We start from the raw sequence: 143,742 nt of genomic DNA on the forward strand, positions 1-143,742 counted from the left end.
TTTGGGGCCAGGGAATGCATGGCTGTGTTGGTGGCTGTCCCTTGCTTTGGGAAAGTGTTTATGACTCATCCACTCGATGCTTGTATCAGCTCCCAGTTCCCTTCTCTCCTCGTCCTGACAATTCGAAATGCCCCAGATATATTTGCCAAATGTCTCCTGGCTGACATCGCCTGCTCCCCAAATCTCTAACTTTCAGAATTGATCTGGTGCATAATAGGTTCTCAAAGAAGATTAGCTATTACTGTCATCATCGTCGTCATCATCATCATCATCATCGTCATCATCGGTATTGCTTTCAGGAGCAGCAATTTTATGCTCACAAAAACCTTTGTTCCTTTTGTTGGACTTCATAAAAACGTGAGAAAAAAATATTAAAAAGGTCAAATACAAGAGGGAGAGAAAGAATGGTCCAAAAAAAAAACCCCTACAATCAGCTCCCAAACATTCTGTCTAAACACAGTGATTTTCTCTCTTTTCATCTGTAAGGAGAAGTGACCCTATATGCAACCTCTTAGGTGCTTCTCAAATATTTCCCAAATTTTACCAGGTTCTGCAGCTGCCTGTGAAGAAAAGGTTGTCACTGTGCAGAGCTGGCCGTGCAAGGAAGGGGGAAAATAGCCTGGCTAAATCACTGGCATACTATTATACAAGTTTCGCTCTGGTGAGCCAAGCCGTCCTCGACTGTAATTTCCGTGTATTTCCTCACCTCTCACCTCCCTCCACAGTTATTACTTAACCCACTGACCCACATAGCTGCTTATTAACATTTAATACATGTCCAAGTGTTCGTGGGCTTTGAACAAAACATGAAGAAGTTTCTGATTCGCTTTCAGCTCGCTGCCCTTGAACCGTTACATGAGAACATCTGTAAAGTTCGGCCCCGCCGTGGCTCTAACCAGGGCACATATTATGAAGAAGAGGCAGGCCCTCCCCCACATGCATGCAAGCTTTCATTCATTTAACAGAGAGTGACGAGCTCTGATGAACTCCTATTGTAATGGCTCTGTTACAGAAAGGAGGTCACAGTGCAGACTCACAATGCTTCACAGAATCTATTCTCTTCTCGTTGTTGGGAAAGCAGGAGATGGGCAGACCGAATGAGTCAAAGGCATATTCATTCAAACAGGTCCTGGAAACCCCTAGCCCTGTACTTTAGGGCTCGGCAATATTTTTGTGCTGGTTGGTTTTTGAGTCAACTTGATACAAATCTCCACGTATCTGAGAAGAAGGAATCACCAGGAGGAACTGCCTCCATCAGATTGGCCTTGGTTGATGACTAATGTGGGTGGGGCCAGCTCAATGTGGGTGGAGCCACCACTAGACAGGCAGTTCCTGACTTTGCTTGAAGAGAGACTGTGTAATCTTTGAAGTAAAATAAACTCCTTCCTTCCCAAGTTGCTCGTGATTCTGGTATTTATTGCAGCAATAGAAACCCCAACTTAGATAGTTCCCTTCGTTTTAAAATCAAATGAGAGGTGGATGTGGTGATGCATACCTGGAAACCTAGCACTGGGGAAACTGAGGCAGGAAGGTGGAGAGCTGCAGTCTATCCTGGCAATGTACAAAGTAAACTCAAGGCAAGGTGCATTCCACTGTCTCAGCCAAAGAGGAGCCATGGCGTTCGGTGAGTTTCCTTTTGATGACCATGTAGAATCGTGGGGTTCCTCATCCCCCTTGGTCAAAGCCTGTTGAGTCATCCACAGCTCCACAGTGTTTAGCTTAACATCTGGCCCCATTTAAATCACCCCACACATACATACGTGTGAGTTCCTTTTGGCCTTTAACAACCCATCTTCACAGAGACCAATGGCTGTCCACCCTCCTAATGCTATGGCCCTTTCACACAGTTCCTCGTGGTGTGATGACCCTCCCAGCCATAAAATTATCTTGTTGTTACTTCATAACGGTCCTAGTAAATTTGCCACTGTCGTGAACCATAATGTAAATATCTGAATGAGACCTTTGTAAGGGTTTCGACCCATCAGTTGAGAACCACTGGGCTTAGAAAACTGTCATTCTTACTTACCAGGCATAGATAACCTCTGAACATATTAATAAAATGGATCTTGAGAGGATGGATGAAGGCTACAGAGAGGAGGAGATTCTGGCCATGATGGAGATATAGGAAAAATTGTTCACCATGAGCTACATTAAAAACAAAACAAAACAAACCCCAAACCTGGTCACCTGAGGTCAGTATATTCATAAGGAAGATGCTGTTCCAAGAAGCCAGTGTGCCCAATTACAAAGCTTCCCAGTGTGCAAACAAAAGAACACCCTAGTCCCTGTGCCTGAGCTGGACTGGCTCTGGCTGACTGGTGTAATTTACCTCCCAGTCACCCCAATGCTTTCCAACTGCTCTGTGCTGGGCTCCAGGCTGTCTGGGAGAGAGGCTGACTGGCTCCGTGACCCTGGGGCTGCAGTCTGTGATGCAGACTACGGTTTTCGTGTTAATAACAAACATTAACTTATTTTTTGGTGGCGTTGGACTCCTCGGGTGCTACCAGGCCCCTCTCAATCACTGTGCCATATTACCTGTCAACCTTTCCATAACAGTGTCCACAGCGGACAGGACGGTTGGAGGAGAAACGGGGCTGGATTTATGGTCAGAGACTTGAGTTTAAATGTCTGCACAGCTGTTTATTGAAACAGATAGACTTTGGCCAAACCACTTATCCTCACTGAGCCACAATTAGTTTTCTGGGCTATAAAATGGAGTTAGGAAAAGACGTATCTATCTGTCACGGAGTCTGCAGACACAGCTAGCTCCCTGCACTTTATGTGAATTATTTACTCGTGTGATTGTCATAGCCTTCGGAGGTAGTTAATACCCTAGTCTCACCCCATTTTACAGAGGAGAAAACTGAGGGATAGCGGGGAGTTAAATGAGGCCCAATGTTCTATGCTATAAAAGCAAAGCAAGGAAAGCCCACTAGTGGTCCAGGCATGAAGAGGGATGGACGGAGGGAAGTGTGGTTTCCACAGCTCTTCTCCTTTTCAAAAGTCACGTTCTTATAACAAACTCACAAATGAAAACGTGCAGCTAGACTAAGGTAGCCGCTCAGACATAAACTCAGTCCCAAGCGCTCAGTGAACTCCTGTGGAGTTAGAACGGCCATTCTGAAGTCACAGAGCTTTCCTGGGGTTTTACGGTCACTCTCAATTCCATTTTTAGGGAGGGAGGGAGGGAGGGGGAAGGGAGGGAGGGATGGAAAGAAGGCAGGCAGGCAGGCAGGCAGGCAGGCAGGCAGGCAGGCAGGGGAGGGGAGGCAGCAGGGGAGGGGAGGGGGAAGAAGGCAGGCAGGCAGGCAGGGCAGGCAGGCAGGCAGGCAGGGACAGGCAGGCAGCAGGCAGGCAGGACAGGCAGGAGACAGACAGGCAGGAGAGACAGACAGGCAGGCAGGCAGGCAGGCAGGCAGGCAGGCAGGACAGGCAGGCAGGACAGAGGCAGGCAGGCAGGCAGGGAGAGACAGGCAGGCAGGGGCAGGCAGCAGCAGGCAGGCAGGCAGGCAGAAGCAGACAGGCAGGCAGGCAGGCAGGCAGGAGACAGGCAGGCAGGCAGGAAGGAAGGAAGGAAGGAAGGAAGGAAGGAAGGAAGGAAGGAAGGAAGGAAGGAAGGAAGGAAAAAACCTTCCACACGAACCCAGTCCTTTTACTCCTGGGCATATATCAGAGAACTCCATGTCTGCCCATAGAGATCTTTGCCCTGTTTATTGCTGCTCTGTCGATGACAACAGGAAAAGGGAGCCAACCTCAATGTCTATCAAAAGGTGAACGGATTATGAAAATTACCCATACAAAATGGGGGATCGTTCAGCTGTAAAGAAAAATAAAATCTGTAGGAAAATGGATAGGTTCTGGTGCTCAGAAAGAAACATATTCCCCTGACATGGGAATCCTCCACTGTAATGATTTTGTATAGAGGAAGCCGAAAAGATGGCAAATTATAGCATTTAGAAAAGAGGCCAGGGAAGGGTAATATTAGATGACCAGGAGCACACAACGCAAGCAGAGATGTGAGTCACGAAGGAGGGTGTAAAATTAATTATTGCTCTATTTTCAACTCTGCCATAATTGTTTTTTTTTTCTTAGCGGACAAAGGCTTCCTTTATTTTAATGACTGGCCTATGTGATCTATTACCGAGGCCACTAAGTACAGACAGGAGAGAGATAACTTTAAAAATATGGAACATCATAAATTTGCATGCCCTGCTTGCTTGGGGACCACGCTAATTTTCTTTGTATTGTTCCAATCGTAGTGTATATGCTGCTGAAGAAAACATGGTCATCTCCCTTCCTCCTTCCCTCCCTCCTTCCCTTCCTTCCTTCCTTCCTTCCCTTATGGTTAGATAAGTCCAAAACTCCTTTTAATCCAGAGCAGGCCAGTACACAGTTGGCCTACACTTCTCCCCTTAAACTGTTTTCCCCTAGACAAAGACTAATAAAATCTTAGAGCTGGGTGTAACCTCTGAGAGTGTCAAGGGAAAACTTCTCAATTTTAGACAGGATGACTCTGGGTTCGGATCATCCAAGGGGGCTTGAATGCCAAGCATTGACTGAGCGGCCCACATCTGGCTGTTCCCATGGTTTCTCTCCATTTTGGTAAAGGTAAACATGTACAGTAATATAGTGTCCCCCTCACCCCCCACCCCCAGACCTCTCACACAACATCAACAACCACTTGGCCAATCCCATGCAGTCTGTGTTCCTCCCATCCCCCACCTCCTTCTCCCGTCTCCCTTCCACTAGAAACATTTAAGTGATTCTCCAGCATCAAAACACTTTCTCAGGGGCTGGGTGTGGTGGCTCACACCTTTGATTCCCGTACTAGGCGGCAGAAGCAGACAGATCTCCGTGAGTTTGAGGCCAGCCTGATCGAGTTCTAGGACAGGCACAGCACACAGAAAGCGTATCTCAAAAAACAAAACCAAACACAACAGAAAAGCCCTGGAAGGTCTCTGATTTTAAGGTCAGTACCAGGTTATTAACACACCAGGATAGCTAAACCTGATTTTAAATTTGACAGGATTTAAAAATCACAAGGTATATGAGGGTGCTTCAAGGAGATTTAACTGATGTGGGCTGGGGCCCTGCACTGAATAAAACAGAGAGTAAACCAAACACCAGCCTCTGTACCTCTTTGCTTCTTAACTGATGATGAGCGAGCTCCAACCTCTTCAGGTCCTTCTGCCTTGACTTCCCGGTTATGACGGACTGCATCTTCAAACTGTGAGCCAACACCAACCCTTACTTCCTTATGCTGACTGTCCATAATGCAACACACTAAAAAAACGTAACAGTTTTGGAGTCCGGAGAGGTGGCTCGGGGGTTAAGAGCACTTGCTGCTTTTGGAGCAGACTGATTCTCAGTATACACATTGGGTGTGGGGTCATAGTCATGTGTGACTTCAATTCTAGGGGCTCTGACATCCTGTCCTGAGTTCCATAGGCATCGGGCACACATGTGGGTACACGGACAAAAACACTCATACACATAAAATTAAATTATCTAAAGCCTAAAATAAATAAATAAAAAGAGCTGAGGTTGTAGTGGCCACACCTAAAACCTCAGCACTGGGAGGTAGAGGGAGGGGGACCCCTGTGAGTTCGAGGCCAGCCTATTCTATATAGGAAGTTGCAGGACAGCCACAGCACGATAACAATACCCTATCTCTAAGCAAGTGAGCAAGCAAAAAACAACTTTGCTTAAAAATCATCAAATATCAAAGGTCAGAGCAACGGGCTTGGAGGCGGGAGTGATCTGCGAGTGAAACCTTCACCATGAGTCTCCTCAATAAACCCAAGAGTGAGATGACCCCCGAGGAGCTGCAGAAGCGGGAGGAGGAGGAATTCAACACGGGTCCCCTCTCTGTGCTCACGCAGTCGGTCGACAACAACCCGCAAGTGCTCATTAACTGTTGCAACAAGAAGCTCCTGGGCCCGGTGAAGGCCTTTGACGGGCACTGCAACATGGTGCTGGAAAATGTGAAGGAGATGTCCCCAAGAGCAGCAAGGGCAAGAAGAAGTCCAAGGCTGTCAACAAGGACCGCTACACCTCCAAGACGTTCCTGCGCGGGGACTCGGTCATTGTGGTGCTGCGGAAGCCGCTCATTGCCCACAAGTAAAATGGAGGACCGCTTCAGCCTTCTGAGAGCTTGCTCCCTGCATAGCTGAGTCCTGTAGAGCCCTGCCCAATGGGCTAGACATAAAACCTTGTGCTTTTTGTTTAAAAAAAAAATCAAATATGCTTTCAAGGTTTGAATTGTTTTATTTGTCACAGATTTTGAAAGATAGTTGTTATGATGCTGAGAAAACAGGCATGAGGCTTTAAAGGAGTCTGCCTTTCATTCTAAACAGGTACGTATGGAGCTGGATCCAGCTCATACTGGATAAAACCATAGTGCACCATGGTGCAGAGCTGGACAGACCACAGAGAGGCTATTTAGGCTGTCAGGGTCCCAAGCCTGCTCTGTACTTCCTAACCAGTGACCATAGGTAAGTGAGTATCTTCCTTTACTCAGGAAACACCAGCAGGGCTGTATGCTGACATGGTTACGACCTGTTAATAAGTCATACAGGTGACTCTAATAGAAGGTGATCCTCTCTGGTGATTATGTCAAAAAGAATAACACATAACTGTTATTATATGTTATTATTATAATGATGATAATTTTGGCCAGGAATTGCTTTCTTGTCTTTATTTTTTTTCTATGAAGTTCAGGCTGGCCTGGTATTTGTTATGTATCCCAGGCTGACTTTGAACATTCAACAATTCCACTGACATAGTAGCAGTTAATCCCCTTAAAGGGGAAGCTTTCCTTCTTTCTCTCTCTTTTCTGAACATGCTTTTCCTAACACTTTGAATTTCACTCTTTCTCCAGCGCTCCTCTCCCTATGCCTTGTGGATGCTTTTCTGCTGTGTGACTGACTTCCTAGCCTGCTTAATTTCTCCTCTCCATTTTCCTCTTCTGGGAGACCACTGAGATTTCAGCTAGGTTACCCTGGGGTGGTTTTATTTGTTTGTTTGTTGTTTTGTTTTCTTTTAAGCTCAAATAAGATTGTCCTTGACCTTCCACTTGAGTTCATCTTTAAATTCTTTTATTAATAAGACTGAGAACCCAAGTGGGAACCCTGAATTTCCCCAGGGACACTGCCTCTGGGCAGGGATTGCAGACATTGTACAGTATACTTAGCTAGGAATTCCCATTTTGGTCTTTTTTCTTTTGGACAGAGTTTCATGTATCCACTGATGGCCTTGAACTTGTTAGCAGAGAAGGACTTGAACTTCTGACTCTCCTTTTCTTCGTGTCATCTCTCTAGTGTTTAGGAGTTCAAGTCTGTGCTTGCACACCTATGGTCCGCCCCACGTTTATACCATGACGGGCATCAAACCCAGTGTTTTACACATGGCAGTCCAGCACTCTCCTGACTATGTGTTCCTGAATGACACGGGGTATGTAGAGGTGGGCATGAGGAGATCAGAGGACCACTTTCTGGAGTTGGTTTTCTCTGCTCACCTTTATACAAGTTCAAAGGATCAAACTCCTAGGTTGCCAGGTTTTGGGGGCAGATACCTTTGGCTGCTGAGCCACCCCTCAGGTTCTGAAATTGCCTTTCTATTGGTGTCTCTGTAGAGCCTGGAGGAAGCTCTGGGGCAGTTTCCCTCCTCTGGAAAGTTCTTTGAGGCAAAGGTCAGAAGCATTCAGCCAGGTCTTAGTTGCTTTTATTCCCACAGGGGGCTCAGATCTCAGAAGAGAGCCAAGATTGTCAGGGAACTCTAGAGAACTCTGCCTATACTCTGGAGGCTGAGGCAGGGGTATCTTTAGGTGTAAACCAGCTTAGGCTGCAAAATGAGTTCAAGATGACTAGTAAGATCCTGTCTGAAGATATAAGAGAATAAATAAACAGTTCCCCTAACCACGGGTAGCAACAGAGGCATCTGTTTATAACTCAGTGGTGGGAATGCCATCAAAAATGTCCTAGGATGGATGATAAATTATGCATATCCAGTGCACAACATCAGGCCTGTTTTTAAAGAGCACAAAGTTTGCTCATCTCTCCCCCATTTACCTCCACTCTCTTGCCTTTCTTCCCCAGGGCCATATATTACGCCCTCCCCAGTCACTTTAACCTCTGAAGCCTGGGGACTAGCCATGAGCTGAGCATCTGAGCGTTTGCATCTGGGAATGGTCTATGCCGCAGCGTACAATCTTTTCCTTGTCTGCCCATTAAGAGTAAAAGATAGACGTTAATGGGAACTGTTCACTTGCAAGGTTAAGGGACTGCTCAAAGTCTGCAGACGACTGTGTGTCCCTGTCTTCCAACAATCAGGAAACCTGGTTGCGCCAGTCTTAGTTAAATACATATTTACTTCTTGTATTCACTCAACCGTGTCAGACTTGTAGACGTAAAGTGTTTCTAACTCCTGTAGCGGCAGCATGACTTCTTTATTGGGTAAGAAGGAAAATACAGAATGATGAGGAGGTCATGGTGTTTATTGTGCAATTAATGTAGATTTTGATTGCATACATTTATCACAATGATAACGACGGTAATGACATTGAATTTCTTGGGAACAAAGCAAACCCTGATGGAAATTTTAAAACTCTAAAGAAAATGCACTGAGACACATTGTCAATAATTCGGTTTTGCAAATATGGGGTGCCTATTAGGTGCGCAGGTTTTGTTTGTGCAATCCTTCTCCTGAGAGCCACAGTTGAATTACAATGCAGTTTCCTCAAAGAATTATTATTTAGTGGAGAGACTATGACAAGGTTACAGATAATTGTCATGCAAGCCGAAGAAAGATGCATGTCTTAAGAGGCATCCCGACCCGTGTTCGGAGGGAATTTATGAACTCTGAATGCCTCTCCTCTTTGTAGGGGGCAACATAGGTTTAGATAAGAGAGCCTGCTGTTGTTTTCAAATCCAGGCCCCTGCACATGGCAGGCAAGAAGTTCTATCGCTGAAATAAGTCCCTGGTCTTGTTTTTAACCTTAAAAAAATATTTAAGACACCATTTTACTAAATTGTTCAGGCTGTAAGACAGACCTTACAGCCTCTTAATTTTGTGGTCATCCTGCCTCAGCTTCCTAAGTAGCTTGAATCAGAAACCTGCACTACCAGCTCTAGCTTTTTAAAGAAAGAAAGACGCAAATGACTTTTTGAGCAGTGTGTGGGATTAGGTGCTGGGTCCCTTTAATCTCAGCACTAGGGAGGCAGAGGCAGGCAGACCTCTGTGAGTTCAAGGCCAATGTTGTCTTCATAGGGAGCTCTCGGTCAGCCAGGGTCACACATCACACAGTAAGGTCTTATCTCAGAAACAAATAAGTAAATAATAACTAACGGAATAAATAAATAAATAATAAATAAATAAATAAATAAATAAATAAATAAAGGCAGCTCTCAGGAATGATCGACTGCTCATAATCATGAGTGTGTGTGTGTGTGTGTGTGTGTGTGTTTGTATGACTACAGGGTTGTGTGTATTTTCCAGAGTCAGGGTCTTACTAAGTAATACAGGTTTGCTTAAAATTCACAATCCTCCTGCCTCAAACCTTTTGAACATGCTGTTAGAGACATGTACCCCTTAGCCTGGACGTGGGGTATTCTAGGCTTTCTGATAGTAGACATCTGGTAGGCGATAACGCCAAGGATGGAAGCTAGCAGCCTTGTTCCTGCTAGATTCATGGGCCTCCCTTTTCAATTTTACCCTAGAGCACAATCCCTTGTGGTTGGAATTCTGCCTCCACAAGCTCAGGGTGGCGTGTGAGAGCAGGTACGTACAGTCACCCCGAACCTCCATGTTGGGCTGGGGCGTTACCAGGGTGGTAGAGTGATTGTCTAGCATTCACAGAGTCTTGATCCCGCTCAGCAGGATAAGAACAGGCGCCACTGCTCATACCTGCTAAATGAACACCAAGAAGCTGAGACAGGAGACTCAGAAGTTGTTAAGGCAGCCTCCCCCACCCCCACCCCAGTTCACCAGGATTACAGTGATTGAGCACGAGTTAGTCTCTTCAGGAGTCCAATTCTGTTTCAAATATCTGCAGGTTCTTAGGCTACCTCATGCCTGGGTTTCCTCTTCTGCAACACCAGGAGAAGAAAAGAACCTACGTTGGAAGTTTAAATGAGTTAATGCCTAAAACGAACTTAAGAGTAGTGGCAGGGACTGTCAAGATTTCTGTTTTTGTCTTGTTTGACCTCTCAAAGGGGTTCGATACAGGTGACACCCTTTGCTCTGGAGGGCGGGGGGATGTCACTTTCTGCTACACATAGCTCCTTTGTCTTTCCGACCCTCTCCTGCTTACAGGGCTACTTTCAGTGGGTCTCCTTTTCTTTCTGTTAAAGGACAGAATTACAACAATGTATTTAAGAGTTTTTACTTTAGTATGTTCGTATGAGGGAGGCCGTATGATGTATGTGTGGGTGTATGATGAGATGAGAGAGAGAGAGAGAGAGAGAGAGAGAGAGAGAGAGAGAGAGAGAGAGAGAAGATACTCAGGCATGCAAAAGCCATGAAAGTACATGGTGAGGTTAGAGGACAACTTTAGGGAGTCAGCTCTCTCCTCCTCTTTGAGGCAAGGTCTCTATGGTTCTGCTGGGGTTCATGTTCTGGGATGTCTGGTCCATGGATGGCTGGGGCCTCTCCTGCCTCCAACTGTGCCCTCACTTTAGGATTCCTGGGATTATAGACCCACTCACTTCTTCCAGCTTTTCACGTGGGGTCTGGGGTTGAAGTCTGCTTGCCAGGGTGATGTGGAAATGCTTTGCCCGCAAAGGCAACTCGCTGACTCTATTTTTATTTGTATTTGTGTCTGGGGATCGAAAGCACGTTTCGTAAAGGTATATAGATTTTGATTGGCTCTCTTTTCGACGCCAGAATGGAGGTCACACAGAAGTCCATAAATTCGAAAAAGTGTTCCAAAGAGCTAAGCCAAGGAGGCTTGTTTTAAAGACAGAAAAAAGACTGAAGAAAGTTAGAAACAAGAACCAGGCCTGTCATATCAGTGTTACTGTCCTTGCAAGGTAAGACAGGAAGCAGTCCAGGAGAAAACCTGGTGGACAGTCAGTTGCTTCAGGTTATTTTTGTAGGATCAGGACAGAGGGGACTCTGTTATCTGTTATCTGTGTCTGGCTGAAACAACCGGTACAGGAAACCAGACTGCAGTCACTCCCAGCTTTTTCTGCGAAGGGTCACCAAATAGCCTCGCTTCAGTCTGGTAATGCTGGATTTTAGCATGAGTGACTCCATATTGATTTTTTGATCTAGCCTGTCGGATCTGGCCCAAAACAATGGCTTCCTGCAATTTTCCTTTAATCTGCCTGTCCTTTCCATGTGGGCAACTCCCTAAGGAGACAACATCTGCCCTCTGCTTTCCTTGTCATACACTCTCAATGGAGTGAGCTCAGCCTGACCCAGGCTGCAACCGCCTCTCTGGGACGGTTTTAGCGCAGAGCTCCAGACCTGCATGTTTGCATAGATACATTACACTTTTCACCATGTTCTTCCTACTGAGTTTTCCCATCTTTTAACTCATCCTTCCTCACTTTTTGCAAAATCTTAACCCACCTGGCTATTTTATCGTTAGTGACTCTTTGATATCCAGAGGATGAAGGTCATATTTCTTGGCTTATAAAGACTTTTGTCTATGATTGGTCCAGACTTTCATCTGCAGACTCCGTTTCCCTACCCTTTCTGTCTCTCTTGTTCTTCACATTCTGCAAGCCATTTCTTGTCTCAGGCCCTCTGAAGGGGGTGGGAAAGGGGACTTCTCACTGTTTGCCCGGTTGGTCTCCTTCCTCTCTTTCCCCTTGTTATCTTCTTAGACTTGAAGAATTTAATGGCCACCTCTTTGAGGATGTCTCTGGAGGTCACTGCGTGTAAGATTTAGGTGTTTCTTTGGCTTCATCATGCAGTGAGTAACTATTAAAAAACATATCAATGTTGTCCTTGCCACTCCCACGTGGTTTTCTTCTTTCCCTGGGAGTTCTATGAGGGTGGTAGCAGCAGCGGCAGCAGACATGTTTCCTTTAATTTCATATTCTATGGACCTAACACAGTAAAGCTGTTCAAAATATAGAGTGAAAGCTGCAGCCGAGACCATTCTTACAAGCCATGAGGTGCCTTTGTGAGCTGGGTGTCCCACAGTGTGACAGATCCTTAACTTCCCGGATAGAAGATGTTCAGATGACTGTTGACAAAGCAAGGACTACTAAACAACAAGTTAGAAAGCTTTATACTGGTGGCGGAAGCGGCACGGCACCATTAAAGGTCCGTCAGGGAACACTTCCGGTCTGCAAGGCAAAATCTCTGGCCTCAGTGGAGATCCAGCATTCTAGATGGGCAGGGTTAATCTAGCCAAGGGGCCAACACGCAGGAAGGTGGGACAGCCCCCAGGAAGACGAGTTTGCCTTAAGGCGTGCTGAAGAGATAGGCCGACTAATTATCCCTTTAGTAAAGTAACTTACTTTTCCTTCCCAGAATTGTCTAACTCTGTACAGGATCACTGATCTATAGCTTCATAAAGTCTGCCAGAAAAGCATCAAGTTTTCTTTTTCTTGTTTCTACCCTCGTCCTAAAAATGCTTTCCCTAACACTTTGGGCTTCAAGCACTCTCAAGACCCACTCCCTACCCTGTGGCCACGTGCTGATCTCTCCACACAGACTTAACCTTAGCAGCAAGGTTCTTTTCTTCCCTTTTCCCATTTTTGATAGCTGCTGAGATTTACCTCTGGCTTCTCTGGGCGTGGGTGTGGGTGTGGGTGTGGCTGGTTGCCTGGGATGGGAGGAGTGGGTTCGGGGGTTCTTTTAAACTCTAATAAAATTGTCTTCAAGCTTCTCTTGAGTCTCCTCTTAAATTCTTTTATCAGTGAAACTAAGAACTCCTAGAAGAAAGACCAACTTCCCTGGTAACATCAGGTGACTACAAGGGGATTCTCCCAAAGTTTCTGATAACAACGCCTTCCTTCACTTCTAAGAATCCATCTAAGTCAATACTCAGAGGCAAGCAATCTTCACCAATCTTTCAAGCAATCAATGTTCATGAGCAAGTAATTCATGGTAGTCAAACACACTGAGAAAAATGCAGAAATGAGGACTGGAGACATAGCTCAGTGATGAGAGCATGGAAGGGCTGTTCTTCCAGAGGCACAGGGTTCGATTCCCAGCACCCACATAGCAGTTTCCAACAGTCTGCAACCCCAATTCTAGAGGATCCACCATCTTCCTCTGACCAATGTACAGACATAGAAACAGGCAAAACACCCATAGACATAAAATAAAATTTATAAAATAAAAATAATTCTGTAATAAAATTACAGAAATATTTAAGCGTTCAGAATCGGGGTACGGCTATAGAATTGTACAATAGGTTGTTTCATAGAATCCTAAGTGATACAGAACAACATTTATATTACTTATGAAATACATGGGTTGAAAAATAAACAAATTTAGTATGACTTTAAATCATACAGGGTGAAATACTCACTCATGTTCAGAGAAAAGGTTGGGGGAAACCATTAAAATGAGCTGTTTGATGTTGACAACTTGATTGATTTTTTTTTGCTTTTTTCTTTCTGATTGTTGGTATTTCCTAAATCATCTAAAATAAATGTCCTTACTTTCAGAATCCAAACTATTAAAAGCAAAAAGCTGGCTGTGGCACATGCCTGTAGTACCAGCACTTGTGAGGCAGAGGCAGAAGGATCGGGAGTTCAAAGCCGTCCTCAGTTGCATAGTGAAGTCAATTTAGAAATTTTGGTTGTGTGAGACTACAGTAAACAACAACAACAACAACAACAAAACCACCACCACCACCACCATCAAAAAATCCTTACAATGTAGCCCTGGCTGACCTATAACTCCTATGTAGACCAGGCTGGCCTTGAACTCACAGATTGGCCTGCCTCTGCCTTCTGTGTTCTGGGATTAAAGGTGTTGTGCTACTATGCTGGGTTCAATGTCTTTCGATCTATCTGTGCAGCGTTATTTATCTCTCTAGTGAAAAACCTACATTTTTCTTTGGACACATATCCTTCAGTATTTTGGACTACAGAACATAGGTGAAATGGACCCACCCCCAGCTCCTTTGTGGGGTGGGTCTATGAAACACACCTAGCCAATCAATGTTTTCTGAAACTCACAATGTAGACCAAGCTGGCCTCAAACTCACGGAAATCTGCATGCCTCTGCCTCCCTAGTATTGCCACCACACCCAGCCCCAATCCGTGTCTCCTACTCATGAGCAAGTGACTTAAGACCAGCAAGTGAGGCTCAGTCACTACTTAGGTTGATGGGGCGGAAGAGCTCCAGCCTCTGCTGGCAGCAGGAAGCTGGACGCCTAGCTGCTTGTGTACACATCACATCAGCAGAGCAACACAGGGCAAGTGTCCCTGAAAGATGGAGATGGAGGGGAAAATCCATTCACATCCAACACACATGTGTGTGCATACACACCACTGTCACCACCGCCATCCCCATTCAAACCCTGACAGCTTCGAGTCCCCAGATGCCAGAGAATGTGCAACGAAAGTATCCCTGAGTCTTTCCGATGTTAGCACCAAAAGAGATGCTGCTTCTTTGTTTGCTTGTTTAAGTCAGTCTGCAATATATTCCTACAATCGGCAGCCAACAGCCCCTCACTAAAATAATGACAAAGACAGAAAACTACATAAAACACAATTGAGACAGCATCTAGGGTTATACCAACATATAGTACGGAACTGACCCGTCCGTTCTCTCTGAGAGAGAACACAGTTCCATCTTTGAAAATGTTCAGTTGGACAGTGCTCACCTACAACGTGGTTCATTCCTATAGCCCTGCACTAATAGCATCTTGTACATGTCTTCTTGCAGTACAAAGCAGGCAGGGGGTACTATTGAAAACAGCTAACAACCCTAAAAGCACAGTTCCTGGAGGCTCTCTGCTGTGCTCAGCATTCAGCCTGTAATTGCTGGCTCTAAGGAGATGTGAGGTGGGTGTCTCAGGAGTGGGCTGGAATAGGGGCCACTTAGGATGTGTTCAGGGGATGCCTTTTAAAAACAAATCAGTACAATAAGATTTCAATATTCTGCCAGCCAATATGGCCTTGTGGAGTGTACTAGCTCAACGTGAGCCCTGTTCTCAGATGTTATTGCTTCTTATCAGAACGGCTGTTTGCCCTGTTACACGGTGAATTCCTACAGGCAGACATTCTGTCTTATTAATTTGTGTATAGGCTTTGGTGCCTACTGGCAAGTCCTGGGCATTCAATAATGCTTGTTGAGTGGTAAATTCGAATGGCAATTTAATTCCCCACTCTGCTTTTTATTTTTCTGAACAGAAATTTCTTGCCTGGAATTAGATTGCAATATGGTTTCTTTTCACCACGCTTCTGAAGATGTCAGCTTCTCCAATGTCAGTTGATTGAAGAATTGTAATTTCTCCTCTCACAGGCATAATGTTGATCTTTTAACTCACAGTGGATTTTTCTTTTCCTTAACCCAAGATGGATTTTAGAAATAAATCAAGGTCCCAGACGTGTTTGGGGATCCCAGAAGGGGCTGCTTGAGCGAAATCACTTACCTTGGCCAACCCCAAAGTGAAGTGTCGCTTGATGCCGCTCCGCAAATGCATGGCCGGAACAATTTACTAGGACGTTGGGCGTGGGTCCCACCTCAGATCCTGAGGATTGTGAGCATGAGGTCACATCTACTAGCAGGGCCTAGCTCCTCCTTGCTGCCCCGTAGGTGCTCCAAAGTGTGCTTTGAGGGAGGGACAAATCAAATGCTATCAGGAGAGGCAGTTGTAGACCTGGACCATTTGATCACTCTCTAGGATTGATGAATTTTAAGTGAATAGTTTTAAAAATGAGTTTTCTTAAACCTGTCGCTATCCAAAAGGGTGGCTTCAATGTTAAATGGTGCCAGAAAGCTGGAAAGTGATAGATATATATTTTCAAAGAGACCACATGCTTTTAATTTTTTTCCGGTGAATATCTCCCTTTTATTTTTCTATTCTTAAAAATATTTAAATATTTTATGTATTATCTATCCAAATATCTATCTATCATCTATCTATTATCTATCTATCTATATATCTATCTATCTATCTATTACATTTTTGTGGTTGTGTGTCTGCCCTGCTTTAAACTCCTAAACAGGAGGCACCTTCAATAAATAATCAATCAACCAATCAATCAATCAATCAATCAAGAGAAATTATAAAGAATATGTAGGGGAAACTTATGGTAACCAGAAAAAATCTTGGAATGAGGTCTCACACTCAAACAGTAACTACTAAGTGTGCAATCCTGGTGTGCTTTAAGATCCACAATAATAAACGTTTATTCTCTCTGCTTCATGAGGTTAACTGTAAACCCGGATAATGGGATACAAAACTATAAGAACCTTTCCAGAGCAGATTGTTACTGTCCACTCACAGATAGCCACGGTGACTGTAAAATGTTCCTAGGTAGAAACTGTCTTAAGATTATTACTTTAGGAGTTGGAGAGATGGGTCAATAGTTAAGAACATGAAAATTAAGACTAATTGAGCTCCAGGAACCCACAAGGTGATCCACAAACATCTGTAATTCCAGTTTCAGGGGATCTGACATCCTTCTTCTGACTTCCCTGGGCACCAGTCACACACGTGGCACACACACATTCACGTAAGTAAAACACTCATACACATTAAAAAAAAAAACTTTAAAAGAAAATTATTTTACTTTTATCTTGCCCCTAAGGCGGACCAGAGTCGGAGGGAGGTGGGGAAAGGGGCGCGTGGGGCGTGGGGGGGGGAGATTGAGGGTGAGATAAAAATAATAACACAAAAGAAACGGCACCCAAATGCAAATAGGCTTTAAAAACCATTATTTCAAAGCTAACTACTTCACAGGGAGCCTCTTCTTACTCCACTGGCCCAGTTTCCACAAGTCTCAGCAGGAGCTTGGTTGGGTGGAGGTCCACGCTGGCCAATAGAAATCAGCTGTATTCTTACAGGTTTCGCAGCAGGTGGAGAAACTGAGCGTGAAAAATTACTTAAACGTGGGCTCGGTCTTTTACCGAGGTCAGGGACGCCCGCCTGATATGTCCTCCTCTACTAACAGGAACAGAAAGAAATGTTGGGGGACACAGTTTCCTAATCCCTTCGCCCCGCAATCCCGACTAGTAACACCTCCATCATTAGCCGAGTATATTCTCCCCGCTCCTGAGAGTGTTGGAGGGACCTGTGGTTGTCCTTTATTGTCTAGGGAGCACCTGCCAGGTGGCTGGCCCGTGCCTAATGCGCGCGTGGCGCCTGGCTTCACAAAGCGCGGGCAGCACCTGCGTGGTCAGCCAGCCGCCTCGGGCTGAAGAACCACGGACCGAGGGAGAGTGCTGGGAGGGAGAGGATTCTGGGTGGAGGGCCTATGGGGGCTCCAGGTCTTAGAGGGCACAGCGCCCCTGGAATCAGCATATTCCAGTCCGAGAGCCCCGGGCACCAGGGAGCGGGAGGGAGTGCGACCCGGGCGGGAGAAGGGAGGGGCGTGGCCACGCGCTGGGAGGAGGGCTGGAGGAGGGGCTGTCGCGCGCCGCTAGTGGCTCTGGGGGCTCGGCTTTGCCGCGCTCCGTGCACTTGGGCGAGAGCTGTAGCCGAGAGAGGAGCTCAGAGTCTAGCGCAGCCACCGCGATGAGAGGCGCTCGCGGCGCCTGGGATCTGCTCTGCGTCCTGTTGGTCCTGCTCCGTGGCCAGACAGGTGGGAAAGAGCCGCAGGCAGGAGGACTGCACCCCCTGTGGGCGCAGCCCGGGTCCGGGAGGGGTGCCACCTGGGTGCGTCCAGAGTGGTAGCTTTTGGCTTTTCCCTAGCCTGTGTGTTACAGCTACAGCGAAGGTGGCGGGCGGCCGCTGGACTCCGGTGGCCCGCCTCGCTCACCTGAGCTGGGAGACCGCAGCCCAGGCAATGGAGACCCGGGGCTGAGGGTCTTCTGGGAACCGGGACAGCGGCTGCAGGCTGCGGGCGAGTTTGGTGATGCTTTTGTGCCGACTAAGCGCGGGTGGCAGTGGCGGGCGGCCTCGGGCTTCGCACCGAGAGCGTCCTCTTTCCTAGTGAGGTGCTGCCACGGCTCCCTTTTGGTTAAAAGTTGCGCGTGGGTGACCGGCGCCCGGGAGGACCAGCCCACGGGTCCCCGGACGCACGCTGGGCAAACTTGGAGAGGCTTTTCTCGGGGCCGCTGCTTCCCCAGCTCGGGCGCTCTTTGTGCACAGTGCTGGGGGCTCAACCGCCGCCGCTCTCGTCGTGCGCGGCGCCACCCGTGGAGACGAATCTCGGGCTTGCTTGCCCCCCCCCCGTTTTTTTGCACGGGGAGCACGCGGCGTGAGGCTCTGGGGCGGGACCCCACGAGCCTGTAGGTGGCGGCTATGGGGACAACTTGAGCCGGGCGTGTGGCGAGCAGCCGCTAGGTTGCAGACTTTTTCCTTTTGTAAATCTCGTGCTAGAGACTCGCCCCTCTCTGCAGCCGCACCGTGTTCATTGCTGCCACGCGCCAGGGGAGCTGCTGTAGCCTACGTTGGCTGCCAGCTCCTGGGAAGCAGCGACTGCGTGCGGGGACGCAGCTGTTCTTGCCACCTCGTGCGGGCTGCAGCAGGACCAAGTCAGCCCGCTCCAGCTTTGGAAACCTCTGGTTTTAGTGTGTGTGCCTTGTAATCGCAGGTGGCCTTTTTTGGGGGGGAGGATCCCGAGATCCTGACACCCTCTCCCTCGTGATAGCCATACTCAGGGCTGCCTAGGGAGGCTAGGGGGTGGGGTGAGGGGTGAGAGTAAGCGTCCTGCAAATAGCATTTGTTTCTGTTCTGAAAACCTTGTTACCTCTGGAGGGTAACTTGGGCTCCAGATCTTCAGGCTCCCGGAGCTCCTCAGCCCTGCCCCTTTTTGCCAGGTGTCGCTGGTGCACTGCGAGTGCAGGTTGCCTGATTAGTCCCCGAAAGCTTGCTCTCTCTCAGGTCATTTTCAAAACAAAACCCAGGAACCTTTTAAGGTTACCCTGATGCGCTAGAGAACAATCAGCGCGCTGGAATAAAGCGTCAGATGGCCAGTATCTCTGTGACCTGTTTTGAGCCTACCGTTTGGCGGTTGCGTTTTCCTGATCTCATTCCCTCAATGCTTTTGAAAGGCCGGGAGAGGGCTTTCCTGTGAGGGAAGCCTTGCAACGGAACCTCTGCACTATGGGAGGGGTCACGGGGGGTCACAAATGAGCGTTCAGATTCCTAGGTGTATTTGACCGCTTAGCTGAAAATGACCCCAGTGATCTTTATGTTTTCCACCTTGTTCTGCTTTAGACCAAGGTGGAGCACCACAAAGATCACAGTTCCCTATTGAAAACAGAAACGGGTCAGTGGTGTGCATTTTCCCCCTGATTAGTGTGCTCTGGCCAGTAACTTTTTGGCAAAGGGAATTTGAAGGTCTGATTCCTGGCACACAGTGTGTTTGTAATTCCCTTCTCTACTCCAGTTTCTAGCCTTCTTTGCAGTCTTAACTGCTTCCCTGGTTGTGTGCCCTTGGGCGGTCATTTAAATTGGGAGTGGGTGGGGGGCTTGGGTTTCCCGGAAGGTACTTGAAAACATTTGCATCATGAAGGATCAGGGGGAGTTCAGAATTTCAGAAAGCTGCTTTCTTGTCTAAGGGCCATTTGTGTGTGTGTGTGTGTGTGTGTGTGTGTGTGTGTGTGTTTTACTGTTTTGCTCCCGGCTTAGGGGGAAGCAGTTTGTGTTTTTGTTTATGTTTTAGCCTTTGGAGGGCTAACATGTGCCTGCTTTGCAGTTACCCCTCCTTCCAGGGCATTTACAGCTCAACAGGATGGCTCAACAGGATGGCCCTAGAACAGTGAATCAGACCGTCCCCCTGTTCCTGCAGGTGCAAGCCTCTAGTCATTCATGCACCTGGCATTCTGGTTTATGATCCTGCTGGAAATAATCTGATAGTTCCGTGTGAAGAGATAGACCCTAATAGTTAAACTTCTCCTCCATTCCGGGCTTTCCCCACCCATCCACACATTCCTTTTTCCTATGACGTTATAAATGGCATGCCTGCTGTGCTTGTGCAACACGCTTTCTAGTGTGCTTTCCATATTATATCATGGATGTGCTTTGTGCATACGTGGGGCTTCACAATCAGCAAATGCCTGCCAGGCCTCGTACTGAGGGCTTCACCTGCCATTTCTGTACTCAGGGGGCACAGGAGGTTGGATCACGACAGCGTCTATTCCCTCTCCTCTACTGTTTTCCAATTGGAGAATAAGTCACTTGGCCAAAACAGCCAGCGAAGGAAGCCGAGCTCAGCTCCATGTGCATCCCTTATACAGAGTCTGTTGTAAAGTAAGATACTTACAAAAGTATTTAACGAGTGGGTACAATAAGCCCAGCCCTGTTGGAGGTTCTGGGGGTCCAGGACTGCTCATCTGGGTAAGACGGCTTCAGGCTGCCTGTTTTAGGATGTTTTGGCTAGTCTTCTCAATTTGAGGGATCATTTGCCAGGAGGGTTCACTGCTGTATAGCTTGAGTGGGGTGTTCGAGACTATCATATGAGGGTTTTGGTGGGGGGACAGGAAGATAAGTTATCTCTAAAATGAAGTTGAAAACCATTCCCAGCCCCCTCAAATAGAAACGACGATAGCATTCTATATTTGTCCCTGATACCTGGCTGATCTCAATGGCTGCTTGCCGTGGCCAAGTATGGTGAAATACAGTGACCATTCACCGTACTCCCAGAAGAAATTCTCATCAGCATTGTGCCAAGCATTTTGTGGGCTTCCCCGTGGCTCACTGAAGTGACAGATGTTGTTTTGGTCATGGGTTCTGCCACTGTTGTTGACAGTCCGTAGAAGTTACTCTTAGGAGTTTTGAGTCATTTCCTTCAGGATCCTCTAGCTGATTAAAGAGGAGCTTGAGGAAATGAGCCAAACCAGCCATGGTTTCCAGAGCAATTCTTTGCCGGATTGAGGTCTGGGGCCGCCCCTTAGAAGTGGTGGTGGCAAGGCCACAGTCTCCTTTCTCCAGAATGAAATTAGGTTCAAGAGTTGGCAGGCCGGGATGCAGAAAGTGTTGTAGTCATGTGTGGTAACTTTTCCAAAAGTGGGATTAGAAGACATTTATAGGGATCCAAGTATGCAAAATTTCATATGCAGCTTCAACAGCACCAGTCGATATTTTCGCGGGGCAAGTGGAGCTTGGAAGGGAGTTATCGGTGGGAGGGAGACATTTGAATGGAGGACTGACTAATCCAGCAAGGCTCTTGTTGAAAAAAATGGGAGCAAGGCTGGCCCCCTGGCTGGGATTCCTGAGTCATCGTCTGCCTTCAGTTTTTGATAAAGAAGGTGTAGTTTGAAGCCAGTAGCCAGCTCGTGGGCATGCTTGTTTGACTGACTGGATGCTTCTAGAAAACAAGGGAGATGGTTTCTACTAAATGGTCCAACCTGGTCATTTCCCCACCTAATCCTGTGCTTCATGTTCCACTTTGGCCATGGTATATGTCTCCATGCACACCTTGACTGCTGGGTTTCTTCCAACAGAGCTACAGAATGTAACATTTAAGTTCGATGATGATGAGATGATGATGGTTGTTGTTGTTATTATTATTGTTATTGTTATTATTATTATTGTTATTAAGGGCAGGTGGCATCAGAGTTAAGAGTTTGGAATTAACATCTGTGAGTTTTAATCCCAGAATGCCACTTACCCGAGGTGTGCTCAGGGACCAGATGTCTAACCCTCCTGAGGTTTGCTATCCGCATCTGTATAAGGGGAGAAGGGTAGTGGGGGTTACAGTGCAGAAGCTGGGGGTTGGTTGCTGGAGGTTCTGTATGAGATGTGCTTAGCGTGGAGCTCCTCAGAGGAAGTGGGTGGTCTCCAGGATGCTTGGATTTTATCACCCTCTTTCAGCTTAGTCTCTTAGGAGAAAAAAATGCAACTGCTCTCAAACCAGATTACACTGCTTGTTGTGGCTTTTTTTCTTTTTTTCTTTTTGGTATTAAGATAAAATTTATGTCGTGAATGACTAGTTTGTTTTTTTTTTTAATCTGCTGCGGTGATGTGTGCTGCTGCTTTTTCCCTATCTCTATAATCAACATCCCCTCATTTGACTTTCCGCCGAAGGGCAGACAAAAAGAGTTTGGGATAAAAGTTTAGGGAGAGAGAATCCAGGTAAACCTCTCCTCCTCCGGTCCCTCTTCTGAATTGGCTTCGAAAACACCAAATGGGAGTGGCTCGCCTGGACTACTTCCCCAGGAGTACAGGGCCCTCATGAACTTGCCCTTGGCTGGGTTCCGACCCACAGCAGGCTGGAAACCACTGCTTTAACGGCTCTGACACTCACGGGACCACACTTTAAACACAGGCAAGGCTGGTGAACACTGTGGATCAGTTTAACGACGTTTATCAATCCCCTGCTGGGTCCTCACAGGGACAGCAGATAGGAGCTCCGGTGGGAGGGGACGCCCTCAGAGTAAAGCTGGGGGTGCATACCCATGGAGGGGGTGTGGGTAGCCATCATTTCAAAGACAGGAGCTTCAAGTCTGGTTGGGCGGTATTAGCAGAACTAGGGGACGGTAGACATGCGCACGGGAGATCTTACTTTGAGATAAGAGGGCACGGTACCTCACAGAAGGGGAGCAGAGCATCTGCTGCTGTGATAGTTGAAAGAATTAGGACAGACGTGGAACACGATGTTCAGATCTGACTTGAGGACCATCCAGTCTTCAGTCTGGTCAGGTGGCTGAGGGCACGGAAATGGAGGATAAGAAGGTAGAAATGTGGCCCCAGATTAGATTAGCCTCAAGGAACGGGGAGGGGGGGGAGGGAGGGAGGGAGGGAGTTTATTTAGTGTTGAGCTTGGTCCAGATTGTGAAGAAGGCCTTGAAGGCCAGGCCAAGGTGGACTTGACTGGGAACAAGGTCACTTGTTGGGGCCACCTGCTTTGCCTTCTGTCCAATTAAGCACAGCATGGAGAACAGTGCCATGTCCTGCCCTCAAATGTGGGATATCCTTATTATAGGAGGTCAGGATGAAGGAGAGGGGTTTTTGTTTGTTATTTGTTTGGATTTTGGGTTTGTTTGTTTTTTCTTTTTAAACTAAAATGTGTTTATCCAGAAATTGACCCCTTTTTAACATTTTGGAATGCACAGTTCAGAGTACTAAGTACATTCCCATTGTTATGAACCTAGCCTTATCACTTCATCTTGCAAAACTGAAACTCTGTACCCATTAGAAAACCACTACCCCCGCTAGTACTGTCACTGGACTGTTCTGTATGTCCGCTCTAGGCAGACCCCACAATGGCTGCCTTCTTCTGGTTGGCTTGTTTTAGTACCATGATATTTTCAGGGGTCTTCTGTGTGCGTAAGGCAGGAATAAATGTTTGTATTTTTTGAGACAAGGTCTTGCCATGTTAACCCAACAGGCTTCTTAATCCTTAACAACCCTGCCTCTGCCTGTCCGGTTCCTGAAGGACATGCACGCTTCACCATACCTGGCCGGGGTTTCCTCCTTTTAAGGCTGACCAGTTTTCATTCTCTTCAATGTAAGCTCCGTGTCTTGTTTCTCCATTCACAGCTGGTGGGCACCTGGATTGCTTCTACCTTCCCGGAACCGTGAATGATCTTCAAGGGGACACTTTGAAGGGCTATTACCAAGAGGGTGTCTCACCTCAGACTGTGAACCGTGTCTTAGTGGGAAACAGCACAGGACGACAAATCATTTACATTCTTAGTGGTATTGGACGGAGGGATGGGAAGCCCTGTGGGTTAGGAATATTCTGGAAATGATCGAGAAAGCCCTAGAGACCCAAGGGGGATAAAGACGGCACCTGCCTGGCACCCAGGAAGGAAACAGAACTGGGGTTCCGCTGGTGTAGGTCCCTGGGAGCAATGGCGAATGGCAGGCGGGTGGGTAGGGTTCACAGGACAGGCTGAGAGTAGGAAGAGGCTCTTTGTGGGAAAAAGTAAGGTGCTGGGCTCCACCGGGCTTGGGTTGCATTTACCTCAGACTCAATTTCACAGACACAAAGCTCGATATCAGTGAAATTCTTTCTCGGGTCAGGGCCGTGTAAGTAATAAATGAAACCCCAAAGTCTCGAACTCCGGCTCGACGCTATTATGAGAGGATTTGGGGGATTATGATGGGCTCTGTGTTAAGCGTGTGCCAGTCATACGGTGGAAGGAGCGATGCCACGAAAGGAAGTGTCCGGTGGAGGTGCGAATAAGATGTTTTGGGTGTAGATGCAGACACAGAGCTGATGAGCAGTTTGAGAAGCAAGGCCTTCGAGGGCAACGTAAGGAAACTGGATTTATTAAACCTGGGGATGATAAAGGAAGGGAGGTTGGCTTAGTGGCTGTCAGTCTTTGAGTATTTATAGTCTCTGACTAGAATGGTACAAGCTGCCAATGGCATACATTGCTTCAGAAGGAGACTGGGATTTTTTTTTTTTTTTGAAAAATTTTTTTAAATTTTTTTGAAAAAAATTTTTTAATTGTGGGCTGAAAAAAGACTATCACAGTTGGTTAATGGATCTCTGTGGGAGGTAGGGGAAAGCCCAATGCCATTTTGATATGGTCCCATCCTGCCTAACTCAGTCGGCTTGATGTCCCTTTTATGGTCTTACCGTCCTCATTACGTAATCTGGAGACAGGACAGTAACGACACGTTTGTTTTCTCACTTGTTGGCTGTGGGGTGTTTCTCAGATGTAGTGTGAAGACTCCTAGGTTTTTGACCCCTCATGGAAAACAGCCAGCGAGGAAGCCACAGCCTAAAAATAGGTTATTGATCTGTTGGGATCGGTCATCTAACCACAGAGCAAACTGAGCCGTGTAGTGAATGGAGTGCCAAGATAAGAGAACTGAGGAAGTCTGAGGTCTAGAGAGATCCATCCTCACCTAGAGGTGGTGGCATGCTGTTGGGGGTCTCGTGTGTGAGGAAATCACCCCGCACTGTGGCTAAGCAGAAAGCCCAGCTGGATGCGAGATGCTCAGCTGGGATGTGGGAGGCAGGAGGCACCACCACCGTCCTTTTCTGTTGATCCTGTGGCTTAACCACGACTCTTCTTCCCATCCTGCCTTTGCCTTTGGTCATCTCACAGTCGTATGGGCTAAGGTGGCAGAAACCGCAGTCCCGCTCACTAGCTTCTGATCAGTAACATCGTGTAAGAATGAACGAAGCTATGTGTAAGGTGGGGTCCCAGGCTCTAGGGACCTCAGTGCTTGGCAGACCCACCGGAATGTCACGTGTCATCAAATTAGTTGACAGTCTGGTCATATGCCTTACAGCTGGGTTAGATGACAAGGCCTCACTCCTCGAGTAGAATGGTGGGCTCAGAGGCCCTCCGGGGACCTGAAATAAATCATGAAGATCGGGCTGTGATTCAGTCAGTGTCTGAACAGCCAAGGTGTTGAGGGAGCCAAGAGGCTCCCATAGAAAGAGGCTCTGGAGGATGGAGTGCAAGGTGACAGGGCCTAATCTTTAGGGCACCTGGATTTTTCAGAATTCTTCAGAAATTGAAGCATTTCCCACAATGCCATATGTGATGAGATTTTTTTTTTTTTGTAAATGAAATCTGGTCAAGTAATTGCCTATTCAGAGAAAAATAACTTTTAAAAAATGGAAAAGTATGCATCTCACTTGTGCATGTGATTATGCCTGTGTATGTATCATGCAAATCCAGTTCGGGTTTGAACTGGAGTTGTTTTTTGAGTCCACGTCTAGGCTAATTACACCACTCCTCGTTCCTCCCCGCAACCCCTCTGCAAGCTACTCCCAGCCATGATTACAGATATCTGAACTCCTGACGGTGGCAAAGAGCTGCTTCTTTGCTTACTGACAAACCCAACCTCTAGTGAGTAGAGGAGTAGGTTTGCATGCAACAGGTTTTAAAAGCCTTTTTATAAAAATACGAATTCCTGTGATCTAGCAAAACCGGGGATGAACGAGACCTTACGTAAGGTCTTTGCTGGGGCTGGCGTACACAGGTTCTTGTCTGAGTCCATGGCCACTGGGTACTAGAAGGCTCTTAGGTGTGCTGACGGGCCTCCTCTCTAAAACAGTATTGGAAAGAATGCTAGGTCACAGGCGTCCATATATCCGGGAATGAGATCGTTTCTGGGTATATGGACTGTATTTTGTTTGGAGTTCGGGAAACTGGAATTGCCTTTGGACCCGACAAAGATGGGCAGAATACTGCCACCTAGGAGATGATGTAGGTCCTTGACCCTTGCCTGGGAATAATACCTCACCCTTGCCCTAGCAGGTCACTAGAAAAATGGAAAAGGGGTCCTCTTGTGTTCCTGGCTTGTGTCTTTTAAATTAATTGTAAAGCAGAATATCCAGCTTGCCTCAGGTGACAGGTGTTTCAAAGGATGAGGAACCGGGGACTTCCGAACTTTCTGAAACCACTGTAATTTGCATATAATAGTCTACTCTTTTTTTTTTTTTTTTTGGTTCTTTTTTTTCGGAGCTGGGGATCGAACCCAGGGCCTTTGCGCCTTCCTAGGTAAGCGCTCTGCGCTGAGCTAAATCCCCAGCCCCATAATAGTCTACTCTTAAGTGGAGGGATTGCTCTATGCCTGAGAACAGAGGAGAGGGTGGCTGCAATGGACCTTGGCAGTGACCCTGTTGATATTGGGTGGAAGAATTCAAAGAATGGAATTCAGTGCAGATTTAGGGGGGAAATACACTGTGGATATTGGAAGTGTTCAGGGTAGTGGCATTCATTGGCTGTTATTCTACAAGGCTAGTGTTCGCTTAGAAAGGGGAATAGAATTGTATTTTAAAAGCCCAGACTCTTAAGAGAAACTAGACAGGTATTGTAGAGGTAAGCGTTAGGGGGTAGAGTTATTCTAAATGTGTTTCCACTCCCATCCTAAGTGTCAGGGCAGATAACCTCTATTGCTCTTGGAAAGGTTTTTGATTTAATAAATGGGTGATAATTTGATTGACTGGTAAATGTAGACTTGTTTTTTGTTTCTGCTGTTTGTTTAACAAGGTTTCAGGCTAGCTTGCTACACATTATGCTGCCCGGGTGGACCCCAACCTTGATCTTTCTGCTCATCCTCCCAAGTGCTGGGATGATAAGCACATGCCACACAACCAGCTTGGGATATTTTTTAACAGGAAGGCACTAGAATAGCCAGTAGCAAATTCATCCTTGAATGTGTTTTTGTGTTTATTTCCATATAATATGTATGCTTAATGCAGGGAAATAGAAGCTATGTTTTCAGCTGAACCAGAACCAGGAAGCATCACTTTGATAGAAAAGGACCCACCGCCCCAGTTTTAAAATAAGCTAGCATATGCAGGAGGGGTTCTGAGTTTCTTCTTCAGATCTGAATGTGTTGCCTAATTTACATTTCCAGCATTTTCAAGGGACATTACTTAAAATCATCCTCCGGTTTAGAACCGCTGTCTCCTTAAGGGGCTGGGAGAGCGAGTGCCAGTGAGCAAGGAGCATCTCCTGAGACAGGAAGTGCGAGGGACAGCAGTGGTGTCCCCTTCTGTTTTGCTGCTCTTAAACAGAGTAGCTATTAAAGTTGGGTGGGTGAGTATCCTAGATCTGGGACTTATGTTCTAGTGAATCCTTTCCTCTCAAGAGCCCAGGAAAACAGGGAGGGAAAGAGTAAAGAAAGAAATATGAAGGCCCTTCTCAACAAAAGTCTACTGAATTCAGACTTAATGACCAGTGGTGTCTGGTCTGTGAAGGGACAAGCAGAGAAAGGCCTGAGAGGGCAAACTAGGAGGTCAGGGCTAGGAGATGGGTTTGCAAGATTGGAGTGGAGGTCAGTGGGAATTTTGGGATGATTCCCAGTAAGGACTGACCATTGGTTGTTGACCCAGTGGATTGCCATTTGACTGACAGGGACCAAATCAGAATTGAAACACTGGGTCATTCCCCACCTTCAGGATTTTGGGGAATCTTCAGGGTGCCATGGTGTCTTGTCAGTGTGAAGATTTGGAACCCTTTGTTCTAGAACATATCAGAATGTTCCTTTTTCATAGCTAAGGGAGATGTTTCAGATGCTATTTGGATCTTTAGGAGAGTGGGGAGAGGGGCTGGTTCTACACCACATATTAAAGCCTACAAGGTTGTACTGGGACAAAGTACAGACAGCTTAGATATTTACGGCCTATAAGTCCCACTCCTGTTGCCATGTCTGGTCTGGAGGAAGTACCAGCAGAGGACTGGCACGGGAGGGACCATATTGAGGTTTATTTATTTAATTTTTGCATCTTAGCCTTTAGAATGGCCTTTCAGATATCCAGAAAGTGTTAAGCTCTCAGCTCTTCAGTTTTAAAAATGGGATTTGCTGAACTGAGAATTGAGACTCGGGAATTAGGACTAGAAGTTTTTAAATCTGTCTGTCCTTGGATAGTGGACATCTGGTCCTCGTGGAGGGATCTAGGGACAAATAATAGTCCCCTCTCAGCTGGAACTGGGAAGGACACCCCTACGTTGGTTGACAGACCCAGTTGAAGGTTTTAGGGGGAAGCCGGAGGTGCTTGACCTGTGGCTTCAAGCACTGTTGATGAAATCACTGGCTTTGGACATGCACTGTGGGTTTCTACCGGTCTACAGAATCATTTGTCTGAAGTACTTGTTCTGTTTGACAGCTCGTTCTGATCCAGGGTAATTGGCGTTGTTAGGAGGAGCTACTGTTTGGGGTGGGAATCTCAGGGCCTGTGTTTATCTAGACCTTTGTTGTTCTTTATACTTGCTTTGTTCTTGTTGTAACACACACCATGACCAAAGCAACTCCGGGAGGAAAGAGTTTATTTATTTTACTGTACAGGTTAGCAGTTTAACATCCAGGGAAGTAAAGACAGGAACTGAGGAAAGGACAGTGGAGGAGAACTGCTTCCTGGCTTTCTCCAACCTGGCTTGCCCAGCCTGCTTTCTTACACAGCTCAGGACACCCCCTCCACCCGCCCTGCCTAGGAATGACACCATTCACAGTGGCCAGGGCCCTCCTACAGCAGTCAGCAAATAGAAAAAGCATTACAGACAAATCCACGGGCCCGACTGGATCAAGACAATTCCTCTGTCTAGGTTTCCTCTCCCCAGGTGACCCTAGGTTGAGTCAAGTTGATAATAAAAACTTTTCAGTATAACCATGTTTAAATTTACTACCCACTTGACGGAGAAAGAGTAAACACATTTTGAAAAGCATCAGGTAACCTCCGATTCTATTGTTCCCCGGTCTGTTTGAAAACGTTGGCAGCCATTTTTGTTTCAACATGGAGGAGCGTTCAACTTGATTAAGTTGCACTGCTGCTGGTGTTTTTAAGACATTGTTTTATGTAGCCCAGGCTGGCCTCAAATTTAATATGTAGCCGAGGATACTTCAAACTCCTGGTCTTCCTGTCCCCACCTCTCAAAAGCTGATGTCACAGGTGAGAGTCACCACACCTGACCAACATGTTTCTTTCCCACAGTGGCATTTCAAGGACAACACAGTGAGCTCTCAGATCCACGAGGCCAGTCTTTGAGCCTTGCCCCTCACTTCATTCCTATGAAGCTTAATTTTCCTCCATAAATATTTTCAGTAGGAAGCCCTAACATGCCAATTTCCTTTTGTAAACAGTCATGGTGTCACATCTGATCACTGCACTGCACCCCCCCCCCCAAGCCTTCTGCCACACGGGGGCAGGGACACTTTACTCAAGCAGGAACACAAATCCTAGCTCTACCCCGCTGTGGAATATTCGGTTCTCACCTTTCCCCTGTGGAAAATAATATAAAAGTATAAACAAGTTTGTAAATATTTGACTGAAACTAAGAGGGAGCTTCGGCTTGGAGGTCCCCCCCGCCCCCCACATTGCCTCTTGAGGGGCTTCATTCGGCCTTTGTGCCTGTGGAAGAGGCTGCATTTGCCCCGTCACTTCAGTACAAATTATGCTGATTACATCCCTCCGACAATTAGCACGTTTCAGTCTCTGCATTTCCTGCAAACTGTTGATTGAGTGGTTGATCGTGATCACATTCTGTTTTTAAAGAGAATGCTGGGTAGACATTGGATCTCTCTAGTAGACCTTTGAGTATTTGCGATGACAACAGTGTCCTTCTAATAGGTGCCTTTGGACAGATACCTTTAGAAGCACTCCTGTCTGCCTTTTCTGAGAGCTGTTTTTCTATTGGTTTTTCTACCGTGAGTGACATTTAAATTAGCCACTAGTCTGCTCTGTTTCTTTTGTGCCAGGAGCTGGGGATTTGAAGGAGTAAGTACCCATTTCCCCCTTGCTAGTTATCTGTTTGCAGAACTCGCTCTCCCGTTTCCAATCAATTCTGGCTGTGACAGGGACTCACCTACTCTCCACCATCACTTCCTTTTCGTGCTGAAAGTCAGCCTGCATCCAGTGTTGGGGGGGATGCCTGGTCATGCGCCTCTTTCTGAAGGGATGCATGCCCGGGGAAGCATCTCAATTATGTGCTCAGGGCAGCTTGTCTGTGGTCTTTGTTCTAAAGGTCATTTGTCTGATGGAAAGCCTCAGCCTTCCTGTCTTTGCTCAGGTATCTTTAATATTCTTCCTGTTTTGTCTTTTTGCCGTAAAGTGCTGTCAAAGCCAGACTCCAGTCTGATTTTCTTTTGCCTCTGATTTGGTCGCACATTTACCTAGATCCCCGTCGGGAAGCTTTCTTTACTCTGTGCAGGACAGCCATTTGTAAGTGTTGACTGTTCCAGTTAGTCTTCCTGGGGAGGAGATCGAAGTCTTGACATAGAATCGAGCGTGGCTTTCATTTCCCCTCCCTCAAGAGTTGTTGAAGGTGAAAAGTTTTCCCAGTTCTCCACTGGCTTCAGTGCCACCAGCAGCATGTGTTGGGTAGTCGTTCTGTCTTCCAGACCTGCCATTTTCTCAGAAATCCTTTTAGTTCCTTTATCATTTGTTTAGAGTCAATTTTTTTTCTAGTTCTTTTAACCCCCAGGGTTCTTCTGTGTCTTTCAGGCTGGCCTCAAATTCTGTCTCTTCTGCCTCCGCCTCCCAGATTCTGGGATCACAGGAGGGCCATTGTACTCCGAGACGAGTTCTTGTTTTTGTTCTTGTGTTCTGTATTTAATCCAGTTGCTCTTTAGTTCTTTCACCGACTCTTGAGATCTCCATTTTTTTCCTCAACACGCTTCCAAGTTTTAAAATTATTTACTTGTATATGTCTCTGGGTATATGCATGCATACATGTATGTGCACATGTCTGCTTTTGTATGTGTGAATGAGATCAGAAGGCGGCACTGGGCGCTCTGGATTGTTCTCCACCTATTCCTTTGAGGCAGGGTCTCCTCTCCTTGAGTCTACAGCTTGGGTTTTCTCTGCTAGACTAGAAGTCAGTAAGAAGTCAGTAATCCTCGGCGGTCCTGGCTCCTTCCGTGTTCCCTCGCGTCTGGGATTACAGGTGTGCGTGGGATGCCAACTGTCGTTACCTCTCTAGAGGCAGTGGTACCTGAGAGAATGGAGCCGATAAATGAGGCAGACTAAAGTCTTATGCTGTCTGCTCAGACTAAAGTCTTGCGACTTTATTGATTTGTTTTTTTTTTTTTAATAGTCTGAAGGTTAAGAAAGTCACATGGATAAATTCTCACGAGTTCGTTGTATCCAATCACAAGGACAAGCACATGGCAAACACGTTTTACCCTAGAAGCACATAAAGGATCGTGTAAACATTTAATTATACCAGCAAGCATAATGAGGAATATGAAGTAAATTCACTTCTGTCCGCTATACCTGGGAGGAGCAGGAAAACCTTGTTACGTGGGTGTTGGGATCTGAGCTCTAGTCCTCATGGCTGCAAAGCAAGTATTCTTTTTTTTTTCTTTATTAACGTGAGTATTTCTTATTTACATTTCGATTGTTATTCCCTTTCCAGGTTTCCAGGCCAACATCCCCCTAACTCCTCCCCCTCCCTTCTATATGGGTGTTCCCCTCCCCATCCTCCCCCCATTGCCGCCCTCCCCAACAATCACGTTCACTGGGGGTTCAGTCTTCCCAGGACCAAGGGCTTCCCCTTCCACTGGTGCTCTTACTAGGCTGTTCATTGCTATGACCTATGAGGTCAGAGTCCAGGGTCAGTCCATGTATAGTCTTTAGGTAGTGGCTTAGTCCCTGGAAGCTCTGGTTGCTTGGCATTGTTGTTCATATGGGGTCTCGAGCCCTTCAAGCTCTTCCAGTCCTTTCTCTGATTCCTTCAATGGGGGTCCTGTTCTCAGTTCAGTGGTTTGCTGCTGGCATTCGCCTCTGTATTTGTTTTATTCTGGCCGTGTCTCTCAGGAGAGATCTACATCTGATTCCTGTCAGCCTGCACTTCTTTGCAAAGCAAGCATTCTTAACCAGTGAGCTCTCTGCTCAGCTCCCTGTGTTAGTGTTCTGATTATACTGCTCTCTGTGGCTTGTTTTATTTGCTTAGTCGTGTGTGTGTGTGTGTGTGTGTGTGTGTGTGTGTGTGTGTGTAGGGTAACTTTGAAATGCTATTTCATAATTTAATTTCGGATTCTTCTGAAGTTTATTTTTGTTGATTTCTTTTTTTTTTTTTTTTTGGTTTTTTTTTTTTTTTTCCGGAGCCGGGGACGAACCCAGGGCCTTGTGCTTCCTAGGCAAGCGCTCTACCACTGAGCTAAATCCCCAACCCCTTTGTTGATTTCTTAACAAGTGTATTTGTTGTGTGGAGGTCTGAGGACGACTTTTCAGTGTTGGTCTTCTCCTCCCGGGGTCATTATCAAGCCTTCTTAGTATCCCTTTGGTGTTTTTGGTTGCTTTTGCTTTTTGAGACAGGGTCTCACCCTGTATCCCTGGCCAGCCTGGAGTTCATTATGTAGGTCAGGCTGACCTTGAACTCCAGAAATTCAGCTGCCTGTACCTTCTGAATGCTAGGATTAAAACCGCGATTCACCGTGCCAGTCTTTTATTTTTATTTTTATCTTTATTTTATTTTATTTTATTTTTTTTGAGGTAGGTTTCATGTACGCCAGGCTGGCCTCGAACCCACAATGTAGCTGTGGTTGGCTTTCAGCCCTTGAATCTCTTTCCATTATTTCTTGCCTACTGGAATTACAGGGCCGTGCCACCAGCTGCAAGACTTTACTTTCTACATCAGAGGTGTCGCCCGCTTTTAGTTTCTCTTAAATAACTCTTTGGGATTCAGTAGTAGCTCTCTTGTACTCTGGGGAGGGCAGACCAATACCATCTCCTAGGTATGGCCGGCCGGAGAGCTCTGCTCTTGTGTTAACTAAGGGATAATCTTACTCTGCCTTTCATGCCTCTCTCTAACCCTTGTCCCCAGGTCTTCCTTCTTCTCCTTGCCCCTATTCTGTCCTTAGGTCCTATCCCTAGCTCTGTCTACCCTTGTGGGGCTTCACCTGGGGTTGTTAGTTCGTGGGGATCAACCTCTCTCACTCCAGAACACTCCAGCACATTGAATATACATGAGTCGCAGTCTCCTGCACTCCCTGTCTGTGTGGTTCTTCTCAGAATAAGCTCTGTGCCGAGCCATGTTTGCTGCTGGTAGTTTGTCCCTACTCTCACACAGGGCTGAGATGTTATACTTTGGGCTCATGGCGCACTGAATCACACTGGGCTGTGATGTCAGACTCTGGGCTTCCCATACTTGGAGTCACGCAGTGCTGTGATGTCATACGCTGGGCTCCCTGCTCATTGGTTCACACAGGCTGTGATGTCACACGCTGGGCTCCCTGCTCATTGGTTCACACAGCCTGTGATGTCATACACTGGGCTCTCTGCTCATTGGTTCACACAGGCTGTGATGTCATACTCTGAGCGACTCCCACACGGAGTCACACGGGACTGTGAGAATGTGATGTCATACACCCGGCGCCCGGCACGCACACCAAGTCATGCAGGGCTATGAGTCTTTTGAAGTGCTGAATTCTGTGCTGTTCGCCCAGATGTGAGATTGAGATTCATCAGCTGTGTTACCACTCCTGAAGCCAAGACAGCCCCCAAACTCTTCAAAGTCACTTTTTACCTTACGGTTCTGTTAATTTATGGATTTGCTAAGCCTGGACCAAAGTGAAATATTAAATGACTGGCTGATGCCTTTGAAAATACAATTTCCTTTTAAAATACAATTTAAAAACATTTGTCGGTGAAGACAAGAATTGCGTTTGTAAACTATCTGAAAACAGATCAGTGTGAAAACAAATACTTCCTGCCCCTCTGACATCAGCTGTCTGAGCTATTGTTTACGGCAAAGCGTTATGGTAGAAATCAGGCAGGAGAGCAGGAAGCTCTTGAGGGAGTTGTCTTTGAGGACCATTTGTAAGAACCAACACTCTTTGCCATTGTCTGTCTGGTAAAAGATTCTTGAGTTCTGAAGGAGACAGTCTTTTTTTTTTTTTTTAAGTTTTGAATACCATATATACCATATAATAAAGGTATCATTGCTACCTAATTGGGCACATTCTCACCCCATCTCTTACCCCTAGTGGAAAAATTTGCATATTTCTAATTATAATAATTTGAAAAAATGTTACCGATTGACATATTAATTTAAATTTCCAGAAATCTTAAAATTTTCTTCGTCCAACTTGAGTCTCTTCCACTTGGTCCTGATTCCAGTTCTCACACTGACAGGTTACTAACCAGGGGCGGAGGTGAGCAAGCGCCTTAAATGCCTTTAACCCCAGCACCTGGGAGGCAGAGGCCAACTGGTCTACATAGGGAATGCTGGGATCAAATGGGTTCTGTCTCACACAACAAACAAACGAACAAAGGCGCTTACAATTCTAGAGTGGGCTTCCCTTCCACACCCTCAGGGTTGGCCATAGGAAGCTGTGTGAAAAGAACTGGAACTGTCTCAATGGACGTACTGGATGGGTTGTTGTTGTTGTTGTTGTTGTTGTTGTTGTTGTTTATGATGATGATGTTGTTGTTTTTGTTTTTCTCAGTTCTAGAGAACAGTAAATCGGTTTCAGGCATTTTTCTTTTGCTCCCTACAGCACTAAGATCATTTTACTTAGGATGAATTCCTTGCAAAAGGGAAGCAGGCTTAAATGTGTGGCTCTGAGTGACTGTCACCCCAGAAAAATTAAGAGAAAAGTGAACACTCATTAAGCAAATTGACAGCAAGCAGTCTGATGAATGTTGAATCAAATCTGAATCCACCAATCTCGTCCATTAGTGTGCTTTTACACCAGGGCAATTGTTTGGGCCTAATCTTTTTCTATTTTGTGTATTGAATGTGGAATGGCTACAGAATTAACCATTGCAGGGTAATTATCTGATTAGCAATTGAGAAAACAGTCACTGGCTGGTATCTGACCACTCACCAAGAAAAGCTTGGTGGGCGACCGACGGCCTTGGGTGCAGGCTTCTGAGGGGGACCCTGAAACCGACCGTTGGGAGCCAGATGTTTACTAGAAGGGTTATTAATGCTACAGACAGACAGACCACAGCACGGTGAGCGCTCTGAGGATGGTTCAGGCCCCAGTGTTACAGACAGCGTGATGGGGTTCAGAAGAGACAGCAGTTTCCTAGGGCAGCCGGGGTCCCTTTTCAGAGTTCTCTGAGGAAAGAGGCAGCAAGGTTCTGCATCCATCGCAGGCAGCATTTATTTCTAGTGGAGAGAGGTAACAGTCCTGGTCAAGCATGGCCCACATGAGGGGCACCCCTGTGTAAGGGGACCCCTGAGCTCCATATTGCACCCGGAGTGGGCTAGGAGACCCCCAGAGCGGGAGCATGGGAAGACGGAGTGCCAGGTCCTCCGACTCACTGAGCCAGATTGAGGTCTGATGCGCTGCAGAAGTTGTTCTGGAGTCCTGTAGCTGTGACTGGTGCATTCTGCAACATTTCCCACTTGAAAGCTCGGGGATCTGAGAAATCTGTGCATGACTGGCTGCCAAGGCTTGTCAGGGGGACCCAGCGCGAGGCCGATTTCTAGGTGTAAAAGCCAGGCAGATTTGCTCACTCAAGAAAATCTGTTTCTGCAGGTTCTCCCCGAGTTCCAAGATAGAGATCCTGGTAAGGTTTCTTGCTGCACCAATGGCTAAGTGTCCTGAGTCTGAGGGTTTTCTTTTGTCTTGGTTTTTCCCCACTAGGCGATGGACTACTGTGGAGGGTCAGGGGCTACCATACCAGTTCATACACTCTCTCCACCAAATCATGGTTTCCGGTCCCTTTATTTAACCAGGCTGTCAGGGGAAGCCGCTGCAGGCTGAAGGCTGAGAAGGGGTCAGAATGGCTGGGCTTCATCCCAGCCCAAGGCTCAGGGCCCTTTGAGTCCCTTGAAGTTCAGACTGGGTGCTGTTCTCAGTTCTCTATCTGGCAGCCTAAGAAAGATAGATGGGCGTTTCAGTTAGTCGGGACAGGAAATCAGACAGCTACAGTCCTGGGCGCTGTGCAGAGGTTTCCAGAAGCATGCGTGTGCGGCTGAGGGAGGCAAAGCAGAGGCCTTGCTGCAGGTGATATTTTCATAGGATAAATAGGTTTAGCACCTGCCTTGATGCCAACCTTTCAGAGGCTACCACCCACCCAGCATTGTACACATATGTGGGGGTATACAGATATCCCCTCGGGGGGCCAGGTTACCTCCTGCTTTTCACCTACAGCCGCCTTGGCTTCCATAAAGGCATCTGCTCACTGTTGGGGCACAGTGCTCCTCCCTGACTCCCTCGTGCACCCCACTTTCCAGCTCCTGCATCTCCCCTTACAATCCTCTTTCACCCCTAGGGTGGATCAGGTCAGCTCCTTTGTGCTGCCTGGTTCTTCACACTTCTCACAGAGTAATTACATAAATGTGTAATTATTGGTTTGTTGCTCAACCGGGGGCTAACTATAAACAGCGCGGGTGAGCATGGGGAGGTCCTGTACACTGTTGCTCCAAGGGCCCAGCACATAGCGAGACTTCAGTGTGGTATTTTTGGGCGATGGGGATGGAGGTAAGTCTAGTCTTTACCCTTATTTCAAGGACACCTGAGCTTAAGGATTCTGCTGAGTTTTAGGAAGGCTGCTGTAGTGTAGCTGGTGTCTTGGCTTGGTTTTAAGCTCAGTTCTGCCTGTGCGGTGCCTGAGAGAACAAGCTCTTGGTGGTCAGTCCTCCAGGGAGATGGCAGAAGGAGACCCTGCACTTGGAGATCTTGGAGATGTCATGACTCGGGGTCGGAGGCCAGCGGCCTGCGTTGGGAAAGGTGCTGGGAAAGTTTTCATGGAAACGAGTGCTATCTTGTCTCCCCCAGGGCTTCCGAGCACAGCCACCCACTTGTGCCCAGAAGTGGAGTAGTGGGGTATCCTGTTCTTCCCACACAGTAACAGAAGAGAGACGCAGGGGCTAGAAGGATGGATTAATGGTTAAAAGTGCTTTCTGCTTTTCCAGAGGAGTCAGTTAGTTCCAGCAACCAGTTTAGGTACCCATAACCAACCACCTTAGCTTCGGGGGGCCCAGTGCCCCCTTCTGGCTTCTGAGGGTGTGTGCACACGGACAAACAGACAGACACACACATACATACATAGGCACACACAACACACACAAATAAAAACGTAAAGAAGCACCCAGTGGCCTGCTAATTGGTTTTGCCCTGGCTAAAACTTCCTATTCCCTTTCTAGAAGGTGACAGCTTGGGAACTACATCTCAGCAGCTGCAGCCTTAGATGGGGGCATTTTTCTAAAATAAGAGACTCAGCCTCATTGGTCTTTATGAGAGGAGTTGGCAGTGACATTCATGCACGTCATTTATAAAAACAGCGTAGCCTTAAGAAGTGTTTTCTTGTGAAGATGGTGTTTCAAGACCTCGAGAGTAGAAATGCTCACGTGCTTATGGGAAATCTTGCTTTGAGTAGTGAAACTTGCAATCTGTTGACTACTTGGAATCATTGCATGCATGCACACATACTCTGTTTCCAGTGCTGAGGACTGAACCAAGGGCCTCCTGCCTGCTCTCCAAACACTGCCGCTGAGCTACACATCAAAGGCCCTCGACATTCTTTCTCATACCTGTTGCAAGATTCTGCTTTGGTTTAGTAAATTAGGGACACCGTAAATTTAGGAACAAATGCTTTTTTAAGAGGTGTGTGAGACTGTAGTGTATGGAGCTGACTAGGGCTATTGGTGCCCCAAAGGGATGTGATTTTTGTTTCGCAGTGGCCATTGTTTTAACATCATCAAGTACCATTTTCCTCCTAACTTCAGGGAATGCTGCATCACCTCCCCTCCACCCCCAGCCTTCCTGTTTGCTCGACTCAGGGTTTTCTTGGTACTTTCTTTGGCACTCCGGGTGCCACCAGGTCCTTATCTTCTGGCCGTGACATCACATCTGAAAGGAATCAGAGGTGGTGTGTGGATCCTGAAAACTCCATGCGTGGCTTGTAGACATCTCCACAGAGGCCTGAGAGGCCAGCTGGCTTCTCCGAAACTTCACTGCTTTGGTTGGCTCAGGATCCCCGTGTGGCCCCAAAACCTACTTTGGCGTCCCTGTATTCCTATGGTGTCACCTGCTTACCCAAGCTCAGGGCAGCATCTGTCACTTATACCCTCTGGTCTGGCTTCTGGTCTAGACATTAAAAAGTGCTGTACCCCCACCACGCCGCCATCCGTCCCCACTCCCAAGAACTTCAGGCTACAACTGCTCACTTTTGATCCTTGCTTTTTTCTGGGGATGAGCACATGCAGGCCACCCAGGCTGAGCCTCTGCCCTTGACCAGAGACTATTTTCCTTCCTTCTGGTAAGGCTTTCCACCAAGAAGGGTGTTTTGAGTTCCTCAGGGAGCCCCCTTAAGTTCTGCAAGTTCTACACAGACTCTCGCTGCCTTCCTGGAAATCTCTAGCACCTACAAAACAGATTCTCCCCTTTGGCAAGGTAACAGGAAGACGGGAGAGATGGGCTCACCAAATGGTTCTCTGTGGGATTCGCCCGGGGCCTGTTAGCCAGGGCTGCAGTGTACGGTCACCCTGGAGTAGAAGTCTGTGGCAGAACAGTTAACAACTGCCTCTGCCCTTTCCTCCAGCAACTGCCTCAGGTAGTTTCTTGTGGGAAACATGACTGCTTTCGTCCCCGCCTCCGTAAGATGACATCTTGACAGTAGAAACAGAAGGAAAAATTTCCTGTTTGCAAGTTGTGTGGGGAAAGGGAAGGTACAATTTTCCTTATTTGACAGGTTCCTTAAAAGTAGTTTTTACAGTATATTTCTGAGGAGAATGTATTGACTTACCCATTATGAAGAAAATTAGCATATCCGTCTAGTTTAGTCAAGTGTAATTAATGCGGAACATCTTTCAAAGCTGGGAAGTCAGAGAGGCCTCTCCAAAGTGTTGATCACAGTTGAAAATGCCTCAGGGAAACCATCCAAATGTCAGGATGAGTAGAAAAAAAAAAAAAAGAAGTGTGGCCCAAATGAGCGCTGGAATGTTAGCCTTGAATGGGGATGGGGTTCTGACATGGTACAGCATGTCTGTGACACTCCAAGGGAAACATGTCAGCCACACAAGAACAAATAGCGTATGCGGACTCTTCTTCAAGGTACCCAGAAGGCCAGATTTGTAGAGAGATAGAAAGCGGCTCGGGAGCCCGGGCAGAAAGGAGTGTAGAGGTACTCGCTGGTGGGCGGGGAAGATGGAAACGTGAGGAAATGAACAGTGATGGTGACTGCCCAATCACACGAACGGACTTAGTACACCACTCAGCTGCATACTTACAAATGGTTAAAGCGGTAATTAAATATTACGCATATTTTATCTAATAACATTTCTGAAGTGCCCCAGTCGCCATATGCGTGTACATATGTATGTGTGCACACACACACACATGGATGTGTGAAAATGCTAATCATTTCTTACCTAATGCCTCGTTCGACACCATTAGAACTTGATGCTGTGGGATTGGAGATCGAGCCCAGGGTCCTGAAAGCTTTATTTGCAGCCATTTTTTTTTTGGCTTGTCACCATTACCACCTCGCATCCCCTCCTGGGTCTGCAGAATTGGCATTTAGCGGAATCCTGAAACTCCTGAGAGAGCATGGCATGCTGGGAGGATACCACCAAATTCACACGCACAGGCCATGCCTCCACAGTGAAGACAAGAAGAACTCTGGACCTGTGGCCAGCACGTACATCTATCCCCTCAGGCCCCGTGTGCGCCGTGCAGCCAGGGAGGCTGCTGGGAGTAGGGATATGCTGAGCTGTCTGTGGCCTGGAGTCTGACTGACCTGCTCTATAGAGTGTGGCTGAGCTGACCCTTGCCTCCCTTCTTGACCTGTCCCCTGCTTTGTTCTCAGTGGTCTTTAAGTGAAGGAAGTTAATGTTGAAAGAATGGACAGACAGCCCCGACACCATCCCTAGCCAATGGCCGCACAGATGGTGGCTGGGCCCTTGTTCTGGTTGGTGTTTATTAGAGACCACTCCTTGGTGCTTCTTATCTGGTTCACCTTTCAATAAGTGCTTTCCAGAAATCAAAACACGGAAACCTATATATTTACAGCGGGAGCTGTGTTGGATGGTGGGGAAAACCCAGTGGAAATGAGAAATCCCTCCTACACATTCCACATACATCGTCCATGTCAAACCCAGGGCTTGCCTCATTCCCCAAAGGCCAAGTTCCTAGTGGCTGGGGGGAGCTTCCTCTCTTCGGGCATCTTTGAGCCAGGGCCAGTGGGCAGTCCTGTTTCCTCAGACACTCAGTTGGACTTTTCTTAGGATGAGTGAGCAGGGACTGTTTTAAAGGAAAGTATTTTCCTGGGAAAACCCGCACTTCTGGTAACTGTGTCTGGAAGCAGTTCTGGAAAACGATTAAGAATCCTCACTGGGCTGTGTTGGACCAGGAATTACTGACCTGCTGGCATCTAGTTATGTATGCCACAGGCATTCGAGGACCTTCCGTGTCCTGCCCCAGATCCTTAAGGAGAACCTTTTATCTTTATCCCTTATTTCTAAGTATTTGATTATGGGTCCTGGACTTTTCAAAAATGTTTAGATGACATTGTTATATTTATCTTTTTATTTTATTAATTTGTGTATGTTTACGGGCATGTGTATGCCATGACACACGTGCATGGCGGGCACAAGGTGACTCTTAGGAGGCGGGTCTTTCCTTCTCTCTTGCGGATCCCAGGATTGAATTCAGATCAAGGTTGCCAGAAAAATGCCTCATCTGCTGGGCGGACTTGCTAGCCCCTGGGATTTTCGGCAGGCACCTTAAGAGCAGTGATCTACGTTTTCTGTGGGGTGGAAATTTAGAGATGAGATCTCAACTAGCCTAGTTGGTTGAGGTCAAGGATGACCTTGAACACCTGACTCTCCTAGTCAGGCTTTTTTTTTTTTTTTTTTTTTTTTTTTTAAAGAGGGGCTGGGATTACAGACCCAGGTGCCCCACCACAGTATAAGACGTGCTCTGGAGTTGAAGTCAGGGCCTTGGTGTCTGAGGTCTAACCACTGAGCTACACCCCCAGCAGGGCTTGGACTCTCACATCTCTTGAGACTTTTGGACTTTAATTCTTGGGTGAGGAGACTTCCATCAGTAGAACTCAGAACGTCTGTGTGTCTGTCTCTACCTGGTGCAGCCTCTCCACTACCCCCGCCCCCCTGCTAGTTGCTTGAAAAACAAACGCAGCCAGTTATGGGTTTTGTTTAAAACGTACAAATATTAAATCACAGCCAAACCAAACATTTCACATTTTTGCTCTGTCCTTCAGTCAGCGTGTAGCTGTGCTTGAAAGGCAGATTGTAAAACCCTCAGAGTCCTTTTCAGTCCCTTAGCAGCAGCAGAACATGACATCTCTTTGATCCTGGGTATGCTTCTCAGAAGGCACAGGCAGCCCGGGGGCATCGTCTTTGCCACTAGATAGCTGGTTAAGATTTTGGGGTGGGGGTGGGGCACATCCCACTAAGAGCTTCTGAGGAATCCGAGGTCGGCGGGCAGGAAAGCCGGGAGCTGGGTGCCCTCTGTGGTGCTATTGCTCAAGAGACAGAGACTGGAGATCACCTCTGTTTAGGCATTGGAGACCGGCCTGAGCGAAATAGCAAGATTTTATGGAAAAGATTGAAACAACAGTAACCAACAAAACCCCAAAAGCAGGGAAGCGTAAGCACACGTTACAGGAAAGGTGTGATGTGGACATGATCCTGAGGTGCTGAGCTCCTGCCCTCTGCTGCAGAGGCAGGAAGGGTTCAAGGTGGATCCAGTTGGCAGAAGTCCCCATGCAGCAGAGCAGGTAGGAGGGGATGGAGAGGGTAGCCTCCCATTCCTGGCCTGCTAGGGCACCCCTGACTTGCTTGGAGCTTCCTTCTCTGGTGCTGGGGAACGAGGCTTCTTCCAAGATCCTTGAGATTCCCCTCACCCCAGCTTCTTACACAACACGACTGACTGCAGGCTTGTCCCCATTACTTTTATGAAACCTGGGCAAATCAGTCAGGCCTCATTCTCCACCGGTGTTTCTCTACTTGGTCTCCTCTGTCAGTCCTAGCAGAGAGCCGCATCTCCCTTGTGTCACAGATATATGTTCCTCAAATGACTTGGCCCAAAACATGAGAGGCTTAATGCAGTGTCTTGCCCTGACTTCGGTGCCCTTGAGCCAGTATGGGTTCCTGTGACATACACTGTGCCACATGCAGCATCCTGGGAGCCACTCCTAGCTGCTCCTGGCTTGTTGCCTGCATCCACAGGAAATGTCCCAGATCTCCAATCTCCTTCCTCCTTCAGTAACCGTGGGTCTTGTCCTTGATAGCTCTGGTCTTTGTAATCTACCCGCCCCCAGTGATTTCACACATAGCCCAAGTACCACCATTTTGGACTAGTAAGAATATGAGTGTGTCCCTGGCCCTCACGTCTGTCCTCTGATCTCTAGAACCTAGCCACCACACTGATCCAAATGTCCCTAAGTCTATTTTTTTTCTAATCACTTGGCACCCCCACTGTCCCACCACAAAGGCCTAAAACATGCGTGTCATCTTGTTTCTGCACTGTCCAGGGCTAGCTTGCCTGGAGTAAGCACTTAGAATATGCATCTCAGGTGACAGACCTACAGACCAGCTGTCCTACAGACATTTCTCAGCAGCTGTTAACAGGCTAAGCTCTTCGTTGTTTCTCAGCTGACTTTGTTCTACTCCTGTTCTACTCCTGAGGGCTGGCTTCCTCCTCTGGAGAAGCAGGCCCTGGGCTGGTCTCCCGACCCTAACTAACCTCCAGCTGACACTCACTGTTGTTCTTCTAGGGGCTTGTACTTGAGCCTTCTCTCTTCCTACCTGCAGCCTGACCGCACATTTTGTTTCATTTGAACTCTGAACTCTAGGAATCCCCTTTCTGATCTCTGCCGACACTCCATCCCTTTCTCGGATCAGCTCACTTTAATGTAGATATTCTTAAGTTGCAATAGTAGGAATGGCTGGTAGAGGCTATAGATGCATTTAATTAATACTCTCGGTCGGTCAGGCGTCCTAGCTTAGCGAGCCTATCCGAGGCTCAGAATTGTTAGCCTGCAGTTGGGCAGGATAAGCTGAGCCCTTGTAGGAAAGCACCCTAAAACTCCACGCCCAGTTTGCAGTGAAGATCGCTTCTTCCTGCTCCTAAGGTGAAGAGCCCACCACCGGACAGCCCCTCTGCCAGTACTGGCTTCATTGATCTCTGGCGGGGAGTCTCCTTCCTCCCACTGGGTGGGTTGTGCTCCTAGCCCTCAGCGCTCCGCTCCCTGAGTTATATGAAGGGACTGAGTTCCCGTGGAGACACAGCTCGCACCTGTTGTATCGATTACGGACACGCCCACTTTATGACGTTTACCCCGGCTCTCTTCTGCCAACAGGCTTATCTTTTTAGGTCAACCTTGACAGACACCTCCTCTGAAGGAGCTGCTTTCCAGAACACCCTGCAAAGACGCCTTGATGTTTTGTGAGTTTTGAAACCGACTTCAGGCGGCTGCACTTCTGTTGGCTTGAAGCATCCAGTGGCCTCACACACATCCAACCGACTATGCGCAGACTCAAAATGCCGCATCTCTAAAAGCTAAATGGAAATTTTGCACTAAGCAGAGGGGTTGTTTTCAGGGCCCTGTGGCCTAAGACAGAGTTTGTTTACATTATTGTCTAAACCTATGTGACAATAAGTACATTTGATTTCATCTTTTAGCATACAATATGTAAAACAACGGGAAAGGATAAAGTCCTTTGCCGCCGCCGTGGGTAACAGACACACTCACTGTGGTGTGGTGTAGGATGGTGTTCTTAGTCACTGGCCCATCTCCTAGACGCGCCTTCCCATCCCTTACTCCTTCTTGCTGTTTATTGAGCACAGTCTGCATCCCTGGTCTCTAAGAGACTTGACTCTACAGGACGGGTGTGCAGACCGTACTAGAGGCTGACAGCTCGCTGCTGAGGGATGCTGTAAGTCCAGCCCCTCATGGGAGTGGTTTGCCCTGATTCCCTGACTCCATCTACTTTGAGAAGCTGCTCTCTTCCTCAAGCCTGTGTGCAGATTCCCCAGACTCCAGTATCACGGTTGCTTTCCCTGGAACCTTTTTTGGTCCTTCTGGGAAGCACAGTAGCTGCCCCTTTCATTCAGCCTGTAACACGTTGCTCCTCCTCCTCCCTCCCTCCCTCCCTCCCTCCCCCTCCCTCCCTCCCTCCCTCCCCTCCGTCTTTAGTTCATTCATGTTATCTGCCTTCTGTACAAGGCTGTCGGCTGCCCACCAGCACTGTGTTTTAGTTATGTGATAGATTCTTGCTGAAGGGGCTGGCTTCTGCATAGCAGCATGCAGACAGTTAGTTCTAGGCCCTCTGTGACCTGGCTTCCCTTAGTGTGTGGGTGACCCAGAGTCTCCCTGCCCCCGGGAGTGGTTTGAGGGCCCATATGACATTCATTGAGTCCTTCCTCACCGCTCCCAGCTTAGTTCTATTCCCAGGATCGACTTTGTAAGGTCTCCAGGGTGTCGTGGGCAATTACCAGGATCCTTCCATCTTGGCTCTTACCCGCTATATTCCTCTGGGGCTGTAAAAGTATGTCAGAAACAAAATGACACTCACGCCAGCCGTCAGACTTTCTTTTTACTCTAAATTGTAACCAAGCACAGAAACTGAGGAACATTTGAGCTACACAGTCTAGAGGCTCTGTCTTCTCCTGGCCTACTTCTCCAAAACCAGACTACGTGCGTTTCCTTCTTGACCATTACTTTATCTGGTTCCTTATATTTACCTCCAAAGGAGGAAAGACTTTGAAATGACTTCCTCACTTTGAACCCCATGCAGAAATCCAGGCTTTGCAGGGATGGTCCTTTTGAAAGAATAAGGCAAAATTAACAGGAGCCAACCAGGGGAACAGCAGGCTCAGCCAGCCAGTTGGGAAGGATTCTTGGTTGGGACTCCGTTTCGTTAATTGATACATTGTAACAAACACAGGTATTGTCTTAGACAGTTTTTTTTTTCTTTTTTAAAGGAAAGTTTCCATATAACATACTGTATGTTTAATAGAGAGCCAAGTTCTTTTCTTTGAGATTTGGTTGCTTTTGAGTTTCAGAGGAGTTCTCAGAGGTATTCTGAGCAGCCATTCCTGCTGCGCGTGCTCCGTACACCAAATGCAAGCTCTGGATTGTAATTCAGTTTCCTCCCAAGAAGTTCTCCTCAGACGTGCTGAATACAGGCTGCAGACTGGAGGCCCCCTCTAATCTTAATCTAATCTAAACATTTCACCCACATTGAATCTAACAGTAGATCTCCCTGTGAGGCACCCCTTACAGTTTTTGTTAATCATGAGCCTTCAGCTGTTTCCAAATTACATGCACACACATATATGCGTGTGTGTGTGTGTGTGTGTGTGTGTGTGTGTACGTGTATGCATGTTTTCACAGCACGTACTTAATATATGTAACTGATACATAAATATACTATCTGTGTGCATCCTAGACAGGTCTGGGGATAAAGTCAGATGATTCAAGCAGTGTGAGAAGTAGTTGGTCTCCCTGGAATACAAGTGTCTGGGGCTCCAGCTCCTGCCGTGTCAGCATGGGCTTCTAGGTCCTTCAGCTCAGAGTTAAAAGGGCTCTTTCAACACTGGCTGCTTCCAGGAAGGTGCACAGTGAGCATCACCAGCTAGAACAGCAGACTGTGAGGAATTCACGTGGTGTTTTGTTTGTTTGTTTGTTTGTTTGTTTGCAGTTGTTTTTAATGGCGCAATTTAAGTCATACTGGGGGGCCTCAGAGTGTTAGGTAAGAGTGAGCCAGGGCCCGCTGGAGAAGGCTTAGGACACTCTCGATCAGGATTTTTGTTTGTTTTATTTTAACTTCAGGTTTTTGGTTGGTTGGTTGGTTGGTTGGTTGGGCTGGTTCCCTTGAAACAGAGTTTTTCTATGTAACCCTGGCTGTCTTGAAACTCATTCAGTAGACTAGGCAACCCTCACACTCAAGAGATCTGCCTGCCTTTGCCTCCTGAGTGCTGGGCTAAAAGGCCTGCACCACCATGCCCAGCTTCATTTTATTTAGGTTTTTTTGTTTTTTGTTTTTAAACAATGGTACGATATACTCAACATGGAGTGTGCTGTTCTAAAGTATCCAGTTCAGCAATGATGAGGGAGGGTACACAGTCGGGGACATGTGGGACAGTCACCATTCCTTCTCGTTTCCAGGACCTCTTTCTCCTGCCAGAGTGACCTTGTGTTAAATGAGCTCCCTCCCCTCCTCCAGCCCCTAGTAACCAACATCACCACACTATTTTCTGATTCTGAATTGCCCCCACCCCAGGTATTTCATGTAAGGAAGGACAAGCCTTTATTTATGCCTTTTCGTGTTGTAGCATGTCAGCGCCTCATTCTTTTTCTATGGCTTACTAATATTTCATTGCGTTAACACCCAACATGTGTGTTTCATCTGCCTGTAGACAGTTGTGTTCTTTCTGCTTTCCGGCTCCATCGAGTAATGTTACAGAGTGCCGTTGGGGGGGGGGTATGTGTGAGTCCCTGCCTCGAGCTGACCTGAGACCTGAGGTTCTAGGGAAGAAGCTCCAAGCGGAGGATGTGTTGACATCACCAGTGCTAAGGCTTTTCATAGCTGTCTACTTACGCACCCCGTCTGTCAAAGGACTGTCATTCTTGTTTGTTTGTTTTGTTTTGTTTTGTTTTGGTGAGCAGGAGCCCACACTCGGCAAGGACTTGTAAGTCCTTACTGGGAGCAGCTGTGTTTGCCGTCTGACCCTCCCTCCCCATTAGATTCTGTCTCTAGGGTGCTGAGTTTTATCATATGTCATTTCCTTTGGTTCATTAATTAACATGTGCAGGGACAAGGAGTGAAATCTTACTACTTTGCATAGCCACGTGTGATTAAGGACGTGTATGCATTTAGTGATACAAAAGTCTTGGTGGAGACGAAAGACAGACAAATACACTGACAGTTGAAAGCTTGCCGAATTGAATATCAGGTATGCACATCGAAATGTGTATTTCAGAGCAGCCTCCTAGCTCAGCTGACGTACTGAGGAGTGTGGGTGGGAGCATGGGGTGGGGAGGGGGAAGCTGAGGAGGTGAGGGGTGGGGGTACATGGGCACACACAGCCCTGTGCATGGAGGTCAGAGGAGGGCCTCAGGTGTTCCCTTTACTGTTTATTGCCCTTCTCCCCTGAGACGTGATCTTTCACTGACCTGGAGCCTGCTGTCTGGGCCGGGCCAGCCAGCCAGAGCTTGAGCACCTGGGATCTGCTGTCTCTGTTTGCCAGGCTTGAGTTACAGTGGCATGCTTCCGTGCCTGACTTTTTATGTGGTGCTACTGAGGAACCAAACTTAGGCTCTCAGGCCTGTTCACAAGACCTCCTCTCCCCGAGCATCCCTGTAATCCTGGAGTATCTTTCTGAGGGATAGTCCTTTAATGTGAACCTCTATTTTTCTAAACCTGAATCTCTGTCATCATCATCGTTGTCATCATCATCATCTGGTGAGGCCATGATAACAACATTGAAGATGGTTTAGAAACAAGACAATAGACATTACCTTCACTTGTATCACTAATAAGACTTTTTATCTTATAGCGTGTGTGAAGATTGAGCTTATAAGTCATTGTTGAGAATAAAAATCCCGGATACATCCAGTGTCAGTTGTTTTTTAAATTTCACCAAATTACATGAGGTGTCAGCTAAAGGTTTGGGTCAAGTTTGCTGTCAGTGTCCTGAGAGTATTCTGTATTCATTGGAACAGTCAGTCCGTCCTTCCATATGTCCATCCTCCCTCTCTGATGTTTCAGCAAGGGTTTACACCATCAGAACATAAGGAACTGAAACAATAGCACACACCCCCCATCCCCCACCCCAGAGCTGAGGACCGAACCCAGGGCCTTGTGCTAGCTAGGCAAGTGCTCTACCACTGAGCTAAATCCCCAACCCTAGCACCTCTTATTTTATCCCCAGAGGCTTCCTAGGCCTCTGGAAACAGTCCTCGCTGCTTTATCTCCATAAGTAGGCTGGGCCATTGAGACTGGAGCCTGGTAGCCCAGACTGGCTCTGTCAACCCTTCAGCATCTCCCAGGTTGTTGATGCTTAGTGACATTTGATGACTGTGGTCCCTGTCATTATTGTCTTGGACAGACTCTGTCATTTTTTTCTTTTTACCGTAACATTTGGAGATTTGTAGATGTTGTTACCGTGAGCACTGCCCTGTAAGGAGTATTGTATCAAAATAGGTGAATTCCAAAGCTTGAAGAAAATCAAAAAAGAGGTCCTTCTATCATGCACATTCTTTTTAATGTACTTTTCAGTTATGTACACACATACTACATATGTATATATAGTGTGCATACGCACTATGTATAGTGTGCATATGCACCTTATAGCTTATATAGTATATGCATATAGTATATAGTATATTATAGTATATATATTTATACATACATACGTGCATGCATGTGTGTGTGTGTGTGTGTGTCTGTGAGAGAGAGAAAGAGAGAGTCCCCTCCGTCCCATTCCTGTCAGCCTCTTGTCAGCTCCCTTCCTACCTTAACAAAGTCTTTTTGTTTTGTCTTTGTTACCTTTGACTCTAACGGGTAGAGGTGTTACTTGAGCAAGGGCGACTTAACCCGTGTCTCCGCGCTGGGGAATACATCAAGCCGCTCACTTTGGTTTCTGGTTTCCATTGTGTAAGGCGTTGCAGTGGTTTTTAAGGTGTATCTTCCTGTAGCCACACCACAAGGACCGACCGCCATCAGTGGGCATGGTTGACCCCAAGAAAGCTCTGGGCCCAGTTCGGAAGCTTGCACACCAGGTGTGACCCGCAGGACTAATTGAAGGTTTCGGAGAATAACTTTATAGATGAGTCCAAACTTTCGACAGAATTCCCTTTGCAGCCACAAATAGCAGGGCTATTTTTATTGTGGCGTACACAGACGAGGAGCGGCTTGATATTAGAAGAAAGGCTTTATTTTGCCAAGACGGCTCACGCTCAGCACAGTCCTTGTTTTTCTTGGCAGGGACTTCTCAGCCATCTGCGAGTCCAGGGGAGCCGTCTCCACCATCCATCCAGCCAGCCCAGTCAGAGTTAATAGTCGAAGCCGGCGACACCATCAGGCTGACGTGCGCTGACCCCGCCTTTGTCAAATGGACTTTCGAGATCCTCGATGTAAGGATTGAGAATAAGCAGAGCGAATGGATTCGAGAAAAAGCCGAGGCCACTCACACGGGCAAATACACGTGCATCAGCGGCAGCGGCCTCAGGAGCTCTATTTACGTGTTCGTTAGAGGTAAACGCCCATTTTCTGTGTCGCTGTGCTCTGGAGTGTTCGCTACCCTGTCCTTACTTTTAAGTGACCGTAGTTGACCAGAGCACAGGCAGAATTTTGCTAGCTGGTTCAAGGAGGCCTAATGTACTTGTTTTTCTTCCCCACTTCCTCATGGCTTGGGTGTGACCCCAGCTGGGGGTCTGCAAGGCCAGAACTGGATTCCAGTCTGGTTAACCCATTTGTCCTGGTGCTTGGAGTCAACCCTGAGAAGAAATTAGGCCCTTTGGGAAAACTGTATTTAAATGCCTGGAGATACTAAATATTCCCACTTAGTAAAAAACACTTCAGGGAGCCAAAGGCCTCAAAAGGCCCGAACAGAGTAGCACTTCAAAAGACTTAGGGAGTAAATTCCAGAAAACAGCTCAGACAGCTAAGCATCCCTTGTCAGTCATAAGCTCTCTCAGAGTTGGTTCTTTTCAACAATTACAGCCTCTTGGAAACAAAAGACAAAGAGATGTGACAGTTGGAGCCCTCTACCTCATTTTCTAGACGAATTCAGCAGTTTGTAGTTGCGTGTTTGCTCTCATGTCAAGAACCCGCAGGACGCTATCCTTTGGGTGATGTGAAACAACGCTAATGACTGTCTGAGAGACAAATGAGAAGGCAGGAAAAAGGCAGTCCAGGCTGTAGCACCAGTTGTACCGGGATTGGGTCTGTCACTTACAACGGGCAGTTCTGTGCGTCTATGGTGGATGTCTGCCTGGGCCTGGGAGGTGTGCTGCCTAGGGCCTCCATTTCTCACTGTGGGCCTCAGATAAGATGAGCAGTCTCCCTCAGGGGATTGTTAGGGAAACACAATTATACAAATCTTAGCATGCTCAAACAGGGGTTAATAAAGCTGCCTCGGAAGATCGCCGTGAAATTGACTGTGCTTTCGCTTTATCAGTCGTCCGTCCTTAAGTGGGCAGCTGAGGAGACGTGCTCAGCGATAAGCCACAGCTTAGCTTCAGGGTTCGGCTCCGGGACTGTCGGGCCCACCCGGAAGCTGTGGTGACATTGGAGAAGACATTTTGTAATTTCCAAATGGTAAGGAAGGCGCCATTCAGCTTCATGGCGAGCTGTGTAGATGCCCGCATGTCTGAGGAGATGGCTGAGGGAGCCAGTCACCCTCACGAACACCCTTTCTTCACGTTCGGACCCTTAACTAGTGTGTACCACTGAGAGGAAGGAAGCGACACCTTTTGGGAGGCTCCTCCACCCTGGTGACTGAGAAAGTATAGACAGAAAACCACCTGCAGCTTCTGATGTTCGTTTGTTTTAATTAAGTGACATATATTTCAGTGGTAACTGGTTCTGTTGGTGTGTCTATAACATTTGGTTTCCAGGTAGAAAGGATAATTTGGAAACAGAATTTCAGAGGGCTGAGACGGTAGCTTGTCAGTCAAGTGACATGAGGACCTGCGTTTGATCCTTAGTTACCCACATGAAAAGCTGGGGTGCTGGAGGCCGGTGAGGAAGCTAACCCTTAAGAGCACTGGCTGTTTTTGCTGAGGACCCAGTTTGGTTTGCAGCACCCACACTGGGCAGCTCACTGGCACTCAGAATTTCAGTTCTGGGAGATCAGAAGCTCCGCTCCGGCCTTAGGTCTGCATGCGCAGGGTCTACGTATGGATAAGCTAGCTCAGACTCGTACATGACGATTAAAAGAGCGAACTTTGAAATCCACTGTGTTATTCAAGCTTGTAATCTCTTAAGCCTTTTAAACATGTTTTCAGAGAGTAGGTTGTGGCGGAACACGCCTTTAATCCCCGCTGAGACAGGTGGACCTCTGAGTTCGAGGCCAGCCTGGTCTACAAGCAAGTTTCCAGACTAGCCAGGGCTGCATTGTGAGACGCTGTGAAAACAAGCCAGCAAGCAAGGTGCCTTCAGTGTCCAGGTCCAGCACGTTGGCTTTTTGTTCTGCTTCACAGATCCTGCCGTACTTTTCCTGGTTGGCCTTCCCTTGTTTGGCAAAGAAGACAACGACGCACTGGTCCGCTGCCCCCTGACAGACCCACAGGTGTCCAATTACTCCCTCATTGAGTGTGATGGGAAATCTCTCCCCACGGACCTGAAGTTCGTCCCCAACCCCAAGGCTGGCATCACCATCAAAAACGTGAAGCGCGCCTACCACCGGCTGTGCATCCGGTGTACTGCCCAGCGTGAGGGCAGATGGATGCGGTCTGACAAATTCACCCTCAAAGTGAGGGCAGGTACGTCCCCTTCCTCACATCTTGTGGGAGATGGAGACTCTATTCACGGGGATGACTTCTTCTCTCTTTCCACTTAGCCTAGGGCATCAGGACACAGCTACTAGTAAGATCACCACCTTCCAGGTGATGGTAGACATTCGTGAGTTCCTCCAGAGTGACAGGTCCATGGCTCTTGCTAGCTAAGATGTCATTAAACCTGCTGGCTTAGGGCATCCCCAAGTGACATCCTTGCCACAAGTGTCCCTCTCAATGGGAAGATTTAATTTGAGGACATTAGTCTACAAGGACATTAATTTGTATGAGCACGTGACCTGATTTTTTTTCCCCTATAGCTGATTGGCTCCCAAGCCGCTCACGCTCTGGGAAAGAAAGTGCCTACAACCCGGGGAACTTGTTACCATGACATCACCTTGAACCCTCCAGTAGCCAGGAGATAAACTAGGCTTTATAGTTGAGATTCTCTAATTCAGCATCCCTTTGGGATTCAACTGATGAGGAGAATTTTTAATTTGCTTTTGAAAAATTGTGCTCATTAAAATGAAGGGAATTTTAATTATTTACAACCTGGGGTTTTTAGAAGTAAGCAAGGTGTGATTGTATAATATATGGGAAAGGGACCCATTTGGCTATAAAAGAATACTATTGGCTGTAGGCTAGGTCCTCAAGAACTCATCAAGGGTAAAGATTAAGTCTGCTTTATCATGCTACCCTCTTCCACCCGAGGGGAAATGCCAGAGGTATTTATGGTCTTGTACTGGGCACTCCTGTCTTTTTCACTCAGCATGAATGACTTTACTTGTACAGTGAATGACTTCATAGTTCTATATTTAGATATGCAAATGATACAGGTTGGTTAGTATTATGCTTTGTATTTTATTTAATGATACCTAACACAAGCTGTGCACAGTCAAGAAAATGCAAGGTTGGGTCTGGAGAGGTGGCTCAGACGTTAAGAGTGCTTGCTGCTCACTCTTCTAACGGATCCGCTCAGGTCCCAGCTCCCTACGTGGGCCAGTAACTCCAGCCCCAGGGTCTTCCACACCCCCCACTTGACTTTCTCAGGCACCCTCGCACATGGCATATGCATCCAAAGTTACACACTAATAGATAAAACAAAAGTAATTTTTAAAAAGAAAAAAGCATGTTAAATATAAGACGAGTTTAGATTCCCTCTGTAGCAGAAGGACTGACTTTGGGGCTGTATTCCTTTCCGTTCTAGCCATCAAAGCTATCCCAGTGGTGTCTGTGCCCGAAACCAGTCATCTCCTTAAGGAAGGGGACACATTTACGGTGATATGCACCATAAAAGACGTGTCTACATCCGTGGACTCCATGTGGATAAAGTTGAACCCTCGGGTGAGTTCTGTTTAATTCCTCTCCTGTGCTGCAGTGTCTGTGTTCTCTACACAGTTGGACCAGGGGTGAGTCTGCTGGTAAGCCTAGCTGTTAGCAACTGGCTGAGGTGTGTTCACATACTGGCTAGCTGTGTATATTACAGCATAGGTGTTTACTGTCAGTGATGAGTAACCACCACATTGTTACTGTGTTTGAGAAAAGAGAGGACATCTGTCTCAGGCTATTACTTAACACTCTTTTAAATTAAAAAAAAAAAGAAGAAGAAGAAAATCGATGAACAACTGTATATTATCCAGATAACACGTACTTCAGGTAAAACTATTGTCTGCTTAGGGTACATGACAGAAAGAGTTGTCAACACCTTTCTCCCTCTTCTTGTGAAGAATAAATGCTGTCATGTATGGCCCACAATGCTCTTCCGATCCCTGTAGAATGGATGGCCGCATTATTTTGGATAATTGGTTTTTTTTCTGGATTTCCCCTTTGGAGGCTGGTTACCTGGGATTAAATTGCTAATGGTTTCCCGCTTGTCTTTGTTGCTATTAATAAAATGGTTATCTTTAATGTGAAGCCTTTGGCTCTGTTTATGTTCTCATTCAGTTGACAAATAAGTATCAAATGCCTACTGTATGTCAATACTGTGCTGGACATGTCGTAAATACCTTTTAGCCAAATCCTCCTTTCCGCCATCTTTTTGTCTTTCAGTTCTAAGGCTTGACCCCAAAGGCCTTATGCCTGCGAGGCAAGGACACCGTCTAGCCGATTTTAGACTGTTTTATCTGGATATTTCTTTCTTTTCTTTTTTGTCTCAAATAACCAATAAATAGGTTTTAAAACTCTTAAATTTTCCCCAATATTTTCCATTAAAATTCCCACTGAGTTCCTCTTCTACTTTTAAATAATTTTAGTGAGAAAGTTGCCTAGCCATCAGTAGTTCCTCTCTTTTTTTTAACATGTAGGAATGTGAACAGGAAAAAAAGAAGTACATTTTCTTTTTCCTCTTCCTCCTCTTCTTGGCCAGTGCTCACCGTTGGCAATTTCAGGCCGGCATAGAGTGCTGTGTGAAGCGCATAACCATGGTGCCCTGCAGGGTAATGGTATTTGTGCAGATCTTGATGGACGATGACTTGCTTCTTCTGTGAAGCCTGCCACTGGCCTGGAGACTGGATTGTGCTGGAGACTCATTCTTTCAAACCAATACCTCAGAGGAACAAGTTTTAGTTTTCAGACCATCTTAATGCAATAGAAACAACAGCTTCTGTATGGATTTGGGGCTAGCCTTACAGAGCACAATCTCATATTAATTGGCTTTCTATAAACCTCGATTTCAGATGAGAGAACAATTTAGACGGTGTGTGTATATTTGAGCCTGTGTATACTTGAAAATTAGCCCTTTTAAGATGAGAAATTCAATTTGCCCCAGGCGGTTTTGTTCTGAACCGCGGTTCCCAGGAGCCCCACACGCCATTCCCAATTAACCCACTGGCAATGGTAGCTAAGTCTTTAGTGTTAGGAGCTCTTTGGGGAGGTCCCAATGTGTGCCTCCAAGGGTTAAAGAAAAACCAAATCACGTGCAGACAGCATGCAATGTGTGACTTGCAGATGGGACTCCTGGCCCTCTGCCAGGGTTCACCATGAATCTTTTATTGATCCTTTGGCATAATTTGGAATGCTGTTAGCACTATCAGATTATTTAAAAAATCCATAATGTTTGATCTTGACCATTTAGAGGAAGCTTCACTCTCGAGAAATTGAGGCTACAATGAGATCTTTAGAGTTGTCTCCATTATTCGTTCAAGCATAAAAGTCTTGGGGTTTATATGGTGCTTGTTCATTTTGGCCTCCTTTTCTAATGCTTCCGAATGCTAAGCCGTCTATTGGCTTTCAAAGCCGAGCTTGGCAGGATGCTAAATTAAGATCTTTGGCTTTGGGTGTTACCTAGCACATCATTTGTGACCGAGCTATTTTGTTCTACACGGACCACCTCAGACCTTGTGTTTAGCACCCTTTGGGGGACTCTCTGACCCAAGGAAGAGTGGCGTTCCATCTGTCCTTGATCACCGTGCCTTTTGGCACAGAAGGCAGAAACATTGGCCTAAAGATGGGCAGGAGGATGTCGCTCATTTTGCTCTACCATGGGATATAGTGACCCCACACACGGAAATGGCAGGCTTCTAGCACTAGAAACACCTAGGAGGGGTGGCTCTGGGTCTGCTTAGGGCCACAGAAGATAATGGAAATCTCTAAGTGTTAATCACACCTTTTAGAACAAAGGCCAGGATCGGGCGTGTCTTTGACTTGATCATGGCTCTCCCAGCCAAACAGATTCTCTTCTTTGTAATAAACCCCGGGTCATCCTTTTTTATGTGTGCCTCTTTTAAGGATTCCAAATTCTGTGGGCCGGACGTGGTGCCAGCTCCACCTCAGAGCCTTTGCTTTGCCTGTGGAAAGCCTTCAGTCCCCAGCCCTGAAGAAAAATTCTTAAGCCATAATTATACAAGGGGGAAAAGAAAGAAAGGCATTGTCTATATGTTTGCAGCTAGCAATACTGTATTTATAAGTATCTAGAAATATCTAGAAGTATAATGTGAGTTGCATAGGCCATTTAAAATTTTCAGATAAGTACATTCCAAACTAAGTGATTTTTAATGCCCTATTTGACCCAGAATTATGAAATATCATCATTTCCTACTAAAATTAACATAAAGGTTATTAATGATGCATTCTGCATCTTATAATTCAGAATCTAGGATATAGTTTATGTGGAGTCAGAACTACAGCGTTTGAAGTACTCCATGGTCGCAAGTGGCTAGTCCTTGTTAATGCCAGGTAGCTCTCACGTTTTCCAGGTTTCTCTTGTCTTTCCCCCATGTGCATGCATTGCCACTTGGTCGAAGCTTTAAGATTGGTGCTTTGCTCGTGATCGGGTCTCCCTATTGTAGCCCAAGCTGGCCTTGAACCTGTAGCCATCTGTCTCGCTCCCAGGTGTTGGCATTATCATTGTGAGTTGTCTTAAGTCACGTCAACGTCTCTCTTGTTTCCTACCCAGACCTAATCTGTTTTGTTGCATTTACCCAGCGGATATTTGTGTCATCCCAAGAGTCCCTGCAGTCAGTATCAGGGAACTTTTGTCTTCTGTTATGAGCCTTAGACACAGGTGATCTGAGGAACTTAGCATCCTGCCAAGCTCCTTTCTGGCGTTGTTCCTATCACCACCAGCACGGGCTGCTGGGCCTACATGGCAATGTAGCTATAGCTGACATCTCCCTTGGTCTTTGCCTGCCTGCCTGCCTGCCTGCCTGCCTGCCTGCCTGCCTGCCTGTCTGCCTGTGCCTGCTTGCTTTCTTGATGCTGTTGTTTTCTCCATTATAACGGGAATGTGTGCAGATGACAGCAGGTTTGGAAGATGCAGAACACAGACTCCTTCAAATCTTTTGAGTGGAGTTGCCCATATCAAAGTTTTCCCCTGGTACTTCCCATGTAGTATTTCTCCATGTCTGGCCTGCAGACGACCCTGTCACAAGAGTGATCCCCCAAGGCCAGAGCCACATTCCTTTTTGGTTAGTGTTATCAAACACTTTGTGATGTGGTCTTGTAGGTGTTGCGTGCCTTATCCCTTGAGTCGTTAAGAAAATTCTACTGGGTTGATAACTGTGGTGGTGAATGTCAAGTCAGTTGTACATATCTGCTTCTAATTTTATTTTAAGATACCAAACGCTAATAAAAAGGTTGTATGTTTTCTTTCAGTCATTAGATTCACACATGGAAAAGGGCAAAGGGGGGTTGATAGAGCGTTTGCCTGGCATGCATGAATCCCTGGGTTCAGTGCATGGAGCGTCATAAACCGCTGGACTTGATGGGGGCATGTGCCTGCGATCTGTGCACGAAGGAGGAGGGAGGCAGGGGGAGTGAAATTCAAGGTCTTTCTTGGCTACATAGGGAATTAGAAGCAATCCTGGTCTACATAGAGATCCCATCTCAAGGGGGGAAAAGGAAACAAAAAGGAAATGTTAATGTGACATATGTGTGCTGACTCACTATGACATATCGGTACTCGATAATATTTCTTGCGTGGTGACTCCGAAAATCTAATACCACGGAGAACTTGGAATGAATTTCCCTGTGTTTTTCCAATCGTTCATAATGACTATCTTTCAATATAATCCTGTGATATGAAGGGTCCCAGTGACAGGCTTGTCACGACGCTGTATTATTCCCCCTCAGTAGTGTATAATGAATGCTAATACGGAGAAGTTAATTGCTGCTATTTTTAATTTAGGAAAGATCCTGAATATAAATTATATGGTAATCTTTGATTTTTTTTTTCTCTCCTTCCCCTTCTGAAAGCCTCAGAGCAAAGCCCAGGTAAAGCGCAATAGCTGGCATCAGGGCGACTTCAATTACGAACGCCAGGAGACGCTGACTATCAGCTCAGCAAGAGTTAACGATTCCGGAGTGTTCATGTGTTATGCCAATAATACTTTTGGATCAGCAAATGTCACAACAACCTTGAAAGTAGTAGGTAAATATCTCTATGGGAATGTATAAATTACGGGCAATAGTGAGAGAGAAATTACTAGGTAGTTTCCTTTTTATGCAAATGGGATTCTAAGAACCAATTCTTAGAATTTATTATCACCGAGTGAATGAATGAATGAATATTATCCCTGCAGCTTCTCGGCAGCAGAACACAAAACCAGATCCTACCAGTTTACCCAAAAGACAGAAGAGAACAGGCCACTGAACTTCAGCCCTGTCACTCCGTGTACCCACCTTCCCCTCCCCCACAAGCAGAGCGTGTACTGACTTTCCCCCACGCTGTAGCCCTCTACACAATGGTTGGAGTTTTGCAATGGTTGGAGTTTTGCAATGACCGTAGATGGTCTTTGCCAGGCCTCAGAAGATGTGTAGAGCATAGAGCCTGGGGTACGGACTTCTCGGTCTTCCGGAACGTGTTGTTTGTCAGTTGTTGGCTTTAGTCCCTTTGTGGTCTGCTGAGTTGGGCTTCTTCAGCCTGTTGGCTCTTCTCTCAGGTTCACTGATGGCTCATACCTTCAGGAAAGCTGCACTGGTCCTAGAGAGCCTCAGAGAAGGGTCCTGGGGGTCTCCTCTGCCCCCGCCCCAGGTTCACCACCTCTGCTCTGTACAGTAGTAGCTGTAGCTTTGGTCTTCTGGATGTAAGAAAGGCCACAAGTGTTTATTTTTGAGGCAATTACTTAGAGGGTTTTCCTGTTTGTTTGTTTTTTTTTAATTGTTGTTTTGTTTCGTTTTGTTTTTTATCTAGACCAGTAGTAACTCTCCCCAAAAATATTTCATTCATAGTTTTTTTGTTTGTTTGTTCATTTTGTTTTTTGTCTTCTGGATATTGTTTGATCTCACCTGATTTTTTTCTTTCTGTCTGTCTTTATTGTAATTAATATGTAAGCCTTTTTTAATACGACCATTTCCTTGGTGCTTGCCTTTGCTAACACCCGTGTAGAGCAGAGACGCTCATCTTTGTAAGCAGTAATAAAGCAACGCACTGTTTGCTTGCGTCCTGCTCCTCACCCACCCCAGATTTCGTTAATTTATGGAACAGAACTCTGATTTTTTTTTTCCTCCTGTAGTAGCACCATAAAAATTTGGTGCTTCTGCCCAAGTTCTAATGGAAAGTCCCTCAACAGATGAACACCCAGAAGACACTTTGCTTGTAATTATAGAGTCATCACACACAAAGTGTACTCCTCTGTCCCCAACTGTGATCGTGAGCCATTTATTAATTTGAATAGAAGGCTATGCTTTTAAAATATTAAACTCCATAAGCACTAATTTGCTAAGTTGATTAGGGAGAATGTTGATATACCCACTTCAGCTCCAGAAAGCAATTAGGAAGGAGGTTTTGAGCATATTGTTGTATGTAATCGGATTTTAAAAATCCATTCATCAGTTTCCAAGAATTAGAAATGTGTGACTGGAAAACTCCGGGGCTATGAAATCTGAATCTGGTTTTGTCGTCGGTCAGGAGTGGGTTGTGGGTGGGACAGGAGCAGGAAGGGACAAAGAAAGGCTAATTCCACAGGGACTGGGAATGGAGTTCAGATCCAAAATGGCTTAGGTGAGAGAACTAGACTTTTGGACCATCTGACTATATATATAATTTTACACACACACACACACACACACACACACACACCCCTGTGTACAGTGAAGGCATTTAACATGATATTACAGGGATGTATACAGGCTATAAAATGTTATTATAGTGAAGCAAATAAACTTAATCCACCACCTTCCATGGCTATGTGTTGGTGTGTGTGTGTGTGTGTGTGTGTGTGTGTGTGTGTGTAATAGCAGATAGACTCTGACCTGGTTTTAGGTTAGGGGCTTTGCCACTTCTCTTTCCAATGTACCCCAGGTTTTCTCTGTATTTCTTCACAGAAGAAACAGCCTCTGGCCCCCACCACGTTGGAGAGGAGATGAAACAGATTTTACGGGAGTGTCAGGCAATAGAGTTTAAACTTGATTAAAAGTTAATGTTCCGCTATTTTTTTTTTAATGCAGAAGCACTTGGGGAAAAAAAAACTTTTTTTTGTTTTGTTAGCCTTCCTTCTTTTTATGTTAATAGTATTTAAGGTAGAGCCTTAATCCTTCTTACATTATAGAAATGTAAGGCTTCATCCCACTCTATAACATAACCCTACTGTGTCGTCAGCTTCCTGTTTTATGACGAAATGCCTGACATACTAACAATTTAAAGGAGCGACGTTTCACTTTGGTTCAATGTCTAAGTCTGTGGACTTAAGGCAGCTCTGGAACATCATGGTAGGAACGGGTGGCAGAGGAGAGAAGCTCGCCTCATAGCAGCCAAGAAAAGAGAGCAAGCCAGGAAGGGCCAGACACGAGCTAGGTGTACCCCTAGGGACCCATTTCCCTCAAGTTGCACACCCACCCACAATGGACATCCATTGATGAACTTAGAACTCTGGTGATCCGGTCCCTTCCTACAAGTCCAATCCCTAGCAACCAGGCCTTTAACACGGGTTAATTCTTCACAGGCAAAGCAGAACACCTATATTAGCAAGGTGAGACTACAGAAAACTCAGGACTGCTGGCATATATATTTTTTTACATATACATAGTTGGTGTTTTGCCTGCATGCATGTCTGTGTGAGAGGATCAGAAACCCTGGAACTGGACTTACAGGCAGGTGTGAGCCCCTGCCGTATAGGTGCTGGGAATTGAACCCGTGTCCTCTGGAAGAGCAGAGGACTTAACCACTGCGCATCTCTCTAGCCTTGCTTTTATCTATGGTAACCTGACTTTTTTATGGCTGTGTGGTTATCTGAATATATGACCTTTTGAATCAACATTGATTCTTTTAACATAGCGAGACCTAACAGAAAAGCCCTTGTCATTAAGAGTGGCAGAGGTTATAACGTTTGTCACTCGAGTGTTAGGACAGGGCCAGCCCCAACTCCAGTTTTTATTTTAGATGATTTTTTTTTCATTCCTCACTGAAAATCCCTTTCAAATTGGTTCAGTAGAGAGAAAAAGGACACAGGATTGTGGTTTTGACCTTGAACCCTTAGGCAACCAAATATCATTAAAAACAAAACAAACCCTGCAATGACCACCTTCTGTGTATACACAGATAACCTGCAAAATTAGTAAAAGTTTGCAGTACAGTTTAAGCACTTGAAAACAAAATGGAATTAAAATTTAAACTCTTAACTTCATGTAGCTGCTTCTTAAAGATGTGAGTATTTTGCTTATATTTTTGTATATGAGTTTTCATTATACATACAATTTTATTCATATTCTTATTCTCTTGCTTAAAATGTATCGAGGCTCTGAAAAAAACAGCTGTTCTTGGCTTCTCTCAGACCCATGTTTTGAACATAGACTTTGCCTATGTGGCTCTGGGTCCCAACATAAATCATTGATTTCCTCTATAAATTGGAGATTACAAGTATTACTTATAAACTGGAGTTATCACTAACCTGGGGCTGTTCTACTCACAAGGAGCTGAGTTCAAATCCCCAGCACTTACATAAAATGCATGGCTGGGTGTGACTGTAATCCTAAGACTAGGGAACAGAGACTGCAGGTCCCCAGAGTTTCCTGGCTACCAGTCCTCCTGAAGTGGTGAATTTCTGACTCAGTGGAAGACCCTTGGAGTTCTGTTCTAGGTGGGATTTCTTTGTGTAGCCATGGCTGTCCTGGAACTCCTTCTGTAGACCAGGCTGGCCTCAGACTCAGAGGTCTGCCTGCCTCTGCCTCTGCAGTGCTGGGATTAAAGGTGTTCACCACCACCACCCGGCTAGTCTCCACACTCTAAAGGTGCATTATCATAGGCCCAGACACCAAACACAACACGCACGCATGCACGCACGCCGAAAACCCATAGCCTGTTTTTAATCTATAAATTAGAGGCTCTATGTTCCAGAATGATCGTAGGCATAAATGTCATAATTATTAAATGAAATGTGTGCTAAGGTGCCCGAGGCAGCTCTTGGCACACGGTGAGCGCCATTCCCCGAATGGTAGCTATAAAATAATATCAGCGATTATCTTATTGCTCTTCTTCGAGCCGCTCTTGGATTATTACATAACCATCTCCAAGGCCATATCATTTATTTACTTCAGTTCTGTCGTGTCAAGAGTTATCGAAACCCGTGCAAATAGTGCTTTGTGCGTCTCCCAACCCATTTTAAGAAGAGTTCTCAAATGGAAATTATAGGATTTAGGCTTAAAATAGATCATTTAAAAAAAGAAACTCTCGATTGCTAACTGGTTTTGAGGAGCGGCGTGCCAGTTTGTCATGTGCGGTTCCCCGTGCTTCTTCGAAGCACACTCGAGATTCTTGGGCTTATTTTAAATTAGTTTTGCTATTTTTGATAAATGGAAAGTGCTATCCGTATTTTAATGACCGGTTTAGCTAAACAATCCTTCTCCCGTAGTTTAAAGTCCTCTTTCCCGTTACCTTCATTCATATTTGCCCTCTGTGATGTCTTACTTTTGTCGCTTCCAAAAAGCACCCACCCATCTCCCCCGCAAGCAGTAAAAGCCCAGTTTTCACGTAAGAGCGCGGCCTGACTAATGGCCCGATGTGTGATAACGACTCACGGTATGGAAGGGCCAGCCATCATTTTCTTCAAATATATATATATATATTTTTGCAGCATTTTAATCACATTTTAGGGCTTATTCTTGCCTTGACTCAGTGGTAGTTTTTGTTGTTGTTGTTCGTTTTTTGTTTTTTAACTACATTTGAAGTTCTTCTGGGCCTAGGTGGGGGCTATTTAATGAAATATCTTGAACTTGAACTTCATGGTCTTGGAGACAAGCGGATGTAAAGAACTTTCAGGGAACTGCTAGCAAGGCAGCAGCACGCATCCAGGACTTTGTGTGCCCTGCCTCATCCGAGACACAGTGAACAGCAAAGGTGGCCAGCACACATCTCCGCTGTTTGCCGCCATTTTTGTGATTCTAAGTTGACGTCGTGTGTTCTTGTCAGTGGTGAATACCGATTGCTGTCTTCTTCTGTTCCGATTAGAAAAGGGATTCATCAACATCTTCCCTGTGAAGAACACTACGGTATTTGTAACTGATGGGGAAAATGTAGACTTGGTTGTTGAGTTCGAGGCCTACCCTAAACCTGAACACCAGCAGTGGATCTACATGAACAGGACGTCTACTAACAGAGGGGAGGATTATGTCAAATCCGATAACCAAAGCAACATCAGGTAAGGAGGGGACTTGTGCCCGTTTCTCCCCGAAATCTTCCCACTCCATGTTTTGGTGACCTCATGTGGGAAGATACCACATAAGGAAGGACATCTGAGGTTTCCTCCGTGTCCTCGGCCAACAAGTCCATTTTGCTGTGGGTTTCAAACGTTTCCACCACATATCTGAAGGAATGGTGACTCAGCATCTCATTTGGAAAGTGAGGGTTACTTTCCCCTTAGTTTTAAGGCTAACCCAAAGCAATGACTAGCCTATCTTCAGGAGACAGTACTTCTCCTAGTATTGTTACTCCATTATTAAATCTCTGAGGCAACCATGAACCATCAGGCTTCAGGCCCGGTGACTGATTATTTTTTTTATCAGATCACTTATTAAATCTTCAAAGCATCGTAATTACAATAGCGGCAGCCATAACACCTTGTGTGCTTTTGTTTGTTTCTGTCATATGTGCCATACACATGTCAGCCCAAACCTTAGATGTAGCGCTTGCCTTTTGCTAAGTTTAACTTGGAGTGCTGTGGGTATGTAATGGTGCAGGGACACAGTGTACCTCAAAGTGTGTGTGAAGGTTGGAGGATAACGGTTAGGAGTCAGGTCTCTCCTTCTACCTTTACGAGCATTCCAGGGGTCCACTCAGGGGCTTGTCCTGAAAGCACCTTTACCATCTCACTGACCCGTGGCACTTTTAGTGTCTCCATCTTTGTAGAAGAGGAATTCAAGGCATAGAAGGCTGAGGTGATGTGACCAAGATCAAATGACTATTAAGGGGCCGATGACTGGGCAGAGTCGATGTTCGTCCATTCAGGAGCTGCTGGTTGTTGGATGAACACGAGAGAGAGCTGAGGTGCTCTTTGCTTGAGACCTTGCATGCATTTGTCTAAAAGGCTCAGTTCCCTCAAAGCCAAGCCTGAGACAGGAGCTGAGAGGCTGGGTTTATGCAGAGAGAAAGCTATGAGGGGGCAGGAAACCACCTGAGAAAGGTTCTTGGGGAATTCTACACTGAGCTTTCTGTACCTGGCCACTTGGTTGAAGGTGACAGATATGAGGCATCCTGAGGTCCACCCACAACGAAGGTCCGTGGGGACATGGGAATAGGCCCCATAGAGGACACACAGGACCAAGGTGCCTGCATGAGAAGCTGAGATTAGAACATCTCGATCTGTCTCTCAGTGGAGAGAGGAGAGTGAGCTAGACCAGTGAGCACGGGCAAGTCGGTCATGGCCTGCTCAGGGGATCTGTCCATGTAGAGCTCATACTAGTTTAAAGATTGTATGGTGTTCCTTCTTCACAGTCATCTTGTAGGCCCCTGAATAGAGCAGATACTTGAATAACAAGTACACCTGGGGACTCTGGAAAAAGAAGTCGGGGAGGAAGAGGAAAACTAAAGTAGCTTGACAGAAATAAGGCAGGGGGACAGTGAATGAAGGACTTCATGATTGTGTGGATCCCAAGGGTCTAAGCGTCCACATGAAAGTCATGGGTGTGTACAGGTTACTGAACTAAGAGTTCTCAGGACAGAGATCAAGGTGCTGGCCCAGTGTAGGCAGAGAATGAAGTGGTCATGAAGGTAGCCTGGGACAGTGGCCCCAGAGGCTTGTCTTGTCTATTTCTGTATCTTCATGCAGGTCATTGGTTCCCAAATAGAGTGGGGTGGGTATGTGTGTGGGTGTGTGGGTGTGTGTGGTGTATGAAGTATGTGTACGAAGTATATGGAGAGAGAGAGAGAGAGAGAGAGAGAGAGAGAGAGAGAGAGAGTGTGTGGGTGTGTGTGTGTGGAGTGTGTGTGTGTGTGTGGTGGGGGGTGGGTGTGTGGGGGTGGGTGGGTGTGGGTGTGTGTGTATGAATGAAGTATGTATGAGTGTGTGTGGTATGTATGGGGTGGGGTGTGTGTGTGGGGTGTGTATATGGTTGTGTGTGTGTGTGTGTGTGTGTGTGTGTGTGTGTAGGAGTGTAACACTAAATGAAATGATTCATCGATACCTCCCTCTAAATACACATCTCTTTCCAAGTAGAAACTGACAGAGATGTGTCCCCCAGGACAGACTCTCCCCAGGGAGTTGATTTATTGTCCGTCCTTTGTAGATATGTGAATGAACTTCGCCTGACCAGATTGAAAGGCACAGAAGGAGGCACTTACACCTTTCTGGTGTCCAACTCTGATGTCAGTGCTTCCGTGACATTTGATGTTTATGTGAACAGTAAGTAAATCGCCGGGTTCCTTATCTTTTTATTTTGTGTTATTGCACGCTGCAGCCCGTGTGTCTAACAGCTGCCGAGCTGCGTTTCTTGTGTGCTATGTAAATAACGTTTCATGATAATTTTGACCTTAACAAAGACCTCGTGGTTTGGTGGTTGGAAGAGAAACCAATTCCCTGTCCTTCATTTCACTGGCCACATGACCTTGTAGAAGTGCTGTGGATTTTTGAGGGCCGCCTTTGGCGTCCACAGAGGAGCCAGAGAGGCCGAGCTTAGAAATTGTTTAAGAGAAAGTGTATTATTATTGATTGTTCAACTGCAGAGCCAGATGTTGAATGGAGCTGGCATTTGCCATTGGGTGGGAGAGAGGGAGAGAGAGCTACTGTTAAGCCCTGACAAGAATTTTCTCTGACCAGAGCCTTCTCTCTTCAGCCTGTGATACACCATTTGTGTTTAAGATTGTTCTCCCACTGTGATCGAAGTGATATTGACTCAGCTCAATGGGTCACTCCTGAGTACTTTAGGAGGACTGGGGAGCAGGCAGCAGGTGGTTTCGTGGAGGGCAGTTGTCTGTAGTCATGGGAACCTCAAAACCTAATACAAAAGTCCTGCACCGCTATGGTTCTTGGGGGTGGGGAGCCATGCAAGCAGGAGTCGATCCTGGCTGTGGCTTCTGCCCTGTGCAGGGCTTCTCCGTGGCTCTTTCTGGGTCTATATTAACAAGGAGTGGTGGACACTGTCATATCTACTAAGGTATTCCAGAAGATAGTCCAATAAATAACTGTTAGAATTATCCATCCCGTGTGTGGGTCTGGGGAAATGGAAACGCCCCCGTGTTAGTCACTTGTTGCTGTGAGAGAGCACACAAGCAGCCTGAGGGGAGTGGCTTCAGTTCTTGCTTGCAGGGAATATAGGCTGTCTTGGCAGGGAGAGTGTGGCTTTGGGCTTTGGTCTGGGCAGTGGGAGCATACAACTCATTCACCTCATGACTAATCAGGAAGTGAAGAGCTGAGGCTGGAAGCCAGGCTACAACCCGCTGTGACCTGCCTTAGTGACCTCTTCTGCCAGCCATGCCTCCTGCCCTGAAGGTTCCATGCTCTCTGAAAACACTACCACAAGGGGGATCAGCCAGCCTGCGGGGATATGTCAGGCCAAACCAGAATGATTCCCTACAAAAGCAACTTAGGAACTGGGCAGTATGCTGTATGTACTCTAAGTGGGTTGTAGATGGCCGAAGTGGGCAGAGGCAAGGGAGTGTCTTCCCTCCCTAGAGTAGCATATCTGCAGTGGTTTGAGGTATATCTATCCCTTTGTCCCTCTCCTGCTGTGATAGCCGTTTGGGTGTGGTCAGATCCATTTGTTTATGAGGAAGAATAACCTACTCTGGTTGGCTTTTTTTTTTTTTTTTAATCACAGTCTAGAGTTACTTAGCTGTATTTCTAGAATTGTGCTTCCTGATTAAGATATATCAGTCAGGGTTCTCTGAAGGAACAGACTAGCAGAAACGTGCATGCACATGCGCGCGCGCACACACACACACACACACACACACACACACACGGTATTATTAGATTGGCTTACAGAATGTCATCAGTGTAGCCCACCAGGGGCTGCCTCATTCAGTCCACCAGGCTGAATGTCTCAGGAGTCCCATTCAGATGCTGAGGGTCAGAAGGATTCCTGGAGAGCCCTGCTCTTCAGTCTACACTGGACTCTTGAAGAAGACTGAGGTTGAGGGAGGGTTTTCCTGCTACAAGTAATCTGATCAAGAAAATCCTTCACAGGAGTACCCAGCTGCTTGGGTGTTAGTGACTCCAGAAGCAGTCAGGTTGACAAACCAAGACTAGTCACCAGAGACATCAATGTGCTTTTGAGCTGGGTGACAGGGTGCATGCCCTTGATCCTAGCATTCTGCAAGTTGGAGGCAGGTAGATCTCTGAGTTCAAGGCTAGCCTGGTCTAGTCAGTGTCAAGGGGGAGAAGTGTCACAGGCCCATAATTAAGTACTTTAGTGTTGCTAACTCTCCCAGAATCCTTTATCTGTTGATGTACCCTACACTTCCTTAAAGGGTGCTGGTGGTGGTGGTGGTGGTGGTGGTGGTGGTGGTGGTGGTGATGGAACCAATGATCCTAGACTCTGAACCCCAGAGTTACTCCCATCCAAAGGAAATGTTAATTAATATTTCTGTTCCTGAGAGCAGTTTTGATTATTTGGTATCTCATTGGCCCTCAATTCAAATATTTCTAGATTAATTCAGATGTTAATCAAGGGAGCTTAATATATTACACATGGGCAAAATTTACCTACTTCTGAAAACCATAATAATTCAACTAATTTAAGAGACGACCGTAGGCAAATCAGTATCTTTGCAAGCATAATGTGCAAAATTGTTCATGCAAAACTTGATTCTGAGTGTAGTAGTTCCCCTAATCCAAGGTAGACCAGTACTCCCAGAAAATAGTAAGAGCCAGTTACTAGAAAGGCAAAGTAAAGAAAGAGGCTGACAGTGGGTAAGGCTTTGTTGGGCACTCAGATCGCTCCTTCTGAGTGCCACAAGTAACAAGCAGATTGTAGAGGAACACACTCTGTGCGATCCACTGAGAAGCTCATCCTGTTAGTCTTTGCCTGGGTCTCTGGCCCCTCCTTTCCCAGCGTGTTGTCTGCCACTTGGGCATGAGACACTGACCTACTACACTTCTAGCTTTTCTTTCTGGGAGCAGAATTGCAGGGGTTTGATTTTTGAGGTTGCCTTGCTACCCAGCAGAGTCAGTTATGATCACATCTGCTAGGGACACCGCTGCCTTCCAAAATGGTTTCCCCCTGCAGGAGGGGCCTCTTCTATAGTCTCGGGTTCTGTGCTCCGACAAGCACCTTGTCATTGATGGAATGCCTTCTTCATCACTCGGAGAGGAAGGAAGGTGGGGCAGTGGGCCCTGCCCTCTGAGATTAAGCCTTTGAGGAAGGCTTTTCATTTCTGTCAGTTTCTTGCAAATGCTAAGTTGACAAAAGCTGTTCATTTCACTCACAAGGCACATTGGATTTACAAATGGCTTTGACAGTGGGCATATTTGTTCAAACTGTCCGCCTCTTGTGAGGCATGTCCCAGTCTCTCTGTACTGTTACAGTCCACAGTATTATGGGTTAGGTTTCTTTCTTTTATTTATTTGTTTTGCGTTGGACTTAAAGTCAAGGGCTCAGAGTGTGGTTCAGTTGGTAAAATGCTTGCCTGTCAGTGCTCCAGCCTTGCCCAAAAGCAATCCTAAGCATGGTGGTATGTGCAGGAAGGTCAGAAGTTCAAGGTCATTCTGGGCTGCAAGGTGAGGCTAGCCTGCTCTATGTTTGACCGTGTTTGAATCTGTCTCTAACAAGCAGTCAAACAAAGGTGCTTTAAAATCAGAACCATGGGAACCATTGTGTCCATGTTGACACCACAGGGTAACGGTGACAGTTATGGGTAATTCTATGCATGGTTTATTCTGTAAATAAAGCTTAGCCTCCAGGGGGGAAAGGAATTATGTATTGCAAAAATTAGAATTAATAAAAGTCAAGATAATAAATGCACCGGGTTAGAAGAGAAATTCAGGCTCCTTAGTGACAAGGTGCATAATTGCTTCCCAGATTCAGTGCTAAGAAATGCTAATGCACAGTCCTTGATTTGGAGTGGTCTAAATGCTTCAAGAGTCCATTTGTTTGGAAAATATCTCATGTAGATTTCAATGCAGTTAGTGTGGGGGTAGGGGGCTAATTCCTCATGTGGGAGACTTGGGGATTTCATTAAAATAAAACAAAGCCACACTTTTCTCCCCCATTGAATTTGCATCACTATAATTCCTCTTGGGAGCATCTATCCAAGGTGTACATGGAAGTTGAATTCTTAGTTTTGAAAAGTCGGTGCCCTTTGAGAAAACAGTGATGCAGGGGAAAACTGCTGGAAATGGTGTAATTGTAAAACTCCAAACTTTGCTCCAACGGGCTTTCTCCACGAGGCACGAGTCTTTCCCGGAATCCTCTCCATATTGGAAAAAAAATCTCATCCACCAGCTGTGTGGCAGCCTGCAGTGCTCACTGCAAGCCTCTGGGGTCGTGCTTACCACTCGGGTCAGACGAGTTACATGTCAGCCAGATCTGAAATCAAAGGCTTCCTCACTTGACTTTTGCGCTTTTCCTCTCGTCCCAGTCTGTATTTTTTTTTGGATAAAGGACAGACATTCTAATGGATTTGAAAGGGCAATCAGCAAAGTATGTCTCTTTCTAAATCTCGCTTGACTTTTAGTGTCAAATAGCCATGTGACTTGTGGAGTTATTCATGTAATTACTGGAGGACGGGATGCTGGCTCCAACACTAGTTATCTTTAAACCTTTGAATCGTCTTAAACCTTCAGACAGCATCTGATAGTCTTTGTAAATCAGCTTTAGGAATTCAAATACATGGGACAAAAGGGTCATCAGCAGCTCTTCCTCTGGTCCTAAAGATGTTACCTTTAGTGACAGACTTTTCAGCCATTGAGGAGGGCTGCTGAGGTCCACAGGTATGGGGACAGGAAGGATTCACCTTCCTCATGGTGCTTCCAAAGAGCTGACTTGTCTCAAGCTAGACTGGGGTCCCCAGCGATGGCTTGACCCACACCACGTTGACTATCAGTACCACCAGCTTCTATTTACGGGAGGCTGCTAACAGGGCACCAGAAACAACGTAAGGAAATGCCCAATAATGGATTAGTTCTAAACCATTGCATCAAATAATTAAATCCTGCTGGGTGCTCACTTGATTATTTATAGACCCTGCAGTACACCAAAATCAGCCAAAGTAACGAGTCACCCGGAATGAAGGTTCTCGATGAGAACGTTTTCCTTTGACCGCATTTGCGAAGTCCAGACTGCTTCTGATACATTTTTGGGTCGTTGAGAGATAAATCTGGTCACAGAGGGCTCAAGCCTGGCTAGGTGGAAGCCGCTATACGCTGGGCTGCCTGCATGTAACTCACATGGCAAGTCCACTCGCCAGCAGTGAAGGTGGACCTGTCAAGCCAGCCGTGTAGGCTTCAGACCGCCTGCCAGCCATCTGGGTTGTCCACCTGGCTGGAATCTCAGGGTCCTTTACCAGTGTGAGACGGGGAATGGCTGCCTGCCTTCAAGGGCTGCTCGGTTTGGGAGCTTGGAGCGAGTCTGCCCTTGAAGAATCTCATTGAACAATGAGAGCAGAGCTGGGAGAACCCAGCATAACGGGGGATAATTTCCAGCCTCCTAGCCACAGTCTCCTTTCCCTCTCCTTTTCACGGATTGATTACTGATGCTGGGATTGAACTCTAATGCCTCCGAGTGCCTCCTGCCTCTGAGTCGCATTCTCAGCACCGATGTTTCTATTAAGGATGGGGGTGTGAGATTGTCCTAACAAGTGTGTGTCCAGGCCACCATGGTTGAAAACCCCAGTGCATTTCTCTGTGGGGTTTTGTTTGAGAAGGTTTCTGCCGTAGAGTGCTGCTTTGAGGCTTGGTCCTGGAGGAAGTAGTTTGGATTCTGAACTAATAGAGAGTTGTGCTTCGTGGGATCCTTACTATTTACTTGCCTCTTGGAAGCCGTGGGGCCTCCAAGATGGCTGGAACGTAGTCCGTGCTTGTAACTTTGCAGTCTTGTTCCATGAGGATCTGCAAGGGCAGGCTCGCTCCAAGTCCCCAAACTGAGCTGTCCCTGAAGGCACACAGCCATTCTTCTCACACTGGTCCAAGACCCTGAGATTCCAACCAGGCGGGCGGTCCAGATGGCACGGTGATCAGACTAGATGGTCCGAAGTGATCTGCACGGCCGGCTTGACAGGTCCACCTTCACTGTTGGCAAACGGGCCACACACAGGCTGCCCCGCACCGTCGTTGGCCTTATCCATGTGTTTTTAAATTCAACTTTTGCTTACTTCAGAAGTTAGGCTTGGCAAACCCAGAAAATATCAAAGCAAAAATGAAAAGCAAATTTGATCTTTACTGTCCCAAAAGTTTTTTTTTTCTTTTGACATTCCATTGCTTCCCATTGCTAATACCCCTCGTTTTGTACCTTCTTCCAGACCGCTCGCAAAGGCATGTGTGCATTCCCGCTTGTGTGTTTATACTATATGCCCGCATGCATGTGCATATGTTATATGAGTGTGAGTGTTTATATTATATATACCTGTGCGTGCATGCACGTGTGCCCGTGTGTTCCTATGAGGCCATCAGCTGGATGCTCTTACAGAGCACCCAGGCTTGGTGTCTGGCTCTCACATGGCGGCTCACAACCATCCATTACTCGAGTTCCAGGGGATCTTACGTCTGACCTGTACAGGCACACAGTTGGTATACATTCATACATGTAGGCAAAAGGGTCATATACCTGAAATACGATGAATAAATCCCAACAAAAGTGAGTTGTGTTATTCTCTATCCTGCCTCGTTAGTGCTGAGTGCAGATGTGTTGAGAATGTCTTTCCAGTCACAGAGCGCTATCCCACAGCCTCCCTTGGCTATCTCTTTGTGCAGATCTTTTATAATCCCTTTAAACCCACGTCGCATACGATTTTGAGACATTAAGGAGAGAGACGGTTCTAACACGATGTGACAGAGTTTTTAAAGAAACCTGTCAGGAGTTTATAATCATCCTGTTTAATCTTGAATGTGTGACCTTGCCTAAGTGCCTGGAAGTTACGAAGTCACCATCTGTCATTGTATCTCATGCTCGATGCCTTCCACACTGTCAGTTCTCGGAACCGTTCTGAGCTAAGAATAGCTCTCAGGTTGCCTTAGTATAGTAGTTAATCTGCGTATAAAAAGCAGTTGGCATTGGTCTGTTTGCAGACACTGGGCATTTATTTGAGATCTGGTAGGACTTGAGTCTTTATCACCTCTTAGACTGAGAATTGTTTTGTTGGTGACATTTTTTTCCAATGGTCGTTTTATGTTGTGTGCGTGCACTCACACGCCCGTCCCAGCCACGGTGCAAATAGAAAGTCACTCACACGCCCGTCCAAGCCACAGTGCGAATAGAAAGTCACTCACACGCCCGTCCAAGCCACAGTGCAAATAGAAAGTCACTCACACGCCCGTCCAAGCCACAGTGTGAATAGAAAGTCACTCACACACCCATCCATGCCACGGTGTGAGTAGAAATGTCAGAGGACAATCTAAGGGAGCCCGTTCTCTCCTTCCTCCATGTGGGTTCTAGGGATTGAACTCGGGTTGCCAGGCAGGTGGCTTCCCACATGGAGCCATCCCACGGGGCCCTTGATGTGTGTGACATTATGTCTCTTCATAGAAATAGAATCTCTAGATACTGGAATGGTATAGACGTTGACATAGGAGGGAAACAAATATGGAAGCCAGATGTTAGTGTAGAACTCTAATCTCGTTGCCTCTGAAAAGAAGACAGCAGTAAATACCTGTAAACATCCTTCTCTGCTCCGAAGTTGTCACCATTACTTTGCTTCATGTCTCATAAGCTAATCCATCCCGTGGGGCGTGCCATTAATTGGAGTATATATTTGAATGCCAACATCTTAGAGAATTCATCCTTGGGCCCTTTGTTGCCTATGTTGCTTATGTGGTTAGCACCTTTTGTTTGTTTGTTTTTAATTAAATGGTAGAAAATCGAAGGAATGCGTTTAGTGTGTAACTGTAAACTTTGACGGAGTTGCCCCCTGACTCTTCCAGACAACAGCCTGAGTGGCCGGCTTATACTGTGGACCTCCTGCTGTGTGGAAATTTCCTTCACATTTGAGCCACGTGTGTTTTTACATCAAATTAGCCCCATTCGTTTATAAATGTATGCAGGGTCGCCTCTAATTCAGCAGGAATTTAAATTAATCCAAGAATAGGTACATAATTTTTTTTTCCTGTGGGCATTATGTCAATATCCCCTGAGTTAGGTGGCAAAGTGAATTACCTACTTTACAGCAGAAAAATAACATTTCGACCTGTGCCTGTGCACCTTCACGGCCTGCTTAGCTGCTTTGTGATGGGCACTCAGGTCCCCCTGCTCACATCCAGGATGCACCGTAGCACTGAGGAGCTTATGAATTGGGATAAGTGAGTTGGGTAAAGAAGGCTTTCTCCGAGTAGAGGCATTATTTTGGGATTCCATCTTGAAACTGGGAGTTTGTTTTTGTTTGTTTGTTGTTGTTGTTTTTAGACTGTGTATGTTGCAGCATGCATGCGTGTGCGCATGTTCCCATGGATGTACTGCTGCGCGAGTATGAATGGAGGCCAGAGGTTGCTATTTCATGTCTTTCTTGATCCCTACTTTGCATTTTGTATTAAAGCAGTAGTTCTCAACCTGTGGGTCACAACCCCTTTGGGGGTACCATATATCAGATATCCTGCATGCCTGATATTTATGGTATGATCCATAATGGTAGCAAAATTGCAGTTAGGGAGCAGCAATGAAATAATTTGATGGTTGGGGGGGGGTCACTACAACAGGGGGAACTGTATTAAATGCTAGTGTTAGGAATGTTGAGGACCACTGTGTTAAAGATGGCTCACTTGAACTGTAAGCTTACTGATTTGGCAAGCCTAGGTAGCCAGCTTGCTCTGGGGAGGCTGGGTCTTGGCTTCTAAGCGCTGAGGTTATAGATGGGCCACCAAGTCCCCACCTTATGTTTATATAGTAGATGTTGGGGATCCCAACTCTGGCCACATTTTCTTTACTCTTGTATGACAAGCACTACCACTGAGCCATCTCCCCAGCCCCCGGGGGCTGTGGTGTTTTAGAACAGGGACCTGGGAAGCTATAGAGGAGGCTGCTGGGTGTGAGCAGCCAACAAATTAAGAATAAAAAATGTAAGTAGTTATAAAGGTCAGAGATTGGGGCTGGAGAGACGGCTCGTCGGTTAAGACACCGGCTGCTCTTCCGGAGGCCCCGAGTTCAATTCCCAGCAAAGCATGGTGGCTCACAACCATCTGTAATGAGATCTGGTGTTTTCTTCTGGTGCGTCTGAAGATAGGGCACTCATGCATAAAATGAAAAAAATAAATCTTTTAAAAATATAAAGGTCAGAGTTTTTTTTTTTTTTTGAGATACAAGAATAAAACTCATAATCTAGTTGGGAGTATCACTGCATTAAAGTGACATTTTGTTGTTAAAATGGATTTGGCGTTTAAAATACCTCAGCGAAGTTTTTAAATTTTTTTGTCTATTGGACAAATTAGTGTTTTAGAACAGAACACCTGTTTTAGGTTTGACGGTACCTGTAGATCACCTTGTGACATGCAAGGTGGTGCCTTGGGTTTCGTCCTAGACAGAGATGAGCTTGGCGTGGGGTCCTCCTGTAATGTCAGCACTCTGACTTTGGAGGCAGGGGGATTTGAAGTTCAGGGTCATTCTTGGCTACTTATGGAGTTTGAAGTCAGCCTGGGCTACATGAGACTCTGGCCAAAATACACGTTTGCCGCTTTTAGATCTCCACAAGAAGGGATAAAATACAATATATTTCCACAATGTCTACAGTAGGGGTTTCGGTGACACACGTCTATAATAGATCTTTTAGCCAGTTTGGTTTTGTTTTAAAGTCAGCTACAGTTAGCTTATACTCTTGTTTGAGGTGGTTTACATTCCCTCATTATAACAATATTGTGACAGAAATGTAGCTTCTGCCCAGACCCAGCCAAGATGGTGACGAATCGTGAATGCCCACTGTGTCGCCATTCTGTCCCAGCCAACCCAGAGTTATGAAAGCAGAAATTCATCCTTCCGACCACTTTCCATTTGGCCTTTTATTATTTGGAGACCCGAGTGTGTATGTCCTCTCCTGCTGATTATAGAGCACAGGCAAATTGTATTCAGCATGGGAGCTGGTTAAGGTGGGCAGGGCCAGAGGAAACCTCTACTCAGAACCCCTCGCCTGCAGGAGAGGAATGGAAGGCGAGTCCTGCAGCTCCGTGGCCTGGAGCCTCCCAGGGTTCGCTGCCAGCTCTTGTCATGTGTACTGCGATCTTAAAATTCATTTTGTTCTTGCTTTCCACATGGACCTGGTGGTGGGGAGAAGAATATTTTTTTCAAAATCACCAATCTGCCGGGTAAATTGGTGTTTCGGAGTTTAATTGCATGAGCAACGAATTCTCACAGTCCCTGCCTACACGCCGATCTGTGTTGTTGGGGACACGAGGGTGGCTTAAACCTGTGGCGTTTTTCAAATGGAAAGGGGCTATTAAAGAAAAAAATCTGCCTACGAAACATGTAACTTAGCCATTTCTTAGGCTTATCAAAAACCCCAACTTGGGAGGAATTAGGGAACATGTCATTCGATATCCTACTTGTTTCGGGACGGCTCAGAAACCGCAGCTCTGACTTAACCTGGAGAATCGAAGTTACGCCTCTTTGGCGGTGAAATGCATATTTAATGCCATACACGGTGCGTCGAGCCACTTATAAAATGCAGATAAGCTCAGGTTTTCATTGTGGGGATCGGTTCCACCTAGCTCACTCTTCATGCATTAAACAACATTCTCCGAGTACGGCCCGCCATGTCCAGACACCGCTGGGCCAGTGTTAGCCTTTTCAGAACGAGGTATCACAGCACCAGTGTTGAGAACGAGGCTAGGATGAAGAGGAAGTAAGAGAACAAAATTGTAGGAGGCCGTACGCCCTCCGAGGCAGCCACAAGGACCTTAAGGGTTGGCAATCCTGAACCATCACCCATGGGCTGCTTCTCTGGCAGGCTTCTAGCTCCCCCCTTTATCCAATTTCTTTAAGGTGCTTTGTTTTAAAACAAAACAACAACAACACAACAACAAAGTGCTGGCTGGCTCAGATCTTTAGCTTCTAGAAGCTGAAGGTCAGGGCAAGAATCTTTTAGTTTCTCTCATATCTAAGGTTTAGGACCCTCCGAGGCTCAACTGGACAGAAGCAATTCAGCGAGCCTCAGGTTATGACGTACCTGGGATTAACAAAACAAACACCAAAGCCGCCTAATCAGCCAACACCCAGCAGCAAGTAGGCCAGCCAGACCACATCTCTGGTTTCCGCTGGCCAGGATGCAACTGCTCCCAGGCGTCATGCTAGAAAGAAGGCCTGGATCTTAGCACTTGTCACGAAAGCAAAGCACAATGGGTGACCCAAGTTTGAGCTGTTGCAATTTTTTAATTAAAAATGTTTTATATGTCCATTTTTTTGGCTCCACATTCACCGTATGATAAGAAAGACAGGTCAGAAGAATAAAGTAGGTGCTAGCTAGAAGCCTGCTAGCCAGAAGTCAGCGTTATTAATGCCTCACAAGGCAGCGGCGCTCGACATCCCTAATGCTGCAACCCTTTAATGCAGTCCCTTGTGTTACAGTGACATTGAGAACTTGTTCCCTTGGGTGGTCTTGTACTCATTCACCAGCTCTTGCTGTGTGTCTGATGCTACCAGATCATTGGTCTAACAGGGGGCTCCTGTCACTGAAAGTCTGATGGAGGAGGCAAGAACAGCATGAGTTGAGTAACAAAGCCAAGTGCTCCTAGGGCTCCAGGGAGAGGGGTAGAGACCAACCAACTCGCCTTGGGAGAAGTGGGGTTGCTTAGAAAAGGAGGTGACTCTCTCTCGTGCCGAGTCCAGAGACCCACCGTATGGCTGTGCAGTCCCCAGCACAATAGCATGCTCCTACGAGTCCAGTGTTCTTTTGTGTCCTACTTTTCAGCCTGATCCCACAGTTGCCCATGATAATTAAACGAAACTTGCCAGATGGATGCTTTTTGCGAGGCGATGGCTCGTCTTCTTGCTCTATTTGTGAAAGCTGGCGTTAGATCCAAGTCCTCAAGGATGCTCCTACCTTGAGAGAGCTTTGGAGAGCCGTGGCTCTTCCGTGTGCGTTTGCCAAACGGCCTGCCATCAGGGAGACCAGGTTGAGTGACAGGTGGGTGTGTCATGCGTGTGGACACGATCCCTGCCAACTCGTCTTGCCTCGGAGGGAGTGAGGTGCTGAGGGGTCCTTCTGCAGAGAGGCCATTGATCTCCGTTACCTTCCTTTGAGGAAGTGAACTCTGTACGCTTCTATCTGTTGGTCTTTGTGTTTCACAGCTATTGGTCTTATTAGTCTGCGTATAATTGTAGAAATCCCAGCCCTCCAGGTTCACACACACACTCACACACACTCACACACACTCACACACACTCACATACACACTCACACACACACACACTCACACACACTCACACACACTCACATACACACACCCACACACACAGTCACAGTCTTGAAGCAATTTTCAGAGCATTAAACGGAAACTGAAAAGGGAGTAAATGTTATCAACTTAATGTGTAGCTAAGTCCCTCAACTGGGGAGCATGATATTCCAATAGAAAATAACCAAATCAGTAATAATAATAATAACAATAACAACAACAACAAATGTGTCATTCATCTGTGAGTCATTCTTGATTCTTTTTAAAACCTTTGTGTTGTATTTATTCGTGTGTATGGGGGGCAGTGTGTACCACAGCATGCACATGGGGAGGTTAAAGGACAACTAGTGAGAGTCAGTCTCTCTCTAGTTGGGTGCCTGGAATCAAACTTAGTCAGAATTGGTGGCAGTCGGCTTTACCTGCTGGGTAAAGCCCCCCTCCTCTAGTTCTTTGCCTGCTCCGCCCCCGTTGCTTAACCAGCATCCCATAAGACGGAAGCCGTTGTTCCCTTCCTATAAATGAAGAACTAGAGTGAGGAGAGGGATTCGGAAGCTTCACCAGTTGGATTGTCCACCTCACACCTGCCTTGCTGGCTCCTGCCGCGATGCGTTCAGCCACACATCCCGTCTCTGTCCACACATCCCGTCTCTGTCCGCACAATGCCCACCGCTAAGTGCGCTCATCCTCAAAGGACCAGAAGCCTTGGAGTACTACAGTGCCACTAGAACCGGGCACTAGACGTTCACCTTGCTTTCACTTCAGGAGCAATTTCCAGAATTCGAGATCGTCGAATATCAATTGATTATTGTAGCTACACAGGGCTGTCGAATTAGACGCTTCCTGCTGGCACAATTTATGTTTACGCTGATTATACCCAGGCTGTAGATAAATGTATGAACGGGACTCTGGGGCCCATCTCGGCCTCCTTTTCTGTGTGTGCTTTGTGCGAAATGAAGGTTTAGCCTCTCTCACTGTCGTGGTCTAGCTTTCCTGTAAGTATGACAATCCAGCTCTTCTCAGCACCACCTCTTGCACTGCCTGAAAGGAGTGCATAGCTTCTGTTTTTCTGCAATAGCATCTAATTTCATCCATTCCAGTCCCTATAGCAACATGAGGTATTGGAGCAGGTAGGGTGGCTTGAAGACTTATGGGCAAGGAGTCCACGTTAAGAAAGCTGATTTGGACCCGAGGCAGAAACTAGCCAGGCTGGTCTTGCAGGCTCTGATCTACAGAGTTCCTTGGGATCCTTATACCTTGAGGTGGATGGGGAGGATCCTGGCAAGGCCGCACAGCATACCCACCGACCTCTCGTGCCACCTCTGGGTGTCTAGCAAGTCCCTCGGGTTCCTCAGCTGCTTCTGGATGGTCTAGGGATGGGATGAGAGAGAGAATGGAGAAGAATCATGCCGTGGTTGTTCAGCCGACTGACGTGGCTATTTCTCTTCCTGCAGCAAAACCAGAAATCCTGACATATGACAGGCTCATGAATGGCAGGCTCCAGTGTGTGGCGGCGGGATTCCCGGAGCCCACAATAGATTGGTATTTTTGTACAGGGGCAGAGCAAAGGTGAGAAGATTATTTTTGGCACTGCTTAAAATGCAGAAGGGAAGGGCTATAATTCGCTTGAATTTCAAATGTGTTTTCAGACTTGCTATTTATTTTTTAGAATAAAAGACTGTCTTTTGATTATTTTTTTCCCTCCTATATCGGAGTGGCTTCTTAAGAAGGGATAATGGCTATACTTTTCCTGGTCGACATTAATTTTTGTTTGCTGAAAAATGATTACTGAGTGACTTCTCTATTTTGGTGGTTTATCTTTTTGGGTTTATCATGCAATTTCTAGCCCGCAGGTAGATAAAGCAATTTCCCAGGACAGAGTAATTAGATTTCCATTTTATACACAGGAGGTAGTGTGTGTGGCAAATGTGGCTGCAGTTATCATGAAAAAAAATTACTTCAGAAGTTAATTGCCAAGTAACCAAAAACTAATGATCGCACAATTACAACACACATATGGCATTTGTGAGCAGTGGGTTCGCAAAAGTGTTTCTCCTTGATTAGGTGCCCAGCCCCCGAGACAAGGAGCATCTGCCACTGTGTGGCTTTTCCCTCGAAGTCCACACTTAAGCCTTAAATTGTCCTCTCGAATTACCTGAGGATGGAAATGGGGTCAGCGTTGCCGTTTTTTTTACCCATAAAACACCATGTTATACTCCAGCCTTAAAAGACTTAGGTTGGCCTCATAAATAGTAGTGGAAATCTTATTTTTCACTGAAGATGTTTTATGACAACATATCAGGACTGATTGTATTGAATGATTGTTTTAGTGCGGGTTTTAGCAGAGCGTTTGGTTTGAGGGAACAATCAAGAAGGCGTAAGAGCTCTGAATATCGTGCCCTCTGTGGCCTGGCCTGAGTGTGTTATCTCTCCTGCTCAGCAGAGTGTTTAAGTGGAAGCGAACCGTGTACCAAATGCTAGGGTAGCACGCACCACGCGAGGCTGTGCCCACGCCTCTGTCTTGCTGGATCTGTATTTTATGGCTGGAGAGAGACAGCAGACAGGGCGAACTGACGTGTGTAGGTGTTTCGAAGACAGTGGGGAAAGAGGGGTTTCGGGACTGTCTCTCAAAGAGAAGACCCTGCAGCCAGAGTGGCCACCGCCACGCGATGGGACCACTTCCAACGCTGGACCCCGGGCTCCATCTTTTCAGTCTTTCTTGTCTTCCTTCTTGTTGATTTCTTCCAATTTCCTCCTCCGACCTCTCCATCGTCAGCCATCACACGCCCTTTCTGAGAATCTGGCCTGGCAGCATCGGATGCTGGCAGCCATTTTTGAGTCTCTTGAAGATGGTACAGCCTTAAAAGCCTAACCCTGGAGAATTCACAGAACCTGGTAGAAGTCCCTAAGAGTCAGGATAGAAGTCCACATCCAACCCCTAAACCTCACTTCCTCCTTCCACTCTTCTGCAGTGCCTTCCTCGCTCACAGGGCCCCAAGGGGTTTGTCTCTCCTCAGGCCGTCCTGGCCGGTAGGTATGGCGGGGAGTCTGAGTTTCTAGCTTTGCCATCAAGGTGCCAGGCCTTTGTTTGATTTCCTGGCGTAAGCCCACACTGTCGTCGTCCTCTTATTGTAGGTGTACCGTTCCTGTCCCACCAGTGGACGTACAGATCCAGAACACGTCTGTGTCGCCATTTGGAAAACTGGTGGTTCAGAGTTCCATAGACTCCAGCGTCTTCCGGCACAACGGCACGGTGGAGTGTAAGGCCTCCAACGCTGTGGGCAAGAGCTCCGCCTTCTTTAACTTTGCATTTAAAGGTAACAGCAAAGGTATATTTCCTTTTAATCCAATTTAAGGGGTGTTTAGGCTCTGTCCACCATACCATAATCTTACATCCATTCCGATATTGGTCATATCATCTCTGGTTGTGCTAGCATCATATCTTAGTGCTGCCATCGAACTCACAGACTCGTTCCATACTAATCTGCTAGTGAAGGTTTTGCCTTTACCGATGCAATCTTAACCATTTTTCTTTCCCTGGTCTCCGTGTGTTTGTATGAACTTCCCGACTAGGAGTAATAGATGCACAGTTATAGTTGGGTAGGGGAGCTTCCCTACCTTATGCACCAGTATAATTAGGACACATTAGAAATTGTTAAATTCAAAGGGGAGCCGGCTCAGCGGTTAAGAACACTGACTGCTCTTCCAGAGGTTCCAAGTTCAATTCCCAGCAACCACAGGCTGACTCACAGTCATCTGTAGTGTTTGAAGACAGCTACAATGTATAATAAAAAAAAAAAAGTAAATAGAAATGTTAAATTCAATTTAAAATTTCAGTTATTTAAGATGCGTTACATTTTGTTAAACATTTGTATTGAAATGTTCGCAATATTCTTTATATGATCTTGTCAGCAGATGACAAGATCATATTTGTGTGTGTGTGTGTGTGTATGTGTGTGTGTGTGTGTGTACGTGTACGTGTACATGCTTACCCATCTGCATCATCAGACTCATACAGAGCTCACTGCATGCTATGTAGATGGCTTCTGTCACCTAGGCTCTTTAGCCACTGGGTGACTAGCAGGCCAGATGACCTTTGTAGGCATTGGTGGATGGGTATATCTGAGACCCTTGAGTTTCTTTAGTGCCCAGTTTCTGTGGAATTTAGCATTGGCCATAGGACTCATGCCAAAAGGCTGTGTATCCTCAGCTTTTGGATGAGGAGGGGTTGAATCATAGCACCCTTCTCTGTTGCTGATTTTCCCAGACAGAGCAATGAAAAGGATGCTTCAAAAATGTCTTCCCTCGATGTGGGAAGACATTTACATTCAGTGTAGGAAATTTAGAAAATGTAAGAGAGCAGAAAGAAGCAAATGTAAACCACCCAGAAAGGAGGTCCACTCAGATGCTGCTTTTCACTGAAAACAGCATAACATCATGTGTGTTACTTCAGAAATGTCAGTTTCTCTGGCCTCTGGTTTCAACTTACATCTCTGAAGAGGTCTGTGCAGCTAGTAAGGGTGCGGTTATGGACATCGTGATGTTCCAGAACACATACCCAGGTTCCAGCCCTAGCACCAAGAAGGAAGGAAGGAAGGGAGGAAGGAAGGAAGGAAGGAGGAAGGAAGGAAGGAAGGAGAGGGAGAGGGAGAGACGTTGTATTCGTACACCAAGAGAAAGATGCGTTCCCTGCATGTGCCATGAGGGAAATGGTTTAGTTTGGGACAGGTGGTGGCCAGGCCGTCCTCAGCTCACAATCACAATTCTCTCCCCTTGCAGAGCAAATCCAGCCCCACACCCTGTTCACGCCGCTGCTCATTGGCTTCGTGGTCACAGCCGGCTTGATGGGGATCATTGTGATGGTTCTCGCCTACAAATATTTGCAGGTGAGCGTAGAATTGTTCTCTCCCTGGGCCACCGCGGCTGACAGGGGAAGCGCTGATCGTTCAATGGTGACACATCTCTCTTTCCTTTCTCCTGCAGAAACCCATGTATGAAGTACAATGGAAGGTTGTCGAGGAGATAAATGGGAACAATTATGTTTACATAGACCCGACGCAGCTTCCTTACGACCACAAATGGGAGTTTCCCAGAAACAGGCTGAGTTTTGGTCAGTAGGAAGCAGGTGCTTTCCACGCTGCCCTTTTGTGTATGCGTAACTGTGATTTTTAGGGAACCCGCAGTGGCTTCCTTGCCTTGTTTCACCTAAAACGAGAAGTGCTTTTCTGTCAAACTGCACAGAAGTTGGCAGGGTTAGCGAAAAGAATCCTGTGGAGAGGCAGCTCCGGTCACACGTGTTTTCGATTGCCTTGTTGATTTGGGAACCTCACGAACACTGTTGTTTGTTCTTTGCGCTGACCCTGCTTTCTCCCTTCCTAAAGGAAAAACCTTGGGAGCTGGTGCCTTTGGGAAGGTGGTTGAGGCCACTGCCTATGGCTTGATTAAGTCGGATGCCGCCATGACGGTTGCCGTGAAGATGCTCAAACGTAAGTGTCTCCGGGGTGCTTACTTCCTGTACCGACCACCAGTTTGTCTAATAGTCCTCCCCCCTTTTTTTTTTTTTTTTTTTTTTTTTTTTTTTGCTAAAATACACCATTTTCCGTTTTAGCAAGTGCCCATTTAACGGAAAGGGAGGCCCTAATGTCAGAACTGAAGGTCCTGAGCTACCTGGGTAATCACATGAATATCGTCAACCTCCTTGGAGCGTGCACCGTGGGAGGTGAGTCTTGGGTCTGCATCGCCTGTTGCCCTCTGTCTGCCTCTCAAGTATGATCTAGGCAGTGCTTAATTGTAAACTATTTGAGAGAGATTTTTCACCCGAGCGCTTTGTTCTGTTTCGCTAGGTTTGGATTTCCACAGTGTTCCTAAGAATGTAGATTTTTATCATTCCTGAGTGTTGGGAGACTCCTGTCCTCTTGTTAGTTTGAGGTGTGGGCCGTGGCTGTGTTAGAACCACTCATTGCAGCCGTGTTTGGTGCCCATTACTCAGATTCTTTTATCTCCCCCAACCCCCGCTATAGTCAAAAGGACATCTATTGCACCCTAAGTAGAATGTTTTAAACTCCCACAAACTTTTGGGCACATACAGGATTTCTCTTTATGGGGAGCCATTCACACACACACACACCCCTTCCTCATTAGATATTGTGTGTGTGTGTGTGAGTGAGTGTGTGTGAGTGTGTGTGTGTGTGTGTGTGTGTGTGTGTTGAATTATAATACTCTCCCCCTTAAACAGTGTAAGCACATAGAGATGCAATTTTTGGTTCTATCATCCCGAGGGCCGGGATAGCTTTATTTATTGCTGTGCTATAATCTGTCACTTGGGAGTTAATGTTGATTTGCTGTCTGTAACTGAGAGGGGCCCCGAGCCTCCCGGTTTTCAAATGCACCACAAGGTAGAACAAGCTTTTCCCTTCCATTAAAAACAAGCTTCCAATTGTTGCCCCTAAGTCAGCATTCCCATCGAGGGTGTCTTGACCTTTCCAGAAGGCCTCTTGTTTGTCCTACAGGAACAAAGGAGTGTGGGGTGAGCTGTTGCTGTCTGTCTAGGGAGGACCACGGGACAGTAGGCAGCTCTAGACAGTGTCTCCAGACAGCCCCCGTAACTGTGCTTCTATATACACCATGAGTTGTTCACGAGGCAGTTTCTACCCAATTAGTGGCCTGTTAAAACTGCGCTCTTTAAACATTCCCAAGCAACAACTCTGTTTTCAAGTAGTAACCCTCAGGAAACCCGGTCGTTTCAGGCTTTTCGCCCACTCTCTAGTGTGGGCTTAGCTGCTCTGGGGCTACTTCCCTACCAGGCTGCAGCGTGAGTCCTTCATTTTCATAGTAACATTACAGCAAGGAGGCAGAACCATGCCTGCCGTACACAGAAGTGAATCAAAGGATCCCTGTAGGATACTTGATCATAGTAGAACCTTCGAAGGCAGTCATTTGTGGTTGTCAAACCAGCAGTCACGCCTGGCCCCGAATGTTCATGTCATTTAGACGCCCAGGTAGAAAGGGGCTTGCTTGTCCTGTGTCACTCTCTGCCATGTTGCCTTTTGTGATAAGCGATGCTAATAGATAGAATTATGTTGGGACTAAGAAGGCTTAGCCACTGAAGATGGATGGTAATGGCCACGCTCACCCTTGGATATTGCTACGGTAGGCAGGGTTATCTATCTATAGTCTATCTTGCTTGTACCTAACGTTTTCTTATATCCTCATAGGGCCCACCCTGGTCATTACAGAATACTGTTGCTATGGTGATCTTTTGAATTTCTTGAGAAGAAAGCGTGACTCGTTTATTTTCTCAAAGCAAGAAGAACAGGCAGACGCCGCACTTTATAAGAACCTTCTGCATTCAAAGGAGTCTTCCTGGTAAGGCTGATTTGCATAAATAGTCAGCTGTTGACAGGCAGTTCATGGGGTCATAAGGGTTTGCAATCAAGGCTGATTCTTTAAAAAATGAGCAGAGGTACTCCTAGGTGTGAAATCAGAATTATTAAATTATTTAAATGTGATTAACTATTTTGGAAGTTCAGATAGTACCCTTGAAGATTCAAATTGAGATTTTTTTCACTGATTTCTTTTAAGTGTGTGTCTCTGTCCTTGCCTAAGCCTTAGTCCTATGGAACTGGCTGTGTAACTACTTATAGGGAAGAGGGTAAAGGCTACCCACATGGTCAGTAAGTCCTGGAGACTGCAGACTGGCCAAGAACACCGAGCATATGTAGACTTCAAGTTATCAGCATCATTTTGGTGTCCCCATGCCCCGTGCTCCCAACGTCTTACTGCATTATAAAGACATCGCTATTGAAGAACGTTGGTTGAATGGACCTCGTCAACATCGTTCTCACGGGCCATGACACCAAGGATGATGTCTGCGCGGCTTTCAGTGCCTTAGAGGAAGTGCCCTAGTTTGATGTACATCCAGAGTAGAAACCTCTGCTCTGGCTTGTCCAGCCTTTCTTCCCAAGTCTGCTTGAGGTCCTTCAGTGGACATCAAAATCGCCCCCTTGTGTTTTATACTGCTTAATTGGCCAGTGGATACTAACCTCCATTTCATGTTGACTCTAAACCCCAGGTTCAAATCCCAGCACCAGAAACTAAAATCATCAAATGCCATAGGAACTGTACCCTATTTTTAAATGGCGGGGATTTTGGTCTTCTGAAGCATTAAATCCAGGCTTCCAAGGAGGCCTCAGTAAATACCCATGGGCTATTATCATATTATATTATATTATTATTACCAGTAAATACCTCGGGTAGCCTTCCCCACCACTGAAGTTTAAAGCCCCAGGGGAAGTATTTTCATTTTAGCCCTGTAAACTCGAGTTGTTTAATGCTGTACTAAAACGCCGCAGAGCTCACCTTTTGTTAGTTGATCTTGAGCACAGACGCTTCACATGGAGGCAGGAGCCTCGTTGGGGAGGTTTTGGTTTTTTGTTGTTTTTTTGTTGTTTAACTTTCTGAAGTAATGGCCTGAATCGGGCCGTCCTGTGTGATGTTCTTTGCGCTTTGGGATCCCATATGGGTTTGGAGCCACCAGCACGCTCTGAAGGAGGTTGTTGTCATGGTGTTTCTATGCTAATCAGAGGCAGGAAGTACTAGAAATCTTGAAGAGTCTCCAGCCAAATGTTGCAGATTCAAGAGGTCCAGATGGTCTAGAAAATCATCCAAATTATTGGTGTTTATCTGAACCAAACTTGGTTTTTTTCAAACCTTCTTCCCTTAGTCGATATATTTTAACCATCTCCCCTCTCACATGTCTTGGAAGTGCCTGTTGACTCTCCACTTGTCTGAGTAGGGGCTAATTTAGAGTCTGAAGTAACCTGAGGTAACATTTTTTAGCTCTGTTTTCCCCCATTAAATAAATCCATGATAGCGGGGGATAGGACTCTTCTCATTCCTGAGAATTGGACCTTAACATTGAATGGCAAATGCTCAGATCTCACAGAACCCGATTTTGAAACTTCATTCAACACTTGGGTTACTTTTCTTTCCCTAAAGTCAGTCTGCTCTACGGCGAATCGGGTGAAAGCTGGAGCCTGGCCCATCGGCGCCATGGCCCCACACCCTTTGCAGCTCTGGTCTCTTCAGTTCTGACGCAGGCCCCATATCTCTCCTGCAGTGACAGCTCAAACGAGTACATGGACATGAAGCCTGGCGTTTCCTATGTCGTACCAACCAAGACAGACAAAAGGAGATCCGCAAGAATAGGTGGGTACCCACCAAGCAGCCAGTGCAGCCCGACTGCAGGGGTTGTAATCAAACCTCATTCCTTATCTTGTCTCAGGGAGAAGGGCTAGGGGGTCAGGTACTGAGTTCAAAGAAACATGGGACAGGGATTTTGCCTCTTTCCCACCAACTGAAGTGAGTACGGCATCTCAGGAAGAAGCAAATGGCTGTGGCAGTTAAGGTTCACAAGTAGACGACTCAGGCAAAAGCACACGTCTTTAATCTAATATCTCACTGTTACATTTGTGAGATTCTGAAGATAGACCCACCATCATCCTAAGGTTTCTGGAACCCAGCCGGGGATTATCAGATAGCTATTAGCTTTGTGATTCAATGTCCACTTTTGTTCCTTCCCGAGGAGGTGACTGGCTCAGGAGGAGTTCACATAGCTTGTCCACTGCTAGCTTCCCATGCGGCGGCTGCTTCTCTCCTCTCCTTACCATTAAGGGCTTGTTTGTTTGTTTGATTGATGGTTTGATTGATTGATTGATTGATGGTTTGATTGATTGATTGGTGGCTTGTTTGGTTGGTTGATTGATTGATCGATCAATCGATTATTTTTGGTTTTTGTTTTGCATTTTGGGTTTCCGTTTTGCTTGCCGTCTCCCTAATAGACTCGTATATAGAAAGAGATGTGACTCCTGCCATCATGGAAGATGACGAGCTGGCTCTGGACCTGGAAGATTTGCTGAGCTTTTCCTACCAGGTGGCCAAGGGCATGGCGTTCCTCGCCTCCAAGAACGTAAGTGGCAGCGAGTCTCACGAGAGGAGGCACAGAGTCACCCCCTTCCCCCCCTTTTTTTTTCTTTAAGCCTTGAACATTTCGTAGTCCTAGTTAGAATTCAGAGTGTCATTTTGAAGTGTGGTAACCAAAAGCAGAGGAAATCTCGTTTCTCCACGTTCCAACTGCTGTCTCTTTGGAATTCCTGCTCTAATTTATAAGCTTAAAAGTGCAAACCTATCTAAATGAGCCTCCATGAATATTCTTTTATATGCAGCGAATTCATTTAAAGCGTTGGCTTCAAGATGTAGGATGTGCTTCTAGAAAAATAGAAGGATCGTGGTTTTATCAGAGAAGGGGGGGGGTGCCAGGAGTGTGCCTCACTGTTACGGTGCCTGGTGAGACCCACAGACTGTGAATGTGACTCAGGGAGCATCAGGAAGTAAGAAGAGGTCAGAGAGAGCAAGGGGCAGTTAGGAAGAGAAGGGAGGTGGGAAGAGAGGGGTGGACAGCACGTGATTCCGGAAGGGATGGATGTGTGTCCCAGGAGGAAGATGGGGCCAAGAGTGAGGTCACAGAGGCTCCTCTGGTGACATTCCCAGGTAATTACCAAACTGAAGACAGGCTGACATAAAAGACCCTCTTCCTTGTGTCCTTGGGAGAAGGCGTCTATGAACCTTTTTTTTTTTTAGGAGAGGACGTTCAAAGAGATGCATACAAAATGAACTTGCATTTTAGAAATTCGATTTGACTATTTATAATACATTTTCCTATGAATGGAAGGAGGGGAGAAAGACGTTTATTAGAATTGGGTTGGAAAGCAATTACAGTCATTAAAGTCCCGATTTGTAAAAACGCAAATGGGAATATCATGTGCGGCATAATTTTTATTTTCGGTGTACTAAATACTTTAAAACAAAAGGTTTTTCTTTTTTTATGTAAACACCATCGCAGTATTAAAATCTTCTCGCGGGGAGCCGAGATGAATGGCCGTTGTCGTTTTTTTCCCCTCTTCTCCCCCAACAGTGTATTCACAGAGATTTGGCAGCCAGGAATATCCTCCTCACTCACGGGCGGATCACAAAGATTTGCGATTTCGGCCTAGCCAGAGACATCAGGAATGATTCGAATTACGTGGTAAAAGGAAACGTGAGTGCCGGCCTCCGTCTCCCGAGTCTGCGTGGGATGCTGTGGTGTCCGGTTTTGACTCTAAATGGTTTTTCTATGATCATCTCACCCCAACTCCTACCTAGCAATCTCACGAGTTTTAGTGAAATTTTCACAGGACATCACGGCCACTGGTGTTTGCCAGTAGAGTTTTTAGTTATGACTGGGTAGTTAGGGGGCCTGCATTATTACAACCTGAGACTAGCAATGAATTTGACTTTGCTCAATTGTAACAAATGTAGACCTGAAGGTCTCGGTGGGCTCCCCCCACCCCCACCCCACCCCACCCCACCCCACACCATTGAAATACCATGTGCAAATGGCTGTAGTCTAAGACAGAGTATGCGCTGCTCAGATGCTGGGTCTTATAGTTAATATAGGGCTGTTAAGTAGATTCATAAGTAATGGTTGGTTTGTGGGACACAGTGGATTTTTCAAAGGGTTGTGCTTCATCACCAGCCTCGTGCCTTTGAACACGTCATCTTCCAATTTTTCTAGCAGGAGAAACTAAGGTATATTTTAGTGATGTATATCTGAGATAGCTAGCCAGCAGGGGCCAATGGGTACGGAAGGCCATAACCTCCTAGATATATATTCTTAGCTGCATCCCCTCCGCCCCCAGTCCATATTTATTCCTGGAGGTCCATTTTTGTGTCCGTCGTGATAGCAGACTTCCTTCTCGTTCATCTCCGTGGCACCTCTGTCGGCAGGCTGTGCACGATTTGGTTTTGTAAGGGTATTACCGGCTTTATGTCCTGCCCCATCATATGGTTCCGGAAAGGCTGTCAGGGTCAGATTTTTTTTTCCCCCCAGGAGATTTGATGAAATCAACTTCCTGGCTTAATATTTGAAGGCAGCTGGGAAATGTTTTGGTATTCAGGATAAAGGAGCAAGATAAGGAAGGAAGTGTCTGGGCCCAGGCTGGCTGAGCTCTGACCTGGTCCCGTTTCACGGGAGCGGGGCTGACTCAGCACTTGGAGGGGTTTTATGGGGCAAGAGTTCTCAGAACAGGGCCCGGACCCTTTGTGTTTTGAAATCCAAACCATCAGGACGGAGGCTGTGCCCCACCCAGTACCTTCCTGGCTCATTCTGTAGTAGACAAGTCAAGCAGTCGAACTGGCCAATAATTTGAGAAAGTTTCAAGCAAGGAACTGTGCGTGACCTTGAGAGCAGCGTGGAATTTTAAGTGTGGTCGTTGTAAAGTCCCTTTGTTCTCTGAAAGTTCTTTCGGAGAATCGAGAATTCTTAAATATTTTCCACACTGGGCTCTGAGTCTATGGGCCCATGTGCCCGTTGTCAGAATACCATGTCCAATGAATGGAATGCTTATATTTAACCAAGAAAAGCAGATATGCTGAACGAAAAGCAAATTTGATGGTAGACAATGCACACATTTAGGACAACATATCATAGAAGCTGTTGTGATTTCAAAGGGACGGCGAATGAAAGTTTTCATTTTGTAATTCCTGTAAATGCTGTGATCAGATGTGAAGTCTCTTGACTGTGGCGGACAAGTCTCCAAGCCTCTTTAGCCGCTTTTTCTAATTTTAGAAAATGCTAGACTTAGAGGTTAACGTTTAGATACCCAGGCCCCTTGAATTCAAGACTAGCTTAGCACTCCAGTTGAGAATGCAGCATAAAATCTGGGGATGGATAGGAGATGGTTTTTATAGTTGGTGAATCATCCCCTCCCTCACCCCACCCCCCACGCTAAAATAACTCCAGCCCTAGAAGGGCTCTCTTCTTAGTGTTCAGTCGTAAACGGATTTAAAGGATTGATTCCGCCTCGTGTGACAGATTAATATCCAGAAATCCTGATAGACTGTAAGAGGCCCTAGTAAACTTGGCCTGACTCAATGTCTCCTGACATAAGCACCAGCTACTCCCTCCTACACACACACACACACACACACACACACACACACCCCCACACACACACACACACACACACACAGCTCATCAGTGCCTGCCTGTCTGGGTAAATATTAGTGAGTTGGACTTTGCTAGGCATCTTTCTTCCTGCATTGCCTCATTTGTCCCATGAAACAACTCCCGGTATTTGAAGTTATTTTTGTTTTGCAAAAGATGGTTCTGAGCATGGCTTATTCGCCTTTAGGTAACTTCTCTAGTAGGTGTGTGAGGGGTAGTGAAGGGTGCACTTGGCAGGGGTCCAAGAGTGAACGGGAAGAGATTGCAGGCCAGGCAGAGAATTCCACAACAAAAAACTTAGCACTGAATCCCCTCTACCTCTCCGTATTTTGTCATTCCTGCATGTGGCCTCCTCATCCTGGTCAAAGATGACCAGATTGACAGCTAGCCTTCAAGGTCTAAAGCAGATGCATGAAGGGATGCGACAAGAAAGAGGACCTCGTTTGTTTTTCTCATGCCACTGCATAAAATTTAGATCTTAGCAGCTAAAACTAAGTGGTCTGACTATAGCTTGCTGCAAAGGAGGCTGGGAAATGTAGTTCTAGTTGGAAGAAGCCATATATGTTGTCGGCAAAAAAGGAAGATCAACACACTAAGTCTCCTCATTGTTCCAGGACATTATTGGAAGGAAGGTTAGAACCCGTGGGCTTCTCTGTTCTTGGTTTACTGTTCTATACTGACTCAACGCCCCTATTTTGAAAGGGAGATATTAGAACTGTGAATTATAAGTAGGGGAAGTGGCTGGAGGTCACGAAGGCTACAAGTCTTGTTAAGTGGGACTCACCCCTGCCCTCCAGCCAGATCCACACCTGCAGGAATGCTGTCCATCTTGTCTATTGAGCGTCTTCATTAACTGGTTTAATTTGCTGTGTTTCCTCCTAGGCACGGCTGCCCGTGAAGTGGATGGCACCGGAGAGCATTTTCAACTGCGTGTACACATTTGAAAGTGACGTCTGGTCCTATGGGATTTTCCTTTGGGAGCTATTCTCTCTAGGTAAAATGTGCCTTATCCAAGATGACCTCATTGTCCAAAAGTTTCTGGAGGTTTCCGTGGTATCTTGTCCTCTCAGACCGACATTGATTTGCCACCTCTCTCTACCCCAGGAAGCAGCCCCTACCCAGGGATGCCGGTCGATTCCAAGTTTTACAAGATGATCAAGGAAGGTTTCCGGATGCTCAGCCCAGAGCACGCGCCTGCCGCAATGTAAGGGCCCACACGCCTTTCCTTCCGATAACGTCCTTTTGAAAGACAGAAATGTTGACCGTCTTTGGCTAGCCCAGTTTGAAATGTCACTTGGTTCCTTCGGCCACCCCGCTCAAATGTCACGGCTGTGGTTCTATTCATAATCTCTTGTCACCGATAGCACAGAAGCTTTTGACAGTATCTCTCACACATGGGGTTTTATTCTCCGTATGTCACTTCGCACATCCTGGCCCAGAGCCCCAGATTTGTTATTGAAGTTGTCACGTGCTGGGCAGCAGAAAGCAGGTTAAGGGCACGGGGAGTGACTAACAGTGTTCCCTACCCCGACCTCCGGTTTGCAGGTATGAAGTCATGAAGACTTGCTGGGATGCTGACCCCCTGAAAAGGCCAACATTCAAGCAGGTTGTTCAGCTCATTGAGAAGCAGATCTCAGACAGCACCAAACATGTGAGTAACAAACAGGCCGTGCCCAGAATCCCTGTCCTCCTTATTTTGTGGTCATAGGCCTCAGGCTTCAAAGGACAAGGACCCATCTCTCCCACCTCCCTGGCTTTAATTATAAGCTAGGCTTCCTTCCGAGAGTGGAAATGGAAGCCCACCCATTCTTTCTGTTTCGCTCTCCCCCAACCTCCGCTTCTGTTCTAATCCAGCGAGATGTCGATGGGGGAGGGGCTTGTGTTCAGTTGTGTGGAATTAGATGTTGTCATAAGGCCTGGCCGTGCTTCCTCCTAGCCCTGGAATGTCGATCATGGGACTGTCTGGTCTCCTCCTCACGTGGCAGTGCCATTCACCCTGGGTGGGTGGGGGTGAACTCAAATGAAAGTCACAGAAGAAGATGGCTGGCTTGTCCACCTCAGTCAAGTGAGCTTTAAACAGCCAGAATCAGCCGCCACGGGCTCAGCCGTGTAGAAGCCTTGTTTGAAGTTAGGACATCCCTCCCAGTGATGTGGAGACTGAAATGAGCTAAATCCATTATTTCCTCTTCTGCTTCTAAGGAGGAATTGGCCATCTTTACTGGGACTAGACTCCATTTCAGCTGCCCCCCACCTCCCCCGGCAAGCCATCGGCTGGGAACTCTCTTTTCTAATAGCACGCGACTGATCCCTTTGAGTTAATGCTTGCTCTGCAGGGCATCAAAGCACATTTCGAATGAAACATCGTTTTCCACCCAAGCGCTTTGATTCCTGACAAGCGACCTCTGGAAGAGTCCTGGGCGTTGCTGCAAATTACACCAGCAGTTGGGTTGCAGTTGACTTTAGGGAGCTGCAAACCTTCCTCTCAGGCTAGCTAGTGCTTGCTTTCAGACACACCCCATCAAAAGAGAAACACTGCAAGCATTGTTCACGTTTCTTTCGTGAAATGACTTTCATGGGGGGATACTGAGGTATAAGCCCAATCTTGGTTTTGGCCACTATTTCTTTGCCAAGCCCCTTGTCTTGAGGATTCTGCAGCTGTGGGTGGCCCTGCTTGCTGGGTTGGTCACAGAGCCGCTGTGTTTGACCATGGGCTCTTTCTCCACAGATTTACTCCAACTTAGCAAACTGCAACCCCAACCCAGAGAACCCCGTGGTGGTGGACCATTCTGTGAGGGTCAATTCCGTCGGCAGCAGCACCTCTTCCACACAGCCTCTTCTCGTGCATGAGGACGCCTGAGTAGAAACGGAGCCTGATGGGCTTTGCTGTGGTCTCCAACCCCATTCTTCTGGCTTCTATGATGGTTATTTTGTTTTCCTTTGACTTGCATCCTACTCCAGGGTAGCGGGATCCCCGCCCCACCCCCAACCCCACTGTGATTCTGCCTTTTATGAGCACACTTTAGTGGCTGATGGCCTTTCCTTTTCGCCATTAGCCACCATCCCACCGCGAAGGTCCGAACCGTATGTATATATTTTCCCATTAGCAAAGTAGCCCCTACTGTAAACGGAAGGCCTCCTGCTTTAGAGGAGGAAGGGTAGGGTGGAACGGGGATGCCCGGAGTTCTTCACAGTGCTCCTCCGAGTGTGTTTGAAAAGTATGGCCAGTAGTTCATTTGAAGAGTTTAGAAGTAGTCCCGTTTTGGCCCAGAGAGCCTTCCATAATGACGGGCAGATGTATGTAGCAAGACTAGAAAGGGAAACCCAAGCCCTGTGTGTGGAAAGTAGACCATTATTAGAACCGAGGACACATGAGAACATCTAGGCCTAAGAAGTCTGGTCATGCTGAGAACGAGACCTAGGCTGAGAAGGCGCGAGCCCTGGAAGCATGGACATAGACGCTCTGTTCTGGGCCGCCGCGCGGGCTTTTGTACAACTGACCTGGTTTTTAAATAGTCTGCTGTTGGGGAGTAGAATTGGAGACAAGGCCTCCTCCCTAGCCAGCGTTTGTATATACTCACTGTACGTTGTATGCGTTCATACTTTGGAGCGGGGGATCCCCCCACAAGCTTTAGTTTCTGTGTACAACCCTGGCATTAGGTCTGCTGTATGTAAGAATAGATTTAATTAAGAGCCATACAAATTTGAAGGAAACAGTTAATGTTTTGGTTTTTGATTGTCCTTTTGTTTTGTTTTGTTTGTTTGTTTTTTTGTCTTGTTTTTGGAAAATGTAACTGCTAAGCACAATCTTTATAAGACCTCTTTGCCAACAATGTACTCGCTCTGTAGATGCTCCGGGACAAGCCTCCCATGCCAGAGTGGCTTTGCAGGCGAGAGAGAGATGATGCTGTTTGAAAAGGTTACCGTCTTACCTGTGATTCCCACAGGATGGAGAAAACAGTGCGGGTCCCGGTTTGGATTCTCACCTCGCAGGAAATGAAAGTCAGACTCAGCCTTTTACAGGCGCGTCCCGGACATCCGTCGGGCCGGTAGCTATGTGAGTGTGTATGTGTGTGCATGCGTGTGTATATGCGTGTGGGTGAGTTATGCTGGAGGGTCCTCCTCCAGGATCTGTGATAGAGCAGCTCCCATCGCTGCTCCTGTCTCTCTCCTGCTTCCCTGCATGGCGCTCGCTGTCTAGAAGAGTTTACCCAAAGCCACCACAGAGGCTAGCGGAGTGGAGTGCGGAAGGCCCTATGTATCTGAAACCCTCCTGCACTTAACACTCTTATCTTAGTGAACATACTGTACCCATTCCTTAGACCTTTCGTAATGCTGGCATCCCAGGCAAACATAGTTAACATGTACCCCGTAGACTGGGGCCTGGATGCTCCCTCGTCATCCCCCGCGTTGCCCGGGACCACTGTCTGGCATAAGGGGCCAGCGTGTACCTGGCAACATTCATGTGTTGTCCTACAAGATTCAGGCATGTTGCCTTCACGGCCTTCCCCACCCCCTCCTGCCCTGGATCCTTTAGCCCACACTTAGAGACGTGTGGCCATTAACCTGGAAGTGATCGTTTGCACTGGAGTGCTACACTCTTGCACCTTTCCAAAGTTAGCTGGTTCTCGGGTCGTGTTGTCACGTACGAGACTGTCACCGTTTAACCGTGCTCTGTCTGAAACATTTCTTTGTATTCCTATTGGCTTCAGTGTCGACTAAGGAGAATAGCTGTTAACTGTGGACGTCAGGTACTTCAGGGGCACACCATTGAGAATTTTGTCTTGGATATTCTTGAAAGTTTATATTTTTATAATTTTTTTTTTACATCAGATGTCAGATGTTTCTTTTAGTTGCTTGCTGTTTGGAATTATTACGTGGCTTTTTTTGTAAATATTGAAATGTAGCAATAATGTCTTTTGAATATTCCTGAGCCCCATGAGTCCCTGAAAATATTTTTTATAAATACAGTAACTTTATGTGTAAATAATAAGCCGTGCAAGTTTAAAGACGTCGTGTTCCACGTGGGTTTTTTCTGATATGTTGTCCAACTGTTGACAGTTCTGAAGAATTCTAATAAAAATGTAAATATATAAATCAAATATATTTTTCTGTTTGTTTTCTGGCTCATTTGATCAAAGTTTTGTGCACAACTTGTGTGAAATACATGAAGGATTCTCATGCCACATTGGGATTCATATCCTTGAAAACTCAATAGACATTTATTAGTAATTTTAGCACGTGCTATTTTAGTGTTTTGTTTTTTGGGTTTTTTGTTTGTTTGTTTGTTTTGTTTTTTGTTTGTTTTTTTTTATCCTCACAACCCGGAGCCTCTGTTTCAGTTGAGAAATGGAGGAAACATTTTGAGAGTTTTCCACACAGCTATGATGAGCATTGGGTTGATTCACGGGAGGTGACTGCTTGTTGGGAAACAGTAAATAAGAGACTCCTGTGAGGTCCAAGCTAGTGCACGCAGCATGTTTCCTCCTAAAACAGATGGGCTGAAAATGAGCTGCAGTCGAACGAACAAGGCTGTACCAGGGAGCTGGAGACGTTTACGTTCTTGCTGGTGTAGGGGTTGAAGTGAGCTGATGAGGTGAAGTAGACAGATGCTCTTGTCCCACCATCAGGGCTCTGGTGACGTAGTTCTGGTCTTCCTAGCTTCTGGAACAGTTTAGTGCTCTTGCTCGGAGACCTGTGGTATATGAAGAGAGTGTTCTGTGACTAGGTCATCCCATGGAATCAGAGGGCACCAATCAAACCGTTGGAACTGTCTGAGAAAAAGTACCTCCCTAGACCATGTAGCCTGGAAGGAAGGAAGGAAAGAAAAAAGGAAGAAGGAAGGAAAAGGGGAAGGAAGAAAAAAAGGAAGGAAGGAAGAAGGAAGGAAGGAAGGAAGGAAGGAAGGAAGGAAAGAAGGAAGGAAGGAAAAGGGAAGGAAGGAAAGAAAAGGAAGAAGGAAAGAAGGAAAGAGGAAGGAAAAGGGAAGGAAGGAAAGAAGGAAGGGGAAAATCCCTAGTGTGGTAACACACAGTTTTAAATCTGACACATACCTATAATTCCCATGCTGAGGAAGTGGAGGAGGAGTTATGGGGCTACTGGCCAGCCAGTCTAGCCTTGTCATAGTTAAGGCCTAGCCAGTGAAAGAAGTTGCTGGAAAAAACAGTGGACTGTGCCTAAGGTGTAACCCGAGGTTGTCCTCTGGCCTCCACACGCGTGTGCCAGCACACTCAGCACACGTAAACCTAAATACACACACTGGGATGAAGCCCCAAGGCCATCAGTCTTGACCCCCTGTATAGACATCTACACCCGCTCAGCTCAAGTGTCCTCTAAGGGAAAGAAGGTTGGGAGGTGAGCTTTGATGAAGACAAGTCCTTTCAAATCAGAATTTTTGTGGCCAGGAAGGTCTCAAAACAGCAGTAACTGGGAAGATAGTCAAGCAATGGCCCCCGCCTTGTTACAAACAGGAATGCATGTTAACTGACCACAGAACAAAGAGGCCTTTTCTTGCGGAACGCTTTCGCTGCCATTTAGCCCTTGTGTTTGAAATCTTGATTTGGAAGTCGTTGAGTTCATGTTAATAGCCCGTCCTGATTTCCCCTACTATCCCAGGCCCTCGTTCAAGCTCAAACTTAGTTCAGATCTTGATGTCAGCCCTGTCTTTAGCATTTACTGCTGCGTGAGTGTGAGCTGATTGGCTCTTGAAGTGTAGGTCTTGTAGTTCTACAATCTTTAAAGCCACCCCCCTTGTATGCCTACACATACACAAAGCTCAGGAATGGCAATGATCCGAGTGGTAAATTCGGCTTGGTAAGCGGTAGGACAGATCAAGTCAGAGAGATTCAATAATCACTTCCAGGTAGTACCTTCCTCCTGAATCAGCGGCTCTCAACCTTTCTAAGGCTGCGACCCTTTAATACAGTTCCTCATGTTGTGGTGACCCCCAACCATAAAATTACTTTAGTTGCAACTTCTTAACTAATTTCACAACTGTTATGAATAGTAATATAAATGTCTGTGTGTTTCTGATGATCTTAGGTAACCCCTGTGAAAAGGTCACTTGACCCCCCAGAGGGGGATGTGACACACAGGTTGAGGACCACTGTCCTAAAGGCACTCACAGTCCTGGCATATGGTGACTTTGCCGTTGGAATGTCTATGCTCTTATCAAGATTCCAGCCTTATAGGCAGTAATTCGGGCTTCATTCCCATGTTCACTAGCCCAGAAATATGCCCCTCCTTTTCTGCTGCCAATCTCGCCCCTCATGTCTCCTGTCTCCTAAGTCCCCATCATTCAAGACCAACAAAAACCATCTAGTTGGAAGCTGCCTCTCAATTCCCACATTCCATGCTTCTGGTGGCTCTGTCTCTTCCCACCGGTTCTGCCTTGCTCTTGTCTCCGCCTCCCTACTTTAGTCTTAAAGTCAACAGAATACCCACACCACACGCTCGCTCACCGGCATGTGCTTGCCTTACAGTATCAAAGCATGCAGTCCTTGGAAGATGGTTCTAGAGGGGTTTTCAAGGGCTGTGGTAAAATACCATGACTAAAACATGACCCAGGGAGGAAAGTTTATTTCCACTTACAGTTGTCCATCATGAAAGGAGGTCTAGTCAGGAACCTGGAGGCAGGAACCGACTCCGAGACCGTGGAGGAACGCTGTGTAGTACTACTGTCTGCTCCTCCTGGCTTGCTCAATTTGCTTTCTTATAGGTCACTCCCCCCAGATTCACCTGCCCAGAAGTGGGACTGCCCACAAGAGGTTGGGGCCTTTCTTGTCAATCAGTAGCCAAAAACATGTTCCGCAGACTTGCCTACAGACAAATCTAGTAGGGACATTTTCCCAATCGAGGTTCCTTCTTCTCAGATGTTGACAAAATAAAATAAATAAGTCCCAGCACAAAACGTTATGAGTTCCTGGAGACTCCTCCCGTAGCAGTCTGTGGAGCTGTAATCTACATCCAGATCTGAATCTTCACTTTAGTCATGGCAAATACTTAAGATTTTCCCAGGCTGACAGCTCTCACTTTCATGTCCTGCGAAGACATCCATCCCAGCCCTTCTTTGGTCCAGCCAAGGTGCAGTGGGAACTCCAGCCTTATCCTTGCTTTGGCCTGAGGGAGACTGGCCTGACTAATCACCCCAAAGAGGTCAACAAGTTGCTACTTTCTTGAGACATGCTCCTGAAGTGCCAGCCGTCCACTGAAAGCCCCACCCCCACCCCCAGGGCTGTAAATACAGTGTTCCACAAATGGTTAATTAATAACTCTCAAACAGATAATTAAATATCCCATCGGTTGGGAATGAATGAAGGAGAGATACCTGGGAGAAAATGGTCCCAGGAAAAACAAGACGAAACTGGCCAGAATTGGACCTAAGAAGGGGCCTCACTGCACCTGAGGCAGGGAGGAGGGAAGGCTGAGAACCCTTACTGAGGCCTGAGCAGCTGCTCCACAGAGAGGGAGGGTAGGGCTTGTAGGATGGCAGAGAGGAAAGGCCTGTGGCACTCTGGAGGCTGGAAAGTACAGGTCCAGGTGTGGCAAGAGCTGAGAGGGTCTGTTCTACTCTCTTCAGTCTTCTAGAAGATTACTGGTGATGCTTGACTTCTTCTCTCTCTCTCTCTCTCTCTCTCTCTCTCTCTCTCTCCTTGTCTCTCTCTCTCTCTCTGTCTCTGTCTCTCTGTCTCTCTCTGTCTCTCTCTCTGTCTCTCTCTCTGTCTCTGTCTCTCTGTCTCTCTGTCTCTCTCTGTCTCTGTCTCTCTCTGTCTCTCTCTGTCTCTCTCTCTCTCTCTCTCTCTCTCTCTCTCTCTCTCTCTCTCTCTCTCTCTCTCTCTCTTCTCTCTCTCTCTCCCTGCTGATGGGTCTCCCAACCCAGTTTACACTATTTCACTCTTCTAGTATCATCTCAGATCATCTTTCTCAGTTGTTTATTGTTCTAAACTTCACGTTTGACTTGGTGCTGTTCAGTTGGTATGTTAAATCAGGTTGTGTTTCTATACTTTAATTTGGGTATGGTATTCAGTTAACCACTAGACATTCAAGATTCGGCCCACAGGAGAAACAGTTTCAGTTATGGTAAGACGGAGGAGTAATTCTGTTCTTATTTTTACCGAGTGAAGGCCTGCACGTGGCAAAGCTCCTTAGTCTAAATTGCTTCACGTGTGATCTTGGCGTTCTCCCGTTGGTACTGAAGGGTGGTGACCTTGAGAGCATTGTTTGTTTCACCTGCTCCCAGTTTTTATCATTGCTATTGGGAAGTCAACTCATGAGGTCCGGAGATCACTCTGAGGCCGGAAGTGTTTGCAGCATAAACATGAAGACCGGAGTTCAAATCCCAGCACCAGTATAAAAGCCAGGCGAGCCATTGTAGGCCTGTAATCTCAGCACTAGAGAGGCAAAGGCAGGAGAGTCTCTCGGGTTTAATGGCTATCTGGTATGTCTGAATTGGTGAACTCCAGGTTCTGTGACAGACACTATATTAAAAAAACAAGGTGGAAATTGACAGAAAGACACCAACATCAGCCTTGGGCCTCTACACTCATTCGTGGGCACATGATGTGCACCTGTGCACGTGTGCTTGAGAGTGTACAACCACCCCCACACACACACACACACACACACACACACACACACACACACACACACACACACACACACACAACACAGAAGCTTAGAAGTCAGCTCAGTCTATTCTGAGGATACTTACATCTTTGTTTTAAATTTCTCTTTATCTTTAGATTTTAATACTTTATCATAATATATGCAAACTTGAGTTCCTTTTTATATAATGGATTTCTTTAATCTATCTGCACTTTGCTTGCTCCCTTTTAATCAATGCTGGTAAATTATCAGCTCTTTTTGACTTGTGCGTGCCCTGCCTTCCTTCTTCTGGGACTTTGAGGCATCGTAGAGATTCTCGTCCTGCGCATGCCCCTGATCTCCCCTCTGTTCCTCACACTTACTTTCTTCTTGACATTCTGCGCTGCGTGGAACACATTTCCTATTCTTATTTTCTGAATCCTCTTTCAGCTCCTGGCCTTTGAAAAATACTTTTAGTTCTTTCGTTGACGTGTAACTAATAAGCCAATGTGTATATTTGACGGTTTTATTGCTCATTTAGTCCCTGAGATCAGGTTTTAGATTACCGTTGTTCCGGAACTTTCCATGATCCAGTTAGGTGGTATTGTGGTTTTAATCAGGTAGTTGTCAGTTGTTCTGGTTTTCTGAAATGAACCTTTGGTTCTCACCGCACAGATTCGCTCACGGGTTGTCTCTGGGCTCTTTCTACGTCTACTGGTGGTTTGAATGACAGTGACCACAGACGGGTTGACTTGTTCATGATCAGCAGTGACGACATTTCCGTAGTGCCTACGACACACTGTCATCTGTGTTACGTCCTGCAATTCTCTCCACTTAATCTTGCTCAGCTCTAAGACACAAAGGTTCTGTTTCCAAGGGCTTTGCTGTCTTGTCCTAAACCGGACACCTATGGTAATATAGTTGGAAAGAATTCTCTAGTATTCTACTCTTAAATCCAAAAATATTTATTTACTTATTTAACAATTATCATCACTGTTCGCCGGGCTAGACCCAGACCCTACGTATGGTAGGGCAAGCGCTGCGGCACTGAACTCCCCTCCTAGCTCATCCAAGGATATTTTTGGCAGCATCAGTCCAGCCGACTCATAAGCCAGCCCTCTATTGTCTTTTCCTCAGCTGTGGGTGACCATGATGCCATTTCGTTTCCCCTTTAAAAAAAAAAAAAAAAAAAAAGATAAAAGGTGGTACAGACGTCAAAATGGCTGCTTTGCTATCTCCTACTAAGGCCTCTAAAATAGCGGTGAGAATGCGGTTGAACTGGAATGTTCACACGAGAAAGGTCCCAGGATAGGGAAGTCTCAGGATTTCTACTTTTTCACTCCCTCGTGTGTCTCGTGAATGTCCCATGCCCTACAGGAACCTCTCTTCCTCTGTGTTTCAAAGAACTGCCTTGTTCATTTGAGCCTCATGAGAAAATAAACGCGCCGGCCTCACAGAGGGTTGTGGAAGCGACAAAAGGACAGAGGAATCTCTTGATGTGAAAGCATCCCTCTCCCCTGAGAGCAGCAGTAATCTCTGTTGTTCCGCACCCACAAGCTGCCCCCCACGTGTCTCCCCCACTGTTGATTACACCCTTGTTGGTTGAATGCAGCTTTTATGATGTGGGTTTTTCTGTGAAGGGTTTGACCTCCCAAGGGCTGGGTCCTCGGCAGAGATACTCCTGGGCGAGAGGAGTGTTCTTCAGCGGTGGCCCATCTGCGTGCCTGCCTCCGTGGCCCGCTTTGAAGTGCGTGTGCTTTTTCTGAGCGCTTCGGTGGGACTGTGGTGTGCTTTATGAGAGAATGACCTTTTTCTTTGTGGTCTGTGGCTTAGCAGTTGCTGTTGGGCTGTAGCGGATGAAGAATGAGGACAAGCAAGGACTGTCCTCATGACTGCTTGCTTCAGGGTGAATAGGCATTCTGGGACAGCCGAAAACCCTGTGCGTGCACAATAGGATGTCTGGTCTGAGTGCCAAACTTCCCAGTCAAGGCATTGTTTGCTTCTAAATGTGTCACATTGTGAGCGATGTGCCATTCCTACTGACTGGCATAGAGAACTGGTGAGAAGGAAACGACTTTCTCTGTTCCTTCAGCTAGATTTTCTACTGGACTCAATAGTTCCCATTCAGTGGGCTAATCAATTAGCAACTACCTAGAGTAGCTTGTTAAGAGGACAGATGTCTGGCAGGCAGTGGTGGTGCACGCCTTTAATCCCAGCACTCAGGAGACAGATGCAGGCAGATCTCTGTGAGTTCAAGACCAGCCTGGTCTAAAGAGTAAGTTCCAAGACAGCCAGGGCTACACAGAGAAACCCTGTCTCAAAAGCAAACAAACAAAAGAGTACAGATTTCTAACAGGTTCTGGGGAAGGAATTTGATTGGTTATGTCTGTTTAGAATTGGGAATGGGAAAGTACTATGCGTGCTTTTACATTTTAAGCGCAATACATCAATTTAAATTTAAAGACATCAATGAGCCAATCTTTCCAATGACCAGGTACAATGGTTATTATCTCATACATGAGGAAACTCAAATGGGAAGAGTGTGTGGGTTAGTCTTGCTTGTGAACTTGACTACTTCTGGAATTAACTAAAACCCAGGCAGCTGGATATGCCTTTGAAGGATTTTTTTTTTCTTAATTAAATCATTTAAAGTGTGAAGACCCACTTTTTAATTTTTTTTAAATTGATTCTCTGAAATGGGAAGACCACTTTTTAAATTTTTTTGATTCTCTGTAAATTTCGTATCATGCACCCTAATCCTACTCAACTCACCTCTTCATATTTGCAACTTCCCCCCACCAAAAAAAAAAAATAAATAAATAAAAATACAATAAAAAATTTTAAAGACCACCACCAACATCGAAAACCTCACTGTGGACACGGTGGTATGTCACAGTCACCGTGTGTCACCCTTTGCCCAAACAGCTTTACTTGCAATTGCTCATTGTAGTGAGTCACTGCTTTGTCTCGAGGCCCCTGGCTCCTTCTACTCCACCAATACTGGATCCTCACCAGAACTCCTCTCAGAAATTCTACTGTGGCCCTATGTCATGGAGACCCTGCAGCTTTGTGTCTGCAAGACCAGCCCTTTCCCGTGCTCTGTAGATGGGGTAGCTGTCGGGGTGGACCAGCTCAAAGCCCTGGGTCTCGGCCTGGGTGGAAACTGAGTTAGTCAGGTTGCCGCTCTCCTGCTTTGCCAGGTTAGGGGTAGGGCTAGCTTATCCACTCTCACGCCTGTAGGACCTGCTCTCTTTGCTGCCCAGGCAAGATACAGACCACTCTTCCAACCTCAGGGCCTGGTGGCCCATGCCACCATATGGCAGAAGAGGGGAAGGGAAGACCTACTTTTAATCCAGATACTTTGAGGTGGGAGGATACACTTTTGATCTGGGCCATACTTTCTGCTGGCAGCTCCTCTAAAGGGCATGGAGGAAGGTAATTGTTCTGTTTGCCTGCTTGCTCTCGCTCCTGCTAGCAAACCCATTCCTGCGCTGGTACCAGAGCCTACTTCTTTGGGATCCTAGAGTATACTGGAAACCAGTTAAGACATCCAGTTTCATGGACTGAACAACTATTGGATTCTTAACCTTCCATTGGCAGACAGCCGTTGTTGGACTAGCTGAATCATGGCCTATAAACCATTCCAATGAACCCCCTTTCTACCTACCTATCTATCCCATTGATCTATCTCTATCGATCCCTGTCTATCTTCCTACCTATATACCTACCTATCTACCTACCTATCTATCTATCTACCTATCTATCTAGATACAGATATCTCTTTAGATTTAGATAGATGGGATGGGATGGATGAATAGATGATAGATAGATAGATAGATAGATAGATAGATAGATAGATAGATAGATAGGCAGACAGATAGAAAAAAATCATTCTATCAGTTCTTTTCCTCTAGAGAATCCTGACTAATACAGAGAAGTCTAGGTAACCTGCCCAGGGTCACATAGCTAGTATATGGCAAAGACAAGACTTGAGTCCAAAGGGACGAGGCTCAGGGTACGTGTTCCTCTGAACCATTATGCCAAATCATCTGTGCATTTTCTCAGTGCAGTTGATGAGAACAGGGGATAGGAACTGGCTAGGCACTTTCAGGATGAAAGATAAATGGTTGGCCAAAATCTGGAAAATCCTTAGGCCTGTTGACAGCTTCATCTGGCAACCAGAGATGTCAGACATGTTAAAGCCAAAATAGCTTTGATTTTGTGATAACCACAGGTCAGGGAGGTCAGGATGGGGGTCTGGTTTTCCCTGATTTCTCTTCCTTTATAGGAGTGCCCGTTGCGGAAAACTGTCCTGCGGACTGAACTCACGAAGTGCCTGGGCACCCGAAAGGGAAGCAGACTGAGTGGCTCCTCCCTGTGCCATCCCTCCGTCTAGTAAGGCCTACTGACTCCGAGTCTTAGCCAGGTTCTAGGGCCCTCACCCCTGTACAGGAGCACTCCCATCTTTCTTCCTCTTAAACTTTCTCTCTGAACGAGAATGACCCCAAGATTGCTCATACGTTTGCAAGCTTGATCCCAGTTGATGTTTGGGAAGAATTAGAAGGTGTAGCTTTATTGGAGGAGGTTTGTTGAGGGGTGTTACTGGGCTTCGTGGACTCAAAAGCCCACACCAGTCCCCACCCCCTCTCTTTTTCTCCCCTCACCCATGGGGTCAGGATATAAAGCCCTCAGCTACAGTTAGAGTGACATGACTGTTAGCTTCCCACCAGGATGAGAGTGGATTAATCCTCTGAAACTGTAAGCAAGCCCCCAGTTAAATGCTTTTTAAAATAAATAAATAAATATTAATAGAACAGTAACTGAGACATTCCCCATAATAAAATACTTCTTTCTAAAACTCACCCGCTGTGGGCCATGAATTTCATTGTTCGAATTCACAAGACACAAACAGAGCCACAGGCTCAGGATGCCTTTTCGACCCTCCAGTTTCTGGGATCCTGAAATTCCCAAGCCTAACGAAAGTCTCCAATTCTCACAGAGACGCCCCAGTGTTCCCATGCCTTGGTCACTACACACAATGTTAGCCTGGTTCAGAAGGGTTTGTCTTGCTTTTATTCATTGCCTAAAGATTCAAGAAAGAAGCTTTTCCACCAAGCTGCTTGCCTGACAGGAGCTTCGTGGAATTCTACCGTACTCCTTTCCTCCTAGGTCAACGAGAATGCAGTCCTAACCTTCCAAACTGTGATGGCTTTTTCAAATAGAGAGAGATGAGGGCGTGAATGAATGGGAGAATGATGCCAAGGCTGGGTAGGCATTCTGATCCGTAGCACTGGCCGCGTAGCTGGGGTCTCAGTCTGAGTGCTCAGTCTCATAGCACACATCTCTCTCAACGCCTACCGCCACCGTCACCCAGGCTCAGGGGAGAACACCATGGAAGAGCAGGTAGAGAGAACGTACACGCTCGAGGATGGGTAGGAGCCCTGTGAAATACAAAGTTCTGGACTTGATGTGGCCACCACACTGACAAACTCCCGCCAAGTGCGGTTACCTGTTCAAAACCAACCCAGCCGAAGTTTGGATGGAGGAAGGGCTCTCCGGCTCCTACCCTTTACTGGCAGTTGATAACTTCTGGTAAAAGATCACTCTTTGGAGTTCTCCTGCTCCAGTGGATGACCATACACTCATATATGTATGAACAGCACTAATAGGATCTAGTATGTTATCAAGCAAACACAGAACATGAAGTTGGGAAGGGGTCATGTTGGAGGCACTTGGAGGTGGGTAGAGGAGTGGTTATGATCATGTTTCATTGCATACGTGTATGACATTCTCAAGAGCAAAGAAAAATTAATATAAAAAAATCCCTCGGGTCTCTGAAACATATGACAGGAAATTTAAAGACCATGGGATAGCCAGCGACTTCAAGCCTACCGTCTTCCATCTTCTTGCCACTGCTTACCTTGAAGGCCTCTCTTCAGATCCTTTTCTTAAAGGGACCATTTATAAGCACTTAAAGCACATGCTGGTCTTAGTCCCCACAATAGCCCTAGAGATAGGAGTTAAGTGCGTTACAAAGTTGAGGAAGCTAAGGTTAAACAAATTCTAACAGACCTCTAAGTTCATCTCGGTAGACTTAGAAAACGGGGGCTTTAGGATATTTCTGTGGCTGACGAACCCAGGCTCCTGTCCTGTCCCACAGTGATCCCCAAACTCCAGTCTTTTGTGGGAAAATTCTTCAGTCCCTTGACATTCAGCAGTTTAAGAGCCCATCCTGCCTTCCTGTGATGGCTGTGACGGACTGAGCTCCCCGGTTACTGTAACACTTCCTGCCTTTGGGGTGTTTGGGGGCTATCCCTAGCTGCTCACACGCAGACTTCTGAGCTGATGCAGACAGGAAGATGTGAAAGGTTGTCACCGGTGTCTGCTGGGTCTTCAGACTGCTCGAGCGCCAAGGCTCTTACCTCTAAATTCCTTTTCAATTTTTTATTAAATATCTACTTGTTTCTTCATGTCTACAGGGAGTTAATCCCATGACCCCTGCAGGCAGGAAAATCTGAAGATGTTCAAGCCCCTCATTTAAAATAGGTTATTTGCATATAACACGTGCACATCCTACCATATGCTTTAAATCGTTTCTAGATTGCGTATAATACCTAATACAATGTAAATGCTATGCAAATGGTTGATATGCTGTATTGTTTAGGGAGTGACAAGGCGAAAAGTCTATAAAAGCTCACTGCAGGAACAGTGTGTGTGTGTGTGTGTGTGTGTGTGTGTGTGTGTGTGTGTGTGTGTGTGTGTGTGTGTGCCTGTGTGCCTGTGTGTGTGTGTGTGTGTGTGTGCCTGTGTGTGTGTGCCTGTGTGTGTGTGGGGGTGTGTGTGTGTGTGTGTGTGTGAGAGAGTGTGTGTGTGTGTGTGTGTGGGTGTGTGTGTGTCTGTGTGTGTGTGTGTGTGTGTGGGTGCCTGTGTGTGTGTGCCTGTGTGTATGTGCCTGTGTGTGTGTGCCTGTGTGTGTGTGCCTGTGTGTGTATGTGAGAGTGTGTGTGTGTGTGTGTGTGTCTGTGTGTGTGTATGTGGGTGTGTGTAGTGTGGTGTGGTTGTGTGAGTGAGCAGTGTGTGCTTTGTGTACTCTCACAAACATGTATTTTTGCATGCAGGTATATGTGCAGGAGTGCTTGTCCCTGTCTGTGTGTGTGTGGTATCTTCTTTAATTGCTTTCCACCTTGAGACAGGATTCCTCACTGAACCTGGAGCTTACTGATTGGGGTGACTACCTGTCCAGCCACCTCCGGGGAATCTCCTGTCTCCTTCCTCCGATCTCTCCCTGTTTACTACTACACAGGTAGTAAATTTTTTTTGTGGGATCTAGGAATCCACTCAGTTCTTCATGCTTATTTTGCAAGCACTCTATGCCCTGAGCCATCACCCCAGACTTAGAGGTGCCATTGAAAATTCTTTCTATCCTTGTTGGACGACTCCACAGACATGGAACCTGCAAGCTTAGAGGTCTGAAGTATTTGCTTAATTCTTTCTCTTCTGTAGCTAATCAGTGATAACTTTAATATGGTTTCTCCCATACCTTTCTACTTTTATGTGCGCATTTCTTAAAGAAATAAAGTTATCAGCTTACATTTTTAACTTACACTGGCTCATAGAAATTACTCCGCATAACCATAAGTCAATGTAATTGTCCACATTATGGTCACAAAGAGAAATCTAATATTTTCAGGTAAGAATTTGCTGAATAGCTCTGAGATCTGGTTTTTTTTTTCAGTCCACTTCCACCCTATACAGAGGCTGGCATATATCTGGGTTAAAAGCTACACCGGGGGATGTAGGTAAAATTTGACTTTAGTCAGTTTATTAAATAAAGACAATCCACATGAGAGAGCCTAGCGCTGTGCTGGGAGAAGTGTGTGTGCTCATTAAAAGTTAATTAAATCTGAAAATATAATCGACTTTAATAAGTAAAAGTATCCTGAGAAAGAAGTCAGGATATTGGTGTGCCTGGGTTGATTTTTATTGAATGTATTTTAAAAGAAAATTGCTAGCCTTTTGGGGTATCTAAAGGCAACTGGAAGAAAAGGAGTCATTTTCCAATCACACCCATACTTGTACAGTTCAGCTGCCTGTGGTTAAAATACAGGCAAACCACGCCAGGGTAGCATTAGGTAGTCACCCGTCTTATAACAATAGGCTATCACTTTTCCTTTCAATTGCTGTCCAGTGAGTGCACCCCCCTCGTCCATGTCAATCAATCCTTCCTTCCTCCTATCCGGGCTGATTGGGAAAGCATTAGCCTACCCTTGATGGACAATGAAAATAGCCGCCCTCCAGGCACTTGTCAGGCATGTAACCCCTAACTCCCCGATATTTAGAGTCCTCCAAATGCCTCCTTGATAAAAACAATGCTTACGTGCAGTTGTCTGAAGAACCACGCTCTGTCTCACTTCTCCTTTGATATCCGAGTTCTGTCCATGAACATAATAAGCTGTCTGTGTGAGTAGGCTGAGTGATGCTATCATTGCAGAATCGCTTCACCGGATTGTACTCGGGGTAAACCGTAAGCTTCCACCCTAGATCAAGGAAAAGATAAGAAAGAAATAACGTGACCAATGTTCAGTGCATGGAGACAAGAAGACTTGAGTTTTCATTCTGCTGTGCTGTGTGTAACCAATCTGACTCGAGGGGAGTCTTAAACAGTCTTTGAGCCCGGGTTGTTTTCCTCCTTGGAAGCCGGCTGTAGAATTCACTGGGGTATCATGTTAAGTATGGCTAGTAATACACATCACCATTCCAGAGCCACCATTGTTTAAATCGTTGTCTTCTAGTTCTCCTGCCAATCCTAAAGTCTCATGTTTAAACTCACTGTATGTTCTGGGTCCACTTATTCTCCGGTTTGCACGTCCACTCGATCACAGCAGCAAAGCTGTATGCTTTCCACAGCCATTGTGCTCTCAACATATTTATACCAGTTGGACTTGCTATTGACACAATGTGCCGTATGTACATTAAAATGTTTTCAAGATATGACTGATTTTCTTCTTTCGATAAATTCAAGGAGAATGTTTGGAAAGAATTCATGAAGGTTGTGGTAGTTTGACTATTCTTAGCCCAGAGGAAGTGGCACTATTAGCAGGGTTGGCCTTGTTGGAATAGGTGTAGCCTCATTGGAGGAAATCTGTCACTGTGTGGGTGGGCTTTGAGGACGCCTAGTGCTCAAGTTCTGCCCAGTATGGAAGAGAGCATCCTCCCGGCTGCCTGTGGTAGCCAGTCCTTTTCTGTGCCTGCAGATCAAGATGTAGAACTCTTGCTCCTCCAGCACCAAGTCTGTATCCATGATGATGCCATGCTTCCCGCCATGATGATAATGGACTGAACCTCTGAACCTGTAAGCCAGCCCCAGTGAAATGTTTCCCTTTATGAGAGTTGCCTTGGTCATGGCATCTCTTCATAGCAAAGCAACCCTAAGGCAGAGGTGAACATGAGGGACCATAGTGTAGATGCGACTAGAACAGCTGTAGATGTGCTGTGTAGATGTAACCGGAAAAGGACCATCTTTTAAAAATCCCGGGGGGGGGGGGAATGCACTCAGAATTCTTCCAGTTGTCAGATACAGTGTCCCAATTTAAACACACTGAGGCTCCAAATCGCGGATGATGTATTGTGGGTATAATTCACATAAGAAAGATGGCACTATAATTCAAATCAGAGGACTCTTAATCAGAGAGAGAACATTTCCCTCTGTGCTGAGACTGAGGGAATTAATGCATATTCATGGAGTAATTTAAATAGAAGCTTTAAGGTATGCCTATATCGTGAAGCTGTTTGTAAACCCCCCACTTTATCTAGGACTTTGTTTTTGTTTTTCATTAAGAACAAAAGTTAACAACCCAGATCACTTCCACTGACTCAGCACCAACAGTACCATCAAGATTCATAAGGGAATCTTTTCCTGGTCCCAGAACAAATGGTACTTGGCCATGAATGAAATGCTCTTGCTTCAGATTTTGTGAATCAAATAATTGCTTCTTCTCTCTGTAAAAGTCACTCCTGGGAAGCTTGGCGACAAGCTCGAATTGCCTCCTTGAAATTGATAATATGCACTTTGTCTAATCTCGTGCTTACTTTCTGCTTGTTTCTTCTTTTTTCCTTTTGTTGTTGTTTGAGGCTTGTACTGCTTTGCATAAGTCTTTGTATCATTCCAAGTGTAAAATCCAGTGACCTTACTGATGCTTTCAGGCGGAGAGGAGTTTATGCAGGGGATCGCATGTCTAGTTGAAGGAGCCGAGTGATTCAGTATGGGCTTCCTCTCTCATCACTGAGATAAAAGCAGCTTAAGGAATAAATGAAGTTATTTTGGTTCAGGCGTCACAGCACAGAGTCCGTGAAGTGGCTGCTGTCTTAGTCAGGGTTTCTAATCCTGCACAAAACATCAGGACCAAGAAGCAAGTTGGAGAGGAAAGGGTTTATTCAGTTTACACTTCCACATTGCTGTTCATCACCAAAGGAAGTCAGGACTGGAACTCAAGCAGGCCAGGCGCAGGAGCTGATGCAGAGGTCATGGAGGGGTGTTTCTTACTGGCTTGCTTCCCCTGGTTTGCTCCTTTGCTTCCTTATAGAACCCAAGACTACCAGTCCAGAGATGCCATCACTCACAATGCCCTCCCACCCTTGATCACTAATTGAGAAAATGCCTTACAGCTGGATCTCACGGAGTCATTTCCTCATGGGAGGCTCCTTTCTCCGTGATAACTCGAGCTTGTGTCAAGTTGACACACAAAACCAGCCGGTACACTGCTTCAATTCAGGATGAATGTTTCTTGCTCAATTAAACGTCTCTAACCCCCTCCCCCCCAAATCTCACAGAGATTATCCCAGATGGGCTCTAGACTGGTTCCCAAGAGCTGTCCTGAGAAACACCACCAAACAGATTCCCCAAGGGACAATCTGGAAGTGAAAGTCAAGAGGTTTCCACTGGACCCGTTGACTTCTAAAGCTCCCCTCGAGGGTGCAGCCTGAGAGGAGGAAGCTGCTCTCCTGAGGTTTTGCTGCCACTATTGCTTTGTTCCCTTGAAACTATGGCTGGCACTGCAGTGCAGAAAGCACACATCCCCAATGTCCACTGGTGCTGACGTCAACGAAAGCAGGAGGGAAAAGATGGCCTCCCATATGAGCATCGTGTAAGTTCTCCTGATCCATGAACTCAAACACACGACAAGGCACTAGTAGCTTTTACAGAGCCCAGGGAACACTTCCTAGCCAAGCACTCTGCAGTGCTAAACTCAAAGCAGAAGGCTGCATGACCGTGAAGGGTCACTCAACAGTCTATATGCTCACAAGTTCCTGTAAATCCTTTCCTCTCCGAGGCATGAAGAATTGGATTAGGACCATCCCCCAAGACCCTTTACTATCCAAATGCTCTGGACGATAGACAGTAGAGTTCTCAGCTCATAAGCACAGGGACCTGGGCTTGACCTACCATCTGAAAAAGAGAGGTTGTGGTGGCATGTGCTTGTAATTCTGCCACTGGGAAGGCAGTCATAGGAGGATTTGCTGGCCAGGCAGCCTAGCCAACTTTGGCAAGCTCCAAGGCAGTGAGAGATCTTGTTTCAAAAAATCCAAAGTAGCTAACTCCTGAGGAATGACATCCAAGTTGTCTTTGTCTCAAAACAAAACAAAAGAACAACAACAAAAACCCCAAAGTAGATGTTTCCTAAGGAAGCCATTATCCAAGGTTGTTCTCTGGCTTGCACATACATATACATGCATGTAAGCACGCAAGCATGCGCGTGCGTGCACACACACACACACACACACACACACACGTAACACATTATACTATTATTTCATATCCATATCCAACATTTTCTGAGTTGAATTCTGTGAGGAACAAATTGGAGAAACAAGTCCCAAACTTAGATCTTAGCGCTCACAGGTGCTAACACCACTCTGAGATCCAGTTTTCCCGTGAACAGTATAGCACCTGCCTCAACTCCCTCATATAAGGTCTACTGTCTGGACCATGGGAGATGATATGTGCGACACATTCTCTTGTTGCTTTACCAAACTTGCCTGTGAGGATCTCATTATTTGGGGCTATAAAGATGTATTAATAAATACATCCTTTATTTTTCCAGATCAAATTTGACTGTCTTGACACCATCATCTCTATTCAGCTGGCAAGAGATTTTTTTTTTCCTAAATCATTTCTGGGAAATCTGAGAGCTGCCGAGATAGCCACAGGGAGAGGGTGGGCACTCAGTGCTGGTCACCTTGTTCACCAACTCATTGCAAAGTCATGCTGAGCCTTGGGAAACCTGGCATTTCTGTTGCTTTTATAATAACTGGCAAATGGGTCTTTACCTTGGCTGCTACTTATTTACTCTATCTATCTATCTATCTATCTATCTATCTATCTATCTATCATGTATTTACGTAGCTTTTGAGAATGTGTCTTAATTGGTAGGCTAGGCTGTGATAAAGATTATGTTCCAGTAATCTAAGTCTAATCTCTGAGTCTAAGAGATACTTCCCAAATGTTCCATGTGGTCGGCCATGTCTCCACTTCCCGTGGCTCTTTATCCTCTCCAGGAAAATCCTGTTCCTAGTGCCTCCCATGAGCCTCAGCTTTAGACAAGGAGACTAGAAAAGGGGGAGCTGATGTCTTCTGCCAACTTCTGTCTGCTACACGCATCCCTTTCTCAACCACCTCTACTACCTGTGTGACAGGAGTTTCTTAGATCTGTCGAGCGTTGCACAAATATACAGACATAACTCAAGGTTTCCATTCGGTCCTGACAACCATAGCCTTTGCACCGGAGACCTCTGAGATTGGCCTGAAATGATGCCCACTGGGAAAGAGTCAACAGCACCATGTCAATCATCATGATTAGCGGACATGTTTACGGGAAAGGAAACGGAGAGGCAGCGGGAGGCGAAGCTCCTCTAGGTGTGTCTCACCCCATCAGTGTGCTGAGCTCAGCAGCCCACAACTTTGCCCAGGGTGTGGAAGCCTTGTGGTGCTAGGTTCACCTACGGAATGAGGTAGTTGTGGCACACGGATGGTTTTCAATCCACTCAGTGGGCATGAGGACAGAGGTGGCCGAGACCCTGGTTCTCCAATTTCATTTTCACCATTACTTCCTGGTACTAAGGCAGTTTGTGTAACTAGTTAAAGAGAAAAGAGTTCTGCTACTTTTTCCAGTCAAGGAAAAAATGTTTAGAAAACTCCTGGCTGGCTCTGAGATTGTTTCTGTGCCACTGGATCTGCTGAGAAGGGGCAGTGACCTCTCTCTTGCATGTTGCCCCATGAGAGCTCCCCTCTTAGAACATGTAAAAGATGGTCATGAGGGGTTGTGGCTATTAGACCATAACTCAGACATGTGACAAGAGAAAGAACCCACCCCCCGGACTGCAGAACTCTGGGAAAGCAAAGTTGAGAGTGCCAGGCCTCCTATCCATTCAGACTTCTAAACGTGTTTATAACACCCCCACCGCTGTCCTGATCTTGCCCTGAGCTGCATAAGCTTGAGGTGGATGAATCAGGATCCTAATGGGCAATCTTATGCTCTCTCTGCCATCTGCCTTAACTGTTGCTTGGGTCCTGGCACTGTCTGCATTAGTGAAGTGAATCCTGCGGTCCTAGGAGCCAAGACATTGTCTCTGAAGTCAAAGCAGATGGTGTGAAGTAGTCACTGAATCCCTGCAGTCTCCCATCCAACGCCTCTCTGAACACCTGCTCTGCATGAGGCACACAGCTAGGCGCCAGGCACAGTGACAAATAAGGCACGCATAGACGGTGTCCTTAAGGAGCACATGGGCTCATGGGAGAGACAGATCATGAATATACGACTTACTTTGGTAGAGTCTGGCGTACATGCAATGCCTTGGGAACACAGAGAGGGGTCCAATTGGCTTTGATATGAAGCTATTTCAAGGTACCTGGGATACAGAAGCGACTCAATACAGAGATGGTTGAGATGATAGACTTTAGGGATAGGCTACATAGAACTAAGTCCAGACTCCCATATTTCAAATAGGTGAATGTGGGCAAGTTGCTTAACTTCTGTTCCAGTTGTTCTACCAGAAAAATGGGCTGCTAGTCCTGTCCTCACCTAAGAGGTGAGGATTAAGAGGTGATGGAGGTGAGATGCTTACCACAGAGTTTGCAGTATAGGATGACTGTGGGCAATGAGCAGGAGCCACGGAGTGGATAGGAGAAAGGCCAAGGCTTTGAATACAGTTAGGCAACAAGAGGAAAGTTCCAGAAGTACTGAAGGAATTTGCTCCAATGGGAGTTTGTAAACTACAAACACGAGGTAGGCAATGGTTAAAAGAAAGTTGCAGAACTGGAGTCTCGTCCACATCCATCCCCAAGCTCCCAGCTCCTTACATTCAGAAATCAATCTTTAGGCATGAGGAAGAAGCCAGGAGCCACAACAGAGAGTTCTAGCTTGGCATCTTCCAGAGGGGCCTTGGTTCTTCCGTTCTGCAAATGATGCCGTGACCCTTTTCTCAGAATGTAGATGGAGGGTTTATTATTGTCCAGGCCTGGTCCTGACCTGAGGTAGCTTCCTGGGGGCAGGTGTACCACAAACGAGTGGGAATAATGCACAAAGAATGTTCTGAGATAATTATCAGTGCTGTAAGGAAAATAAAATAGAGTTAGGAATGAAGGCATCTGTGTGTGGGAGGCAGTTGGCTTTAAGTTTCATGGTCAGCAAAGTCCAGGTATGGAGCCATTCTTTTTTTTTTTTTTTTTTTTTTTGGTTCTTTTTTTTCGGAGCTGGGGACCGAACCCAGGGCCTTGAGCTTCCTAGGTAAGCGCTCTACCACTGAGCTAAATCCCCAGCCCCGGAGCCATTCTTTGAGCAGGGTCCAGCAGCTACAGACGTCCCTGGGCAGGGCACCTCCACACTAGTTCCAAAGATCCAAAGTGGGTTTAGGGAGCAAGGACCCCACCACAACCTCAGGTAGATGGAGACTGACAGTGCAGTTGGGAAAGTGGCAGTGACTGGAATCTTGTTAGCTATGTGTGTAGGTTTGTGTTGGGAGTGGCAGAGATGGAATGGAAGATTCCATCCGCAAAGGGATTCATCCAGAGGTTCCCTGTGCCATGGGACTGTGAGAGACAGATGCAGGAAAGAGAACACAGAGCCACAGCTGACCTTAGCCAGAGCTGGTGCTTCTGTTGCCACTCCTGCGGGCACTGACCCCTGAATACCAGACAGCAGCCTCTCCCCCACTTCTGTTCCATGTGACCCCAGGTCAAAGTTTGAATCAGCGGCAGGTACATTAGACAGGCATGTCCAGAGATTTTCTCTGAGGAATTGGCTTATAGAATTACATAACTAGGAATCCCCAAGGTCTTCTTTGGGGCAGCTGAAGTCCTAGGAACACAGATAGTATACAGTTCAGCCCAGACCTTACAACTCCAGGTCTAATGGCAGGAGCAACCTGACATCCCAGTTCAAGGTTAGGGAATCAGACAGTGGGTTCTTTCATTCGAAGGCTTGTTTTTATTCCAGGTCTTTGACTGGGTGAGACCCACCCACATCGGGAAGTAATCTGCGTTACTCACACTGTCTATTCAAGTGTTAAGCCCATTTAAAAACAGTTTCATAGACACAGCAAGGATAATGTTTAACCAAGTATCTGGACATCTGCCACTCCATGGAGATGAGACATGACATGGCCTACCACAGTGGCTGGGTATTAGCGGAGGTCTTGTATCTACTTTCTGGGGATGAGGAAGCTCAGAAAAGAAAGAATGGGAAGTCTTCTAGAGTGAGAAGCAGAGTCTGTCACCCATCAAACCTCCAAGCAGGTTGGATCTTGTGGAGGCTGAGTTAGAATTCCGGGTAACCAAGAAAATGACTAATGTCTACTGAATCTCAGCAAACATTACCTCTTCTTTTAAGTACCATGGGAAGTCACTGGAAACCTCTGAGTGGGAAGTGAAACAAACTAATTTATTGTTTTACTTACTTGTAATGGGGCTGGGGATTGAACCTAGGGCCTTGTACGTGCAGGGCAAACACTGTACCACTGAGCTATATCCCCAACCCCAATTCATAATTTTAAATGGCCGCCCTAAGAGAGATTGCTCAGCTGGCAAAGTGCACGCCACACAAACTTGATGACTTGATTCTGATTTCTTGGAACCCACCTAAAGGTGAGAGGGGAGACCTGACACTTCAAAGCTGTCCTCTGTGCTGTGGCATCCGTACATCCTCCCGGGCGCTTGATACTCGTACAATAATAATAGATTTAAGAAAACAAAAGGCTGTGCTTGCAGAAGGCGACTGCCAGGGCCAAGGCTGAGAAAGAACATAGGTGTGACCACCATGCCTGCACAAGGGCTCGGAGAGATCGTGATGAGGCAGGCTGTTTGCAAAGGTGGCTTATCACCCTGGGACACCTACCTTCATCAATCTACACACAGACTTCTCTCCAAGCAAGGCAACTGAGTGCTCCTCTCCAGCAAACATCCTGGGGACAGGGGCAGTGTGTCCATCCATTCCAAACTGGTTTGAGAAGCCCATGCAGCAAAACAAACTGCACAGGGAACTTCTTTGGGAAGTTCCATAGTATGGCTTCATAGTATGCCTATATTTACGTGGTTACATGTGCAGATGATTAAAATCAGGTGCATCATGGGAAAGGACACGCACAGTAAACAAAGGCGTATATCACTCAAACCTGTCAGTCAAAACAGAAAACCACCCATAGCCTGCTGCTAGCTATCAAGCTCGCCCCCACTTCCTGAAGGAAGCCTCAGGCAGTTACCAGGGCTCCAGAGAGCAGCTCTCCCTGGGAGCCTGCTGCCATCCTGCAGTATATGCACTTTGTGCTTTCACTTTGCCTTTGGAAAAGGCAATTTGCTACCTCAGCAGTGCCTACCGTTCTTTGAACAAAACTCCAACAACCTGACAAAAGCACCTGGTCCAAAGAACGAGTACAGTAACAGTTACATTTTATTTGGAGGTGGGAGATTTGTTGATGGATTCAGGTGGATTAGGGAATAGGGGTTCATCAAGCATGACCTCTGCTTTCCCAATAAAAAACCTTTGGTGGCTGGCAATGCATGGGACAGGGACTGTGGAGGAAACTGGGAATATTCGACTGTTTGGGTTTTGATGTGACTTTCAACATTCAGGAGCTGCCTGTTGGTGATCCACCTAACAGGATAAAGAAGATGGTTAGTTACAGGTAAGACTCCACATAAAAGTTAAGGTAAGTCAGAGATGGAAACTAGCAAAACAGGCCGTGGAACAGGTAGCTCGCTTTGGCTTCCAGCTCAGTTGATTTCTGCTTTCGGGGTTCGTTCATTCGTTCGTTCGTTTGTTTGTTTGTTTGTTGAGACAGGCTGGGCTGGAACTATGGGAACCACGCTGACCTCAAGCTCACAGGGGTCTTCCTGCCTTGACCTCCTGAATGTCGGGATTAAAGAAGTTCATCACCCTACTCTGTAGTACAAAACTCAAGGTCTCTCCAAGACTAGGATCCCAATGAAGGGTCAAAGCAGGGATCCCCTCCTGAGGATCCTCAAATTCTGGCATTTGCTGGTGATGATCCTGCTTTCAACAGCCTGAGGCTTTAATCTCTGCCCTCCCTGGTTCTTCTGCACCTCCCTGTTTCTCTGCTTGTTTGTATTTTTATCTTCTTTCTAGAATAAGAGAAGTCAGGCTTTTAGCTCCTCTGAACCACAGCGGACAAAGAACCGTCCTGGGCTAATCCACAGCACCTCTTTGTTTTTCTTTGCTTACTTTTTTTGGGAGTTATTTGTTTTGCTATTTTTTTTCTTTCTTTTCTCTTCAGAGTCTCACTCTGTAATCCCATTTCTCTCCCACACTGTGAACCACTGTGCCCATCTTAAGACACTGCTGTTCTTAAAGACTGTGATTTTCCTTTCCCATTTTTAGTAGATGGTTCCTCTCTTGAGGTTTGAGTGCTGTTTCCCCATGATCAAACTCAAAGTCTTCACCAGGTTCTGGAAGGGGTACTGCCCATAAGCATTGTCTGCCTTTTAAATTGCACAACCACAGGTATGCTGTCTGGTGTTCATATATATATATATATATATATATATATATATATATATATATATATATATGAAATCTCACAGTTGGCACTCGGGTAGCTATGTAGCCGTTCTTTGCTACTTTCTGAGTTCTTATTTTCCCCACCATTTATCTCCCCAGTTTCACCCCCTAACACTAGATAGGAGAGAAGCAAGGATAGAGGGGAGACAGGAATTAGAGAAGCCTCTGAATCTAATTCCTTTCCAACAAGCACCCACACTTCCTCTCTGGGTCCTCACATTTATAGACCCTCGGAAAGGTTCCCAGGATTCCAAGTGTCACACAATCACAGAAAGTTTCGACAGCTGCAAAAGCATGCTTCTGCTAGAGCACGAGGCAAATCGTAGTCAGTATGAAGCAACCCCACGTCCCTACACCTGGGGTTAAAATGAAAGCACATTCTTATAATGTTTCTAGTTTTTGTATTTGTTTTTTTTTTTTTAAAGAAACCAAAATTCCAGAATTCTCACTACACAGCTCTGTTGGTCACCACAAAATCCTTGTCCACGTATCCTTACCACTCAGACCTGTGCAGAGCGTCAGCTGGGCCACCATCTCCTGCTGCTCTGTAGCTCCCCTTGACTCTTGTCTTCCTGAGTATCATTGGTCTGGCCTCCGACATCATGGGATAATGCTGCCTACCTTAAAACTTTGCGTTGCAGTGGCTGGCTTCTCTGTGAGAAACGCTGATGCAAACACTTACAGACCACCATATCATTCATCTTCACTACTTTATTCCCCATTTATTATTGTTGTTGTTGTTGTTAGTGGGGTGGGGGTGCGAATATAGCTTGAAGCTATATCTTGGAACCCATTCTCTTCCTGTCTTTACCTCCCAAGTCTAGGGATTTCAGGTATATGACAACTGTTCAGTTCCTTCCTTCCTTCCTTCCTTCCTTCCTTCCTTCCTTCCTTCCTTTCTTCCTTTCTTCCTTCCTTCCTTCCTTCCCTCCTTTCTTCCTCCCTTCCTTCCTTCCTTCCTTCCACTCATTCTTTCATTTTTTAAAGCATTACCACAGCTTTCTCATTTTATAATCAATTGATGTTAGACGACATAATAATTCTCCCCATGTTTGTTATGTTGAATCTTCAACCTCTCTTGGGCTGGTATGAGGTGCTGAGGCATCTGGAACATAGGTTTGAACAAGGTTAGGAGGGTGGAGCTTCTTTGAGATTAGAATACATTCTTTGCTATAACAGACCAATTAGGAGGTAGAGCCTTGTCACTTACTTGGGAGTAGTAGACCTTGGGATTTACCATCTGCCCTCACTTCCTGTTCACATTCTGCTTCCTGATTGCTGACGTAATGTGGCCAGATGGCCTCCTGCTCCCATGCCCTTTCTGCCCTGGTGGAATATATCACCTCAGACTGCAAACAGAATAAATCCTTTCTTCCTGGAAATAAATGAAAGAGGAGGAGGAAGAGACTAGCATTCTGCTCCCTCATGTGAAGACATGGCATAGAAAAGAGCCCTTCCTAGGATCGGAGGGTGAAGAAAGAAACCTGTATGATGGTGATTCCCCTGAAGTTAATCCTGTCTGTGGTGTGAGGCAGGAGAGAAGATTCATCCCAACGTACACCGTCTCCTGGCAGGGCTCTAACTATTTTACAGGAGAGTGTCCCCCTCTCCTCGGCTTTGCCACTTTTACTGTCAACAGGCATGACATCATAAGGTCTTTTACTATCCTTCCACATACGCGTAGATCCATTTTTGGTTGATCCATTTTGGTGGTTCCTTTGGCTTCTGTTCACGCCTGTGCAAACATTGTGCCTTATTGCCAGGGGCAGATATCTGGCAATATATAGCAATAAGTTGGACCGTATAATTTATTGGGAAGAGGAAGCTATTGTTGATCCTTCGTATTTTACCTAAAAATCTAGGATTGTCTTGCTGGGTTTTAAAACAAAACAGCTGCTGGGATTCTAATTACCGCCACATGAAACTTATAGATCAACCTGAAGAGTGACATCTTCATCACATTGATCTTCCGGCCCATGAAAGCTGACCTAGGTGTGACTTTGGGTAAGATGTCTTGACTCTCTCTAGCTGGCATTTACACTCTCCAGTCTGTAGCTGTTGAAGTGCTTGCATTAAATGTAATCTTAGGTATTTGCTTGAGGCTACGGTAAAATATCTATTTTATTTTAAAATGTGTCTGTGAGCTGTAATCCTGGCAGATAAAAATAGAAGTGGCCATTGTTCCTCTTTCATTTAGACATCTTTCTAGATGAACTCATTATTTGTAAAATATGGAGATCTCTTGGGTATGTGCACAGATCACGCCCCCTGTAAATAGTGACGGCTTCATTCAGGCTCCCAGCCCGTTCAGCCTTTACTCCCATTGAATAGTTTATTGCCTTGATCCTATCTGAGGGCTGGGGGCCTCTGGTACATCTTTGGCTGCATGAGTAAGAGAAGCCTGATTACCTTGTACCAGATTGCGAGAGCGTTGTGTTGCGAGGTTTCGGTTGTACGCTACCAGATTAAGAACGTGTTCTCTTTCCAAGTCCCTAAGAGTTTCTACTGTATGGATGCTAAATTTCCTGAAGTGCTATTTTTCTGCCTCTGTTAAGATTCTGTGATTTTTCCCCTTTGTTCTGTTAGCGCGCTAAATCACATCTATTGATTTTCAAATGTTAAATCAACGTTGAATCTTGGGAAGAGCCTACTTTGTGCCCGCTTGATACCATCTCCTTCTTACGTTCAATTTGCTAATATCCTTCTTTCAGGTGTTTGTATGTATGTCTGTGAGAGTGTGGTCTGCATTGTAATATGCACGCTAGCATTTGGTTTCCTTTCTGTTGGTCAAACAAACAAAAAACCAGCAACACCATGAAACAGTTGAGAATTGGGTTTTTTTTTCTATCTTCAGGAAGAATTTGCATAAAACCGATATTGTTTTATCCTTAAATAGCTTAGATATGCAAGAAGGAAAAAAGTCCCTGACGGTGCCGTTTGTGTGTTTTCTCTGCCAGGACGGTAGAACAGATTCACATACTGTGGTGCATACCGCACTGCACTATTGAGATGCTCTCATTACTCACTGGGTATTGTTGGTGGGTTTCTTTTCTACCCACCAATTTACTGGAAGGAAGGAAGGAAGGAAGGAAGGAAAGAAAGGAAGGAAGAAAGAAAAGAAAGGAAGGAAGGAAGAAAGAAAGAAAGAGAGGGAGAGGGAGGGGGAGGGGGAGGGGGAGAGAGAGAGAGAGAGAGAGAGAGAGAGAGAGAGAGAGGGAGGAAGAGGGAGAGAGAGAGAGGGATGGGGAGAGGGAGAGGGAGAGAAGAAAGGAGGACCAGGCTTCAGGGTGCACATTCAGAACGCAGAGGCAGGTGTACCTCCATGACTTAGAAGGTCAACCTGCTCTACGCAGAGAGTTCCAGGCCACAAAGTGGACCGTGATTCAGAATGAAACAACAAATGATTTTTTTTTTCCAGGCAGGGTCTCACTGTGTAGCCAAGACTGGATTTGAATTTGTAATCCTCTTAATACAGCCTCTCCAATAATGGGTTACAAGCATGTGCCACTATGCATGATTTCCATTCATCTCAACGGCAAAATTTAATTTAAAACACAATATTCCTGACATCTTCTTGTTATATAGTCAATGTCTGTAAGATTCACAGTGATAGGAACGTTTTTACCACCCCATTTCTTTTAATTTTTTTGAGTGAGCATAGAAAGTAATGGTGCTATGTAATGGTAACCACAACTGACTGACTGACCAACCAACCAACTAACCAACCAACTAACCAACCAACCAATGGACCAACCAACCAATCAACTAACCAACCAACCAATGGACCAACCAACTAACCAACCAACCAATGGACCAACCAACCAACCAACCAACCAACCAACCAAGAGCAATCAGTTTGTATCCACTTATATAATTATTTACAGCTATTACATTTATAAATTATAAATCTTAGTAGTAATATTCAAATGTTTATGTCATATTTTTGTCTGGTTGTTATATCAAAACTAAGAGAAACGTATTAAGCTCGTGGGTTTGTATTTTCTTGCTTTCTCTTTTAGGTGGGTGGGTTTTTTTTTTCCTGACTATATTGAGAGTTTACTTTTCCTTCCTCAGGACATTTGAGTGGCACTGAGTCATCTCAATTTAATGAGCTGATTTAAAGCTGACTCTCCATGAAAACTGCTTTCTTTCCATGTATCTGTTGATGACCAGAGATGACTGCTCAGACATGAATTGAAGCCAATAAAAAGTCGTTGTTAGCTGGTGGGCAAGTACACTGGGTGTTCGGGACCTCGGTGTAGCCCTAGCCTTTCTCCGGTGAGCTTTTAAAGCACAAAAACCATGCCCTGGGTTGACAAACCTCAGTTAATAAGAACAGTTAGCCAGAAGCAGAACTACAGAAGCCAAAAGTCAAGGTTAGTCCATTTAGAGACTTTCAGAGAACTGTGGACTTGGATGGATTAGCTCTTTGTTTTCATCTTGGCGGGTGGTTCTGTCTACAAGCTGTTTTACAGAGGATGGCATTTCCACTGTGGGGTCAGTTGTGCTAAGGCCAGGGGCTCTGTGACAGGATCTTCCGTGTTACACGTCTGAAAGGTTTTAAGCTGCTCACACCTTGGTTTGACAGCAAGTCTCGCCTGTCTGCGGTATACAGGCCACTAGAATTGGTGTTGAGCCTTGGGTAGTCTTCAAAGTGCTGTGAGTGCAGGGAAGTGTCTTTGAGATGGAATTAGAACAACCATGCCTGTTGATGGTTTGGCCCCCTTGTTTCTCAGGGTTGCCCTCTCTGACTCAGTCCTGTGCTATTGGCAGGAGGATTTCTACGAAGCATTTCTCTGTCTCCTTTCTCCTATTCAAACTCTTGTTTTTGTTTCTTAGTTTCTAATGGGTAGAACAGGGCTTTCTGTTGTGTGCTGTTTTGTACCATGGGTTCTGTGGGAGGCTCTACCTTAGAACTTTTCCTGGAGGCTTTTTTAACTAGTCCTTCAACCCCACGACCATTTTGAACTAGGAAGATGAGTCTTGGGGTGGGGTGGGGTGTCCCTGGGTTTGACCTTCCATGAAGAATAATGCTTAGTTTAAGAAACTTTTTGAAGCCTACGATTTTGTTTGGGGCTTTCCCCCAGCCTCTTGTGTGTGTGTGTGTGTGTGTGTGTGTGTGTGTGTGTGTGTGTGTGTGTGTGTGTGTGTGTAGACCAGGTGTTTTCCTCAGTCTCTAACTGAACTGGGAGCTCATTGCGTCAGCTAGACTGACAGACCAGTGAGCCTCAGGGACTCTCCTATCTTTCTTTGCTTCCCCAGCATTGAAATCACAAGTCCAGGTCACCACTCCTGGGTCACCACACCCAGGTCACCATGCCCAGCTTTTAAAGTGAGCCCTGGCGCATAGATCTCATGTCTTCCTGGTTACAAGGTGAGCACTGGCTGAGGCACAGCCCCAAACTCTTTGTTTTGGGGTCTCTGTATTTCCTTTCAATTCTGCTTGAAAATGGAGCCATTATTTCTTTAGTAAATCTCTCTTTTTCTGTATGTCACAGAAAGCTACGCTGAACAAATGAGACATTATCAACATTCTTTCTGGGGATTTTGGCAGCCATATTACTAACTAAATACTCCGCATACTTCCTATAACTATAACTAGAGGTGACAGCTTAGCTAACTTTCTACAACTGCACGACGCACGTGGCTGTTTTCCTTAGGTTCCAACAAACGATTTCTTCTCATCCTTCCAGCTGTTCGGCCAGGCTTGTAGAGACCCCCTGCCAGCCATTTGGTTCCCAAAGCCACAGATTTCTAGTTTCACTGAAACATTCCATTCCTCGGAGCAATCGGCCTTTGATTGTTGGCTGCGGCATAACAAATTACTTCACCAATTTGAGGTTTAGAGACAACTATTTATTATTTCTCGTGACTCTGTGGGTTGACTTGGCCTGTCTCCTGCCTTACATTCAGCATCTGCTGGGCCTACAGTCTCTGAGGGGGCAGGAAGAGTGGAGTCTCCAACCCTGGCTCGCTCACATGCCCTGTGCCTGGGCAGGGGTGGCAGAAGAGGTGGCCTCTGCTGGGCTGCTGGCACACTTGGCCATTCTCCCTTCTGCATGCAGTCCTAAGCCACCTCCTTCCCACAGGTCCTCCCATCGGGGTGGCAAAGCTTCTTTGAACTGACTCAAGTGCAAATGGCACTTTCATTCCCGTGGCCCTCTGCTTCCCTGTGAGGCTTTTTATTGGGTCCAATGTCTCTTGGCCACCAATAAAAGAAGCAACAGGCAAAGAATGGGGGCTCAGCCTTTCCTGCCTCCGCATTAGATGCTCTCTGTGGTGTTTTTGAAAACAGCTTGAGTCTTTCTCAGTGGCTGATATCAGAGACATTTTTGTTAGTCTTACCACTTCCTGCAGAGGGTGAGCAAAGGTGACAGGGGAGGGAATGGAGGTGTATGTGGGTAAGTTCGTTTGGAACTCTAAGAAAAGCCTTGAGGACTTGGTTATGATTATCAACTACATGATGTTTTTGGATGTTTTCTCCTTCTGGATCTAAAAATGTCACGTACTTATACATTTTACTTTAAATTGATAAATCCCTTTATCTTTAGCTTCTTGTCATGCCCCAAAGATTGAGAAGATATTTCCATTTTAATTTAATAAATACTATTCCCCAAATGATCCAGGTAATGTAACTGTTGATCTATGTCTTCTTCTTGAAAGTAACATTTTATTATGTGTGCCTATGTATTTCTCTGTGTGGATTTGTGCACATGAGTGCAGGTGCCCATGGAAGCCCATGGTTTTCCTAGAGCTGGAATTATAGGTGGTTCACATGGTGCTGGGAAATAAATCTAAGGCCTCTATAAGAACAGTGTGTACTCTTAACCACTGACCTATCTCTCCAGCCTATTTTTTTAATACATCAATTCATTCAGTACTATGATGGCTATTCTTGGTTGTCACCTTGATGACATCTGGAATTAACTAATACCCAAGCAACAGGGTACAAATGTTAGAATGTATTTTTATTCATTTGGGTTTTTTTTTTATTAAATAATTTGAAGTGGGAAGAAGACCTAGCTTTAATCCAGATCTTTTGAGGTGTGTGTAGAAGTAACTTTTATTTGCTAGATTTAATTGTCATCTTACTGCTGAATAAGCTCACCCTTTCCAGTTCTTTCTAAACTCTGGCTGGCTGGTTCAACTTAGTTGTTTTGGACCAAACTCTTCTCCAAGCGACTGATTCAAACTGGCCTCTCTGAGCTTCTGACCACATTGCTCTGCTTGACCTCAAACTAACTCTGGCGATCTATTCTAATCTTCTGGTTCTTTCTCACCCTCTGGCTCATTCTGTCTTTATCTGCAACCTGTCCCTGTGAAAACATCCCAGTAAAACTGCTCCCCCCACCCCTCCTCACTGCCTGTTTTGTTTTTCCTGCCTGTTCTCCTGAGAGTTAAATTAATCTCCTATCTCTGACTCATTCTATCAAATCTTTCTGCTGCTTCTACAAACTAACTTTACCTTCATTGTTATGGATTAATGGAGTGTACTAAGGGTGTGTCTATATTCCAGTTAGATCATATTGTAATCCGGAGAGTGTCTGCATTCCAGGCAAATTACATAGACCTAGAAGGTCTTTGGATGTGATCCCTTGCAATAGCAGCTACATGGCTGGCTTAAAATTCCTCTACAGGTGTGAAGATCCATCTTTAATCTGGGCTACACCCTCTAATGGCAGACTATATAAAGGACATGGACAAAGGAGGCTTGTTCTCTTTGCCCGTTTGTCCCACTCTCACTAGCAAGTCCATTCCTTCACTGGCATTAGAGCCTACTTCTTTGGGATTCTGGCATCTACTTCAGATCAGCAGAGACATCCAGCTTCATGAACAACTATTAGATTCTGGGCTTGTCCATTGGCAGACTGCCATCATTGGCCACAGTTTGTAAGCCACTCTAATAAATTATTTTCGTTCTATCTGGTCTGCTCCTCTAGAGCAGTGGTTCTCAACCTGTGGGTCATGACCCGTTTAAGAGGTCCCATATCAGATATCCTGCATCTCAGATAGTTACATATGATTCATAACAGTAGCAAAACTATAGTTATGAACTGGCAACAAAATAATTTTATGGCTGGGTGTCACCACAATATTAGGATCTGTATTAAAAGGATGTAGTACTAGAAAGGTTGAGAACCACTTCTCCAGAGAACTCTGACTAATACAAACATATATTCACCAATTACCATTATTAATCAATTACCAGTATCACCATTTATGTCCTGATTACCCTGGTACTGGGCTGGTATACAATATCAACAGAACATTGGTGAAGCTCTTATTATGGTTGATGGATAAGCAGAAACTAATAAATCATACATCTTCAAATTTCATCACGACACAGGAAAGAGCTGTGAGCACATGCTTCAGTAACATGGAGCTCTGACTCCATCCAGTGTCCTCCCAAGATTCCTGGGTTAGTCATGGTCACTAGGCAGTGGGCTGTTGGGAGGTGGTAGAATTTTAGTGAAATGAGCTAACCTGGTTAGAGATACTTATGGCCTTGAGGACATGTCCTTGAAGCGGGTATTAGAATTTTAGTCCCTTCCTCCCTCTCTGCTTCCTGGTCAACAGGAAGTGAAAAGGTGTCCTTTGCCACCATGAAGTGGTGCCTTATCTCAGGTTCCAAGATAATGGGCCAACTGTGATAAGTCAAAAGGAAAGTCTCTTGTAAAGTTAAGCACCTCAGGTATTTTGTTACAGTAGTGGAAAATCAATGACACACATGTTCTACTTCAGGGGTTCAGAACCAGCTTTCAGGAGAAGTTGTAAATGTCAAATATAGAAAACCATGATAGTCTAGGTGATGGCTACACTGTATGTGAGGCAGACTCTGAGTCTCTGAGAAGTAGATCGTGAATGTGATTGGAAGGTAATCATACAGGTTAGGAGTGGTGGATGAGGATGGAGAGTCAGAGATTTCACAGTGAGAGCCTCAGGGCATACATGTAAGCCATAGGAACTTCAGCAAACCCCTTGGCATTTCTGAACTTCAGCTTTCTTCAAGAGGGGAGAAATTTCCGTATGTGAAAATTCTAACTTTGACGTCTCTTCCAAGCTCTAGGCCCTTTTGTGTCATGTTTATTCATTCTTATTCAGCAGACATATTTAACTAGCTTGCAGAGCTGACTTCTTGGTTGCTTACCCCACCCTCTCCCTCATCTGCCTCCATGCCATCCAGTGCCTCCCTCATCTGCCCAGCTCAAAGGTCAGGAGCCATCATCCATGTATCACTGTCCCTTATTTCTCCAGGAAGGAGGGTATGTTGCCTCAGATGACAAAACAGATCTTAAATTCAACCACTTTGGCCTTCTCCACTGCAGTGACCATGTCTTTTCCACCTCAATTACTACAATAGCCCCCTAGCATCCCTAGATTTACACTCTCTCTCCTGTCGCCCATCATGCACACAGAAGCTAGAATGTTCCATCCATTGCCGTGCCTCTCCTCAACTTGAAATTCTTATAAAATGTTCCTTCTGTGTTAAGATGGAATGTTACATACCAAAAGTAAGCGAGTGGGTCTCCATTCGCTTCTCTGTGGCCATCTTGTACCTCTTCCTGTTCAGTCATTCTAGGCTCTGTTTGTGGTCAGACTTGGTAAGACCATTGCCAGTCTTCATAGGATCCTTCTGATGAAGTGCATCTTCAGCTAAAAACAAAACAGAACAAAACAAAACAAAACCCACATCCTTAGAGAACTCTTCTGTGACCATTTGTCTAAATGTTATCTGAACTAAAGTCACTATTTAGTAGTCGTTATTACTGTTTAGTTTTTAATGGCAATCTCCATTCTCTGGAAGCCAAAGTCTACTGATATCTTGCCTGCCTCCACAGGAGCAGACCTGCCCACTCTAGTACTTGCTTATCAGAATGTCTGCCTGGTGTTGGATAACAGTTCCAATATTATCTTGCTAAGTAATTGATTTGTGGATTAAAATCTCCTCACAGCAGACCCACTCTGCTCAAGAGCCAGATCCTCTTCCTCTAGATTGCCCATTCATGCATGAAATAACACTGAAATCTGACCACCAGTGAATTAGGACCGGACATTTACGAACATGGACTCACATTCAGGTTTTAAGGGATAAATCTGCTATCTTTGTTACAATATTGGGGCTACTCTCAGTGTGATGGTTTGAATATGCTTGGTCCAGGGAGTGGCACCATTAGGAGGTGTGGTCTTGTTGGAGGAGGTGTGGCTTGTGGGAGGAGGTGTGGCTTGTTGAAGGAGGTGTGGCCTTTTTGGAGGAAGCATGTCACTGTGTGGGTGGGCTTTGAGGTCGCCTATGCTCAAGCTCTGCCCAGTTTGGAATGGGAGCTTCCTCCTGTCTGCCTGTTGATGGGAGTCTCTTGCTGCCTCTGGATAAACTGTCAGATGGATGTAGAACTCTCAGTCCCTTCCCCAGCATCATGTCTGCCTTGGTGCTGCCATGCTTCCTGCCATGATGATAATGGACTGAACCTCTGAACCTGTAAGCCAGCTCCAATGAAATGTTTTCCTTTATAAGAGTCGCCTTGGTGATGGTGTCTCCACAGAGCAATGCAACCCAAACTAAGACACTTGATATCATGAACCATGTCAATAAACTCACATAGTTTATGTATTTCACCTGATGTAAGTTTTACAACGAGTGGAAACTCATAATGAGTATGCACATGCGCACGTACGTGCACGCACACACACAAAATCATATATGCATATATAAACACACACACATGTTTCTGTTTAAAAACATAAAAGAATTCAGAAAACGAATTTGTCCTAGAAGAACATAAACTTTCACATAATGTTTTTTAAACAACTATGGGTTGCCCAAGAGATAACATGCAATTACAGATTATGCACTTGGTAAGTAGGTCTTTGTGGGTCCTTTGAAACTTGTTTTATTGGGCTGAAAGATAATTAACGTTCTTTATGCAGATACACCATAACTGTTCCTTAGGAGCAATGCAAGTTTGCAGAACGGATCCCCAGTTCTGCTCTTGCTTTGATTCAGCACTCTAACTTCCATTAGAGCCAAGAAGAGCAGGGTGAAGTTCCAGGCTGCCCTGGAGGGATCAAGCTGGTTTTCATTCAAGGTGGACGGATCCCCACAGCAGGAACCTGGGCTAGACTCAGGAAGGGAAGAGAACAGCCTCCCTAGTCCTAGACACATGCTGGCTGCCTCCAGCCAGCCCTGGGCTCAGTCAATCGTCTTTGCTCTCCCAACAGGTGTGAACCAGCCTGCCCTGTGTGGGCCTTAGTGCTTTCTTCTCTGGGCAAGGTAAACTGCTTCTCAGATTTCAGTTCCAAGGATCTGTTGTCGGTTGTGGCAACGTGACCCTTTCTTTGCTTTCTGACTTGTCCTTTGAGAAATGCTTTCAAAAGCTCATCTCAAAGTTCCCTCCCTTATTCAGACCCAGGAGGAGTATCCTGGCTTAGAGCTTGGGTTCTCTCATATTTTCGGTTGTGAGCCTAGCCTTTAACGGCTGAGTCATCTCTCTAGCCCGGAGAGCCTGAGTTCTCATGTAGGACAGGCTTAAGTTTGAAGTTAGGCTCTTGTATTTCCTAGCTGGGTGATCTTGGTGAAATTACCTACCTCTTCCGTAAGTCAGTGAGAATGTCAGTGGTGGTCAACTTTTCAAAATCACTTTATTGGAGTGAACTCACGAAATTGGCCGGTTTTTAATAAATTCTTCCTAAGCATCAGATACCATCATCCTAGGTATTTATAATGATTTTCCTTTTTAAGAAAGCGTCAGAAGTACTGAGTTTTAAAGCTGGATACAGAGGTAACTGCCAGGAAATCCAGGACTTGGGTGGTGGAGGCAAGAAGATCTGAAGCTGAAAGCCATTCTCAGCTCCCTCTCGAGTTCAAGGCCAGCATGGGATACACGAGACCCTGTTTCAACACAAAACAACAGAAGAGAAAAGAAATTGATTTAGAAGGGGCTCGAGACCACATATGAACAACAATGCCAACCAACCAGAGCTTCCAGGGACTAAGCCACTACCCACAGACTATACATGGACTGACCCTGGGCTCTGACCTCATAGGTAGCAATGAATAGCCTAGTAAGAGCACCAGTGGAAGGGGAAGACCTTGGTCCTGCCAAGACTGAACCCCCAGTGAACGTGATTGTTGGGGGGAGGGCGGTAATGGGGGGAGGATGGGGAGGTGAACACCCATATAGAAGGGGAGAGGGAGGAGTTAGGGGGATGTTGGCCCGGAAACCGGGAAAGGGAATAGCAATTGAAATGTAAATAAGAAATACCCAAGTTAATAAAGATGGAGAAAAAAAAAGAAATATTAATTTAGAAATACCTTTGATCTTGTCTTGGAGGGAGATGGACCTGCCTCTGGAGTTAAACAACTTGCCTGAACCTGGAAAGTCTCCGTATGCAGAACTAACAGCTAGAATGGAGCCCGCAGCGCTGTTTAAAAGCCATTCCGTCTGCTGTGGTTACCCCCAATCATAGAGTTATTTCGTTGCTACTCCATAACTGCATGTTTGCTACTGTTGAGAATTGTGATGTAAATACCTGATATGCAGGATTGCGGATAGTCGATCCCAAAGGGCTGAGACCCACCGGTTGAGAACCACTGCCCTAGGTTCATAGGCTTGAGTGTTTGGGGGCTGGATATGGGAGGCTCATTTCTGTAGTCCTAGCACTTGGGAGGCAAAATGGATTCTGTAAGTTTGAAGATAGCCTGATCTATATTGTGAATTCCAGGTCAGTTAAGACTCCATAGCATTATTCTACCTTAAAAAACCAAAAGGCACTTGACACAGAGACAAGGAACATGAACTTTTTGCTGTCCCTGGTCTCCGGAATACTAAGAGGCTTCTCTTGACCCAGCCCCAGCCTTCTTATCACTTTCTTCTCTCCACCCGTGAACTGGGTTTTCTTGCTTATCTTCTTACCTCCCTGTAAACCCAGGCAAACCGTCACCTACTCATCGCCAGGTTCACCAGGTTAGGCCAGGTAGTGAGGCAGGAGAGAAGGATGGAGAATGAGACCAAAGTTAGCCTATTAAAGAAGTCAATGGGAGAAAGGCTGAGTAAGCGATAGAAGATTTGCAAAAGAAAATCTATGAAAGTCACAGTGGGGAGGAGTGGTGGGCATAGCATCTTTGAGTGTGACATTTGTCTTCTCTCTCTCTCTCTCTTTCTCTCTCTCTCTCTCTCCCTCCCTCCCTCCCTCCCTCCCTCCCTCCTTATTGAGTTATCTCCACTTCTAGCACGAAACGTTATCTGATTTTACTTGTTTGTTTGGGGACACAAGAACCTGGAAGTCTCAGTACACGCTGACTGGAACCTAGTGCTTGCCTGTATCAATAAGACTCGAACAGAACACGTTGGATCTTGTGTCCTTGTGATACACATTGGGCACATGAAAATCTGCAGGATTCCCAGGACAGGGCCGCCCCTTTGGGACCTGTTAGGAAAGTGTGGCTGGCTATCAGGAGGCGGGCAGAGGTGAGTGGTGAGAACAGGGACAGCTTCACACCCAGCCTGACTGTCCAAGTTACGCTGTGGACTTCACACAAGAACGATACTGTGCAGAAGAGGTGCTCTAAGCCACTCTGGCTCATGTAGAGAATGGGCTGGGGATGTGGTAATCAAAGGGCCAGGCAGGGGCAGAGGCCACTTAGCAGTCTGTGGCAGTGGTACGAGCAAAGAGTGGTTATGGGCTGTGGATTCACACTGGTAGAGGAAAGAAGGGGGCCACTCAGTGTCAGATAGACCCTAGAGCTCCAACCAACTCGAAGACGCTCCTTCCATGACTTCAGAGTGAGATGAGAACCCCAGAGCCAGGGTTCTCAGTATGCCATTTGAAACACGAGTTAATTTCTCCTTTACTTCAGAGCCCCAAACATGGAGGAGCAGAGTTTGCTCTGAGGTACCCTGTCTGCCTCAACACTCTGGATGGCATTAGAGACATTCTAGAAGGTTCTAAGGAAGCTACTATCCAGGATACCACTTGCTCACAGTCAACTCAAAGGAAGTCAAAAATGTCTCCTAGATGTTGGACCCACAGGTGATCTCTCTCCATATTGACCTTTTTCCCCTGGAAGTGACAGATAATTGTTTTTGCAAATCCGGACAAAGAAGGAGAAAGGCAGGCATTACCCAAACCTCTGGGGAAAGTTCTAGAATCAGAAACATCCATTTCTTCCAAGCTCGTACAGCCACTAAGGAAGCCATGGCTCTCAGTTGGAAGTTTTGTTTTCTTCCTTTTAAATAACCAGGTGTCCTTGCAATTCTCCAAGGACATGTGCTCTGTTGATGCACAATGTCCCCAGGGGTTTCCCTTTGGCCTGGTGCTTTGGAGGAGGAGTTAGTCAGGAACTGGGAAAAGGACTTTATGAAATCAGCAAATGAAGGAGCCTGACCCAGCAGAGAGACGGATCCAAGCCTTGGGGGACTGTCTGGGGCTGATTCACTCCGGGTAAGATTAGGAGTCCAGGGCCTAAAGCCCAGGGGAAACCGTGTGCAAATTGCCCATGGGTTGTCTCAAGTTTACTCTTCTGCAAGTGGAGCCCAGGAGACTAGAAATGCTCTGTGCCTCAGAAGGATTATAACGCACTGAAAGCTTGGAAATTTGTAATCTGAGGTTTCATGGACCACGAAACATTTTATTGATTTTATCACGTATCTTCTTCATTATAGACTGTTTCGTTATTTAGGTCTCGTAAGGCCCATTTAACAGATCGGGGGGACTCAGACTCTAGGAGTTGGATGTGTTTCTAAAGGTCGAATAGGAGCCAGGCAGTGGATAAAGATTTAAATTGTGTCTCCCAACCTACCAGATGCTTTTCACTGGCATGTAATAGAGTCAATCAGTCAGGGTCTTAACTACTATGGAGACAGTGGTGGGACTGAGAGATGGGATTATCCTGTGTGGGGAAATTCTCACAGTCTAGTTCAGCGGTTCTCAAACTTGTGAGGAGTTGTGGCTCCTCTGGCAAACCTCTATCTCCAAAAATATCTACATCACAATTTATAACAGTACCAAAATTACAGTTATGAAGTAGCAGTGAAATCATTTTATGGTTTTGGGGGTGGGGTCACCACAACCCAAGGAACTGTATTAAAGAGTTGAAGCCCTAGAGTGGCTGAGAATCACTGGGAGTTGAAAACACAAGTACTAAAAGATGGGTTGGAGAGATAGCTCAGGCAGAGCCATATGCTTGCCTTGCAAACATGAGGATCTGAGTTTGACCTCCGGAACTCACCTTTAAATACCAAGTGTGGTGGCGTGCCCTCGTAATAGCAGCAATGGGGAAGCAGAAACAGGAGGATCTCATGGGCCAGCTAGTTTATCCTAACTAGTGAGTTCCAGGCCAATGAGAGAACCTGTCTCAAAGGAGTCAGGCAAGTTCCTCAGGACGAGAGCAACAGTTGTCCTCTTGCCTCCACGCATGCCCGGCCCCGCCCCCTGCATCCTCCCCAACCCAGCATCCCCTATCCAGAAACCGCATCCCCAACGCATAAACATGTATTACAAAGTGGCAAAAGTGAACTATAAATACAGATAAGAATTGTAAAAAGAAATGTGAGGGACGTGCGTGTTCGTATGTTTGTGTGAATGTTTGAACACCCGCGGCAACATTTGAGCCCTGAGGAATACCGGAAGAGCATAGGGATCAAGGGTGAGAGCAGGGAGGCAAGATCCTGAGCCTCTGGGTCTGCGTGGGTGTGGCTGGGTTGGAGCAGGCCAGTGAGTTTGGTGTTGGAAGACCTCACATGTGTGAGCTGCACCCTGCAGAGCACGCAGGCATGCGCGCTGCTGCAGTCTAAGTGCCGAGAAGAAACGGTGATTTTAGACAGGGGCATTGCCTACGCTTTGCGCTCTGACAATCATTCTAAACCACAGTCGGCATCAGAAACAGAAAAGACCAACTAGGAGCACACTGACAAAATTCAGGACAAAGATGACAGCCTCGGGTCTTCAGATCCTGGAATTTTGGGCCGCGGCGTGTGTCATGATTGTATTTCTAGATAAATGGCCAATAGATGAGCTTTGTCATCATTCGCTGTCATTTTAAAAGCCACTCTAGAGGGGTTTTCTTTTCTTTTCTTCTTTTTTTTTTTTTTGTTTTTTTTTTCTTATAAAGGTGTTAAGGGATAATAAAACCCTTGACACATCCAATTATCAAAGCTTCCAGTTACGTAGTTCCTAATCTCTTCATGGTCCAAGGGCCATATGGCTGAGCATGCAGACTCAGGAGGGAAACAGACTGCCAGGATGCTACTAACTGGTTCTTAAGTCTCAAGGGTCACTTTAATTTTGTCAGCTGTGTGACAATGGGCAAAAAAGTTGCCTAACCTCTCTGAACCTTAAAGTAGCTTCTCTCACAGAATCATGTCGGAATGAGGTAAAGTTTGGAATCAGATGCAGAGAGGAACTTAGTTGCACTGTACCAGCAGCGCACAGGTTCCCTTTTCACAGATGCTAGCTAATTAATGATGATATTTTAACAGCGCAGGAAGATAAAATTAGATAAAAACACCACTTCGTGGAACAATCAATTTCTGTCCCCAGACAGAGTATTGACATTTGTAGCTTAATTGGTGAGACATCATGTTTCCTCCCACCCAAGACTCCTTAAAAAGGCTTTGAAATTCACAGATAAAAGAAGTTAGACAAGTATAAATCTTTTTTTCTTTTTGCTCCAAAGAGGAATTTTGTCCTGTAGAGGTGAGCGTTCCTTGGTGACTATGGGCCACCTTACAATGCGAGCTTATTTTATTATCAGAATGTCCAGGTGGCAGCACTGAACACGATTACAGGTTCCCCTTTAAGTCCAGTCTTCACTGGGTTCTAAACGCTACTGTGGAGGCAGGCAGTTCCTCCTCTAGCTTCAAATGATTCTGAAGTTTTACCCATTTGATGAGCTCTCGGGGACATAAAGGTAGCCCTGACGAAAGTGTATGCTTCTCAGCGGAAGAGAGAGGTAGCAACAGCAAATTCACAGGCCTGACGGTTGTTCTTAGCTAAAATGCACAGCCCTCCCCCTTCGAAACTTTGCCTGACGAGAGTAACTGAGGGGAAATTCTCAAGGTTTATCATCTCTTCTGTATTTGAGTGGTCTAAAAAAAAAAAAAAACAAAAACAAAAACCTATGATAGCTTGGAAGTCCCTACATATCCCCAGTTTCTGCTGTGTCCCCTGTCTCCTTGACCCATGTGGCTCAGTTTCTGGAGGGACTTACAGTCAAAAAGGATTTAAAGAAACAATAGTCAAAAGTACACAAGGACAAATTTTACCTTCACGTTTTATGTCTTAAAAAATTATGAGACTATAACTTAGAATCCAACTTTCTCTCTCTCTCTCTCTCTATCTCTCTCTCTCTCTGTGTGTGTGTGTGTGTGTCTATGTGTGTGTGCACACACATATGCAAGTATGTGTGTGTGTGTGTGTGTGTGTGTGTGTGTGTGTGTGCATAGCATGCATGCAGGTAAGTGTGGAAGTCCTCCATAATTCTCTGAGATCCTTCCCAGTCCTGCCCAGGTGCCTTCTACCTTCTCTTTGAGACAGGATCTCTCTTTGGCCTGGAACTTCACCATGCAGGCTCGACTAGACAGTCAACACGCTTCCAGGCCTCTCTGTCTCTGCCTTCCACCCTTCCATTGTTGGGGATGGCAAGGATACCCAGATTTTTGTGTAGGCTCCAAGCACTGAATTCAGATCTGCACGCCTGTGAGACGAGTGCTTTATGACTAAGCCGAACCTCCTCGTTACTGTCCCTAACTCTTTTGGGCCTCACATTGCTCTGTACCCTCCGTTCCTTACCACTCTTCCACAAAACACTTCTCTAACTTCTTAAGCTCTTCATTCTCACCCAGCATTTGGGGGTGCTTGCTGTCCGCTTAGCCCCTTTTATACAAGCTGTGCGATTTCTTCTTTCCCCCACTCTAGATTGTGGATGCTGGGGGATCCCGTTGACAGAGGTTCTCTCCATGGGGACGGAACATGTCACATCCTAATTAGGACAGGATGTTTGGGGTCTGTGAGCCGCTGACTGTTACACTGGAGAGTGGTCAGTCTCCCATGGGTGCGCTGCTGGACGCTGGCACCTCGGTGGTTGCATCCAGTCATTTCCCTGTGGGGAAATGTGGAACAGGGAAGAGGAGGGAGCTAGCGATGGGGCTAAAGGCCAGTTGTGTTGGTCCTGAGGGAGCTTGGAAGTATGGGAGGCAGAGTCTGCTATTAGCTGAGTACTGGAGAAGGGAGAAATGGGGGAGAACAGGGGTGTCGGAAGGGAGTGTAGCAGGCTCCAGAAGGTGGAGCTGGAAGTGGAGACAAGAAGACACAGGATACAGTCAGAGGGGATGGAATAATTAGGGAATGGTCACTGGATTTCCAGTCTAGGAAACTGGATACGAAAGCAGAGGGGACCTGCCAGGAAAAGGTTTCTCAATGGTGACTTCAGGCTGTGGCCAAAAGACATTGAGATAATGATCAGAAATGTCTCTTGGCTGTGAATAGCTGAGGTAGCTTGCAAGGGAGACGTACGTCCCCAGAGCCTGAGAAGATACAGCACACTTTGGTGCTACTCAGATCTACCTGCCAGGGTTTCCAACTCAGCTCCCAGACATCTGTGCAGAGAATCTCTGTTTCTATGGCTGGGTCAGCAGATATGAAGTATCAGTTAACATAGGGGAAATCTCGGGGACTGTCTATGTTTACTTTCTATTACTGTGATAAAGACCAGGACCAAAGCAACTTGGGATGGGAAGGGTTTATTTGACTTATGTATTCTGATCACAGCCCAACATAGGCCGGAACTCAAGCAGGGCAGGAACGCTGCTGTCTGGTTAGCCCCTCCTGGCTTGCTCAGTTTGCTTTCTTACATCATCCAGGATCACATGTCTAGGGGTGACACCACTCACAATGGGCTGGGTCTTCCCACATCAATCATGAATCAGGAGAATAATACCCTACACAGTTGCCTGCAGGCCAATCTGACGGCACTTCTCAAGCGAAGTTCTCTCTTCCCCGATTCCCAGAGGACTCTGGCTTGTGTCATATTATTGACAAAACAAAACAAAAAAGCAAAACACTAACCAACAAACAAACAACAAACAAACAAACAAAAACTCACTAGCTAAGGACCATACAGAGAAATGTTCTTTGAGATTTGAGAGAGTGAAGACTGGAGTAGCCACTTAACAATGCTCTCAAATCCTGCTTCTGAGTTTGGGTTCATTGCCTCTGATCTTTAGGAGAGGTGGGAAGGAATTCTACAGCATCTCAAGGTTGATGAAGAGGACACGATAAACAGTGAAAACGTTACTTATATGTCTGTTATCTTTTTCAATACTTAGATAGCTGATGAAAGGAGGGAGACGGATCCATTTCAAAGATGAAGAAACTGAGTCCAGACCCGTCTCAGCATCTGTGGATAATAGGGAGACAGACCTCACATTACAGCGGTAAATGCCATACTACTCTTGTCTTAGTCAAGGTCTCTATTCCTGCACAAACATCATGACCAAGAAGCAAGTTGGGGAGGAAAAGGTTTATTCAGCTTACACTTCCATGCTGTTCATCACCAAAGGAAGTCAGGACTGGAATTCAAGCTGGTCAGGAAGTAGGAGCTGATGCAGAGGCCATAGAGGGATGTTACTTACTGGCTTGCTTCCCCTGGCTTGCTCAGCTTGCTCTCTTATAGAACTCAGGGCCACCAGCCCAGGGATGGCACCACCCACAATGGTCTGGATCCTCCCTGCCTTGATCACTAGTTGAGAAAATGCCTTACAGCTGTGTCTCATGAATGCATTTCCACAACTGAGGCTCCTTTCTCTGTGATAACTCCAGCCTGTGTCAAGTTGACACACAAAACCAGCCAGTACAATCCTCAGATGTTGATTCCCTACTCGTGGGAATGGCTTAGTTGAAGGTGGTGGCACACATCTGGAGATCGATCCAGCAGATGGAGGATGTTCAGTCTATTCCTGTGGTGCTGCCAAAGCTGATGGGACAAACGGAGTCCTGGAGTCCATGCAAAAGGCAAAAGGCACAGAAGAGAGATGGCTTAGAAGGCCAAAGAGAAATGAAGAAAAGAGTTAATAGGCTATTGCTCTTCACTCTTGCCTCCTACCTCTTAGGCCTTCATAATCCACAACGCTGGAGTACTAAGCTGTATACACGTTACCCACCACTCTCAAGAAGTTGTTCATGAGTGACATAGAGCAGGGAAGATGCCTCCCTCTTAAGCTGGAGTCACAGGGACACGGCTTTTGAATCTTCACACAGCCTGACCTCCAGGAAACAAGAGATCTCTGGTCTCCATCTCTGCTTCTAACACTTTGTGTGCATGCGACAAGATAAAAACCTTAATAAGATGTGGATGGCCCAGAATGTCTCCCAGAATCCTCTACTGGCCGAGAGGGCACTGTTTGGCTGCTCTGTTTCTTTACTGTTCCCCATCGAACACCTCAGGACACCATGAAGGTATCTACAAGTTCTTGGTCTTAAAGCATGTTCCCACCATCTACAAAAATTCATCCTCCAAAATTAAACAACTGCGTGACTACCCCACTGTTTCCTGTCTGTCAGCTCAACCACGGAAGCAGAGATTCTCTGCGTGGATGTCTGGGAAGCTGAGTTGGAGACCCTGGCAGGTTTCTAAAGCAGCACGAGGTTGATCTGAGTTGCACAGAAGGGTGGTGTATCTTCTTAGGCTCTGGGGAGGTCTCCCTTGCAGGCTACCTCAGCTATTCACAGTCAAGAGGCATTTCTGTTTGTTCTGAATGTCTCTTGGCCACGGCATGTTGCAAGTTAGTTTATGGGTTTCTGTTGGGCTGCATTAGAAACTATTTGGGCCATAGGCGTTAAGTATCTTTCTCCACAACTCCCATGGTTCTCTCCCACAGCTTACCTTCTCAATTCCCAATGCATTCTCTCACGTGTTTTAGGGGACTCTCTCGGGCTGGAGCGATGGCTTAGCGGTTAAGGGCACTGACTACTCTTCCAGAGGTCCTGAGTTCAATTCCCAGCAACCTCATGGTGGCTCACAACCATCTGTAATTGGGTCTGATGTCCTCTTCTGGTGTGTCAGAAGACAGCTACAGTGTACTTATATATAATAAAGTAAATAAATCTTTAGGGTACAGTTTCCCAATCCTCCTGCCTCAGCCTCCCAAATGCTATAATCACAAGTATGTACCACAGTAACCACCTAAACTCCTACTCCAAGTTGTCATTAAAAACATAGACTTCTTTTTCCTAATTATGAGGCCAAAATTCACTGTCTTTAAATGAATACAGATGAGGGAAATAGACCTTTTCCTCACAGACATGCCCAGAGCAGTTTCAAGGGAGTTCAGCACTGATAGTGAGAAATGCCCAACGAGACTGGGATCCTATCCCAGCAAAACTGGGCTGTTGGTTTTGGACCACATACGGTGAACTGATTTATTGTATGAAGTGACTGTCAAGGTGTTCCGGTTAGTGGCGGGGCGGGGTTCTACACATTTGCCTGCTCAGGGGCTCTGAACGATTTTGTGCTAGGAAACGCCACTGTTTTGGTAGCTGTTAGCAGGAATTGGCTACATCTCTATGTTAAATAAATACAAACTGCCTATTTAATTATTTAAGAACGAGAACGAGCGCCCCACTGTTGGCAAGCAGAGAGCAGTCAACAGAACGCCGGAGAATCCGGGCGGGTTCCCATGATGCCATCTGACCGCGCCTGCACCCGAGTCCTCGCTAGCCCTCCAGGGCATCGTATCGCAGCCTCGATGGAGTGGGCGCCTTGGCTGCAAAGCGAGCACAAATTTCCTTAAGCAACGCAGTGCTGCAGACACGAGAGCCGCTTACGCTCCAGATGGGATCCAAGGCAACTGCTGTGAAGAAACTTCCCTTGGCTTCACTGGTCTTTTCTTTTCTTTCTTCTTCTTTTTCCCTCCCTCTGCTTCTGCCAAGTTGTTGATGTCCTGGCTGTCTGGAAAAGGCTGCATTTGAGCAGCCAGAGGCAGGCAGCCTCTTAAGAACGACTACAGAAAGGAATCCCATTCTTAGAAACATAGCTTGTGAGGCTGCGTTGATTCCACCGTTTCCTGAAAGAAGAGGTCAGGGAGGGAAGGCCCTCAAGGCTAATTTATATAAACACACAGTGGGGCTGTGAATCTGCTAGCGTTCCTATGACCATCTGAAGTGCTGGTGTGGCTGATGGCAGCAATCATTCTAATGTTAATTTAGAGACTATGGAGGTTTGGGGGTGCAGGAAGCATATAATTAGGATCTTGCTTCTATAATCTAGTAATCCGGTATCATATACACATTTGAAATTTTGGAGTGTAGAGGTTCACTGGGCATCATTTAACATGGTCAAGACCAGAATATGCGGTGCTGGTAGGTCGGCGGGCAATAAAGAGGGTGGAGGAAGCAGAGGAAAGATAGATGGGGAGGACAGAAAGGAGAGAAGGAAGGAGGGATCCACCACGAGTTGCGGGGCACCGGTAGTCACGATGACACTCTGCTGCGTTCCACAAAGTTCTGCTACTTCCCAGGTAGGAAGGCAGTGGACAGAGCCCTTTCACTGAGCGCTCCATCCTGTGCTTGGCTGGTTTGTTAGTGTTTCATGTTGGGAGTTGAACTCAAGAACTCGCACATGTTAGACTTGTGATCCGTGTCTGTCCCAGCTGTCCCCAGTCTTTTTTTTTTTTTTTTTTTTTTTTTTTTTTTTTTTTGCCTTCTAGTTTTAGAATGTGTGTGTTGTGTGTGTGTGTGTGTGTGTGTGTGTGTGAATTGTGTGTGTGTGTGTGTGTGTGTGTGTGTGTGTGTGTGTGTGTGAGAGAGAGAGAGAGAGAGAGAGAGAGAGAGAGAGAGAGAACTAGCCGTTTCCCCCTTTTGAAACAGGCTCTCTCTATGTAGTTCAGTTTACCTGGAACTTGTTACATAGACCCTGTTGGCCTCAAACTTGCGTCAAACCTCCTGCCTCAAACCTCATGAGTACTGGGGCTATAGGTCTGCACCTGCATGGCCTCCTGTAACCTGGGCAGTTTTGAAAGATATCCTCACTCCTCCATGCCTCATGATAACCTCATCAACATCAGCACCATCAACAACGATAGCTTTAACTCCTAGACTCAAACAGCACAGACTCACGTCCTAATATCACCTCTTCTAGGTAGCTCAGTCCCCGCCCTTCCTCCAGGGGAAGACTTTTCTAATAGCCTTGGCAGGGTCAGACCCCAGTGTTAGACGCCCTCACAGCCCATCTTACCTCTCCTCCACAGCACTTACTCCAGACCCCACCCCTCTATCCCTGTGGTGCATCTTCTTCCAAACTGGACTCTGAGTCCCAGGCAGGCTGGATATTGATCCTGGTATCCTCACTGCTGTGATACCTACATACTGTGTAAGACCCAATTACTTCCCAATGAGTATTCATTGAATGAATGATTGTGCACACATGTACATATAATATTATAGTTAATATACGTGTTACATGTAATGCACACACAAATAAGTGCTTGCCTATTTCAAACAGCACGTGCATACATACACACGCATCTCAGATGTTCATTTAATTTCTCCAAGCCTCCCTCACTTGCCAAATACAATAAATGTAAGTTTCGTTGTGAGTTCAAAGTGCTAGATTGATATAAGGGTGCAGAATAGACTCTCGTGTTAAACATGGTGATAGAGGACTCACAAGTGCTCCTCGCCCGTTTGTAGAATACGGCTAAGCATCTCTCAGCCAAGCTGACCCTTCTCAAGTCAGTCCATCATTCTAAATTTAGGGCCATTTCCAAATATAGTGCCCTCCTTGCCATTCCTCAAAAGCCAGCCACATCCAGCCAGAAGCGAGACTACTGCCTCTTATTAGCCCGCTTGCATTTCTGCCCCGCCCCAGCCCCCAACCCCCACCCACTTCCCCCCCACCCCGCCGTCTTGGCTTAGGCATGTGAGCTGATTGGAGCCCATGTGACTGCTTTCACATCCAAGCTTAGTCAGATGAATTTTTCAAGCATAATTTGCAAGTCAGCTCTCACATGCCTCCCGAGTCCAGCTGTGTGGCAGCTGCCGCTCCCGTGCACCCGCGCATCCCGCATCCGCTCAGCCCACACTTGGATCAAAAGCATTTTGCCTAGACTGATGGGTCTCGGCCCAGCTGCTGGCTTCTGTCGTCGGGATGTTTACCGGCATGCTGCTGTTCTACTGTGGTTGTCTCACCGCCACGCTAGGGTCTGAAGAGCGTGTTAACACGCTGGCCATGGCTGAAGTGGGAAGCCTGGATAGCCTTGATCATCCGCTGACACTTGTCTGAGGCATTTGCCTCAGCCCTTCCTGTCCACATGTGGCTGACACACATTTCTGCTGTGGTGACAAGAAGAGGTCCCAAGGCTACATCCTTTAGTGATAGACCCTGAGTGTCATCTTACCACATGACAAGTTTCCCACAGTTGGCAGGAGAGATCGTATTGGACCTACCTCGAGGCCAGATTAGAGGCAGGAGAGCCATTCTTCCTTCTCCAATTTGCCAAGCTGGGTGCAGTATTTTATCTTCTCAGAAAGCTATCTTTACTGCTCCCACAGCACCGTGATGGCTGCCACACACCGACAGGAACGTTTGTGGCGTGAACTGTGTTGGAAAAGTGGCCCATGGTTGCGTGGGAGGAAGTCTGGTGAGCTCCTGACTCCTAACCAAGGAGCCTGGGTGAGTCGCCTGCTCTCTAGGCTACAAACTCGAACAACAATAACAGGTTCTTTTTGTTCTCATGGTAAACCTCTAGCTAGAAAGCTGCTTTAGAAACACTGAAATCTTGCTTCTATGTAGCAGGGTCAGAGTCCGTTCATCCTGATGCATGTGGGCTATGTCTGCTCCACAGTCATTCTGAAGGCAGGCTATGTGCTGACAGAGTGAACCAGACGGAGAGATGCTCAAATGTACTGTAATGAGCAAGGAGCATCTGCATGTCCCCATCCTGTGCTTAGCATAAAGCTTTATCCGTCCTACCCAGGACACTTCAGAGTTTCCCCTCAAACGCTCAATTTGGATAAGGAACTTGCTTTCCATGTCCTCAAAGCTCCATGCAGCAACAGGAAGACAGTGTCTTGGTGCGGGACATCTCTAATGCCTCCGGGTGGGGTGTAGCATTGTGGTCTCTGATACCTTGACCATGACAGTCTATTGAGCATTGGAAATATAGCCTTTTCATGGGCCTGGTGACACTGTCTATAACCCTAGCACTTGGGAGATGGAGAGAGAAGGAGTTGAGTTCTAGGTAGCCTTGAGTGAGTTTCAGGCCAGCCTGCAGCATACTCACATACCTTATCTCAATTACCTTCCCCTATGCCAAAAATGAAACACAGCTCTCTGGAACCGGGATGCAGTGTAAATGTAAAATGTGTACCAGATTTCAAAGGTGTCATTACAAAAGGATATGTTAAAAACCTATATATTTTATGATCTTTACATAATTAAGTGGTAAACCCTATATGATAACTTAAAATAAAGTTAACTTAAATAAGTTGACTTAAAGTTTTAAATAACTTTCTATTAATTAAGTTATTATTTTTATGTATATGGCAGTTATGTCTGCAGGAATGTCTCTGCACCATGTATGTAACTGTTGCCCACGAAGGCCAGAAGAGGGCGTCAGATACCTCAGAAATGGAGTTATAGGTGGCTGTGAGCCTCCATGTGGGTGCTGGGAATCAAACCAGGGTCCTCTGAAAGAGCAGCCAGTGCTCTTAACTGCTGAGCCATCTCTCCGGCCCCTCAACTCACTTTATTTGTGTATGTGTGTGCTGCTCATGCACATGTGTATTCATGTTTGCATCTGTGTGGGAGC

General features: G+C 46.2%; 1 protein-coding gene, 1 non-coding gene and 1 pseudogene across 3 annotated transcripts; 2 read left to right on the forward strand and 1 right to left on the reverse strand.

Annotated features, from left to right (window-relative positions):
- Positions 1-4,178: 4,178 nt before the first annotated feature.
- LOC116912929 lies at positions 4,179-4,283 on the reverse strand. Its single transcript, XR_004389500.1, has one exon. It is a non-coding gene; the product is annotated as a U6 spliceosomal RNA (small nuclear RNA).
- A 1,491-nt stretch (positions 4,284-5,774) lies between these two features.
- Positions 5,775-6,124, forward strand: LOC116912818 (annotated as a pseudogene).
- An 11,484-nt stretch (positions 6,125-17,608) lies between these two features.
- On the forward strand, positions 17,609-95,396 carry Kit (KIT proto-oncogene, receptor tyrosine kinase). 2 transcript variants are annotated; one of them, XM_032916255.1, is made up of 21 exons: positions 17,609-17,720; positions 49,354-49,623; positions 51,573-51,854; positions 53,074-53,210; positions 57,558-57,732; positions 62,746-62,935; positions 65,019-65,134; positions 78,706-78,820; positions 80,387-80,580; positions 82,031-82,137; positions 82,235-82,361; positions 82,633-82,737; positions 82,860-82,970; positions 84,466-84,616; positions 86,370-86,458; positions 87,091-87,218; positions 88,224-88,346; positions 91,176-91,287; positions 91,398-91,497; positions 91,839-91,944; positions 93,019-95,396. In XM_032916255.1, the coding sequence occupies exons 1-21, from the start codon at positions 17,654-17,656 to the stop codon at positions 93,148-93,150; spliced, it is 2,937 nt and encodes a 978-aa protein (XP_032772146.1). In that variant the 5' UTR covers positions 17,609-17,653; the 3' UTR covers positions 93,151-95,396. The 2 variants fall into 2 exon arrangements, with proteins under 2 accessions (XP_032772146.1, XP_032772147.1); XM_032916256.1 differs by having other exon boundaries at positions 80,387-80,568.
- Positions 95,397-143,742: the final 48,346 nt, after the last annotated feature.

This window comes from Rattus rattus, chromosome 11 (genome assembly GCF_011064425.1).
Source record: "Rattus rattus isolate New Zealand chromosome 11, Rrattus_CSIRO_v1, whole genome shotgun sequence".
Classification (NCBI taxonomy): domain Eukaryota; kingdom Metazoa; phylum Chordata; class Mammalia; order Rodentia; family Muridae; genus Rattus; species Rattus rattus.

Coding starts and splice junctions, on each gene's coding strand:
- Kit (XM_032916255.1), top strand. CDS start 17,654: ATGAGAGGCGCTCGCGGCGCCTGGGATCTGCTCTGCGTCCTGTTGGTC. Junction 49,624..51,572: donor TATTTACGTGTTCGTTAGAG/GTAAACGCCCAT, acceptor TCTGCTTCACAG/ATCCTGCCGTACTTTTCCTG. Junction 91,288..91,397: donor TTGGGAGCTATTCTCTCTAG/GTAAAATGTGCC, acceptor TCTCTACCCCAG/GAAGCAGCCCCTACCCAGGG.